Source organism: Symphalangus syndactylus, chromosome 15, assembly GCF_028878055.3.
Source record: "Symphalangus syndactylus isolate Jambi chromosome 15, NHGRI_mSymSyn1-v2.1_pri, whole genome shotgun sequence".
NCBI classification, from domain to species: domain Eukaryota; kingdom Metazoa; phylum Chordata; class Mammalia; order Primates; family Hylobatidae; genus Symphalangus; species Symphalangus syndactylus.
In genome coordinates this window covers 62,968,304-63,104,997 of record NC_072437.2, presented here as the reverse complement: position 1 = coordinate 63,104,997, position 136,694 = coordinate 62,968,304, and the positions used below count along the sequence as shown (strand labels likewise).

The following is a 136,694-nucleotide window of genomic DNA, read 5'->3' as shown; positions in this document are numbered from 1 at the left end:
GGGTCAATTTCACTCATAATAGGAGAAATGCAAATTAATACTACTCAGAGATGTCATTTACCCCTGCAGATGGGCCCCATCACAAAAGCATGACCATACATTACTTTTGGGGAGATCTATCTTACATTGACATTGGGAATAAATAATGGTACAACCCCAGTAGAGATAAATTTAACAATATCTAGAAAACATATATGTTCATTTATCTTTTGACCCAGCAAGCCCACTTCTATGAAACATTGCCAAAAATGTAAGAAGGCTTGGGTCTAAGGTTATTTACTGTGGTATAATTTGTAATTACAAAAGTTTGGAAATAATTCAGGTGTCTATGAGTGCAGGACTAGTTGAATAACTTATAGTTCATCCACATACTGAAACATTCTGTAGCTGTAAAAATGAAGAAAGAACATCTATGCACCGACTGGAAATAATCTGCAGGATGGAATATAAAATGAAAAAGGCAAAGTGCAGAACAATAAGTACTGCATGCCACTTTTTCTATAAGAAAGAGGAAGAGAAATGTGTATATGTATTAACGTGTTCACTCACATGCATATATATTTGCTAAAATAAGTTTTAGAAAAGTAAATAAAAATTAATACAAATGCTTTCTATAATGGTAGGGAAAGACAAGGACAGAAGGCAGAGATATAATTAGAACCCTCATAATAATTCTTTTTATGTAGTATTGAATTTGATAATTTATGCATAGTTTATATATTCAAAAAATAAAATTTTTATCGAAGAGAATAAAGGCAGACAGCAAAAGAAAAAGGGAATTAAAACAGAGTATGCTGCTAAAGTTTGAAATTTTTTTTAAAAATTATGCTAAGTAGGTAAAAATATTTTAATGAAGTTTTAATTTGCATTTCTGCTATTTTGGCAAAATCAAGCATCTTCTTGTAGTGATAAGACTGTTTTTAACTTTTTTGAAAAATGTGATGTGATTATTTGTTCCTTTTTGCCCATGTTCTGTTATGTGTTGTTCTTGATTTTTAGAAATTCTTTTTATATCAGGGATGCTAACCTTTTCTCTGTGCTATAAAGTGCAAGAATTTTTTTCATCAGTTCATTTGATTTATAACTTTGATCTTTTTTGTTATGCAAAATAATTATATAGTGTTAAAGTGTATCAAAATTTATTTTATTGTTTTAGAATTTTGAGTGTTAGGAAGTTTTTCCTAACTTCCTGTAAATATTACAGGAATAAATAAGATAACATAATTATTCCTACAAATAATTATGTTATCTTCTAGTCTCTCTACGGTTTCTCTCTCTCTCCTACCTTTCTTTAAACATTGTGCCACAGCAAAAATTGTACTGTCTAAAATTACATAGACAAGGAAGACTTATTCCAGGCTATTGCAACAGGGCAAGAGGTTCAACTTTACTAAAACAAATGGACGAAGAGTTTATAAGAATTGAGGTAGAGATGGCATAAGGCAAGAGGATCACAGGCTATTTGTATTTGCTATTTGGTCTTACCCTCCGCCCCCCGCACCCCCCTACCCACAAAAAGTAAACTGTCTTGTATATTCATGACAGGAGGTAGTTTTGCAATTTAGAGAAAGGGGATCACAGAGGTCAAGCTCCTACTCTCCCAAGACATTGGGAGGTAGAGATTCCATCTTTCTTGATGATTACATTTCAAAGAGATGGCTGCCAGGTATTTGAGGTAAAAAAAAGTCCTGATTACTAAAGCTAGGAAAAGGCTTTCTAAAATATTTTCACATCAAATGGGCAGAAAAAAAGATTATAATTACAAGTTTTCTAAAGTAAATGTTCTAAGAACCTGGAGGGCAGGGGCCTAGAGCCAGGAAGTCTGGCTAAAGTTTATTCTTGCTTAGGGAAACATTAGGGGACTCTAAGTCACTTCCTTTCTTCCAGGCTACTTACCTTTCTTCTCTTTGTCATTTAGACAGGTGGTATATAATCCTTTCATAATTTATCTTGATATACAGATAGATGACGTTTGACTGCTGCAACTGGTGCTTATCTGGGATCTAGAGGCAGATATCTGAGGATCTGTATTAATGGAAACTTTTTCACAATCTCCATGAAATAAACAGCTGCTTGCACACATGGTTTCTTTCCTATTACAGTACTGATTTTTCACAAATACAAGAAAAAGAAATAATACTTTATAAGAACAACAGCAATAAAAAAGAAACAGTCTCCCTTATTTTTATTTGAATGAATATTTTTTGTGAAAAGCTGTTTTGTATTCAGGTGGCTATGTAATCCTGTAATTTCTCTCGAAGTTTTCAGAATAATTTAGTACCTTCTTTCATTATAGGTATCCAAATGCATAACAGAGATGAGTGAGCTTGTGAGTTTCTTTAATATTTATTTGAAAATTTAGTGATATAGAGTTATAATTGATCAATATTACCTTCTCTGAGGAGTAATTTAGAGACTAAATGCTATACATTAATTGTGGATTTGTTAGAATAAAGTCCTCTGGATAACACAGAGAAGCAAGAGATGTATTATATAAGGCTACCCCAAAAGTAAAAGCTTTTAAAGAATACAACAATTGTATGAACATAGTTTTCAAGCTTTTAATTTGCTTTTCTCTCCTTGAAAGCATTCCTGACCTTGATATATCAAAACATCATCACCCCATCTACCACTGTATGTTTTATCATAAAGGTCAGCACAAAATGCATAAATAATTTAAATGCAGAATTTATTTTTAAATTGCTTAGAAATACAATTGCTGAGAAGTTATGATACAATGCTTTATATCTACCCAACTATTTTTTAATGCTTTAAGCATCACTCAAAAAATGAGAAATACAATAACTTTTATGTTTCATATTGAGTTGACTTTACCTGAATAAAAGGGGCAAGCCCTAATCCTTCAGCAAGCTGATTTGAAGAGAGGACTCAGAAAACAATACTCATAGATAGAATGATGTGGCTCCCTGAACGTTTGCTGCCTTTAAACTCTAATCAATTTATAGAAATTAAATCACTGCCATGCTTTTCTCTAGACTAATATTAATAGTCAGACAAAATGGAAATAACAAGAGGCGTTATACAAAATTATATAACTATTATATTTTTTGTTTTATTTTATCTACAAATAAAAACAAGCTAGTATTCATATAATGTGAAAAGCTGTTGTTTTTATGTGTGTTTTAATGCTTTATAAGAGCAACAAAGAAAAACATTTCAGGGCTGTAAAAAACACCTTTTTTAGTGTTTAGAAATTACATATATTTTGGCCGGGTGTGGTGGCTCACACCGGTAATCCCAGCACTTTGGGAGGTCAAGGCGGGCAGATCACCTGAGGTCAGGAGTTCCAGAACAGCCTGGCCAACATGGTCAAACCCTGTTTCAATTAAAAATACAAAAATTAGCCAGGCATGATGGCGGATGCCTGGAATCCCAGCTACGCGGGAGGCGGAGGCAGGAGAATCACTTGAACCTAGGAGGTGGAGGTTGCAGTGAGCCAAGATGGTGGCATTGCACCCCAGCCTGGGCGACAAAGCAAGACTATGTCTCAAAAAAAAAAAAAAAAAAAAAAAAAAAGAAGAAGAAGAAGTTACATATATTTTAAAGATACATAAGCCCACATAAGGGAGCACCTATAGGCCAATGCTGAATAATTTGAGCATCAAAAATAATGATAAATACTATTGAACAAACACTGACCATGTAAAAAGTTATGGTATTAACTCAAAAAAGTAGAAAAAAAAGACCAAAAACAAACATAAACTATCAAAACAAAGCATTAATTATTTTTTGCCTTTCCAAATAGTCTTCTTTGATGAGGGGAAAATCTTTACTGAAGAATTATAACTAATAAATGTAGGATAAATAATAGAACTAGAAAGCCACTGTTATCAATGGTAATTAAATGACTGAATCAGGCAAAGAATAAGGACTATAAAATTATGACATGAAAGGTTCAAAGAAAATCTTGCAGTGGAGCTATTTGCAGTCCTAACCTTTAAAAATAGATTTTGTTCCTCTGGATGTGGTGCTAAATATGAAGCACCCAGAACAACCTATGAAGGAAGTTTGCCAAAACTTCTCTGAATCTCATCACATTTTAAAGATAACTTATTATTTATATAAAGTGAATTGACCCCGTGACAAATCAAAGTAAAAAGTATGACGTGGGATATTTTAAAAGAAAACATAAATTTATTGCAAATAAATTTATGATAGAAAACTAATATGTATACCTTGTTAGAATCTAAATTTGAGCAAATTACTTGTAAAAATGTATTTTAAAGACTATCAATAATATTTACTTGTTGGCTATTTCTTCTAAGATACAATTTCCAATGTGGGACTCTGGTTCCTGTGACCAGAGGCTCTGTTACAGACCTTATTCCCAAAGAATTGTGTTTGTCTGTTTCAACCTGTTTAGAAGCTACCTGAAGGACTGACACAAGTCATTTGTCTTTGGTTTTTCTAACTTGAAACTCACACCCAAAGGACTATAAATCATGCTGCTATAAAGACACATGCACACGTATGTTTATTGCAGCACTATTCACAATAGCAAAGACTTGGAACCAACCCAAATGTCCAACAACGATAGACTGGATTAAGAAAATGTGGCACCTATACACCATGGAATACTATGCAGCCATAAAAAATGATGAGTTCATGTCCTTTGTAGGGACGTGAATGAAACTGGAAAACATCATTCTCAGTAAACTATCGCAAGGACAAAAAACCAAACACCGCATGTTCTCACTCATAGGTGGGAATTGAACAATGAGAACTCATGGACACAGGAAGGGGAACATCACGCTCCGGGGACTGTTGTGGGGTGGGGAGAGGGGGGAGGGACAGCATTAGGAGATATACCTAATGCTAAATGACGAGTTAATGGGTGCAGCAAAACAACATGGCACATGGATACATATGTAACAAACCTGCACATTGTGCACATGTACCCTAAAACCTAAAGTATAATAATAATAAAAAAAAAAAAAAGAAACTCACACTGGACCAAAAAGCAGGGGACATTTCCCAAAAACATTGTAAGGTCAATGAACAAACTGCAGCCACCGGGGGCGACATTACAGTTGAAGCATACAATAGAACATCAAAAGCCTTAGAGGAAAAATTTGGGGAGAGGATTTCTTTGCAAAATTAGGCCATTCAAAAATGCCTGTTTATATGGGGAATAGAGAAAGCCACGTGCATGCCCAGAGCATAATGTATGCACACAAAAATCCTGAGAAGACTCTAAGCTTTCAACTTTGGCTGATCTCTAGTCTCAGTGACAGCAGAGTTGTAAACTGCCTTACTAAGTGTTGAAGGCCCTAGCACATACTATAAGCAAAGACTGAGATTATGTTTGTTGTTTTGTTTCTGCTTTCTTTTCCTCTTCTCTGTCTCTTTCTCTCTCTTTCTTATTTTAATTTTTCCTCTTGTGTTGCTCAGAGAGAAATCTGTTAGAAACACTAGTTGAACACACACTAAAGAAACAGAGACATCAGAGACTACACATGACAGAAAATACAGACTATATGACAAAAAAGACTTTATAAAAGTTACTAAACAAGTAACCATCTATACCTTATGAAAATAAACAACAACAAACCCTAAAGAAGGGAAAGAATCCGACTTCTGAAGCTACCACATTGTAGTATTCAAAATGCCCAATAAAAACAAACAACAAAATCAAAGGCATACAAAGAAAGAAGAAAGTGTTGCCACTTTGCAAAAGAAATGAACAGAAACTATCGTTGAGAAAGTATAGACATTGGACTTAGTAGACTAACACTTTAAAACACCTGCCTTAAATATTCTCAAAGAGCTAAAAGAAGCCATAGATAAAGAGCTAAAGAAAACCCAGAGAACAATGTATTAACAAATAGAGAATATTAATAAAGAGACCAAACTTTAAAAGAAATCGAACAGAAATTCTACAGATAAATATTTTAATAACTAAAATGTAAAAACATGCTAGAGGGTTTTGGTAGTAGAATTGAGTAGCAGAAAGAAGTATCAGAGAAGTTGAAGACAGGAAAAATTTAAGTTAATGAGTCTGAGCAGAAGAAAGAAAAAGGAGTGAACAAAGTAAACAGACTAGGTGAACTGGGACACTATCAAGAATGCCAATATATGCATAATGAGAATCTCAGAGGAAAAACTGGAGAGAAGTGGGAAGAAATAATATTTGAAGAAGTAATGACTGAAAATGTCTCAGATATTTAAAAAGACATGAATTTACACATCAAGAAGCTCAGTGAGGTACAGGAAGAATAAACATAAAGATATTAACATGGTGACACATTATAAACAGATTGTGAAAAGCCAAGGACAAAGATGGAACCTTGAAGGAATCAAGAGAGAAGAAACTCATCACATGAAAGTCATCATCAATAAGATGAAGGCCGATTTCTCAACAGAAGTTATGGAGGCTGGAAAAGAGTGAGAAGACATTTTTAGAGTGCCAAAAGAATGAAAAAAACTCACCCCAAAATTCTATATTCACCAAAAGTATTCTATATCTGACAAAATATTCCTCCGATGTAAAGAAAAGAGGCCTTTCTAAATAAACAAAAGCTAGTAAACTTCATTTGCTAACAGAATTGCCCTATAAGAAATACTAAAAGGTGTCCTTCAGCTAAATATAAATATCAGTATTATTACGTTTCTAGTTTGCAACTCCTCTTTCTATTTCGTGCATATTTTGAAAGACAAATATATAAAACAGGATTTATAAATTTATATTAGTGGGTACAGATTATATAACGATATGATTTGTGACAACAAAATTGTGGGATAGATTTGTATAAGAGCACAGTTTTTGAATGCTATTGAAGCTAAGTTGGTATCTATTTAAAGTAGATTGTTATGAATTTAGGACTTTAATAGTAATCCCTAAGAAAATATCTAAAAATTGTTTGCAAAAGGAAATAAGAAGAAAATTAAAATGGTATGGTAAAATCTATTAAACATAAAAAAGGCAGTGATGTAGGAAATGACAAAGAAGGGATGACAGAAAAAAACAAATAATGAAATGGCAGAAGCCTCTTGTTATCAGTAATTACTTTAAATGTAAGTGGATTAAACTCTCCATTCGTAATACAGAGAGAGGCAGAGTTGATATAAATAATGGTCTTTTAAATTTAGATCCAAAATGACAAATAATTTGAAAATGAAAAAATGGAAGAAAAAAAGATACTCCTTGCAAATAGTAATCAAAGGCAAACTGAGTTGGTTATATTAATACGATACAAAATAGACCTTAAGTCAAAAGATATTTCAAGAAGTAAGAAGAGTATATATTGACAAAAAATGAATCCATCAAGAAGATATGACAATTATAAATGTATATGCAACAAACAACTGAACTCCTGAAACATATGGGGCAAACATTGACAGAATTGGAGGGAACAATAAGCATTTCTACTAAGAAAATGGAGAATTTAATACACTGCTTTTAATAATGGGTAGATAGAAGATGAATAATAGAGAATGTGAGAAATTCTGTAAACTAGTGAGACCCAACAGCCATATACAGAACACTCTCCCAGTACGGCAGAGAGTACATTCTTCTATAGTGCACATTATACAGTCTCCAGGATATTTCAGGCCATAAAATAAATTTCAAGGAATTTGAAAATATTTAAATAATGTAAAGCATAAAAAAAAACACAACATATAGAAACATGGAATGCAGTGAAAGCAGTTCTGAAGGGAAATTTAAAGCACTAAATATTAAATTTAAAACTAAGAAGAATATCTCAAATCAATAACTCAACATTACACCATGGTTACTATAAAAATAAGAGAAAACTAAACCCAAAACTAGCAGAATGATGGAACATTAATGATTAGAGCTGAAACAAATAAAATAGGGAATAGAAAGAGAATGAAACACAAAATTGGCTCTTGGAAAAGGTCAAAAAACTGGCAAAACTTTAGCTTTAAATACAAAGTAAAAAGAGAGAATACACAAATAACTAAAACCAGAAATGAAAGTGAGGCCATCCCTATTTATCTTTATAGAAATATAAAGGATTATAAAAACAATTATGAACAAATGTACACCAAACTTGGTGACCAAAGAGCAATAGACAAATGTTTAGAAACACACAATCTACAAAAGCTGGATTATGAAAAAACAGAAAATCTGAAGACCTGTGAGAAGAAATTAGATTTAACCAGCAATAGTAATAGTAATAATAATAACTTTCAGCAATGAAAAGTCCAAGATCAGATGGTTTCACTCACGATTTCTACAAAATATCTAAAGATGTAACACCAATCTTCTTCAATCTCTTTTTAAAAATTAAAGAGGAATCACACATACTAACATATTCTGTGATGCTAGTATGACCTATACCAAATGCAGACAAAGATATGTCAGGAAAAAAAGACAACCAACCAATAGCTCTTGTGAATTTCATGCCAACATCCTTAACAGAATACTGACAAATGGAATTTAATAGCATATTTTAAGTATTATATACCACGAAACAAGTGGGACTTATCCCAGTAATACAAGGGTTGTTCAAATAGAGAAAATCAATCTAAGTAATACACACATTAATAGAACTAAGGAACATTTTTAAAAGAAAAAAAAATTGATAGATTCCAACACTTGTTCATGATAGGAAAAAAAACTCAATAATCTAGCAATAGGAAGGAATTTTCTTAACAAGATACAGGACATTTATGAAAAACTCACAGCTTACATTATGCACAAAGGTGAAATGTGGAAAGCTTTGCCCCTAAGATCAGGAATAAGATAAGAATAACCTTTTACACCATCAATATTCAACATTGTATTAGAAGTTTGCTATATATATATATATATATATGAAAGTAGGCAAGAAAAAGAAAAAAAAGCATCCCAATTAGAAACAATTTAAGCTGTTTCTACTAGAGATGACATAATTTTATACACAGAAAATCCCAAGAAAAAAACAAAATATTACTAGAGCTAATAAATGAGGTCAGTTACAGAATAGTTTCAATACACAAAATTGTGTTTTATACACCATCAATCAGCAATCTGAAAATAAAATTAAGAAAACAATTTCATTTATAATAGCTTGCAAAAGAATAAAATACCTAGGAATAAATTTAACCAAAGAGATGAAAGACTTGTATACTGAAAACTCTGCTGAAAGAAATTAAAGACAAAAATAAGCAGCAATGTTCACAGATTAGAAGACTTTATAACATGAGAATACTACTAACATTGAGCTACAGATTCAATGTAATCCCTATTAGAATTCAAACAGCATTTTTTACAGAAATAGAAAATCTGTGCCTCAAAGTCGTGGAATACCAAGGGACCCTGAATAACCAAAACATTAAAAAAGAAAAGAGTTCATTGTAGATTCTGGATATTAGCCCTTTGTCAGATGAGTAGGTTGCAAAAATTTTCTCCCATTGTGTAGGTTGCCTGTTCACTCTGATGATAGTTTCTTTTGCTGTGCAGAAGCTCTTTAGTTTAATGAGATCCCATTTGTCGATTTTGGCTTTTGTTGCCATTGCTTTTGGTGTTTTAGACATGAAGTCCTTGCCCACGCCTATGTCCTGAATGGTATTGCCTAGGTTTTCTTGTAGGATTTTAATGGTTTTAGGTCTAACATATAAGTCTTTAATCCATCTTGAATTAATTTTTGTATAAGGTGTAAGGAAGGGATCCAGTTGCAGCTTTCTACATATGGCTAGCCAGTTTTCCCAGCACCATTTATTAAATAGGGAATCCTTTCCCCATTTCTTGTTTTTGTCAGGTTTGTCAAAGATCAGATAGTTGTAGCTATGTGGCATCATTTCTGAGGACTCTGTTCTGTTCCATTGATCTATGTCTCTGTTGTGGTACCAGTACCATGCTGTTTTGGTTACTGTAGCCTTGTAGTATAGTTTAAAGTCAGGTAGCGTGATGCCTCCAGCTTTGTTCTTGTGGCTTAGGATTGACTTGGCGATGCGGGCTCTTTTTTGGTTCCATATGAACTTTAAAGTAGTTTTTTCCAATTCTGTGAAGAAAGTCATTGGTAGCTTGATGGGGATGGCATTGAATCTATAAATTACCTTGGGCAGTATGGCCATTTTCACGATATTGATTCTTCCAACCCATGAGCATGGAATGTTCTTCCATTTGTTTGTAACCTCTTTTATTTCATTGAGCAGTGGTTTGTAGTTCTCCTTGAAGAGGTCCTTCACATCCCTTGTAAGTTGGATTCCTAGGTATTTTATTCTCTTTGAAGCAATTGTGAATGGGAGTTCACTCATGATTTGGCTCTCTGTTTGTCTGTTATTGGTGTACAAGAATGCTTGTGATTTTTGTACATTAATTTTGTATCCTGAGACTTTGCTGAAGTTGCTAATCAGCTTAAGGAGATTTTGGGCTGAGACAATGGGGTTTTCTAGATATACAATCATGTCATCTGCAAACAGGGACAATTTGACTTCCTCTTTTCCTAATTGAATACCCTTTATTTCCTTCTCCTGCCTGATTGCTCTGGCCAGAACTTCCAGCACTATGTTGAATAGGAGCGGTGAGAGAGGGCATCCCTGTCTTGTGCCAGTTTTCAGAGGGAATGCTTCCAGTTTTTGCCCATTCAGTATGATATTGGCTGTGGGTTTGTCGTAGATAGCTCTTATTATTTTGAGATACGTCCCATCAATACCTAATTTATTGAGAGTTTTTAGCATGAAGGGTTGTTGAATTTTGTCAAAGGCCTTTTCTGCATCTATTGAGATAATCATGTGGTTTTTGTCTTTGGTTCTGTTTATATGCTGGATTACATTTATTGATTTGCGTATGTTGAACCAGCCTTGCATCCCAGGGATGAAGCCCACTTGATCATGGTGGATAAGCTTTTTGATGTGCTGCTGGATTCGGTTTGCCAGTATTTTATTGAGGATTTTTGCATCAATGTTCATCAAGGATATTGGTCTGAAATTCTCTTTTTTGGTTATGTCTCTGCCAGGTTTTGGTATCAGGACGATGCTGGCTTCGTAAAATGTGTTAGGGAGGATTCCCTCTTTTTCTATCGATTGGAATAGTTTTAGAAGGAATGGTACCAGTTCCTCCTTGTACCTCTGGTAGAATTCAGCTGTGAATCCATCAGGTCAGAAAAAAACAAACAACCCCATCAAAAAGTGGGCAGAGGACATGAACAGACACTTCTCAAAAGAAGACATTTATGCAGCCAAAAAACACATGAAGAAATGCTCCTCATCACTGGCCATCAGAGAAATGCAAATCAAAACCACAGTGAGATACCATCTCACACCAGTTAGAATGGCCATCATTAAAAAATCAGGAAACAACAGGTGCTGGAGAGGATGTGGAGAAATAGGAACACTTTTACACTGTTGGTGGGACTGTAAACTAGTTCAACCATTGTGGAAGTCAGTGTGGCGATTCCTCAGGGATCTCGAACTAGAAATACCATTTGACCCAGCCATCCCATTACTGGGTATATACCCAAAGGACTATAAATCATGCTGCTATAAAGACACATGCACACGTATGTTTATTGCGGCACTATTCACAATAGCAAAGAGTTGGAACCAACCCAAATGTCCAACAACGATAGACTGGATTAAGAAAATGTGGCACATATACACCATGGAATACTATGCAGCCATAAAAAATGATGAGTTCGTGTCCTTTGTAGGGACATGGATGAAACTGGAAAACATCATTCTCAGTAAACTATCGCAAGGACAAAAAACCAAACACCGCATGTTCTCACTCATAGGTGGGAATTGAACAAGGAGAACTCATGGACACAGGAAGGGGAACATCACGCTCCGGGGACTGTTGTGGGGCGGGGGGAGGGGGGAGGGACAGCATTAGGAGATACACCTAATGCTAAATGACGAGTTAATGGGTGCAGGAAATCAACATGGCACATGGATACATATGTAACAAACCTGCACATTGTGCACTTGTACCCTAAAACCCTAAAGTATAATAAAAAAAAAAAAAAAAAAGAAAAGAAAGAGCATTCATATTTCCTTGATTTCAAAACTTCAATAAAACTACAGTAATCAAAACAGTGTGGTACTAGTATAAAAACAGACATATAAATTAAGGGAATAAAGTTGAAAGTCAAGAAATAAAGTCATGTATCTTTAGCCAATTTATTTTTGACAAGCATGACAAGACTGTTCAATGAAGAGGAATAGTCTCGTCAAAAAGTAGCACTGGGGCAAGTTGGTATCCACATCCAAAAAAAAAAAAAAAAGGTTGGACCTCTACCTCACATTATGTGTTAAAATAAGTTAAAAGGGATCAATTACTTAAATATAAGAGCTAAAACCTTTAAAAAATTAGAAGAAGACAGAAGACATTGTGGAGGCAATAAATCTTCATGACCTCGGGTTTGGCAATGACTTCTTAGATATAACACCAAAGCACAAGCCACAACTAAAAAGAAGATAAATAAGACTTTATCAAAATTAAAAATGTTTGACTATCACAGGGCATTTTGAAAAAGTTGAAACTGCAACCTACAGAATAGGAGAAAATACTTGCAAATCTTGTATCTCATAAAAGTTTAATATTAAGAATATATAAATAACTCTTACAACTCAATTACATGAAGACAATTTTAAAATGAGCAAAAACTTACATAAATATTTATTCAAAGAAGATACACAAACAACCAACAATCACATGAAAATATGGTCAACACTCAGGCTACATATAGATGATCCTCTAAAATAGTGTGCTGAGGCAGAAGGTAGACACAAAAACCATACATTGTATTATTTCACTTGTATGAGACAAATAGAATAGGTAAATCCATAGAGACAACATATTGGTTAACAGAAGGGGCATTGGGGAGCAACTGTTTAATGGATATAAGGTTTCCCTTTGAGGTGATAAAAATATTTTGGAACTGGACAGAGGTGAAGATTGTACAACATTTTGAATGTACTACATGCCACTGGATGGTTCAATTCAAAATGGCTAATTTCTTTTTTGTTTTTTTTGAGACAGTCTCACTCCGTCACCCAGGCTGGAGTTCAGTGGCGCAATCTCAGCTCACTGCAAGCTCCGCCTCCCGGGTTCACGCCATTCTCCTGCCTCAGCCTCCTGAGTAGCTGGGACTACAGGCGCCCGCCACTGCGCCTGGCTAATTTTTTGTATTTTTAGTAGAGACGGGGTTTCACCGTGGTCGCGATCTCCTGACCTCGTGATCCGCCCGCCTCGGCCTCCCCAAGTGCTGGGATTACAGGCTTGAGCCACCGCGCCCGGCCTCAAAATGGCTAATTTCATGTTCATGAATACCAACTAAAAAAAATGGTGTCATTATTTGGAATGACAGAGTTATTGGGCCACTAGGCCTATTGTACACTACTGGATTTTTATACAACTGAATGTTTATAGCTGCACACTCCAGAATGGCATTATATTTAACAGTATGCTAATTCTTTGTATCCCTACATAGCCATTCTCTCTTGACAAAAGAAATCAGGGAGTTGAACAACAAGGCTAAGAAACAAACAAAATCCAAGACGTCGTTCAGATATAAGGTTAGTTTTCTCACAATTTATTATATATTTCATTTTTATAGAAATACAGATGCATAGAAAGAAAAAACATATTAAGCCAAAGTAGTTTTAGAGGGGTATGTGTGTAAACTTCATGTAGTGTCCATTTGATAGTGACTAGCATGATATTACATAGATTTTTTTGCCTCTGCATCCATCATTTTATCTGAAATTTCCATTTTAGTCATTACATTGTGTTAATATTTTAGTTGGCCAATATATACCCCCTCTTTATCATCCAAGGTTGGAATCAGCTGAGCAATACATACTAAGGTTGATTGGAGGAGGAGGAGTACTGTCCACCCCACTAAACATCCACATCCTAGTCTCTAATAACCTGTAAACATATAATTTTATATAGTAAGCAGGACATTACAGATATGCTTAAGTTAATGATCTTGAAACGGGGAAGCTATACATGGATTATCCACATAGAACCAATGTAATCACATGGGTCTTTGAAAGTGGAAAATACTTCTAGACTGTAGGCAGAGAAAAAAAATGTGACAATAGAAGCAGGATAAGAGAGATAGCCATGCAACCCACTGTTGCTGGCTTTGAAAATAGAGGAAAGTAGCCACCAGATAAGGGATGTAGACAGCCCCCAGAAGCTGGAAAAGACAAACAGATTCTCCCTTAGAGCCCTCAGAAGGAATGCAACACTTGCAACACATTTTAGAATTCTGATTTCCGGAACTAGAAAATTACAAATGTTTGTGATTTTAAGGCACTAACTCTGTGGTATATTATTATAGCAGCAATAAGCAACTTATACACTGGGTACATAATCATGAGAAATATGGCAAAGGTCTTGATGGATACTTTATCCCTGAACTAGTATATTCAATAAGGACCCTTTTACTACCTGGCAGAGAATAGGTTGAGATAATCTTGCAACACATACTGACAAGCAGACAGGTGTTTCAAGAAAAATAAAATTTCAGTACCAAAATTGTCTAGTTCCTTTTTCTAAAGTTAATATGAGCAGGTAAAATTTAGAAGAATGACTAAAAATGATACTTCAGAATTAACACTGTACACTTTATATTATGTCCTCTGTCCAGTAGTAGATAAAGTTAAAATTAAACTATTCTCCATTAGTATTCTACAAGATTAAAGGTCAGTAATGAATTCCATGTTGCCAAGCATGATTTCATATTTCTGATTTCTTGGTTTCAAATACTGTTTGACTTCCTAGAAACATTAACACAGTTGATACCTCTTTTTTGAAACAAGCTCCTTGTTTTCCCTAAAGCCCTCACTCTTCATTTTCATCTTACCTCTCCAGCAACAACTTCATTATCTCTGTAGGCTCATTCAACTCTCCAAACTCAGAGCCTACCTTTTTCTTCTTTCTTCTTGAAATCTTGTCCGTTTGCATGACTTTATACCTCCTCTGCATGCAGATGACTCCAAAATAAAAGTAAAAAAACTATAGGCCATATATTTGACATCTATATTTGTTTATTTACTTTTCAATAGACATTGTCCCTTACATGCCCCACAGATAAAACGCACACACATGCACATGTGCACACACACACATCAATCCATTCCTCTTGAGCATTTCTAAATGAACCAGAATTCAAAAACCATACTCGATTCTACTCTATCACCAACCTCCCCCTTCCCCAGTGGCTAATCTTTCAACAAATTCTTTTATATCAAAATTTTCTATATCCAAAATTTATCTTAGTTCCACGTACTTCTCTCTATTTCCCTACTTCTTAACAGTCTCAGGCACTTCATCTTTTACTTAGACAACTGAGAGCTCCAAATTTTCTCTATAATTTCTTTCTTTTTATTAATAATATTCTTTGCATTTCAATAAAGACATCATTTGAAAGTATTTATGAGGAAAGTTTAATCCAATTCCAGATTCTACTCCTCCTTTTCCCTTTAAAAAACATTTTAATAGCTTTCCTTTAAATATAAAATAGCATGTAAACCCCTTTACAAATTACAGCCTACAAAGCTCTGTAGAAATCTGGACCCTGCTTACCTTCCCATCCCATTTCAACTCCTACCTCCCTGTGTTCCAGATAGACAAGCCACTTTTCAATTCCTGAAAGTGAACAAGGTTTTTCCATTATTAAACCTTAGCAATGTTCAAATCCTTTGCTCAAAAGGTTCTTTTTTGCTTTTTATTTTTATTTTTCAAGTATGAGCCTAAATATTACCTTCTTACTGGTGTGTTTCTTAATATTCTTCATAATAAAACACTGAATTATCTCTATAATGAATATGCTTTACAATTTTTCAAATATTTAACATTTTTGTTTTACTTATTTATCATAAGGCTCCTATTCCCCATGTCACCCCATCCCCTGTACTATGAACAGACTGACCCTTTGTCCTTCATTTATCATTTTATGCAACACAAGACATTCTTAAGTACACTTACAATAAATGTTCTTCAGCAAAGGAATGAGTGAGAGGATTATTTTATTGATTAGTTAGCAGGAGGGAGGACCCAGGAGAGAGACCTATATAATCCTAATGGAGATAATGGCAAAAAAAGTTTAACCTCTGGAAAAAGCTAGGCTATGTGGGATACCACGCTAGAGATCACGGGTGAGGTAGAGAGGATTTCATGGGAACCCCAAAACAAGAGTTCAAAGTTAGTGACTGACTTTGAAATCCTGAAAAATCCATGTAAAAACATTAACAAACTGCCTTAGATTGAATGATTGCATTTCTCATATAGAATAAATTCAATTTTTTTCTCAAACTTCATACATCTAAGAAAAATGCTAATAGTAATCTATTCAAATCTAACGCTAACCTAAAATTAATGCTATATTTTTCTATCAACTCATTCTTCCTTTCTTTATTTTTCCCCCTCTTCCAGTTGTTCAGAACAAAAACCTTAGGGTCATCTCTTACTCTTCTCTTTCTCTGACCTATCAGAGAATCTTGTTTGCTCTGCAAAACACTGTTAATGACAATGTAAAAGTCACCACAAAACTTTATTAGGATATAGTAAGATAGGAATGGACTCCTCTTTCTTATAGTGACTATTCTGAAAGAGGGGTCTGGTTGAACTGTTTTATTTTCTTTTGAGGAATATGAGAGCCTGAAACTGTGCAAGGACCTGATAGTCATCTTACAGGAGGGAAGTTGAAGCATCCCAGGAGTCCTCCTTGCCCCAGCTTCACATATACCATCAACCAAATTTGTTGCAACCAATTAGGAGATTTCTAGATTTGCTGCCAGTGTCCTGGAATTGCAGCCAACCAGACATAGGATAGTCTCATTAACATTTACTGGAGCAGGTAGTCACCTCCACTAGATTTGAATGTGTAAGGATTTGGATTCCATAGTTCATCTCCCAGAACTTGCAGCAGGTTAGACCATCAGGCTTATCACAATAGTTTCATTCATCACACACACACACACAAAAGGTCCCAGTTTTTCAGTGAATGCATTAATCACTCTTAGATCTCATTCTTTACTTTTTTTTTTTGCCACAATCCCCCCTCCACTGTCACACTAACTATGCAATACCAGTTCTCGAATATCCTTGCTTCCCTCCTTGTCATGCTCATATAACTTAAAATTAGGACTTAAAATGATATTGTTAAAACATAAGTTTGATCATGTGAATCCTTTTCTCTAAATCGTCTATTATCCCCCTATCACACTCAGTGTCAAAGCAAAAGTACTTAGAATGGACTACAAGGTCTTGAAATATATGGTCCTGTTACCTCTCTGACCTCATCTCTTTGTAATTTCTCCCCGGCTCACTGTTTCTAGCTGCGCTGCTGTGTTCTGCCTTGGCATTTGCACTTTGTTTTCCCTCTGCAGGATATGCTTTTCCCCAAATATATGTAGGGCCTACTTCCTTAGACCTTTAAGTCTTTGTCCTAATTTTCTTATAATTTCAATTGTCCAAACGTGGGACAATTTATCATCAGAAATAGTAATAAAACCATCATGCATTGCCGATGGGAGTGTAAAATAGCATAGTTTCTTAGAAAGTGAAACCTATAATTACCGTGTTAACCCACCTGTTGCATTCAAGGTATTTACCCAAGAGAAATAAAAATGAATGTCCATAAAAAGACTTCTACTGAGTGCTCAAGGCAATATATTCACAAATGTTAAAAACTGAAACAACCTAAACATAAACTGGTGTATAAATAAGCACTGTATAGTATATTCATGCAATGAAATACTCACCACTTAAGTGGAACAAACTAGGAATACATTCAAAGGCATGGATAAACCTTGAAAACATTATGCTAACTGAAAGAAGCCAGAAATAAGAGTGTAAATATCGTATAATATCATTTACATGAAACAGAAAAAAGCCTAAGGAGGAAAAAGGCAGATAGGTGGTGGTTGCTTGTGACTGGAAGTTGTAGTGAGATTGACTGTAAGTGGACACAAAATCATGTTTTGGTATGATGGAAATATTTTAAAAGTGGATTTTGGTGATGATTATCCAACTCTGTAAGTTTACAAAAATCTTCAAACTTAAAGTGGCTGAATCGTATGGTATGAAGTTGTATGGTATGAACTGTATGGTATGAAATAATGCTATCTAAAAATAAATAAACAGAAATAGTGATAATAAGTTATAATATTTGTATAAAAAGAATTCATAATGATACTGAAAAGAAGGAAAAAAGGCTACTCTTTATAGAAGAACATCGTGATACACAATAAATTATAGAATTAGAAAATGTTTTGTAACTTTTATGTAATGATCAATTCAGGGAAGGATAACCAATATGTGTTAAAATACATTAAGTGAAAGGGTAATAGAAAACCAGGAACACACATGATTTAAATACCCACAAACACTAGTTACAATGTGGAGTGGTAGCTTTAAAGGGTTAATTATGGTGGATCTTATCTTAAACAAAAGAAACGAATGGGTAAAACTGAGCCCAGTAAAAATTGCCTTCTGATGTAATGTATTGAAAAGTTTACAATATTACTTATAGACTATCTTAACCAAAATGTTTAATAAATAATAATGAAATAATTAGACAAACCTGGATTACTGGGGTATTATATAAGACTCCTATTAACAGACCTTAAAATATTATTGTCATGAAAAAATACAATTTTAAAAGGAGCTACAGTTTTAAAAGGAGTATTGCTGTTCTAGATCAAAATGGGACAAAGAGATATATCTTTAATCTTAGTGCAATGTGGGATCCTTGATATAATAGAATTTAAATGACCACAAATTCTTTGTACCTCCTTCCAACAAGAGGCAGAACAAACTCCCTTTTCTTTGAACCTGGGTTGGATTTCTGAATTGCTTTGAATCATAAACTGAAGCAGAAGTGAAGCATAGCCATTCTCAGCAAAGACTTTAAGAGTCTAGGAATCTCTGTCTTTGCTCTTGGATCCCATCTGCCATCATATAAGAAAGTTTGGGCTAGACTTCTGAATAACTAGTAACCACGTGGATATTCCAGCCTCGGTCCATCTCTGAGTTGACTGTAGCTATGTAGCTATGTGAGTGACCCCAGACTACATCATGTGTAGCAAATGGACCAACCAGCTAAGGCTTGCCCAAACTCCAGACCAACAGAGTCATAAGAAACAATAAACTATTGGTGTTTCAAGCAACTGTATTGCTTTGTTTTAATGTAGCAAGTGATAATGAACATCTCATGATATCCTACACAAGCAACAAACAAAACTCAGCTGTCAATAATAATGTTGTGACACTAGGTTACATTGAATATTGGCTGAATATAATAAAACTTTATTTAAAATTTAAGGAGCATGACTATTAATATGTAGGAGTATATTCTTGTATTTAGGGGGTAGGGACTTGAAGATTTAGAATTAAAGAGTATTACTCTCTGTTCTTATTCTCTAATACTTCATCTAGGAAAGAAAAGCATATATATCTCTCTATATATATATGCTTTGAATATACATATATATATATATATATATATATATATATATACAGTCCTGCCAACACACAAGGCATACTTATTCATATATATATATATACAGAGAAAATGATAAGCAAATGTGACAAAATGTTAAAAATTATTAATTTTAGGTGAAGATTGTGAGAATATTCATTGTACTATTTTTTCAACTACTCTAAAGTTTAAACAAAATTAAAATAAAAAATGAGAAAATATGAATGAACAAATGAATATATTCCAGCATTAGAAAACTGTAATCTATCAGTGAGATTTTATCTTACATCACTTTTTAAATTTAATCCACTGTTCTCACCAACCACTCCATATTCCCTTTTCTTGATTTTTTAAAGATAAACCTTATTATCTGACAAACAATGTTTTATATATTGTTACTATAAATGTATTTAGTTACCATACATTTATATATTGTCTGTATTCCTCACTCCTGCCAGATTATAAACTTTATGAGAGAAGAGATATAAGAACAAAGATTTTTGTTTACTCTTATTCAATCCCAAGAGCTTAGCAGCTGGTATATAAGATGCACTCAGTGATTATTGAATTCATGCAACTTGACCTTTAAAAAAAGTTTATTTTATTGTAATAGTGTCATTGTATTATTAGAATAACAATTTATTCTAATATATTATAGGATTATACAATAAATAATATTTATTTCCAAATGTCTGTCTTAAGAATCATCTAAAGTACTTTACATATACAATTTATTAATATTAAGAGCACTCAAAGATAAGCACTGTTCCCATTTTCAAAGGAAGAAATTTAGACTTGGAAATTTTAAGTGGCTCAAAGTCATACATATAAGATGAAGATTTTTAAGCACTAGTCTTCTTTCTTCCAAACAGGCAATGTTCTCAGTTCTTATTTAGAGCAGGTTTTGTCTGGATGAAAATTCTCATCTTTTCTGAAACACATAGCTTTGGGTGAGATTCATTAAGATAGGTGATGGGAAGAATCAGGCTGATTATATAGAATCTAATTTCTAAAATACAATAGCATGTGAGGTGAGGATTGGTAATACATTATTAGTCTTTACACATTTCTGCGTTTTAATTCAATTTTATTAAAATACGATGAGTCAACAAAAGAATCAGAGTTTTAGAGCAAAAGAGTACGACTTTAATCAAGCAACATGATATACAGCCCATCTGATGTCCACTGAAGTTAGATATGACGTGTTACATATTCAGTAGAGTCATTGAAATTCACATGAACAAAACAATTACAAATGAAGAATCCAAGATGACAAGTTAAGAAGCAAATAACAGAATTAATTGAGAGGAAGTCTACTATTCGAAATACTTTTTCAGCAAGAGAGATTAGTCCCTGAAAAAAGCAAGCAATATATTTGAAAAAATAAAAAGGTCTTAATTATTGGAATCTAGACAGTCATCTGAACCAAATAATCAGATACTCTGAAGAACTGGCTGAGAGCAACCTAGCTAATTGAAAAATTAACCTTTAATTTTAATCAGCAAATGTTAATTTGCTATTCAAACTCATTAAATTTATGTTGCAATTCTAAAACAACCTACCAATTTATAGATATAATAAATATATATTCAGATGATATTTCACCTCATGCCAACAAACATGGCATACTTATTCATATATATTTTACCTATGAATGAGGATAATACCAGTACTTTATGACAGTGATAGACATTATCCATTTATCAGTCTTATGGTAACAAATGATAAAAACTCTAACCAGAGTCAAGATGAAACTATACAGCTACTTAAATAGTTCATCGAAATTATCTTGCCAGATGCCATGTATTTGGTCAAATAAATGATGTACTAGAATATACAGTGGTTCTATACATGATTGTGAAGAGAAATTCAGAATTAGTGTGCTGTGGAAGGAGTAAAAATTATTGTGGTAGTAGACATATGACTAAATGGAAGATATAAAATTAACACACAAAAATCAGTTGTGCACTAACAACAAACTATCTAAAAAAGAAATGAAGAGCCGGGCGTACTGGCTCACGCCTGTAGTCCCAGCTACTCGGGAGGCTGAGGCAGGAGAATCGCTTGAAACCAGGCGGTGGAAGTTGCAGTGAGATGAGATCGTGCCACTGCACTCCAGCCTGGGTGCCAGAGCAAGACTTCGTCTCGAAAAAAAAAAAAAAAAAAAAAAGAGAGAGAGAAAGAAAGGTTAAGAAAATCAATTATATTTATAATTGCATGAAAAATATTTAATGAATTTAACCAAGGAGATAAAAGATCTGTACACTAAAAACTATAAGACATTGACGAAAGAATTTGAAGAAGACACAAATAAGTGAAGATATGTTCCGTATTCATGGAATCAAAGACTTAATATTGTTAAAATGTCCATAACACCCAAGTGACCTACAGAATCAATACAATCCCCATCAAAATTCCTTTTCTCTAGGAATAGAAAAACTCTTCTGAAGTTTGCATGGACCCACAAAAGACCCCAAATGGCAAAAGCAATCTTAAGGAAAAGAAGAAAAAAACCTGGAGGCATCACACTCCCTGATTTCAAGCTATACTCTAAAGCTATATTAACTTAAAAAGTATGATATTGGCATAAGAACAGAAATGTAGACCAATGGAACAGAATAGAGAGCCCAGAAAGGAATTCAAGCATATATGTATGAATAATGTTTGTCGAGGATATTAAATTCCATATGGTACCCTAGATAGACTCCTGGAACAGAGAAAGAACATTAGGTAAAAACTAAGAAAATTTGAATAAACTATGTATTTGAGGTAATAATAACTTACCAAAAGAAATCAATAGTGACAAATGTGACACACTAATGTTAGATATGAATAATAGGGAAAACTGGGTGTGGGGTATATAAGAATATATATACAACACAATGTTGTGTGCGTGTGTGTGTATATATATATCTATATCTATCTATATATATCTATATCTATCTATATATCTATATCTATCTATCTATATATGTATATCTATATATACACACATATGTATATCGTGGAATACTACTCAACCACAAAATAGAATAAAATTATGTCTATTGCAAGAAACATGGATGGAACTGGAGGCCATATCCTAAGTGAAATGATTCAGAAACAGTCAAAAATCACTTGGCCTCACTTCTGAGTAGCAGCTAAATAATAGGTACACATGGACATACAAAATGGAATAATGGACACTGGAGACTCTGAAAGGTGGGAGGCTGAGAGGGGTATGAGAGATGAAATACTACCTATAAGGCACCATGTTCACTATTCGGGTAATGACTGCAGTAAAAGCCCAGGCTTCACCGCTATATGATACACCCATATAACACAACTGCACTGGTACCCCTAAATCTATTAAAAAAAATTGTAAAAGACAAAAACAAAAAAAAATTTCCATTACCTTGTTGGGTGTATATGTCTGTGGTTGTTGATATCTTTGATGTATTTTTACTTGATAAGAATTGCAAGTGTATCTTAGGGAAAATACAACAGAAATATTAAAATACAGAATAATTTTAAAATAGATATTATAAAATGATTATACAAAGATTTTGATACTTAGAGGAAACACACAATTTCTCTGTTGCCATATTAGAAAGAAAATAGCACTTTCTCCAGATGCTGTTATGAAACCAACCTAGCATTAACTGATGAAAAAAAAGTGGAGGAAGCATATTTTAATAAAGTCTTAAAACTTATAGGCATTCTTTGGTAGCTCACAAACCTTTCACTCCCTGATCTGGTACAGAGAACATGCTATAGGGTTACAATCTCTGATTTGAATCTTTAAATATAATAATGAAATATTATTACTGAACTACAATTATATTAATCTGAAGTACGATCATATTTTTCTTTGTTAAATGATTTTTTTTTTCAGTTGAAGGAAAGCTAAGCATACGGTATAACAATATTTTGGTAAAAAATTATTAGAGCCAATATGTTTTGTAAATGCTTGGAAATAAAATACTCTGCCCCTTTACATTTAAGCCACGATATTTTATGTCATAGGGTCCATGTTATCTGCAATAGTAGCAACAATATTTGCAGCAAGATAAACATTGGGGCCCAAAATATCATTCATGCTTTATTCTAATACATTATTACTATTGATATCTAGGTGTCTTTAGCATATTAATTATAATTTTTTAAAATATGGTTTTCTCATCTGCTATATGGTGGTAATAGTGTCTGCTTTCTACACTTCATAGACTGTTATGAAGTAAAATGAGATCATATGTGAATGTTTGTGAATTATGAACTGAAAAAGCACTAAATTTATTTTTTTTCCTTTTGGACTGTGTTTTCCTTTATAGTGGAAGGAAGAAATTGAAATTCAGAAATCTAAACAATTATGAGAATAATAATAAATAGTTTCTCAATTTACATTATAGAATTTGAATTCCTGACTCCAAGCTGTCACATTCTCCTGAGTGTTTGATTTAGTTGAATGACAGAACTTTGATATCCAGTGCGACACCTTCTATCTTTATATAACCAAGTAAATATTTATTGACTTATTGCAAATGATATCTAGACTCTTAATATTTAAAAATTAACATGTTTTGGCCAAGTGTGGTAGCTCATGCCTGTAATCCCAGCACTTTGGGAGACCAAGGCAGGCAGATTACCTGGGGTCAGGAGTTCAAGACCAGCCTGGCCGGCCGGGCGCAGTGGCTCACGCTTGTAATCCCAGCACTTTGGGAGGCCGAGGCGGGCGGATCACGAGGTCAGGAGATCGAGACCGCGGTGAAACCCTGTCTCTACTAAAAATACAAAAAAATTAGCCGGGCGTGGTGGCGGGCGCCTGTAGTCCCAGCTACTCGGAGAGGCTGAGGCAGGAGAATGGCGTGAACCCAGGAGGCGGAGCTTGCAGTGAGCCGAGATTGCGCCACTGCACTCCAGCCTGGGCGACAGAGCGAGACTCCGTCTCAAAAAAAAAAAAAAAAAAAAAAAGACCAGCCTGGCCAACATGGTGAAACCCTGTCTCTACTGAAAAATACAAAAATTAGCTGGGCATGATGGCAAGCACCTGTAATCCCAGCTACTCAGGAGGCTGAGGCTGGAGAATCCCTTGAACGCAGGAGTTGGAGGTTGCAGTCAGCTGAGATCGCACCGTTGCACTCCAACCTGGGCAACAAGAGTGAAACTCCTTCTCAAAAAAAAAGAAAAAGAAAAAAAGAAAACGTGTTTTACTCTAACAGAAGGCACTAGTATTTACTATGCATTTGGATATACAATATCTGCAACAAAACATATACAGTAAAAACAGATAAGTAAATAGGTAGATATAGGTAAAAGAAAGAAGGACAACCATACACATTTGTATTTTCTTACACATGTGCATACCGATTGTGCACATCTGTATGGATAATTATGTACTAGGAATAAGTAAGTTGCTCTGTATTTGTGAGCTTCATTCCTAATTTATTATTGATAAAAGTAGGCCTTTGGGAAAAAAAAATTATTTGGCATTTTAGATGCCTACTGAGAAAATGAGGATCAAAGAACCTATTTACAGTAAGGAAGGGGAGGTAAAAACTAATTAGTAATTATAGCTTATAAACATTTACAAATTAAATCTTCTTTGTAGACTTAATGCCTTATGATAAAAAATGTTCAGTCGTATGTTCCTTTTAAAGAAATACTGTTAAACAAGAATATTTCAGTACCACATTCAGATTCAATTATTTTAAAATAATTTAAGATCAATCTGTAGCAAGATTTTCATCTAGAGATTTTTGATAGTTAACCAAATGATTTGGTATCCTCTATCTATTTTATAAAGTGTTAGGCCTAGTGTCGATAACCATTGAGACAGTTTCTCCTAGTGTATAAATGATTCATTTGAAGGAGGTTAAGTGCTTTGGGGAAACTTTATTAACTTTTCCAGGAGCCAAGGGTATCATTTAACAAATGGTACTGCCTCTTCCCATCAAAAATGGCCCATTACACCCAAGTGATGTATCGTATGTCAGGCAAATATAGTACTTATTTTGTTGGTTGAGCCAGAAAGATTAAGAACCTTTCCAAAAGAGGACAAAACGAAGCAGTAAAGAACTGGGACCAAAAAACTAGGCGATTGCCACCCTGTAGTGCTTAGTAAGTCATTAGCTCACATTCCCTTCACATTAGCACACTTCACTTCAGCATAATACCATATCTCACAGCATTTATCAATCCACAAAGAGAATCAAAGCAGTAAGAAATGTGCTCTTCATTGTCGATCAGAAAAGCCAATTACAACTTCTATTAAATCCCTGTCTAAGTCAGTGAAGTGCAAAGCAAGCAAAAAAGTCACTTCTCCAGGGCATGCCTTTTCGGCAAGATTTGACAACTTACAAAGAATTATCTGAAACGGATGATCACGATCATTATGTGTCTATCATACAAGTGTTAAACGGCTGTATACTACATACATACTGTAAGAATGAGGAAGACATTTTTAAGAATATTGGCTTAAAATGATTTAGTAGCCTCATAACCTCATAAGCTGATATTTTAGACAATCTTGTCTTTTAACTTAACCTAGCAAACAAAAGTACAGCTTAAGAATTGTTTTACCATTTTAATTTCTGTACTATATTAATCTATATTGTAATAAATTGATTTTGAACAAAAATTAATTTTTATATTAAAACCCATATACTTCAGAAACTCTAGAATTCCACAACTTCTGATACAAGAGTCTAAATAATATAAAACCAAATAGTTACATTTGTCATTTAAATTATGCAACAAATTGAGACATGGAAACTAAACAATAATCTAATTAGTTTGATGTTGTAACTTACTGTAAGAAAGGCAATGACTTTGTATATCAATTTTACTACTGTTGAACAGGTTTACATAATATACTTCTAGGAAGTAAAATTCAGCCTATCAGTTGTATTTTCTATAGATACCATAAGTAGCATGATTTTGAGTTTATGAATTACAAAATCCTGATTCTGACAGTTTTTTAGTAGATAGTAATTAATAAAGTGACAACTGAACTTAAATAGAAACAATAGAAATCTTGATATTTAAGTTGCATTTCAATTTCACTTCTAAAGATCAAGAGTCTGCTTTCCTATTAAATTCATTGCTTTTTATGACTTTGAAGAAGATCTCTTATAGTCATGTCAAATTTTGCTATTTGGGTCAAAGACCATGCCAGAATTTATAGGACAAAATGTATATCATAATGGTCGTGATAGTAAGTTATAAAATTTGAATAAGTATAAATACGTAACAACTCAGACATGAGTTTAGAAAAAGTTTATCAAACCAATTTATCACTCTCTCATACCAAAAGAGAATCTTATAAGTTATAGGCTTTGTATCAGTTGTCATTAAAATATCATAGAACTGTTATGAGAAATTGTAATCAGAAACAATTAAATCCTCTCACATAGATACAGAGTTCCACAGTCAAATAAAAAATCATGTGTGTCATATACTCGTGCGCTCTGTCAGCTTGGAAGCCTTAAGAGAAATGAGAACCCAGTAGCAAGGAACACACTTAGTAGCCAGATCTTGATTTCCAATGTCATTCTCCATAAAAGAAACCAGCAACATTTGTAGAAATAGCTGATTCTATGGTGGAGCAAGAAATACACATGAGTCTGGAGCATTTTGTAGTGCCAGAGTAAGGACCTGCTGGGAAAAAAAGAAAAAGAAAAAAATACATTAATGGAGATATGTCAAAAGATCACAGGAGCCAAAAACAGCTCTCAGTGGCCAATGCTGAACATTTTGAGCCATAAAATCAAGTAGTATTGGATTATAATCCAACATTAAAACACACACACACACACATCCATGATATAAATTAAATTTGGAATAAATTAATGGGAGAAAAGAGACAAATTCCCCATGAAGAAGAATTTAAAATAATTAGTGTAGATATTCTACCATCAAGAATGAAGAACATAACTACACACTTCTAAGGTGTAGGCTGCACATAGAGACCTGCAAAAATACAATACGAAAAGAAGGCAGAAAAAAAGTAAGAATGACTTTACAATGGATAAACTTGACAACACAATCTCAGTCAGGTAATCAAGGTCAACATCCACTGTCAGAAATCATGTTGATAAAATGTACCTGGGATAAAGTGTGATGAAAAAATGGCTCTTTACCTCTGTGGTCTTTCCTATAAAGTGTGATCTCAGTCTTATCATGAGAAAAACATGAAATAAATTTCAATAGCAGGGTGACGACAAAGTAGGTGACATTCCTTAAAACTGTAAAGGTCATCAAAGACAAGAAAAGTCTATGAAACTGCCACAGCAAGGAGGAGCCTAAGGAGACAAGACAACTGAATGTAATGTGGCATTTTGGATAGTCTTCTGGAATAGAAAACGGACATTATGCAAAAACTAAGGAGGCCAGGCACAGTGGCTCACGCCGGTAATCCCAGCACTTTGGGAGGCCAAGGCAGGCAGATCAACTGAGGTCAGGAGTCTGAGACCAGCCTGGCCAACATGGTGAAACTCTGTCTCTACTAAAAATACAAAAATTAGATGGTGTGGTGGTGGGCACCTGTAATCCCAACTACTCAGGAGGCTGAGACAGGAGAATCGTTTGAACCCAGGAGGTGAAGATTGCAGTGAGCTGAGATCACGCCACTGCACTCCAGCCTGGGTGACAGAGCAAGACTCTGTCTCAAAAAAAAAAAAAAAAAAAAAAAAAAAAACTGAGGAAATACGGGGAATTTATGGATGTTGAATATTTATGTATCAATAATAGTTTCTGAATTATGCCAAGGTAGCATACTAAAGTGAGAGTTAATGATAGAGAAAACTGGGTGTAGAGTATATGGGAAATCTTTGTACTATATTGTTCAATTTTTTTTAATCTAAAACTGTTTTTAAAAATAAAGTCTATTAAAGATGGAGAAATGATAATGTGTGAAAATGTTCAACCCATGTACTTCATAAATATAAGTTCATGAGCAGGACATGGTGGCTTGCACCTGTAATACCAACTACTCCAGAGGCTAAGGCAGGAGGATCACTTAAAGCCCAGAAGTTCAAGACCAGCTTGAGCAACATAGCACAGACCCCCATCTCCAGAACAATTTTTGGGGGGTAGGGGGAGAGTAGAGAGTCTCGCTCTGTCGCCAGGGTGGAGTGCAGTGGCGTGATCTTGACTCACTGCAACTTCCACCTCCTGGGTTCGAGTGATTCTCATGTCTCAGCCTCCCAAATAGCTGGAACTACAGGTGCGTGCCACGACATCCAGCTAATTTGTGTACCTTTATTAGAGAGGGGGTTTTGCCATGTTAGCCAGGCTGCTCTGTAACTCCTGACCTCAAGTGATCCACCTGCCTCAGCCTCCAAAAGTGCTGGGATTACAGCTGTGAACCACCGTGCTCAGCCTAAAACAATTTTGTAAAAACAATTATCCAGATATGGCATCCAGTGCCTGGAGTCACAGCTACTCTGGAGGCTGAAGGGTGAGGATCACTTGAGCCCAAAAGTTCAAGGCTGCAGTGAGCTTATGATCATGCCACTGCACTCCAACTCGAGTGACAGAGCAAGACCCCATCTCAGAAAAAAAGAAAAAAGTTAATGGGACTAAAGAGTTTTTATATTATGCCTTCAATAATTTCAGTGGGTATCCAATAGTTACCATAAAAAATGTAAGAGTTCTTGGGCTTGATAAATAATGTAACTCAATATTTTTTTGTATTCTACAGAAATGGAATTATTTTCATCAATGTATCAATTAAGGTCTGCACACAGTTAACTCCACCCCATATCAAATCTCATTTAAATAGTAGTTAAGACTTATAAAGTGAAAGAAATTAGTAACTAGGGAATTGGAGGAAGGCGGTAGATTAGATGTTTTGACATAACTATAGAAATCTTGGAAATAAATAGCAGAACTGTCCTTTTAGCAGAAACACGTGGCAGCTGACAGTAGAGACAATCATTTTATTCAGCAGATAACAAAAACAGGAGTTGGAAGGCAGCGCAAATCAGGTAAGAAACTATCTGGATGTAATATAATTAACTCTACTTATAGAATTTCTGCACTATTCACCTCTTCCCTCTTTGAATCACAACTGCTTTATTTTGTTTACGCTAAAACTTGAGGAATACGTTCTATAAAATGATAATAGCTATATGCTTTAGTAAAACTAGGGTTTCTAGTGTGGCTGACAGGGTCACAGAGTAATGCCCACATTTTCTACCTTGGGGTGGGTGGAGCTCAGTGTGCATGCTGCTTATTTCTCTCTCATGTAATGTAGATTCTGTCCAGTGAGCACCCACATGTGCATATGCAGTGTACAATCAAACCTCACTTTCAGCTAAGAATCTTGACGAGGAAATTAATTTATAAAATAACAACTTCAGTGAACGATTTAGATGAATCAACATGGTTCTTCATTCAGAATAATTTAAATAGAACATAAGGACCAAATAATGCATGACACTGAAATAAAACAAAACAAACAAATGAAAACATAACAGTCCAACTGACCTTCAAGGAAACCCAGATAAGACAGGCCCAAAAAATAACCTTAGAATTCCCTGTTTTCCTAATTAGTTTACTCAGAGATCTGAGGAGATATTGGGGAGACTGGGAAACCTTCACTGTCCTGCTAGTCATAATAACTACTAGTGTTTATGGTACAGAGCAGTATTTGGCAGTGCAGTCATGAGTCACTTAACAACAGGGTTACGTTCTGAGAAAGGGACCCTTGAGGGATACTGTCCTTGTGGGAACATCATGTGGTGCACTTACACAAACCTAGATGAGACAGCCTACTACACACCCGGGCTACATGGTATAGCCTATTGCTCCTAGGCTACAAACCTGTACCACATATTAGTGTACTGAATATTGTAGGCAACTGTCACACTATTGTAAGTATATGTGTATCTAAATATGGAAAAGATAAAGAAAAAATATTGTATAAAAAATGGAATACTGTAGTAGGGTATTTACTATGAATGGAAGCTGCAGGGCTGAACGTTGCCTTGGTAGAGTCAATGAGCCAGTGGTGGAGTGGTGGCTAAATATGAAGGCCTATGACATGACTATACACTACTGCAGACTTTATAAACACTGTAGACTTGAGCTACATTAAATTTTTTAAACGATCTCTTATTTTTTCAATAATCACACAAACTGTAAATTTTTTATTTTGTAGACTTTAATTTTTTTTACACTGACTCTTTTGTAATAACACTTAGCTTAAAACACAAACACACTGTATGGCTGTACAAGAGTATTCTATTTTACACCCTTCACCTGTAAGTTGTTTTTCCCTTTAACTTTTTAACATTTTGCTTTAAATTCTTTTTGTCAAAAACTAAAACTAAAAAACACAAACTAGCCAAGGCCTACAAAAAATTGGGATCATCAATATCACTGTCTTCTACCCCCACATCTTGTCCCACTGGAAGGTCTTCAGGGGCAGTAACATACATAGAACTGTTATCTCCTATGAAAACAATGCCTTCTGGCCGGGCATGGTGGCTTAAGCCCGTAATCCCAGCACTTTGGGAGGCCGAGACAGGCAGATCATGAGGTCAGGAGTTCTAGACCAGCCTGGCCAACATGGTGAAACCCTGTCTGTACTGAAAATACAAAAATTAGCCAGGTGTGGCAGTGCACACCTGTAATCCCTGCTACTCAGGAGGCTGAGGCAGGAGAATTGCTTGAACCCAGGAGGCACAGGTTGCAGTGAGATGAGATCATGCCCCTATACTCCAGCCTGGGCAACAGAGCAAGACTATGTCAAAAAAAAAAAAAAGGAAAGAAAGAAAGAAAGAAGAAAGAAAGAAAGAAAGAAAGAAAGAAAGAAAGAAAGAAAGAAAGAAGAACTAAAAGCCAAAATCACATGATCACCTCAATAGATGCAGAAAAGTATTTCAACAAAATTCAACATTTCTTCAGGTTTAAAACTCTCAACAAACCAGGTGTTGAAGGAACATACCTCAAAATAATAAGAGCCATCTACGACATTCCCACAGCTAACATCATACAAAATGGGCAAAAGCTGAAAGCATTCCTCTTGAGAAATGGAACAAGACAGGGGTACCCACTCTTACCTCTCCTAATCAATATAGTACTGGAAGTCTTGGCCAGAGCAATCAGGCAAGAGAAAGAAATAAAAGGCATCCAAATAGGAAGAGAGGAAGTGAAATTATCTCCTTTTGCAGTTGATATAATTTTAAACATAGAAAACCCCAGAATCTCTGCCCAAAATTAACTACAGCAAAGTTTCAGAATACAAACTCAATGTACAAAAATTAGCGGCATTTCTATATACCAACAACACCCAAGCTGAATGCCAAATCAAGAATGTAATCCCACTGACAATAGTCACAAAAAAGAATAAAATACCTAGGAATACAGCTAACCAGGGAAGTAAAAGATCTAGAAGTCAGTAATGACACAAACAAATGGAAAAACATGCTGTGCTTTTGGATAGAAAGAATCGATACTGTTAAAATGGCCATACTACCCAAAGTGATCTTACGGATTCAGTGCTATTTTTATCAAACTACCAATGACATTCTTTACAGAATCAGAAAAAAAACTAAAATTCATATGGAACCAAAAATGAGCCCAAATAGACAAAGCAATCATAAGCAAAGAGAACAAAGCCAGAGGCATCACATTACCTGATTTCAAACTATACTATAAGGCTACAGTAACCCAAACAGCTTGGTACTGTTACAAAAACAGACACATAGATCCATGGAACAGAATACAGAACCCAGAAATAAAGCCACATGTGTAAAGCCATCTGATCTTCGACAAAGTCGATAAAAATAAGCAATAGAGAAAGGACCCCCTATTCAATAAATGATGCTGGGATAGCTGGCTAGCTATATGCAGAAGATGGAAACTGGACCCCTTGCATACACCACATACAAAAATAAACTCCATATGGATTAAAAACATAAGAAGCATTAAAAACCCTTGAAGAAAACCTAGGAAATATCACTCTGAACATAGGCCCTGGCAAAGATTTCCTGACGAAGACTCCAAAAGCATGAGCAACACAAAAATTGACAAATGATATCTAATTAAACTAAAGAGCTTCTGCACATTAAAAGAAACTATCAACAGAGTAAACAGACAACCCACAGAACGGGAGAAAAAATTTTAAACTATGCATCCAACAAAGATCTAATATCCAGAACCTATGAGAAAATTAAATTAACAAGCAAAAACCAAACAACTCTATTAAAAAGCGGACACAAGACATGAATACACACTTTCCAAAAGAAGACATACATGTGGTCAACAAGCATATGATAAAATACTCAACATCACTAATTAGAGAAATGCAAATCAAAACCACAATAAGATACCATCTCACACCAGTCAGAATGGCTATCATTACAAAGTCAAAAGTTCACAGATGCTGGCAAGGTTAAGGAGAAAAGGAAACGCTTATACACTGATGGTGGGAATGTAAATTATTTCACCCCCTGTGGAAAGCAGTTTGGTAAATTTTCAAAGAACTTAAAACAGAACTACCATTTGACCCAGCTATTTTATTATTATGTACCCAAAAAATATAAATCATTCTATGGTAAAAACACATGCACTTGTATGCTCATCACAGCACTATTTACAATAGCAAAGACACAGGCATCTAGATGCTCATTAATTACAGACCAGATAAAGAAAATATTGTACATATATACCATGGAATACTACACAGCCATAAAAAAGAACAAAATCTTGTCCTTTTCAGCAACATGGACAGAGCTGGAGGCCATTATCCTGAGCCAAATAACACAAGAACAGAAAACCAAATACCATATGTTTTCACTTGTAAGTAGAAGTTAAACACTGAGTACTCATGGACACAGGAGACAATAAACACCAGGGCCACGCTAGGGGTGGATGTTGGGAGAAGGGTGAGGATCAAAAAATTACCTGATACTATGCTTATTACCTGTACACCAAATGATCTACACCAAACCCCTATGACATACAACTTACCTATATAACAGATCTGCACATGTACCCCTGAAACTAAAATCAGAGTTTAAAAAAAGAACAAAACAAAAACCAACATATTTCCTGGTTATTTTCATTGATTAGATATAAAATCATTAAAAACTTAATAGCAATTAACACCCTTAGTGAACAAATTGTGGTTGCTGAATATTGTTTACCATGCAATAAACTAAAGCTTTTTAAAGAAAGGGTTGATTCCAGATCTGTGGAAGAAAATATGCATAATAAGCTTCAGATATGTTGCTGCAACTAAAAGCAAAGAAGCTAATATTCTGGTGTTATGTGTAAGAGACATAGGAACTAACATGAGGGACCTAAAGATAAAATAATTTGAGCATCAAAAAGATTAATAAATGTAACGGATTGAAATACATCAAATATGTAAAACATCAATGAGTTTATAATGATACTCCCATTTGTTGATTGTTAAGGCACCAACTCATTATTTTAAAAATGGATGAATTAAGAGAAAGAAGCATTTATCATGCTCTTCCTTTATAGACTGTATTTAATATATCCAAGTAGTTGGTCTGGGAAATTTCTTCTTTCACATCCAAGGAGTATGTCTGAAAAATTTCTTCATCAATAATTTCTTATAGCTATTAAATGCAGAAGAAATAAGAGAATTAGAGTACCATTTTGCCATACCTCAGGAAATCATGAGCCATGTTCAGCCATGGCTGGCTGTTAAAACCATTAGTTGAAAGTTTGAAGTGGACCTTATAATAGATGAATCAGGTGACAGTGGGAAGGCAGATGGTATTAGTAGATCAATCAGGCTGACACTTGAAATCACTGATTAATTTTAGCATCACAAAATAATAAGATGATCATTTAGCCTTGTGACTTAAGATAATAAGAAGTACATAACACTATGCAGGATAATTTTATCAACACAAAGGCAAAAAATAGCCCCTATATCTATTTTAGTCTTTGTAGCTAACTATCAATTTAAAGCACATTTGATGAATAAGGAAACATAATGAACAGTAACTTCAGAACGTGATTACCAAATTTCAAAATATGAAATATTTCAACAAATGAAAATGACACAGATTTTCAAAAAATAAATGGCAAAAATTAAAATAGAAGAGAGCAACTATTATAAAGTCTTATGAGATGAGACGTATATCGTGAATGCAAGTGTGTACCTTGTTTCATCCCTAAATCAAGTGAAGAAAAATAGATAGACATTTTTGAGACAAATGCAAACTGAGCATGACCTGGTTATTTGGTTCATAAAACTGTTAAAACGTTGTTAATATTGTTGAGTGTGATTACATTTTTGTTTATTTAAGTCTACCTGTTAAAGATACTTACAAAAGTAATTTTCTGTGAAATGATAAATGTGCCCTTTTAGAGCTTTCTTTAAATAGCCCAGAAAACCCCAGAAACAACAACAAATGAGGGATTGAGAAACGAATAAAAAAAACAGCAAAAGCTTCAAGCCAGGGAATGGAATAACAGAATAAAATTTATTACTCATTCTTCTTTTGATAATTTTTCATAATAATGTAATACAAAACAAAATCTAAATAAACAATACAAGTGATCCTCAGACAAACACAGATTCATGGCACAGGAGATAACCTTAACATTTTCTAATTAGTTTCCTCAGACAGATGCCCAAAGGTATTTTATCTGTAAAAGAATTGCTAGAAGTCAGGGGAAACACCATGAATGCAGGAATAATTGATTTAATAGGAAGCTTGAAAGATAAAATTAAGAAAAGTAAGAACACAATGCAAAAAGAAAACAACAGAAAACATGAAGTTAAGATCACAGAGGTCAAAATCCAGGAGTTATATCTACCAAGTGCAACAAACATTATTGGTGGCCCACCCAAAAACCTGCTCGATTATTTTCATCTAATTAATCGAAAAAATAGTAGAAGGAATTGGTTGGCTCAATAAGAGGTTTTTAAGTTGTTGACAAAGGGCAAAGTAGCATACATGAAGAAAGAACCAGATGTAGATATAGACAGATAACAGTTTAGAACACCAAGGATAAAGATAGAATCACAAATTATTATGAAAAGAAAATTTAAAAGTTTACCTATAAAATTTTGAGGGTCAGATTTACTTTCGACCTTTTATTCATAACACAGAATGCTATGAGAAACAGGACTGATGCCTTCAAATATGAGAAAAAAATAATTTTCAATCTAGAATTCTATCTCTGGTCAAATCATCATTCAAATTCAAGAACACAATTAAGGTTTTCTTACACATAGAGATCCTGAAGAATGTTACTTCCTCTGAATTCTTGATTTTAAAATGTGAAAATATATTTCAAGGAAATGAAAAAAAAATCAAGAAAGTGTGAAAATGGACCAATAACAAGAAATTCTAAGGTGACAGCCATATAGCTAGAAATGACTAGAAAAAAATTCCAAATTCGTGTGGAGAATCAAAGCATTCTAAGAAAATTATCTCCAAGGATCATGATTAAGACCTGGGGTGAAACCTATGACATATTGAAAGAGGCATATTTTCCTCACTCAATAACCACACACGCACACACACACACACACACACACTATTTTCCTCACTCAACAACCACACACACACACACACACACACTTTCCAGACAGAAACCATAACAATAAGTAAAGAGTCTGAATATGAAGCAAAAGCAAATGTGTTATTACTTTAAGGAATTGTTGAAATGCAGAGAAAGATCATTTGTGCCAGGTATCCCCATTTGTACCCCTTCCCCAAATTGATCTTTTTTCTGTTTTTTTTTCTTTTCTCTATCCTGTTCTGTAATACAGAAAGCCAACCTCATGTATTGCATTATCTGGGCTTTTGCTGATTAACTTCCAGCTGAATTTAGTTAAGAGACACCAGCAGGACATGAAGACAGGAGAAAGGGTGGGGGCTTTTCTTTTTTCCCCATTCTCAATTCCATGGGCTATAACTTCTGGAAGAAGCTACCCCTCCCACAAAAATAGTTCCAGTCAGGCTGCTCCTTCTCCACAGCTCCAGCTAATATTACTAATGTTACCACTTAAGCAACACTATTTCCATCCATTGCCCCTCCAAGACTAGAATGGGAACAGCTTCCCAATAGTCTCTGGGAACTTCAACATTATTTGTTGCTTCCCTTAACCTAGTTCACAATTCTCTAGATCATATCTTCATTAAATATTCTTTATTTATCTTACTTAAGTTTGCTTCTTGTTTGACCGTTGAATAGTACAAAGGTTAGTATCAAGGGTGGCCCCAAGAAAGAGTTCTTCAAGATAAAACTTTGGCCCTGAATTACTCATGTATTTTATGCACCCTCAGTGACTTCCTTGCTGAAGAAAAAAATGGCTCGCCGGTATCTTTGACATGTAGGATCCCAGTTATTCAAATTATCACCACTGGTGGGGAGGATGGGGTCACACTTAGAGGGCAAGACTTTGGTTGACCAAGTTGCATATATTTGCTGTAACATTGAAACTATTACAAGCAGGTAGGATGCACTAGCTCTTTTTGACTGTTAGAGCACTAGCTCTTTCTGTTAGAAAGAAATTTAAAATAATTTTAACATCTTACACTCCAAATCTAAGACAAAGGTAGAGAAGCAAATGTCTTCTATGTCAGTATTAAAAGAAAAAAATATTTCCTTCCTTTTAGAACAGGTAGACAGACATGGCTGAAGATAAAATCCCAAACATAATTTTGAGTGTCATGAAATTATAATGCCAATTAAAGGCACACCTCACTGAAGTTAACATGCTAAAGTTAAGATACTGATTTTGAAAGATTAGTATCCTCAGATTTATAGTTGAGACATTTGGTTAGAAACAGATTAAATTTAATTTCCAAATCATCTTTAAAATTCTATGCATATGGAAGCAATCTCTCATTCCCTTTCTGAAGAAACATGCACACTCCAGCATAAAGATATTTCAAGGATTTCATCAGGAGCATTGACTCACAATGTGAGTGCCCATTCTACTCAAGACATATTTTATCACTTCTCTTTGCCTCAGAAGTCCTAGTGAAAGCTAATTCCATCATGGCCCAGAGTGAAAACTGCAGTGTTAGTTCTGAGAGGATGTAGAGTACACTAAGAATTGCGGGATCTAGACAGATTGCAGGATTCTAGTGTGGAAATGGGTTTTATAGGGATTTGATCCAGAAAGATTAAATATGAGATTGGGTCATGTAATCAGTTGAGACTTGGGATTTACTGTGTAAGCATGTGGGAATGATTCTAAAACCTGTTTGATTAGGTTCTTGAAGCTTAAATTCAAAAGTAGCCCAACAGTTAATGAGCTTGAGATGCCAGAACTTCCTTAGAAAGGAATATTAATCCCTCAGCGAAGGACCAGAAAAATCCTTGGAAATCTTTGAGGTGGCTGATTTATTTAAGATGAAGTGGAGAGATGATGCCTTGGAACTGATTTCCATCAGCCCCTGAAACAGCAATGGGCAGGAAGAATTACTTAGTGAAAGGGGCCGGGCGGAGACCAAACTACACCGGTCGCGGTCAAGAGATCTTTATTGTAGATATCGAGCGGCACCACGCAAGGAGAAGGAAGAGAAGAGAGAGAGGGCTGCTGGTGTGCTGGGTTTTATATCCCTTGGGCCTACGTGGATTGGGCTAGGGGCAGGCCCAAGGGAAGGCGGGAGATGCTTCTTTCTGATTGGCCCTTCTTTGGCGGGTTCAGACAGTGCCCGGTCAAGGAGGGGAGAAGAACCCGGAACTGGCCCCATCTTAAGGTACGGCGCCATTTAAGGTACCCCATGTTACCTAACACTTAAGAAATTATCAGTTGGGCCACAGTTACCTCTGTAGGCCAAAGCGGCAGAAAGGCAACTGGAGTGTTCTGGCAATCAGGTTTACAGGTCAGTGGCTAAATTATTAGTCTCTAGGAATCAGAAATTCAGGGCCTCCTTTGCAGCTGCCAAATATAAGATGTTTCACAAAGGCCTTGATTGAGATGATGGCCATTCTCGGTAATAATGTGTGAAATTAAAACACTATCTCATTCATAAGCATTATACTGTCAACGTTTTGAAATTATGCAATTTCAAGCTTTAGTAAATTTGTGGAAGGGAGTTGTACACTCTCACATATTGACAATTGAAACATAAATCTGTATCATATATTTAAAGGAGCAATGTGATAACATTTCTATAGGTTAAAGATATATCTAAAGTTAAAGATATATATATATATACACACACATATATATAAATACTTGTGGATATGAGCAGAATTTTATAGCAGCCAACAAATAAAAGGAAATAAGTATCTATGTCTGTTTGGATAAACAATTATTATGTATCAAGTCTAACAAGTTTATACAGCAATTGAACTGAAAAATGCAAAGTCTACATGTTTCATGGTAAACTAATAACAACATGCTTACTTTTTTTAGTAAAACCCGGATTTTTAAATTATACGGAAGATATTACATGCATGTACATTTTAAGAAGTAAAAGCACTAATGATTGTTTATCCATACTTGTATTTGTACTAAAAGTATAAAATACATGGATGGGGCTGATAAACATCAACTGCAGGACAGTTCCTTTGTCTGGGTAGGCAGAGAGGCAGTAGAAGTTGGGAGATGGATTCAAATGTTATCAATAACTTTTTCTTTAAGAATCGTCAGAAGTAAATAAAAATTTAATGTTTGGTGAATCTAGTTAGTAGTAAATGGATGTCTTTTATGTCTGTTGTTTCATGTGTCCTACTTTTTTCCTTTCAACCAAAGTCACCCTATTTCCATTCTCTTTACTCACCCCTATACCACTGATGCAGCCTCTTAATTGATAATGTGCTGCTTATTCCTTTCTCTCTCACCCATCCAAAAACATATCACCAAATTTTCATTTAGGAGGATAAACCATTTCCTTTTATGGTCTAATACAAAATATTGGTGGTAGCACTCGTGATTTTTGTTTTTGTTGTTGTTGTTGTCGAGACAGAGTTTCTCTCTGTCGCCCAGGCTGGAGTGCAGTGGCGCGATCTGGGCTCCCTGCAAGCTCCGCCTCCAGGGTTCACGTCATTCTCCTGCCTCAGCCTACTGAGTAGGTGGGAGTACAGGCGCCCGCCACCACGCCCGGCTAATTTTTTTTTTTATTTTTTTAGTAGAGACGGGGTTTCACCGAGTTAACCAGGATAGTCTCTATCTCCTGACCTCGTGATCCGCCCGCCTGGGCCTCCCAAAGTGCTGGGATTACAGGCGTGAGAAACCGCAGCCGGCCAGCACTCGTGATTTTAAAAGAGAAATCTGATCTATAATTAGTATTTTTAAAATATTTCCTTGTTTCAACAGAGCATTTATTAAGAAGACAACTAGTATTGAAAAGAATCTTGAAAACATAGGCTTGTATCTCCTTCATAAGTTCTATGAATATCTTCATTTCTACTTAAATCTCTATGATTTGAGACTGGGGAGGAAGAAAAAGGTCAGGAAGAAAGAGTATGGTGTCTGGGATGTGTGTGTATGTGTGTGTGTGTTTATTCAAGACAGAAACTTAAAGCAAATTGGGTCTTGTCCACTAGAAAAGCAGACAGCAGTTCTTTGAGTTAAAGTTAACTTTGGGTAATGAGATCAAAGTATTTTCTCAACCTCATAATATGACGTAGTGAGTAGTCTATCTTCTGGTTAAAAACCTACCTGTGATTTTTTTAGCCTTGACCATAGGCAATGACAAAGGCTTTGGCAGGCTTCATAAGAGGAAGCTGGCCTCCCAACACCAGCCTTGAGGTACAGCCAGGGCATTGCAGTCTCTGAAGGGAGTTACAGTCAAGGACTTGTGCCCTTTCCTACCATGCTCTTTACACATACCCACATTCCTAGATCTTTTTATCTGAAACCTAACACCTAGGTCAGCTTCAGGCCCATCTACTGAGGCCTCCATATCAACAGGAAGGAGGGGAAAACTTTAAAGGCACTTTCCCCGTTTTCACTCATTACGCAGTAATTTTCCAATCCTTACTCCCCCACCCTCAACTAGAGGGTCTATAAAACTGTCAGAGCCTTTGTTTTTTGTCTCCCTCAACACTTAGAAAGACACCATGTCTGTGCTGATCTTCCTGACTTTCCCCTGGTGTGCCTTTCCATGGGGCAAAATTGAGTAGAGGGAGTCTGCATTATCCTCAGTTTTAGCCTCTTGCTTATACCACAGCAATGAGTGAGTAAAGGCTTAACTATTTTATCTTTTGGCTTGTTGCTTTAATCGGCTTCTCTGTCACCTGACAGCTCAGCATGCTATCTCTCTCTCTTTCTCTCTCTGCCTCTCTCCCCCGCCACAAACACACCCACAGACACACACACACACACACACACACACAGCTCAGCTGAGCTCCTGACACATAGAGGTCAGTAGGACAAAAGGGAGGAGCATCTATTATCCTCATCGTCAGGGCCTCCCTCCTCATTTTTCTTCTTTGCACTCAGTCCCCTTAAGATAACATTCATATTGTTTTCTATTATTTCCTCACAGTATTAACCTGTGGGCTCTTTCTTAAATCTCCAGTTTGCAGGATAAACTTTGGAATATTTTAATCAAGTTCCCTTTCTTCTGCCATTTTATATTATTTACAAAAATTTCTGTATATTTTATTTTCTGTATCTTCTAACAAGTGTACAAATTTGTGCCTTCCTGAAAAATAATCCCCAACCATAATCAATAATACCCTTATAGTCCAAAACCTGAAATGGAATCCTTAGGTGATTTCGTGCATGGGAAAACAGGTCCCTGAATAATGGGGATTTTCCCAAGAAAATGTTATTCATTATATTTGTGGATTTCCTATAGAATTAACTGAAAACTTCTCTACCTAAAATTTAAGGAATGCTATCATGTGATCCCATTCTGCCTTGTAAGTTTTTCCTTATAATTGTGCATTACATGTAATTTAGGCTTCAGCAAAACATTTACAACTGTACTCTATTTTTTTCCAATGTTTAACCAACTGAATTATAACTGAACGTTAGGACATGACTCAAAGATCTTCTTTCAATACATGTTTTTCCTTTCAGCATGAAATCTCACAAAATATGTTTATGTTTTATATTTATCATCTAAATTGTGCCTGTTATTTTGGTGTTTATTAAATTCTCTGTACCGGATTTTAATATCCATTATGACAGAAACTGGATCTTGCTTTTCTACTCCCTGTATAGTCAAACACAATGCAGGTGTTCAGCATATATTTTTTGAGGTGCAAAGGAAGTACTAATGATAAAGGAAGTATCGTTTCAAGTGGAAAAATTAACAATACTATATCTCAAATGGCATTTTTTTGCATAACATGGCTTAAGTTTTGTAGGTAAAGGGAGATTGTTATAATAAATAGCTTATGAAATATTAGGGAAAATCCAAACTATGAAACGCAGAATTCCAAAATGAATTAATACACAAATTAAAGCTCATAGTTAAATCTAGTGATTACTATTTGTATTTGGTCAAAATGGAAGAAAATGTTTTCAATATGTTTTATGGATTAAACATATGTAATCACTATTATATACAAGACACTTATATTGTTATAATTTTTCTTTAATCAAATGCACCTTTGTTCTCAGATGGCTTGTTTTTGAAAAGTCAAATATTGAATGAAGATATAGGTATCTAGGATCTTAGAACTCTGGCAGATGGTAGGTAATTTATGATTGTATGGATGGGTGACCATTTGTCAGAGTAATGATACTCTGTAAAATCACAACATGAAAAAAACTGAAGGGAGGTAGTGGATGCATTAGAGAATAAAAGCTTTTATAACTGCTATTCTCTAACAGTGCATGGAAAAAAAAGAATTTGAGCATGAACATGGCATTTTGGCTGTCTCTAGGTTAGGCACCAAAAGGACTTCTGCGGAGTATGAAGATTAGCCTGAAAATAGATATGGTCTGGTTCAAGGGTTTCCAATTCTGTTTTCAATGGCTTTGTTCTTTCCAGTTCTCTCTTATCTGGTCCAGCTGTTCTCTGCCTTCCTTCTTTGTTCTTGGCTCCTCCCCCAATTAGAGAGAGGTCATTGGATAACAGGCAACTTGGGTAAATCAGTATGGATCCTTTATGGTTTCCCAGGAAACCTTTCATGTCCTCTGATTTCAGGAAAAACTTTTCTGTGGAGTATTTTAAAAGATAATTTGAAGTCTGTTTTCTCATGTCTGAAGTCTGAGACTTTTACAACAGTCTCTCAAAGTAAAGTTTCATTAAGTGTTAGGTATTAAGACATTAGTTAATAGTCTTGAAGAAATGCATTAATAGCATTCCACAAGAGCTAAGTATGTAGATTTGTATAAGAAGGAAGGCATTAACAGGAGCAAAACTAATTTACACATTCTTATATAGAATCAAGTTGAGAGTAGAGCAATCTTTCACACAGCAAGAAACATTTATTAAAATGGCATATAGAATTTTACTTACCAGTAAATAGCAACATATTCATTCTCCCACGTGTTTTCAACCTTACTTCAAAACATCTTTCAGATCTACACCAACTTAACAGGAAACAATAATTATTGTTCACAATTTCTATGCTTTTTCATACTCAGAAATAAAGCTAAATAGAAACTTCATGGATTAATTTGGTAAGTATACTCTTAATCCCACAAAGCTATAACTCTTAGTGGATAAGTTATTATTTTGTATATTCTTCTCATATTTGAAATACTCCATTTTATTTAAAGGCATATGTTATGCCTCAAGTGTCTGAGACATATCAAACAATATTTTCCTGAAAATAAATACATAATATGCAAATGATAAAATGGAATTTAATTCAGCTTGTGTGTTCTATGCTAGTGGAGTCATTAGGCATATGAAATAGAGAACTCATTCTCAATGTTTAAGGACTTTCAATCTAGTTAGGAAGACAATTCATATAGTTGAGAAACAATTATTTTAAATTTTGCTTAATCAATCAATGCAGTATTGGAGAAAAATCTCGGGGTCTTACTACTCTGATGATAGTTTCTTTCGGCGTGCAGAAGCACTTTAGTTTAATTAGATCCCATTTGTCAATTTTGGCTTTTGTTGGCATTGCTTTTGGTGTTTTACACATGAAGTTTTTGCCCATGCCTATGTCCTGAATGGTATTGCCCAGGTTTTCTTCTAGGATTTTTATGATCCTAGGTCTTACATTTAAGTCTTTGATCCCTCTTGAGTTGATTTTTTTGTAAGATGTAAGGAAGGGATCCAGTTTCAGTTTCTCCATATGGCTAGCCAGTTTTCCCAACACCATTTATTAAATAGGGAATCTATTCCCCATTGCTTGTGTGTGTCAGGTTTGTCAAAGATCAGATGGTTGTAGATGTGTGGTATTATTTCTGAGGCCTCTGTTCTGTTCCATTATTGTATATATCTGTTTTGGTACCAGTACCATGCTGTAAAGCTGGAGCCATCACACTACCTGACGACTTGTTTTAAAGTTAAATACACTTAGGAAATCCAAAATTCCATTTTCTATGTATCTACCTAGCAGAAATGAATACATCTATCCACACACAGAAAATATATAAATGTTTATAGCAGCATTATTTACAACACATAAACAAAAAGTGTAAACAACCCATATTTTCATCAACAGACAAAAAGATAAACAAAATGAAATATATGCATAAAGATACTAGCTGGCAAGGTGTGTTTAAAAATTAAATGATAAAATCAAGCTTTTATATAATAGTTTTACAAGTTCACAAGTTTTGATTAAGAATAAATGTAGAGTTGTATTTTGGTTCAAATTAAATTTCATTAAGTCAGGATCAGAGAGAATAAACTTAACTCCAAATCATTTGAAAACTACATTAAACCTGGAAATTATGTAACAGGAACAATGAAAGTCATAGCAGATGATTATTAGAAACTAATAAATTTTATTAAAGAAATATATTTCTTAAAGTAGATAAACATTTTAAAGGTTAAAAAAGTTATTATTTAGAAGAGAAGTCACCTAATTTCAGAATTGTTTTATTAAAAAAAACGAGGATCAATTGCTTGATGTTAGAGAAAGGCAAAGTTCAGTTCAGTATGAAGAAGAATTTTCTGTCGATTTGTACTAGCTAGACAACAGAATAAAGTGTTCAAGAAAAAGCAATGTAAGAAATGATAAAGAAGAAATTCCTCACTGGGTTTTATTAAGATCTATCCAGGTACTATATATTATTTTATAATTTGATTTTTATTATGCATTTTATGTACTTCTAAATACAAACCTGCAAACACCTAAATAAGATACTGACAGTGCAAGCTTATAAATATCTTGTATTTAGATCTCTTCATTATTATTATTAACATTAATTTCGGTATCAGGGTCCATAGAATGATACCTGCAGGAGATGGTAAGATATTTAATAGTATTTGCAGTACACAGACTGATCTCTAATTGATGGTGCACCTCTCTTATCTCGTACTTCTTTATTATAGCTCAATGTGTTAAGCTATCAGGAAAGCTTCTAATCTGCTGTCAGATGCAACAAGCCAGACAACCAATCTTGCTAAATCAATAAACTTAACTATGCATGCAGTTCTGAGTCAGTAGTTTCCCATCTGAGTGAGGTCAATCAAAGTGAGCAAACTTTAGGACAGGAACTTGATAAGCTAAGCTACTTTTGTACATATTTGTGATTGTGATCTAAATCAGATGTCATGCAAAAGCTTTTATAGATGTTGACTGATAATGATGGAAGAAGAGAAATTCTCATAAAGTGTGTGTTTGTATTGGACTTAAAAATAATTGCAATTTTCATTTTGATCTGTTTCATTTGGTGGAGTGGAATGAGAAAGGTATTTTAAGCAAGTAGAAAACAATTGATAAGAGGAAAGAAGAAACAGAGAAGAAAGTAGAAAGATTATTTAAGTAGGAAAAAAGACAAGATAGATTAGGTGATGAGTTCAAATTATTGGAAGCCTTTTTGTACGAGGTGGAACAAAAGTTTGAGCAACATTAATACATGTAGAAGTTTTTCAAGTCATATGTACGCAAATACATAAACACCGTTTTCATTCTTCTTCTTGTGTTTCCCATTTAACAAGATAATATGCAAGTGAAGCTAAACATTTTTAATATTCAAAATTGAAATCAACAGTCCAGCCATTATTATTAACTTCCAAATGTGCTCATACTAGTGGTGTAACCTGGTTATAGGAGTATTTCTCTTGAATAATTAGAGTCTTCTTAACTCATTTACATGTAGTGAGAAAGCATCATTTACATTTACTTAAGATCACTTTTCTTTTTTTCTCCTTCTGAAATGAAAATCAATCATGCACAATTAATAAAAATATTGGCTCAAAGTGCATGGCAATATTTGGTTATCAGGTAATTAAATACTTCAGAATGTGCACATATTAATATTTTGGTCAAAATAAAAGAGGCATCATCTAAATACACCTTATTCAATAACTGGGTTTCAAGAAACCAGTTTCAGAAATACTTCTTACTTAAGTGAGAGGATCAATAGTGTTGAGATGTTTTTCTTTCTCAATTGCTAAGCTCTCTTTGATGCTGGAGACTTCTCAGATCTTTTGTTTTGCTGAAAGAGGTAATAAACTAAGCAAAGTACCAGAGTTTCTGCAAAGGTTTCTTCAATTTCCATTGCTCCAGGCAATCCACAAGAGAAACTATAGTATGTGAAGGCAAGGAACAAGCAAGAGAGAAACAAAAGTTTTGGGGAGTCAAGAGAGAATGAGAAGGGCATTCATCTTTTAAATATTGAGAGAGAAAGACAGTTTTTTGTGTGTTTGTTTTGTTTTGTTTTGTTTTGTTTTGAGACGGAGTCTGTGTCGGCCAGGCTGAAGTGCAGTGGCATGATGTTGGCTCACTGCAATCTCCGCCTCCCGGATTGAAGCGATTCTCCTGCCTCAGTTACCGGAGTAGCTGGGACTACAGGTGTCCGCCACCATGCCCAGCTAATTTTTTGTATTTTTTTAGTAGAGACGGGGTTTCACTGTGTTAGCCAGGATGGTCTCGATCTCCTGACCTCGGGATCTGCCCACCTCGGCCTCCCAAAGTGCTGGGATTACAGGCGTGAGAAGGACTGTTTTAAGCACTACTGCAGGGCTTATATATTTAATTAAATTCCTTTGTTTGTTGGTTGGTTTTAAAAGGTTTTAGTTTATTTTTTACTTTTTGTTTTTTTCCTTTTGGGGAGTTTGACTTGGGTCTTAAAATTTGACATGATAATGAAAGACTTATAGAAGCCCAGTTTTACACAGGTTATATATATATTTTTTGATTATATAAACTGTGACCTACGTCTGTTTCTTCAATTACAAATAAACGTCTTTACTTAGCTTATGTTGTCCTTGGTGTCCCACAAATTGCCTTCCACCCCATTGCTCAGGTGTCAGATCCACATTTTTGTGCACTCATCTGACTGTGGTTCTCTTACTCTCATTTCATACAGGACACTCAGCAGGTACTAGGACTTATTACACTGTTCTAGTAAATATAAATACCTTATTGTGACATCTTCACTGCTTTTTTAAAGTTACCATTCCATCCTGATTTACTATCTGTTTCATGTCTTTCTGTGTCACAAGAAACACCATTTGTCATCTAAAGTCTCTCTTTTACCTTAAGCTAAAGCCACAAGCAATACCATATATGATAACATTTTTCCTTCTCCTTAAGCCCAAATCATAACATTTCCTAACCACAGACATATGCATACCAATATCACCTCAATGACATTTAAAATACCTAGTGTTCAGAGTTTATGCTTCATTCATTTTTGTGATTTACACCACAGCTAGTTCAGTGCATGGTAAATAGAAATGCTCAATTGCTACTTATTTAGTTAAAAAAGTGAAACTTTTCTACGTTGGATGAAATAATAATATAATAATAGGCTTTTTTGCATTATGCACTATTAATATCTCTGTTTAGTCTCCTCATAAGGGATTTTTTTCAGTAGCTTATGATATTACATATCCAATTTTAAAATATTTAAAATTTCCAGAATTTTAACTGGAATCTTATAGCAAAGACTTTTAAAATCCACTCTTATTCTTATAACAAAACAGTTAAAAAAAGAAAAGAAAACCTTTATATTCAAAAGTAAATAGTGGCCAAAAGTGGTGACTCATGCCTGTAATCCCAGCATTTTGGGAGGTTGAGACAGGTGGATCAGTTGAGGTCAGGAGTTCAAGACCAGCCTGCCCAACATGGTGAAACCCTGTCTCTAGTAAAAATACAAAAATTAGCTGGTTGTGCTGGTGCACACCTGTAATCCCAGCTACTCAGGAGGCTAAAGCAGGAGAATCGCTTGAACCCAGGAGGCGGAGGTTGCAGTGAGCCCAAGATTGCTTCACTGTACTCCAGCCTGGGTGATAGAGCAAGTCTCCTTCTAAATAAATAAATAAATACTGTCAGATTGTAAAACATATCTGCTAACCCTGTGAAAACTGCACAAAGCACAGGTCACTATCAAAGGGCTGCAGCTGTTTCCTGAGATCTCAGTTAAATTGCCCTAATCCCTTGACAGAGGCTCTTTGCTCTGGGACACTACCAGGGTTAGAAGAAAAGGAATATAATGACTGTTAGATCTTAACTAAAGGGTCAATGACCAAGGAAGGACATAGGTTATTTGAAAAATTTAGGTGATAGCTACAATATATGTATCCATACATAATGAGTGAGAGACAACAGACACAGACTAGAAGGTTATGTGCCTCCAGCTTACTTGTCAAAATTCCGCTGGTTCTTCAATTCATAGTTAAATCATCCTTAATAACTTAGATTAATCACAAAACAATTCATAGGAGCTGTGCATGGATGTAAGAGAAAAAGGTGGAAATCAACATAAGCAGAAAACAGCTGGAACACAGAATAAAAGAAGAAAGACTCAAAGAAATATAGTGATCTCAAAGAACTTGTCATACTCTTAAATAAATTATAGCTGATGCAGTCCTACTTTTATAAAGTATAAAAAAGATACATGGTTTTACAAAACAGGTAGTCAGTAAAAAGGAGGATTGGAAAGTGAGCCTATCTTCAGAAAGAAAGGATAAATACAAATAGAAATATCAGCACATTTCAGAAATGCTTATTTCATTAAGTATAATAAATAAGCTTTCCAAAAATATCTTAGAAAACTGGTGTACAGAAGGGATAACAAAAGAAAATTGAAAACAATAAAATCAAAATGAATAGATTGAATATAAAATATGTGAAGGGGGAAAGAGATAAATTCATACCTACTATATTCCTGAAAAGGTTTCAAAATACAAGTTTGGAATTTCTTTTTGTTTTTTTAGTAATACTCTTATTTCTGGAAGTATAATTTAGGAATGAGTATCATTTGAAAAACTAAAGTGTCATTTAAATTTTCTGTTAAAATAAAAATATTATTGAACTATAATTTTAAGGATTTTAATTTTCTTTTAAGTGTTAATACAGAGAGATTTTTAGAATCTAGTCTTTGTTTTTTATAGTGCTTATTTTTGGACAGTTGGAGTCTAGATAATTTTAAGCCTTCTTCATTTTCTTTATCACTTGAAAAGTGTGAAGAATTTAACATTTTTTAAACAAATAAGTAGTAATTAATTTAAAATGCAATTGCCATTTTAAAAAGTACTCTCTTAAGAGACAGGCACTTATTTTCTGCTAAGATCTCAAGAATATTTTAAGTTTTTACTGAAACCTTCTAGGTGATTTAGTAGGAGACTTTAAGACTTAAAACTTCTTCTAGTTAGTTGTTGGATCTTCTCATACTTGTACCCTACATTTAAAAAAATTATTAAAGTATTGCTAAACAATTTAAAATCCACAGACTTTTTAATTGTTATTTTTTCCTACATAATAATCTATAATAATAAAGAATAAGAACATATGACTGTATCATATGGAGAAATATATAAAATAAACAAAAACACCAATCCTACTGAAACTATTACAAAAGATCAAAAAGGAGGGAATCCTTCCTAACTCATCCTATGAAACCAGTATTACCCCGATACCAAAACCAGGAAAGACATTAAAAAAAAAAAAAACCGCAGTCCAATATCCTTGATTAATGTAGATGTAAAAATGCTCAACAAAAATCTAGCAAAACAAATCCAACAGCACCAAAAAGATAATTCACCTTAATCAAGTGGCTTTCATCCCAGAGATTCAAGGGTGATTCAACATACACAAGTAAATAAATGTGATTCAATTCACCTCATAAACAGAATTAAAACAAAACCATATGATAATCTTAATATATACAGAAAAAAACATTTGATAAGATCTAGCATCCCCTTTATGATACAAACTCTCAACAAACTAGGCAAGGAAGGAAGTGACCTCAAAATAGTAAAAGCCATACCCAACAAACCCAAAGCCGGCATCCTACTGAATGGGGAAACCATTGAAAGCATTTGCCCTGAAAACTAGAAGAAGTCAAGGATGTCCACTTTGACCACTTCAATTCGACATTAGTTCTGTAAGACTTAGCCAGAGCAATTAAGCAAGAGAAAGAAATGAGGGCATCCAAACTGGAAAAGAGGAAGTCGAACTATCTCTGTTTGCTGATGATGCTTATACAACCCTGAAGACTACTCCAGGAGACTCCTAGGTTTGATAAATGAATTCAGTAAAGTCTCAGCTTTTAAAATCAACGTATACAAATCAATAGCAGTGTTATACACCAAAAACAAGCAAGCTGAGAATCAAATAAAAAACTCAATCACATTTACAATAGCTGCAAAAATAAAATAAAATAGCTAGAAATATATTTAGCTAAGGAGGTGAAAGATCTCTCCAAGGAGAACTACAAAACACTCATGAAAGAAATCATAGATGACACAAACAGAAAAACCTCCCCATGCTCATGAATTGGAAGAATCAATACTGTAAAAATGATCATACTGCCTAAAGCAATCTATTGTCTCAATGCAATTTCCCCATGCTCATGAATTGGAAGAATCAATACTGTAAAAATGATCATACTGCCTAAAGCAATCTATTGTCTCAATGCAATTTCCATCAAAATACCAATGCAATTTTTCACAGAATTAGAAAAAAAAATCCTAAAAAAATCCCAAAACTCATATGGAATCAAGAAAGAGCTCAAATAGCCAAAACAATCCTAAGCAAAAAGAACAAATCTGGAGGTATAACATTACCCGACTTCAAGTAAAACAACAAGGCCAGAGTAACCAAAACAGCATGGTACTGTATAAAAACAAACACATAGACCAATGTAACAGAACAGAGAACTCAGAAATTCAGCCAATACTTACAAGTAGCTGATCTTAAAGCAGATAAAAACATATTCTGGGGAAAAGGACATACTATTCAATAAACATTAGAGGGAAGATTGGATAGCCACATGTACAAGAAAGAAACTGGATCCCTGTCTCTCACCATACACACAAATTAACTCAAGGTGGATGAACAACTTAAATCTAAGACTTGAAACCGTAAAAATTCTGGGAGAAAATCTAGAAAAAACTCTTCTGTACATCAGCCTAGGCAAAGAATTTATGACCAAGACCCCCAAAGCAAATGCAACAACGAAAAAATAAATGGGACCTAATTAAATTAAAAAGCTTCTGAACAGCAAAAGGAATAATCAACAGAGTAAACAGACAACTTAAAGAATGGGAGAAAATATTTGCAAACTCTGAGTCTGACAAAGGATTAATATCTAGAATCTCTAAGGAATTCAAAAAAAAATCAGCAAGAAAAAAAAATAATCCCGTTAGAAAGTGAGCAAATCACATGAACAGACATTTCTCAAAATTAGATATATAAATGGCCAAAACCATATTGGCCAATTTTCAAAAATATATTGAAAAAACGCTCAATATCACTAATCATCAAGGAAATGCAAATTAAAACTGCAATATGTCACCTTACCCCAGCCAGAAGTCATTATTAGAAAATCAAAAAATAATAGACGTGGCTGCAGGTGTGGTGAAAAGGGAACACGTATACGCTGCTCTGCGAAGGTAAATTAGTGGGAATGTAAATTAATACTACGTCTATGGAAAACAGTTTCGAAATTTCACAGAGAACTGAAAGATCTACCACTCAATCCAGCTCTCCGACTACTGGGTAGTGGAAAAGAAGTTAAACAGACACCTGCATGTTTGTGTTTATTTCAGCACAAGTCCAACAGCACATCAGACCTTTACTTTACCATATGGTTCTTGTTCAGGGATTGTGCCAGTGTGTGACGGCTTTTGACAGGCTTATGGAGTCAAAAGTGACTCTATCTTGGAGGCTAATCCAGCATGTTGACTTCTGATTAGCCCAGTCCCATCTATGCCTGCTGACTTTTATTTTATTTCCTGTCCTCAGTATAAGAGCATGTGAACTTTGATGTTATGGGACAAGTTACAGACTATGACACATAAAGTATTTTGCCTGTTCTAGCATTGCCTTTAATTGTCTCTATAGAGCAGATACACACTTTCTCTATGGCAGATAAGCCTTGTGCCTGGAGAGTAATGGAGCGGGGAGCTACCTGTCTTGCAGCCACCCAACACCATGCTTCTGCTCATAAGTTCCCCAAATAAATCACGCTATAGCAACAAATTGGGTTTGTCTGCTTCATCCTTTGTTTTCTCAGTTCATTCTGAGTTTGGGGGCCTTTTTGCATATATAGCCCTTTCATAAAATAGCCTTTCACAAGAGGAGCAAAAGGCTCTCAGGTGGGTGCCGCTCTTGTGCTTCACAGACACACTGCTCTGTGAATATGTGGGCGTGGAGGACACACTTTCCATGCAAGCTTTACTGTTACATATAAGTTAATTCTGCCTAAAAACAAAGGAAACTAACCTTTCTTTTGTGGCTTTTTGTGGAAAGCAACCACAAAGCAATTCAATTTTAATTAAACTGAAAAAAGCCAAAAATGATTTTTTTTCATATTCTGGAACCATGTTAATCTTTGTTTTCTTTTATTTTATTAAAGCATTAACTTTTATATTTGAAGTGGAAAATAATTCTCAGCTATCAAAGTCATAATCAGAAATAGTGGTGTATTCCTTGGATAAGCCCATGTTCAAATGGCCTAAATTAGTCATTCTAGAGTTCTAAGAAATCTCCATTTATTATTCTTTCTTTGCTGTTATTCTGTCTATTAGGCATCTCCATATATAATTTTTGAGAATCTGCCCTCCCTTGTGAATATTCCAGTCTAATTTTGCAAGTTACATTTTGAAAATAATAGAAAATTCCTACAAATAGTAAAAATGTATTTTTTCTTAATGCCATTTTAAAGATTTCTTCCCGCCTCAATTAGTCAGAGACTGTCTTTATTAATTTTCCAGAACTAAATTCAAAATGGGATTTAAAACTATTGAAGTACACTTTCTACCAACTACCAGTCCATTAGTCATGTATATGCCATTATATATTTTCCAGTAAAATTCTGTTTCTACTGACAATCATATTGAATAAAACCATATCAATAATGAGGAGTACGGTTTCTTAAAGTAGAAAAAAATATCTTGATACAAGAACACATCACTTTGCCATTTGCAATCGCCTCTTTCCTGACTCTTACTAAACTTTAATTATAATAGAGTTAGATATTCCTCAAAGCTCACCAATGCCATTTGAATGAAAAATTCATTAAAGAAATTTCTAAAATGTCACTTGCTTTCAAACTTCAATCCATGTGCTGTGGAGTTAACAGAAGTAAGTCATTTCAAAATATGTACTGCAGTAACTTTTGCAAATATAGTTTTATTGCCAATTTCTACTAATTCTCAATTTTCTAGTCCGATAATTTATAGTTCTACTTTGAAAAAAATATTGTTTTCATCAATTGTATTTTCATTAAAATATATCTTAAAGCTTAATGTATATTCAAGCAAACTATGAATATGTCAGCATATTCTCCAAATATGTTAAATTTCAAGTCCACTGAAAAGTTCACTACTATTACAACATATGAAATGATTGAAGAAGGGTATGTAGTAAGGAGTGGTCAGAAATAATGTGTATAAATATATATGAACCAAAATTTAACCAATGAAAGGCAAATAGAATTCTTGAAATGCAACTTATTTGGAAACATGATTTTTAAAACAAATTATATTAATTCCCAAATAATTATATGTATTCGTAGTTTGTAAAGCACTAATGATATTTGAATGTACCCAGGGGAAACCATCTCTTTTAAATTCTGTAATTGTATTATTAAATACTTTATCCTTTGCTTCTTACATTCTATAGAAATTTAAGACTTTAATTCCTGTATGAGGTTTTGTTTCCCATTTCCTTCTTAAAGTAATCTTTCTCCTATGTAACATCTTTCATTTCCAACCTGTATTATGTATAAGTATCATTTCCAACTACTCCATTAACCTTGATCCCTTCTAATCTGTCACCAGGCATACTTCCAGGGAGTTATTTCACTGGTACACTTCTTAAATGTCTAATGTGACACTTAATCACATTTTACGAGGCTAAACAAAATCTCCACTTTGTATTTATTCAGTTAATTTTCAGGATATCCAATGGGGCTGGGTAATTCGAGTTTATAGATAAGGATTTATACATAAGTTAAGTTATTTAGTTCTCTTCACATGTTAATTATAATATTCTGTCATGTTATATTTAGCCCAAAATTTTTAAATGACCATATCTAAAAGAAAAATAAACAAACAAAAAATTCCTGAAGTATAAACATAATTAGCTGCTAATTTCTTCATTTTAAAAATTTTTCAACCAATTGCTTTTTTCTAGAGAAGGAATAATTTGTGTCATTTCCCCTTCCTTCCTTCCTTTCTTCCTTCCTTCCTTCCTTCCTTCCTTTTTCTTTCTCTTTCTTTCTTTTTCTTTCCTTCTCTTTCTTTCATTCTTTCATTCTTTCATTTTGTTCTCCCTTTTGTTCTCTCTCCCTTCCTTTCTGTTTCTTTTTCTTTCTTTCTTTCTTTCTCTCTCTCTCTCTTTCTTTCTTTCTCTCTCTCTCTTTCTTTCTTTCTTTCTTTCTTTCTTTCTTTCTTTCTTTCTTTCGTTCTTTCTTTCTCTTTCTTTCTTTATTTCTTTCATCTTTCATTCCTGTCACTGCTTTTTACTGCTATGGTTTTAATGTTTTGACACCTCTAAAAACTCATGTTAAAACTTAACCCTCAATGCAGCAGTGAGGCTTCATGGGAGGTGTCAGGTTTTTAGGGGCTCCACTCTCATGAATATATATTCACACAGCTTTAAAAATTATTGTGGGAGTGAGTTCACTCTCTTCTGCTCTTCTGCCATGTGAGGGCAGAGTTCCTCCCCTCCAAAGGATGCAGCATTCAAAGAAAACAAACAGAGAGATATGGCCCTAAGCTACTGGTGACTTGATCTTGGACTTCCCCGCATTCATAATCATGTGAGCCAATTCCCTTAATAAATTGCATCTTATCTATCTGTCTGTCTATGTATGTATGTATGTACGTACGTATGTATGTATGTATCTATCTATCCTATTGGTTCTGTTTCTCAGAAGAACTCTAATACTTTTAGTAACTTACATTAATTTCATCTCTAAGGTAAGTTTTATATTCATTTCTTTATGAGAATATGTTACTTTAGTGGCACACCTTGATTATTTATTTATTTATTTATTTATTTATTTATTTGAGACAGAGTCTTGCTCTGTTGCCCAGCTGGTGTGCATGGCGTGATCTCTGCTCACTGCAACCTCTGCCTCCCAGGTTCAAATGATTCTCCTGCCTCAGCCTCCTGAGCAGCAGGGATTACAGGCGTGCATCACCATGCCTGGCTAAGTTTTGTATTTTTAGTAGAGATGGGGTTTCACCATACTGGCCAGGCTGGTCTCAAACTCCTGGCCTCGTGATTGCCCGCCTCGACCTCCCAAAGTGCTGGCGTGAGCCACCATGCCCAGCTAGACCTTAATTTTTATAGGAAGACTTCTGTTTTAGAATTATTTTTGTGGTGATCTTAATTAATCTTATCTTTCTTCATTTTTTTTAAATTTTTTATTTCCATAGGTTCTTGGGGAGTAGGTGGTGGTTGGTTACATGAGTAAGTTCTTTAGTGGTGATTTGTGAGATTTTAGTGCACCTATCACCCAAGCGGTATACACTACACACAATTTGTAGTCTTTTATCCCTCTCTCCCTTCCCACCTGAGTCCCCAAAGTCCATTGTGTCATTCTTATGCCTTTGCATCTTTCTTAATCTTAATCTTTCTTAATTCTATGGGTGCATTCTCCACATTCTCCAACCAGTCATGATTCATTCAAACACAAACCATCATCAATTCATAATGCATATATCAATACTGAATCATGCTGAGTGAGGGTAACAAAGATTAAATATATATGATCATTACCTTTAAGATAAATATTGTTAGAGATAGTACTATGCTCACTGTCTGGGTGACAGAAGAACTCTCTCTCTGCTCTCTGAGGCCCAAACCTCAGCACCATGCAATATACCTTAATAAGTAACTTGGACATGTACCCTTGAATCTAAAATAAAAATGGAAATAAAACATTAAATTAAATAAAAAATACAACACAATGAAATAATCACAATAAGTAATTATGGGATCTATGGCAGAAATATACATAGGGTACAATGGACAGAAGAGTTCATTCTACCTTCTAATTAGGATGACAGTGGGTACAGGAAATGTTACCTGATTTGCAGTCATGAAAATTGAAAACATAAAAAACAATTAAATATTTATCAGTTTAACTCTTATGTATTAACAAGCCAAGGCTGAAGTAGTTTTTAGGTTATTCAGTATAAGAAATTATCTGAGCCATTCACTACACATATACGGTTATGCAGAGAAACAGACACACACAATTATATAAATATATATAATTGGAAACTCATAGAATGTTGTTTTTCAACCCATAAACAAAAACACATTTTTAAAAAGACCACATTATTGCTACAATACTTGGGTTAAGTGGACTACGTTTCCACGAATCAAAGGATCCGGGGAATTCTCTCTCTTCTTTATTGTCTGGCACACACAAGTCCCTCAAAATGTTTTGGTGAATAGAACTTAAATGTTTTAAACTTACGTCCTACTGGGTCTTCTTCCTATATATCTATTTATGTATATTAGTATTAATTAAACAAGGATAATGTATCTAGAATATGCTGTACAGCTACATTATCAGAATATTATCCAACCTGTTACTTCACTCACTCTGAGGAAAAAGTCCTAAACCTCTCACATGTATTTCATCTCTTTTATTTTAACATCCAGTATAATAGATGTGTCTGTTCATGCCTTATCCCAGAACACTTGTATAGAAAAATAAAATATTTTAATATGCAGCATAATTCAAATTAACTTTAAGAGTTAAATAAAACAAAGCAAAAGCCAATCTCCCTAACTGAAGCAAAAGTTACTGTTTCTTCATTAAATAAAGAATATTAAAATTTAAGTATGTGAGTTATTTGTGTAGACCCGTATTATCTACTTGTATTAATGTAGCAAAGTGGTTTTAAATAAACTAATTGATATTTATAATGAGAGAACATAAAATTATGCAGGAAAATTTAATGTCTCTGATACATAAAATATTTCAGAAATGTTGTCTTTGCTATGATTTTGTTGCAGTTATGTTCATTGTATTTTTATTTTTACACATTCAGGAACTGGAATGTTTAAAGAAATAGTTTAAATATTCTAATTTTGATCTCAGATTCATTCAGTTAATTTTCTTCATCAGCCTGCTTTTATGTATCATCTTTTAAATATACTAAAGTAATTTTGTGATTAAAATTGTGTACTAAAAATGACAACTTACTAATACATAAATACACATTTTTGGGGGTAACCAAACTTTCATAGTTTAGAGTTTTTCATAAATTTTTTCTTTCAGTTTTCAATAATGTTTGTATATTATTTAAAATAAACCAAAACCACAAATAAAAGCCCTAACTAGAAGAGAAATTTCAGTAGTGCTGTTAACCATTTTTCACAAACCAATATTCAACATGTATGAAATATTTTTGTCTCTGCGTGTTAACAAAAGGAACTGAACCCAAAATCAGAGACTCCATATAAAACCATACCTAACCACCACAAAAGTTTATGTTTAGCATTCAGATAAATCTGGGGACAGGGCAGCCTAAAAGAAGAGAAACAGATGTTTTTACATTATTTCTGTGTTCTGTGCTTTTCATGCACGGTGTGATTTAGATTTCTTCCAAGCCATTTATGTGGACCTACTTTTAACTGTGTATTTTTGATACCTCTGAAATTAGGTGCTTTTTTCTCATAAAAATAAAAACTACATTTTTAATGGAACTGTGGACAGTGACCTTGACAAAGAATTTTGTAGTTCTCTTGGCACACATATGTGAAAAATTTCACACTGTTAACATGTCCAATAAAACAAAATTATTCTTCAAGGCAAATTCCAATTTGCATTTTTATTATGTAGAAAAAAGTGAGGTAAAACAATTCAAGATAACTTATCTTTAGACATAGCTGAAACAAGCTTTTTGCTGTTGAATAAATATAATTACAACAAATTTTGTTGCTTTAGCTTTTAAACTGTGTTATATGAAAAACTTGAATTTAGAAGTACTATTGTTATGATGTTCTTTTGAATTACGAGTGAAGAGTAACTGTAAATTATAAACCTTACCAACATTAGAGTGACTCAGGTTTTCTAGCTTGCTAACTACTCAAAAGAAAGGAGCATAAGTTGCTAAATAATTTGATACAGCTGAATTTACTAAAACTATCACTTAGTGAAGGGGATTCAATGACCAAAAATAGAAAACCTAGCTTCCCAAAAGTCCTTATATAACACTAACATGTATTTTGGTCCTGGAAAAATATAATTTGATATACATTATTTTATTTTCACACATGAGGCTGATTTGTACGAGAAAATTTTACTTCACCAAAATGCTTCTTATCATGTCTTTTATGGAAAATCAAGTACCAATTTGTGTAAATTATATTATACTATAAATAAAAACCCATGAGCTTGAAGTATATTGTGATAGAATTTTCAATTTTTTTTTTTATTTTCAAAGTGCTATCTCACTCACCCTAAACAAAAAATCATTTTTTTCTGTCTGTGAAATTATCTTACGGTCTATTTAAAACAATAAATCATAATAATTTTTTGGAATAACAAAGTGTGACTATTATAGCATTATGCATGAGCAGTACAATTTTCTTCATGGAGTCTCATAAAGAATTATACATTGTCATTATACTTAGTAATTATGTTGGAAAAATATAATTACACATTATAATGCATTTCCAGTATTATAAGTAATTGAACAAAAACAATTCTATGAATAATTCATTTAATTGTTTTTAGAAAAGCATCTGTTATCAAAAAATTGTTAGAGACTTTAAGAGGAACAAAGAACTAAGTAGGGCTTCTATTAAAACTACATTTTCATAGTTTTGCAGAGGAAATTATATAACATGTATATATTATATGTTACATATAAAATGTATGTATATAGACTATGTTACATATGTATATATTATATATTGTATATATGTTATATTTTATATATTATATATCATATATGTCATATAACTTAAGAATGGATATTCTTAACTGATATAGAAATCTTGCTTCCACATCAATATGTGAAGTGTGACAATGTCCTTGGCAAAGAGAACATATAGAAAATGCACATAAATTACATTAGCCCTGTGAGACCTATATTTAGATAGATTTTTCATTGCTATGGAAAAGATGCTTTCATCTTTCATATTCTTTGACTTTCACAGACTACTATTCATAAAAAATTAACTATGAAGTGTATTGAGACTTTTCACTACTTGACTTAATTTCTATGTATCCATTTTTGTGACTCAACTGTATTCATTATGTGTGTTTCTGGTGATTTGCAATCATTCAGTAATTGGAATACATTCTAACTCATTTTCAGTTAAATTGGATAGTTTCCAGAACATGTCTAGCAATTTTAGAAATTTGAAGCCTCATTTGATTATAACAGTTAGCACATATTGACTGCCACCTATGTCCCAGATAGTGCCTTTTACATATATTACATCACTTATATTCTTACAAAAATCTTAAGGGATAGTTAACTTTAGACAGCCTATTTTTTAGATGAGAAAACCTAAGCTTAGAGAGATTAATTACTTGCTAAATTAACTTGCAAATGAAGAAACCAAGCTGGAACCCAGATGGTCTAATATGAGAAGAAAATATTGTAATGACTATATTACTATATGACCTCAGGTTTTATCAAGCATTCATGGAATTGATTGTGAAATAACCAAATTAGTTAACAATAACTATTATAAAATATTAGACTGTAGCTACATTGTTTTAACTACATTATTAATCTGAGGATCTGTATAGTGCAATTATAGGTGGGTAGGGAGACAGATAGATGGCTTGGCAGATTTCTTGACAAACATTTCTTATGCACCAAACAGTCTAAATTTAAATATCTTAATAAAAACAGATATTACATTTGGAAGTTTCTTTACCCTGTGAACTTTTCATGATGCACACCCATGGCCTCTTTCCATTCTATTGACTCCAAATATTATCCCTGATCACTTTGAGGCTCTAATACAGTAATTTTTCAATTACCTCATTAGGGGTCAAAAATCTCCACTTCTCTCATAATACAGTGGAGATGGCATGGCCTTCAAGTTAGGCGGATCCAAATTCAATTTTGTATTCTGCTACTACTAATTGTATAAACGTAAAGAATTGTCCAAAGTTCATCCATAGGTAAATGTAAGGCAACCTCTACATCGTTTAATTTAGTTATTTTAAAAATGTTGATAATACCGATATCATGTCAAACCATGTATATAAAATCTATGTGGGGATATATTGAGTGCTCAAGAGGTATCAGCTAATAAATAAAATAAGCAATTATCAATTGATTTAAAAAAGCATCAGATATGTCTTCAGATATGTTTAAATGGGCACATTTTCTTTGGTAGTATAATGAAGTGTGCTATATAATTTTCCAGATAACAAAAACATCTAGTAAAATTATACATATAATCGCTCAGTGTTGAGATTTTGAGATGATTAAATGAAATAACATTGTTAAATATGCAAAGACAAGTAAGATATTTTATGAAATGTCTCCCTCTCCCTCCCATCAAAGAAAAATCTAAATAGTTCATTTGAGCATAGATCCCTAGAAAAACATTTGCAATTATGAAATATACTTAATTACCCTTGTAGAATTCCTTTTAAAAGAAAATTGGTCTTGAGATAGAAGAAAAGAGATCTATGTCAATGGAGAAAATTGAAAATCATGAAACCTATAGAATGAAGAAAAGGGGGGAAAAGTTACCTTAAAAGAATGTGTGCATACAAAATAGAATTTAATTTATGCTACTAAGTGAAAAAAAAACGAGTTTTCCATTCATCTTCATTGGATACCATTCCAGATATTTATATTTAGCTATCAATCTCTCTTTAGCTTTAGTGGAAAATCTTCATAGTGTGATTCAATTGCATTTAGTTTCTGCTTGTGTTCACCACATAACAAGCCCCAGATTAATACTTTTATACTGTCAAGATCTCTCTATTTAATGGACAGTGGCAATAAAACTTTCCACATAAATTATTATTTTTTTTAGTCTGTGCAAATGAAAAAGTCCTGGCTTTAAAATATAAATTAACAACATTTGTTCTGGAGTAAATCCTATTATATTACAATGAAGAGTCACAGATTGACCACCAAATTTTAGCGTGATCAGCCCTGACAAATACTGAACCCAGGTTAGTAAGAATGTTTGTTTAATCTACCATTATTGACAAGCGATCAATGAGAGGCAGAGCTCCAACTATTGAAGCAAAATCACACGCTTGCTACCTGAAACGTTCCTCATTTCCAGGATTTGTAGCAATGTCTCCTTGCATTAGTGAATTCAACAGCCTGGGCCTTCATGAAGCAAACTCCTAATTTAGTCAGGATGAGGCCAGACAATTTTGAGGGTTTCAGTGCAAAATGAAAATTATGGGCCCTTTGTTCAAAAATTATTAGGAATTTCAAGATGGTGACAGTAGGGCATTAAGCCAGGTACAGAAGTCTGTGTGAATGTACATGTTGTAAACTCACAAAGCTTGCCCTGGATTTACTTCACATCATGATAGTTACCTTAAGAACTGTGCCAGAAATGAGATCTGTAGTTATGTTGTAGCAGATTTAATAAATTAAATTTTAAACAGCTAGTTGGTCCTAGATTAGGTTCCTGGATAGCAATCCAACATTCAAACCAGGAATGTGGCAATATGCAAAAAGAAAGAGAGAGAAAGTTGTATTTGCATAATCATTTAATTAATGTTACTCTCAAAGTCATGCTTTTACTTGAAATATATGAGGAAAAATGAATGTTAATTTAATTACCTAAGTTATTATGTACTTTTAGAGTCCAGGATTCACTTATTACATATTATTTAAGTAAACTTAAGCCTGCTTTCACAATCCACTTTAATATTTTAACTGTTTTATTATTGTTGTTGCTAGTATTTAAACTTTCTCCTAATGCTCTGTGTAATAATATTATTATCTTAATTTCTAGAGTGCTTACAACATGCTTGTCACTTTGTACCTGCTGTATACACATAGATGGAAAGATAGATGGATAGACAGGTCTGATAAATGATGATAGATAGATAGATAGATAGATAGATAGATAGATAGATAGATAGACAGATAGATAGATCTGACAGTTGGTAGATAGGTAGGTAGATAGATGATAGATAGATAGATGATTGATAGATGACAGGTAAATATTTAATCCAAGCTAAATTTAATCCAGCTCTTGAGATCAAGACAGGAGAGCCTTAAATATCTAATCCTATGAGAAACTACACCTCCAAAAGGCTCTTTTCTCTTCTTTTAGGATCCCCTCTGACTATTTTACTCTGTAGCACACTGGCCTATCCTTGTAGGTCTGTACTGAGTCCACCCCATCACAGAAATGTAGCATTAATGTGATTTCCACTTGTGTCCGTAACAGAATTACTGAGATTTGTTTACTCTGCACCATAAACAACAATTGGACAAAATATTGGGGAAAAGCTTTCAAATACTGAACAACAGAGAATGCAGGCCAGAGATCCCTGAGAGAAGGGAAAATGAGTTTACTAGGCCTAAAGTACAGGAAGAGGGAAATCGATCAGGATTCAACAGTCCCCTTGAGCTGGAGGGATTTCTCTCCAGGTCCCTGCCTTTCCTGTAGGCCTTGCCTGCTGCATGTTACTTGACGCCAAGTCGGTGGTGTTGGGGGGCTTTTCAATTCTTGATTACACTTCTCAGTAAGCTGGTGAGTCTGGCCCCCACAGGTACAGTTTTTTTGAGGGTTTCTTTCCAGTTTTTTAAAAAATATTTTAATTGACACATCATAATTGTACAGATTCATAGGACACATAATAAGGTGATAAATATAATGTATAGTATGTATACTGATCAGACCAGGGTAATTAGCATATCCACCATCTCAAACATTTATCACTTCTTTGTGTTGGAAACAGTCACTAGCCTCCTTCTAGTTATTTAAAGCTATATATTATTGTTAACTAGAGTCACCCTACAGTGCTATAGAACACTAGAACTCATTCCTCCTATCTAGATGTAATTTTGTGTCCTTTAATAAATCTCTCCCTGTCCCTCCCTTCTCCCAATCCTTCCTAGCTTCTGATATCCTCTGTTCTACCTTTCACTTCCATGAGATCAACTTCATTGTTTTTTAGCTTCCGCATATGAGTAAGAACATGCAATACTCAGCTTTCTTTCACAGTGCAGAGTTTGCACTGTGGGAGCACAATCTGCCCCAACTCCTCTCCCCGTCCACCTGCAACAGCATAGCAGTTTACTTTTTGGTACCACAGCAGCATCCTGGGACAGAAAGCTTCTCTACCCCTCCCTCATGAGGGCAAGCCATTTGCCTCTCCCTCCTCTAGAAACCATACCAGCCTTCCTCTGGGTAGATTTCCTGTCCCCATCCCAGCAGTTTAAAGTTCTTGTTTCTTAGAAGAGAAAGGTCTGGGAAATGGGTTCTGTGCCCTCTTCAGCCATAGCTGAGCATTTCCTAAACATCCTTGCTATTATGTAGCTCGCTCTCTTCAGCGCAGCTCCCAATCTTCCTTGTGGACACCCTGGGAGGAAAGCTGACAAATGAGTGCAGTCCCCCTTATATTGTGGTTCTCAGTTGATCTAATCAGTCTCGCTGCCCCATGGTCAGCCTATAGACCCTTCGTTAGAATCATAACTGACTTCTCTTTATCTCCCTTCAATGGAGATCACCCTAGTTCCCCACTCTGGCAAAAGGTGGAATGCTTTCTGTGCCCCTCCCTGCTTTCTGTGAGGGGTTTGATCCTCCCTGAAATTTATTTTACTCCATTGTCCTTAACCTCAGCTATTTGATAGGCTCAAGAAAAGTTCTGATTTTGTCAATTACTCAAATTTTTTGTTTGATTATAGAGTGGGAACTATGTACTCTCACACCTTCTTATATTCCATGCAGAAATAGAACCTCTCTCAATGTACTTTGATCTGTTTTCTTTCTAAAGGTTCCTTCCCTTAGTGTTGTCACTGTTCCCTTTGATTTTTATTTATTTTTCTCTTTTTTCTCCTTTTTGTTTGCTTTGATATGTGTCTTCCGTAGGGAGTTTTTTCAAATTTCTGGTGCCCTTTATTGAAATATCTGTGGTCAATGTTAAGTGCATTCAGTGGTGGGTCCTGTAGTGGAATGTTTTTTTCAGGAATACCCCAATGTCTATATTACTTATCATATACAGATATATTCACCTCTCTTTTTGGCAGTTTGTATATTTGTGACAAGAGTCAAGTGTTCTATGAGCCAAGGATGAAAATGAGTGGAGGTTCTATTATTTAATCACCTTGCTTTTAGAGCTTCTCAGGTCCAGAATATCTCTAAATAATTCTTTATTAATCTTTATGAGATAGAGAGCCTTTCATCTTGTACCATCCTAGGACAGACACAGCATCCTGGCTGTACTGGATAAGGAAGCAGATGATGCAGGTGTTCTTTAAAAAGCAATTAAAATATTTTTCTGTTTTCAGCTCCACCTTGCAATCCCCAGTTCAGAAGGAAATGTTGCCTCAAATTTCTAAGTTGTCCTGGGGTTCTGCTTTGTGAATGGGATTTGATACTTTTGGTCTTGCCTTTTAGACATGTAGCAGAATGAAGACAGCCAAAGCCTCATTGTATTAGTCCATTTTCACACTGCTGATAAAGACATACCCAAGACTGGGCAATTTACAAAAGAAAGAGGTTTATTGGACTTACAGTTCCACGTGGCTGGGGGAGGTCTTACACTCATGGTGGAAGGTGAAAGGCACATCTCACATGGCAGCCCACAAGAGAAGAGAGCTTGCGCAGAAAACTCGCCTTTTTAAAACCATCAGATCTTGTGAGGCTTATTCACTATCACGAGAACAGCATAGGAGAAACCTGCCCCCACAATTCAATTAACTCCCACCTGGTCCCTGTGACAACACATAAGAATTCAAGATGAGATCTGGCTAGGGACACAGCCAAACCATATCATTCCGCCCCTGGCCCCTCCCAAATATATTCTCACATTTCAAAACCAATCATGCCTTCCCAACAGTCCCCCAAAGTCTTAACTCATTTAAGCCTTAACACAAAAGTCCACAATCCAAAATCTCATCTGAGACAAGACAAGTCTCTTTTGCCTATGAGTCTGTAAAATCAAAAGCAAGTTAGTTACTTCCTAGATACAACGGGGATACAGGCACTGGGTAGATACAGCCATTCCAAATGGGAGAAATTGGCCAAAACAAAGGGGCTACAGGCCATGTGCAAGTCCAAAATTCAGCAAGGCAGTCAAATCTTAAAGCTCCAAAATGATCTTTTTGACTCCATGTCTCACATCCAGGTCACACAGATGCAAAAGGTCTGTTCCCATAGTCTTGGTCCACTCTACCCTTGTGGCTTTGCAGGGTACAGCTTCCCTCCTGGCTGCTTTCATGGGCTGGTGCTGAGTGTCTGTGGCTTTTGCAGGCACACAGTGTGAGCTGCTGGTGGATCTACCATTCTGGGTTCTGGAGGACATGGGCCCTCTTCTCACAGCTCCACTAGGTGGTGCCCCAGTAGGGACTCTGTGTGGGGACTCCAACCCCAAATTTCCCTCCTGCACTGCCCTAGTAGAGGTTCTCCACGAGAGCCCTGCCTCTGCAGCAAATTTCTGCCTGGACATCCAGGCATTTTTGTAGATCTTCTGAAATCTAGGTGGAGGTTCCCAAACCTCAGTTCTTGACTTCTGTGCACTGGCAGGCTCAACACCATGTTTAAGATACCAAGGCTTGAGGCTTGCACCCTCTGAAGCCACAGCCTGAGCTGTACCTTGGCCACTTTCGGCCACAGCTGGAGCGGCTGGCACGCAGAGCACCAAGTCCTTAGGCTGCACACAGCATGGAGAGGCTGGGCCCAGCCCACGAAACTACTTTTCCTCCTAGGCCTCTGGGCCTGTGACAGGAGGGGCTGTCGTGAAGACCCCTGACATGCCCTGGAGATATTTTCCCCATTGTCTTGGGGATTAATATTCAGCTCCTTGTTACTTTTGCAAATTTTTGCAGTCAGCTTGAATTTCTACTCAGAAAATGGGATTTTCTTTTCTATTGCATTGTCAGGCTGCAAATTTTCCAAACTTTTATGCTCTGTATCCCCTTTAAAATGGAATACCTTTAACAGCACACAAGTCACCTCTTGAATGCTTTATTGCTTAGACATTTCTTCTTCCACCAGATTTCCTAAATCATCTCTCTCAAGTTCAAAGTTCCACAAATCTCTAGGGCAAGGCAAAATGCCAACAGTCTCTTTGCTAAAACATAACAAGAGTCACCTTTGCTCCAGTTCCCAACAAGTTCCTCATCTAGACCTGAGACCACATCAGCCTGGACCTTATTGTTCATATCACTATCAGCATTTTTCGTCAAAGCCATTCACGGCTCTAGGAAGTTCCAAACTTTCCCACATTTTCTTGTCTTCTTTTGACCCCTCCAAACTGTTCCAACCTTTGCTTATTACCCAGTTTCACAGTTGTTTCCACATGTTTGGGTATCTTAAACAACACCTCACTCTACTGTTACCAATTTACAGTATTAGTCCATTTTCACGTTGCTGATGAAGACATACCCAAGACTGGGTAATTTACAAAACAAAGAGGTTTATTGGACTTACAGTTCCATGTGGCTGGGGAGGCCTCACACTCATGGTGGAAGGTGAAAGGAACATCTCACATAGTGGCAGACAAGAGAAGAGAGCTTGTGGAGGAAAACTCCCCTTTTTAAAACCATCAGATCTCATGAGACTTATTCACTATCACTAGAACAGCCCAAGAATTACCTGCCCCCATGATTCACTCACCTCTCACCAGGTCCTTCCCACAACATGTGGGAATTCAAGATGAGATTTGGGTGGGGATACGGCCAAACCATATCACTCATCATTTACTTCTTTGATAACCACTATTGACCTTTCATAATTCCATTGAAATTTCTTATTCACTAGTCTGTCTTCTTCTTCTATCTGTCTTTCTAGATATATACGTTATACTAGTTTTCAGTTATTTCACTTCAGATTACGAAAGGTGTCAAATACACATTCATACATATGCACATATGCTTACCAAATTTAACTAGATTAGCCACAGTCAGACTATTATTTGATGATCTTTATATACTCTCTTTTATCACATCCAAATATGTACTATTTGGCCTCTAACCTATATTGCAAATTCTTCCTAATTAATCTACTGACATAAGAGCATCCTCAATTTTTTATTAAAATAATAGTCAAAATCAGCCAGGTAACATTTTTTTTGAGCACCACCACCACCATCATTACCAACATTATCATCATCATCATCATTATTGAAAATCATCTAGAACTGTGTTCTATATGCCAGGCACATTCTTATTTATATATAGGCATTATAATTTGAAACTAGGAAGAATACGATGATATAATTAGTGTTAGCACTGAAATTTAAAAGAAAATGAAACTAAGATTTTGAGTGGTAGAGCCAATTTAAATATAGGCAGCCTAACAAGAGCACCCACTCTTTACCACTATGCTATCAGTGGCACTATAAAACTATTATTAATTAGACACTAATAACGTATCTTTGGTAGACTAATAAGTGTCATTATTAGTTAGTTTCCCCTCCACTGTTGTGACTTACGCATGGTTTGTCAGACTTCTACTAAGCCTTCTCCATCAGTCCACAGAAAGAGTTATTCCAAAGTTACTAGCATTAACTAAATAACAAATCCTTGAAAATTAAAGATTTGTATTTTAGGGCTATTGGAATATGGGAGCAGAAATTGTTTTCTGCCATAAAGTCTCTGTTTTCACAGAATGCCTGATACTAAATATATGTTCATTGCATGTAAACAACTATTAGCAATATATAACTACTTTTACTATTTTATACTTGACAAATCTTTGTGTGGCGGCCAACTTGTTCCAGTTTGCATTGGTCTTTCCCAGTTTTAGCGTGGAAAGTCTCCTATTCTAGAAATACCTCTGTCTGAAGCAAACTGGGATGACTGATTACCATGTATCTTTATCACATTTTCTGAGAATTTATAAGCATAGAGGTTAGAATACAAGTAAAGAAATTCTACATGGAGGTTCGAAAAGCCACAAGACTTCAAAGCTTTAGAATAAAATAATCGTGTCTATTTGAACACATAAGATTAGAAAATCATGAGATACATTTTCACAGTACCTTTTTATTTTGGGTTTTATTTTGTTTTTGTGATAGGGTCTCACTCTGTCACTCAGGCTAGACTTCAGTGGCATGATCATAGCTCACTGTAATCTCAAACTCCTGGGTTCAAGGGACCCTCCTTCCTTAGTCTCCTGAGTAGCTAGGAATAGAGGCACACACCACCCTGCCCAGCTAATTTTTTTTAAGACAGGATCTGGCTATGTTGTCCAGGCTGATTCTCAGCTACTGGCCTCAAGTGATCCTTCTGCCTCGGCCTCCCAAAGCAATGGGATTACAAAAGTGAGCCACCATGCCAGGCCTCAGAATACCTTTTTATTTCTTTATTTTGGTAACAGTATTAAAAATCATCTAGAATTATTAAACATTTTCACATTTGGAGTTTACAGGAATAGAAGATGTCTATATCAGAAAGTGAAACATTTTTCCTTTGGAAGAAGAAACATTTTAGGGTGGAAATATCTAAAGTTAAAGTGCAGTTTAGGGGATGTGGGGATACAGAATAGAAGTAGACAAAATGGGCAGGAGAATGACAGTGGTAGAAGTATCAAGAAGATAATTGCATAGATAATAAAAGATAATAGGATAGTAGGGTCTGCTGAGTAGTGTCTTGCAGGCTTGGTTGAGGGTCCAGATTTTCTTGGATCTATAAAAGCAGGGTAAGCTTATAAAATGATGAATGCACTCTTTTAAGAAGAACAAAGTAGTAAATAGTTCTGCAATAGACATACACGTGTATATACCCAACAATGGGACTGCTGGATCAAATGGTATTTCTGGTTCTAGATCATTCAGGAATTGCCACACTGTCTTCCACAATGGCTGAACTAATTTACATTCCCACTAACATTATAAAAGCATTCCTATTTCTCCACAGCCTCGCCAGCATCTATTGTTTCTTGAATTTTTAATAATCTCCACTCTGACTGGCATGAGATGGTATCTCATTGTGGTTCTGATGTAAATTTCTCTAACAATCAGTGATGTTGAGCTTTTTTACATATATTTTTTGTCCACATAAATAAATAGCAAAGACATGAAACTGACTCAAATACCCATCAATGGCAGACTGGATAAAGAAAATATGGTACATATACACCGTGGAATACTATACAGCCATAAAAAATAAGATTATGTCCTTTGCAGTGACATGGGTGAAGCTGGAAGTCATCATCCTCAGCAAACTAACACAGGAACAGGAAACCAAATATTGCATGTTCTCACTCACAAGTGGAAGTTGAACTCATGGACACAGAGAGGGGAACAACACACACCAGGAACTGTTGGGAGTTGGGGGTCAAGGGGAGGGAGAGCATTAGGACAAATACCTAATGCACGCAGTGCTTAAAACCTAGATGATGGATTGATAGGTGCAGCAAACCACCATGGCACGTGTATACCTATGTTACAAACCTGCACGTTCTGCACATGTAACCCAGAACTTAAAGTGAAATTAAAAATAAATAAATAAAAATATGAAATAATTTTAAAAAGAAAAAAAGAAGAGCATCATACCCAAGTATACTCCCCTACAAATAGGGAGATCAGCTAGAAAACAATGACTTATAAATTTGGTTCTTCTAGACTATGGGTAGTTTTGAAAAAGGAGAAGAGGAATTAACCATACTTGTAGGTTAAATAGGCCTGGGAGAAGAGGAGACAACTTCTCACTACACTCATCTTCTCTTATTCCCTTGTGATAGCCATTTTTCTTCTTATGGCGAAACCTCTTCAGCAAAGGGCCATGCTTGCAAAATCATTGTACTGAACAATTTGTTTCACAAACAGTAACAGGGAAAATTATGCTAAATATATGCTGCTAAAGAAAAAACAAACCTATACACCTGGATAAGTATGTTTCTGAGCTCTTAGTCTCACTTCTTATAGTGAGTCTGCACTCATTCAATTTTAATTTTTTAAAACTTTTTGGTCTTTCTGAATAATGACTGTTCTCAGTTTTAAACATTCATGCAAGGATCTGAACTCAGCAATACTTTATACAAACCAGTCAAATGAAAGTAGCCAAATGAAAAAGGCACATGAGATAAATAATGCTCAGAATTTATTTCCGTGTTTTCAGTTTCTCCATTCATTCATTGGTAATGGGTTTTGGTTTAATATTGCAGATGAAGTATCATTAGGAGAAACACTTTCTTCATTGAGTTCTATTATTTCTTTTTTAACTTGTTAAATATGCATGGGAGAGTCTTATTTTTAGCTATGTACCTCTCTGGATCTTGAGAACTGAGTATGTCTAATCTAACCATTAACTCAATATAAACAAATTTCATCACAGGAAAATAAGAGAATATTCCCTGTATTTCATTATAATGCCCTATAACCAGTAGACTATTGCCTCTGCATATTTTTGTTTTCTAAACTAATTTAGTCATTATTTTTTCCCTTTTTCTCCTAATATCCTTATGGAATATAATGATACATATGTTTTGTTTACTATTCTAAGTCTTTGCATTTCTTCTTGTCACATTATCCTTGTTTAGGCATTATTTTCTATTATTCTATAGACGGAATCATTTAATTCAGTAACTATTTTTCAAAAAAATTAAATGTTAAAAGTTAAAAAGATAGCATTGTATTTAGATGGAAAGCTTGGTATTGTGTCTCATTCTGTTCACAGTAGTTAACAGGTGTGAATTGCCTCTTCAGAAGCATAAATTTCCTGCTGTGCAGCCCTTTGTTCACTTCATGCTGCTTTCTAGCTCTATTATGACTACGAAAATACCTGATTCTGCCTTAATGTAATTTTAAATGCTTTCTTGCTTTGAATAATGTTTATCTGTAAGGCCCTTCCTGAAATGAAAGTGAATGCAGTAAAGCAAGAGAATACCACATACTGTATATAACATTAATTCTCGAAAGATTACATGACAAATACACACACAAACATACATAAATTATATATAAATATATTACATATGTGTATGTGTGTACAATAGTCTTTTAGTCTTTCTAAAATCAGATATGTGTGTATTTGTGTATGTATACATTCATTGAATAGAAAGTTTGGTTCAACACTACAGATATAATATCTATCTCATTAACCTCTCTATCTTAGAATTTTAGAGATTCACATAAGATAGAAAAAAATTATTTCTGGAAATGTATAGATGCTTAGTGCCAATAGTGGACATAAGTATTGATAAATATAAGCTATTTATAAGGTTACTAAATGACACTTGTCAGGAACATAAGTACTGTTCTATGAATTGGTGAGCTTCGTCAGTCACTTTCTGTATCCTTTCTAGGCCATAGACTTCAACTAGGATGTGCTGTTCAGGAAAGGCCTCAGTTTAAAAAGATATCACTCTACCGCCAAAACAAGCCTACTAGAGAGTGTAACTGTTAAAGACGAAATTATTCTGACATTTGTCAAAATGATAAGAAAGACTATTCAGGATTATTGTGATAGGTGTCAATGATATAACAATAGGGGAGACAGAATGAGCTAAAATCCAAAAACAAAAAGTAAAAGTGGGAATTTATAGCTAAAGCCAAGTGAGGGATCAATTGATAAAAAATTACTATGGAAGGGCTGGGCGCAGTGGCTCACACCTGTAATCTCAGAACTTTGGGAGGCCAAGGCTGGCGACCATCCTGGCTAACACGGCGAAACCCGGCCTCTACTAAAAATACAAAAAATTAGCCAGGCGTGGTGGTGGGCGCCTGTAGTCCCAGCTACTCGGGAGGCTGAGGCAGGAGAATGGCGTGAACCCGGGAGGCGGAGCTTGCAGTGAGCCGAGATTGCGGCACAGCACTCTAGCCTGAGCAACAGAGCCAGACTGCATCTCAAAACAAAAATCAAAAACAAACAAACAAACACAAATTTACCATGGAAGACATCCATTCTGGGGGAATTCATGCTAAACTGACCTAATAGTATTCTTGTTGAAGGCAGCCAGGCTAATCAGTTATCACCTAGGAGACAATGGGAGATTAAGGAATTTGATCAGCTATTGAGGGTGGGAGGATTCTCTCTACACTGACTTAGCAGGATTGTTGCTAAAACTAGACACTGCAAAGATGGACACGGAAGCCCAAGGGTGAGGTCTAGTTGAAAAGAGGGCTCAGAGGGACCTGACTAACGTTTGGCCAAGGAATGAGTCTTTGTCGTAACATCATGGTGGAGCAGAAGATACAATCGCATCACTACTTGTGAAGATGCAGAAGTAGCATGCAACAAACAATGGGCTTTTTTGAGTACTGTGAAAGCAAACTAAATACGCCTGAGAAGGACTCCGTAAGTCTATATTTGAGTCCTTGTGGATGAACTGCAACCTAACCTAATAAGTAGACAAGATTGAAAACCTAACTTAGGAGTATGTGCCTGTAACAACGGCTGAGTCTTGGCCAATCCCAGCAGCCATTCTTCAACCAGTATTCAAACTGTGTTCAAATAAGCCAAATGCCAAGCTGTAACCAATCCAGCTGTTTCTACACTTCACTTCTGATTTCTGTTCCTTACTTTACTTTTTTTGTCTATGAATCTGGTCTGACCACAAAACACCCCTGGAGTTCCTGAATCTGCTGTGATTGTTGGGGCTGCCCAATTCGCGAATCATTCATTGCTCTCAAGTTCCTTTAAATTTAATTCAACTGAAGTTTTTCTATTAACAGTACTAGTGGCAGAGGTGGCATCAGCTTCCATCCCACCTGGAGCTTGAGTGACAGTGTTAGGCAGAACTACAGCTTATGTGAAAGCTGGAGGGGAGCTCTAGACAGGGTGGTACTAGTGTGGTAAGGCAGCTCAGGCATAGCAAGCATAAAGAGAGCCTAGAGAGAGCAGCAAGAGTGCAAGAGTGGAAAGCATAAGAAGCAACTAGGATGGATGAAAAAAAGCAGATAAGTCATATCCTCGTATGAACACAGACATTTCACGCAGGAAAAAAATCTTAAATGTGAATCTGAGATGCTGTTTTTTCATAGGTAGGGGTTTATGAGATAGTGGTATCTTATTAAATTGACCTTTTTTGTACCCATGGGCTGTTGAAGCCTAGGGACTTTCAGCTACCAAAATAATAATTCAGAACAAACAAAATCCATAAACGTACACACAATAGAAATGTTAATAAAATAAAATAAGTTTACCTATTATGTATCTTCAACTTCCACTTATTAGAATCTAAATTGTAAATGATAAAGGTAATGAGGTCATCAAAGACAATGGCAAATTTAAGTGAGATAATTAAAGTTTGCACAAAATGCAAAGACAAACAAATAATTAGAATGCAAGATCTTTCCTCCTCAATTAAGTCATACAACATTTTCACCTGCAGTATATGGTCCAACTGATCAATAGAGGATATAACAAAAGATAACAACTTTGCATTCATTCACTCCTCTCTCAATTATGTGTGTGTTTGTGTGACTAGAAGAATGCACAGCCACATCCAGCTATCAGAAATCCCTGAGTCAATATCTGAGTGTGCTTTGGCAGATTAATGGCTAAGAGCGGATTTCAAATATTGGCAGAGGGAATCCTTCTCTCTGAAGTTGTAACTGAACAAGAGCAGAGCAGAACACGTGACACATTGTGACCCCGGTAAACTCACCTCTGACAAAAGCAGGTCCAGGTTGGGGGTGGACTATCCTGCAAGTCTTCTTCATTTGAGGCCTTGATACTGCTGCTGCAACTGAATACCCTGAAAGCTGTTGCTCTGCAGTTACCATGTGATATGGGGCAATTCTTACTGTATCTGATTCTCAGTGACCTCACCAGTTAGATGAGGGGATTTGATTACATGGTTTTATAGGTGTCTTCCTATCAAGCTTTACAATCTATAAAATTAATCCCAATGCATCAAAAGAAGCAAGTTGTTTTACTTAATTATTCTGAATTTTCAGTTTTATTCAGGTTTAGAACCACATATCAACGTAAGTACTTGAAAAAATACAACATTAAAACAAGTTGGAGGCAATATATTCTATATACTTCTCTAAATCTACCACTCAATTAGAATACTGCAAGCAAGGAGAATTTCTGCAGTAAGGAAATTTCTTTAACTTTGATCAAGTGTTTTCAAATCATATAATTATGTGTAAGCATTTTTGCTCCATGACACATATATATATATATAAAATGTCTGACATGTATGTCATATATACATCATTTTAAAATAATGTATTTGATAGCTGTGAAACACACTAAGAAATTCTTATATTTTTATCTCAATCTCATTGATATTATTTCTTAAGTGATAATTTATTATTTTTTTTGTTTCCATTCTTAATCAGGGCATTAGATAGGACCACATCATTGAATATTAACATAGCACAACTGTAAAAGAACTGCCTATACAGCACTTTTAAGGAAGTTTAGCATTATCCCTGGACAATTATCAAGCAAATATGTTATCTATTCACACTTAACTAAATAATTCATGACATTTAGTATGATCTGCCTCCCAATGAGAATATCATGTATATATTTTAATACATGGTGTTGCTATGATCACAAAGTTGGAAGATTTAGATTCAATAAGTGGGATATGTCATCTCACAGAAGAAAAAACCTTCATTCATAACATTACTCTGGGAGTACCATGGAGAACTTGCAGGTACTAGATAATATAACCAATAATTGGGGTTTTCTATTCTTAAAATCCTCTTTGGAATGAAGCATTTTTCTCTATTTATGATTTGAAATACCATTTTATATTTTTTATCCCTTAAAATCACATACTCAGAAAATGAAAACTCATATTAAATAATTATTTACCCCAAACTTGCTCTAAACTTAGCCTTCAAATAATTAATCTTTACAGTCTGAACCAGTATTTTAACCATTTAGTTTCAGTAAAGGGAAATAAAAAGTCTGTATCCTTTCATTTTAACTAAGAAATGTCTTGATAGATTAAGTGGCTGTATTTATAAATAAATATTAATAAATGGTTCTTATATAGGCTACCAATTGAACTTGTCAAAAACCCGAGTTTTCTAAATGGCTCTGAAGGACATTCTAGAAGGTATACACATAAAATTCACCTCAATGAATATACAATAGTTTCAGTATTCTAACTCTTATGTTTGGCTTTAACAAATTGAACTAATACAACCATCCAGCATTTTAGAGTAATAACCTAAGTTACTAGTTGCTGTAAAAGCTTGGAGGTTGCAGTCAAATTGCTTGGATTAAACTTTCTAGCATCACTACTTATTTGATATATACAATTGAGAAATTTACTTTATTTCTCTTTGTCTTAGTTACCTCACCTATGCTATAGGATTATTAATAGCACCAAGCTGATAGAATTTTTGTGAAGATAAAATTATTTAGTGCATTCAAAATGCTAAATGTCTAACATGTTAGAAATAATAACAATTATTATAGGCAATAACTGTTGATATTATTTTCCACCATTCAGTATCAGTTATGAGTGAACATAGAGGCTGAAAGTAAAAAATTAATTTGCATATTAATACCTAGAGTTTCTAATCATAGCAGAGCCAGAGGTTGCACTATTCTCCTTAATGTAATATCCTTGTTTGTAATGGGATAGCTAAAGACTTACACATGCTTTCAAGAATTACTATAAATCTACATTAATCTAGACAGTGTGGTATTGGTATAAGGACATATACAAATCAACTCAAGAAAAAAGAGTATCAATAGGAGTATATGCACATTTAACTGATTTTTTACAAAATTACCAGGGTGATGCAATGTAGAAAGCACAGTCTTTTCAGCAAATTGTGCAGGAACAGCTGGATATCCATATGGAAAAGAAGTGAACCTTGACTCTTACCTCAAACTATAACTTGAAATAGGCCATGGATGTAAACATTGAAGCCAAAACTATAAAATTTTAGAAGAACATATAAAATAAAATGTATGCGACTTTGGAAAAATTAATGATTTTTTCAGACAAGACACAAAAAATGCTAAAAAAAAAGATATGTTGGGCCTAACTAAATTAAAACCTTCTCATCTAGGGAAAGATAAAATAGGAGACAAAAGAGCAAGGGCAAGATAAAATGGAGAAAATATTTGCAACACAAATATATGACAAGTAGTAGTATTTAGAATGTATAAAGAATAACTCAAAATTATAAGATGACCCAATAAAATGGGCAAAGCTTTGAACAGGCATTTAACAAAAGAAGACATACAAATGGCTGACATGCCAATGAAGACACTCAACATTGTTAATTATCAGGGAGTACCAATTACATTAACAATGAGAGCCAGGTGTGGTGGCTCAAGCCTGTAATCCTAATACCTTGGGAGGCAGAGTTAGAAGGATGGTTTGAGCCCAGGAGATTGAGACCAGCCTGGGAAACACGGGGAGATCTCATCTTGAAAGAAGAAGGGAGAAGAGAGGAGGGGAAGGGAGAAAAGAGGAGAGGAGCAGAGAGGAGAGGAGAGGGGAGGGGAGGGGAGGGGAGGAGAGGAGAGGAGAGGAGAGGGAGAAGGAAGGAAGGGAGGGAGGGAGGGAAAGAAGGAGGAGAGAAAGGAAGGAAAGAAGGAAGGAAGGAAGGAAGGAAGGGAGGGAGGGAGGGAAGAAAGAGAGAAAAAGAGAGAGAGAAAGACAGAAAGAAAGAAGGAAGGAAGGAAAGAAAGAAAGACAGACAGACAGAAAGATAGAAAAAGAAAGAAAGAAAGAACGAAAGAAAGAGAGAGAGAGAGAGAGAAAGAAAGAAAAAAAAAGAAAGAAAGAAAAGCAAAGCATTAGCCAGGCATGGTTGTGCACACCTGTAATCCCAGTTACTTGAGAGGCTGAGGTGGGAAGACTGCTTGACCCTAGGAGATGGAAGTTGTAGTGAGCTATGATTGTCCAACTGCACTTCAGCCTGGATGACAGAGTGAGACTTTGTTTCAAAAAAAAAAAAAAAACATAAAATAAAATAACAACGAGATAGATATTATTTCACTCCCACTAGAATGGCTAAGAAAATAAAAGACTGACAATACGAAATGTTGGTGAAAATGTAGAGCAGTTAGTGGTATTGTAAAATGATGTAACTACTTTTGCAAATAGTTTGGTTATTTCTTATAAATTTAAGCATTGTTTACAGTATGGCCCAGCACTTTCATTACTAGGTCTTTACACAAAAACAGAAAATACTTGTCTACACCAAGAATGCTCAAAACAGCTTTACTGGTGAGTCAAAACAAGAAATAAAACAAATGTCCATCAAATGGTTATTGATAAACACATTATAGTATATATTATATTTATTTAATGAAATACTATTCACCAAAACAAAAGAATAAACTACTGATAAATACAGAATCATGGATGAATTCTCAAAACATGCTGAGTGAAAGAAGCTAGACAGAATGATATGTACATGTATGGTTCTATATATTGAAGTTGTGTAACAGGTAAATCTATAGTAAGAGAAATCAAATCAGCGGTTGCTTTGGACATGGGCAGACGGTGATATGTGATTACCTGCAAAGAACTATGAGGGGATTTTCTGCAGAAATATTTAATATCATGATTAGGATGATAATGCAGTATACATTTAGAGAAAAAAGTCATTAAACTGTACACTCAAAGTATTACATTTAATTAGAAGAAAAATTCAACACTTAACTTATGACAATAAAATGGATTTTTTAAGTCAGTGTGTCCTTTGAATTCTTGAATTGATTTTGGGTGAGAAAACCAGCAATTCACATTAGTTTCCCAACCTAGCAAAAATAGGAATCAATGAGGTTTCTTTGACTGTTCTTGTTCCAATGCTGTTGTTAAATCCCCACCTTGAATCTGAGACTGTGCCTACATTTGGTAGATTAATAGGACAGTCAAACAGAAAGCAAACAGGCTAAACCAGTCATGATAGACATGCAAAATCAATTAGTTGCCCTGGTTGCATATGTTTTTCACTAAAAATAAGAATATTTATGTAACAAGTAAAAATGCATTGAATAATATAACAAAGTTATAATAGTCTTGAATTGTAATAATACTTAATACCATTTAAAATTATGTTTTAGGTGTTGTATTAGTTACTTCTACTTTACATAGGAAAATACTCAAAATAAATCTCCAGAAGTCGTCTCTATTTTACCATGGGATGAACAAACATAGTCCTCAACCTAATTATAAAACACAGAAACAGCCTTGTTTTCATTTTTATGATCCAAAAATCAAGTGCACCATAATAAAAGCATACACATTCAGTTTGATCAAGTAGCATGTGTGTATCCTTGATAAAGGTGAAGAGAACACGTACACACATGCACAGACATATGCACACACATATATCCACACTACCATGACTTACCCAGACAGCAGCTAAGAAACCTCTATATATTGTAACTAAGAGCTTGAAATTTAAATGCAGTTAGTTGTATTATTATTATTATTATTATTATTGAGACGGAATCTTGCTCTGTCACCAGGCCGGAGTGCAATGCTGTGATCTCCGCTCACTGCAACCTCTGCTTCCCAGGTTCAAGCGATTCTTCTGCTTCAGCCTCCTGAGTAGCTTGGGACTACAGGCACATGCCACCACACCCAGCTAATTTTTGTATTTTTAGTGGAGACAGGGTTTCACCACATTGGCCAGGATGGTCTCAATCTCTTGACCTTGTGATCTGCCCGCCTGGACCTCCCAAAGTGCTGCGATTACAGGCATGAGCCACCGCGCCCGGCAGTTGTATTATTAATGATAGCATTTTGACTGCTTTTCTTAGTGAATACTTAACAAATATTCCTCTTTTCTAACCTGCAGAAATTTCCTGATAGAAGCCTATGTGCTGATGTTGGGGTGACAAACTATATATAAAAATTATTATTCAGACAATATAAAAATTATAATGATGACATAAGATTCTCTTAAGTGACATTTTAAGTTGTATGTTTTATAAATGAACTGCAAGTATCGTGGGAAAGGGGTATTCTAGGGTTTCTCAATGCATTTTCTATAAGAAACTTTCAGAAGCTAGTAATCTAAACCATCCTTACCCTACATGCTGGTTCAGCTGGAAATGTTAATCATATTTCTATTTGTCAGAAATGGGAAGCACAAAGACCATAAAATTTCTGCTATAAAGATGATTTATTAACTGTTAAACATTCTTCTTTTCATTACTATGCATTTATTTGGGGGAAGCAATGCTTGAACGGGAGGAGAAACCATATGACAACTAGCAATTTGTGAACAAGAAAAAGGGCCTGCTTCACTGATTCATAGCATGAACAGTCTTGGAGTCATAACAAGCACACAGAAGAAACAATACAGACCTCCATCTTCAGGTTATACACTCACAGGCTCACACACTCACTCTCACACAACACTCACAGAAACAACACACAAGCACCAAAGAAGCAATACAAATGCAACACACACAAGCAACACTCATATGTGCAGTTCATGTGCACATACCCACATGCACAAGCACACACAATGGGCCATCATAATCTACATATCCATGGCAAACAGCAAGTGTTCAAGACTTAGTACCTTAAGAAATGAATTGATTAAAGGGAAAAATGAAGAAGACAAAGCTATATAGTTATGGATATTGCAAACATTGCCCTGCTCCTCACAAAGTTATTTTCCTTTTAGATTGAAATATATCACAAGACTGAACAACTGACATGTTCCTTTCCTAATGATAATAAATAATGTAATATGTAGCACGTGCAGTTAATCTTTATGTTCGTTATTGTATCCTCAGGCTTATCATAGCATGTGAGCCACAATAAGTTCAAGAGGTACTTGCTACATGAATAAATTAATGAATGAATATACTGATTGAATGAAATAATGAAAAATTGCATATCATTTTGTGGTCCTGGAACAGAAGCATCATATAAATACTATTTCTATAAAGAGAGATGAATGCTATCGCTATTCTAGGTAATAGAGAATCAGAGAACATATAGTTTAGCCACTGTGCCAAATCTTTCCACCCAAATAGTTGGTTTTTATCTAATTAATTAAAAATAGCTGTTATTTTTATTTCCTTAAAATATCTCTCAATTTTGCCAACTATTTCCTCTCCTTCTACTCTAGTGAAGAGTCTTATTATTCCATACCATTAAAAGTTTGCTCAGGGGTCTCCTCATCTCTGGATTTTATCAGGTTTGAATCCTCATCTTGCATAAAAGTGCCAGGCTAGCCTTCTGAAGGGAAGGATTTGGACAATTTACTACTCTGCTCAAGCAGCATCAATTTCCCAACTCCTGTATCAGAATAATTTCCGGACTCCTTATCTTTTTATTCGGGCTCCCTCTAGGTGTGGGTGCACACTATCTTTCCAGGTCATCTACCTCTACATTTCTCTTGGTTCCTCTAAGCAAGTCTACTTACTATCCCTGTAGCACACATTGCACTTTTCCATTTGAACATTTCTGCTCACAATGATTCCCTCTCTAAACTGCTGTCCTCTATGCTCCATTCCTTCCCCTCATCTCATCAAGCTCCAGCACATAGCATATTTATGCTGCAAAGACTTCCGTGATAAGACGTGAAAATAATATTCCTTTCTTCTGGGCAACCATAGATCCAATGATCTCTAATTCATTTTCTAAAATATATTCACAGTACAATACTAGTTTTATGAGATAACAAATATTACTAGTAAATGTCTAATAATGTTTGGAAACACTGGTAGAAATTCAATGAAAAAGTTGCATTTCAACAGTGCTTCCAGCAGGGTTAGATAGAATGGAGCATGGATCAGAGAACCCATGTTGTACAAAGCATCTAATGGAACTGGCATTCTGAAAAACACATTGTGGAAAAACACTTGACTATGACAATTTTATAACATGTATCTGTGGCCCAAATTATCCTTTTGTTTTTTACCTTATAGGCATTTTAATTTTGTAGCTGAACATTTTCCCTTCCCTGCATTTTTGTATTTTTAGCTTGCCATTATTGTTGCAACCTTATTCCTAATACCATATTATTATTTTACTTTTTTTCCTACTATGTCATGCTTGCTACATATTTCCAATTTATTTCATCTTGGTATATGCCCTAAGTTACTCTAAACTACTGAATTAATTTCTTATTGCTGCTGTTACTTAGAACAGACTTGCTGGCCTAAGACAACACAAATTTATGACCTTTTCATTCTGGAGGACAGAAATCTGAAATGGGTCTCACAGGACTAATATCAAGGTGTCAGCAGTGTATATATTTTTTTTTCTGACGATTCCATGGGAGAATCCATCCTCTTGCTTTTTTCTAGCTTCCAAAAGGTGCCCTCATTCCTTGGCAACTAGCCCCTTTCCATTTCCAAGCCAGTAACGATTAGTCCAATCTTTCTCACTCTGACTCTGGCTCTTCTGCCCCTCCCCTTTCACTTTATAAGGGCCCTGTGATTATATTAGTCCCATCAGGCAATCCAGGATGATTACCCTATCTCAAGATCAGATGATTAGCAAACTTAATTCTCTCTGCAGCTTTAATTCCCCTTTGCCTTGCGACATAACCTATTCACTGGTTCTGGGAATTTGGATGTAGACATCTTTGGAGGCCCATTAATCTGCCCAAAGCGGATACTTAAAACTATTTTGGACTAATGTGTCATATACAAATGTATAAAATATAAGTAAAAATAACAACAGTGTTCTTTGGGGCAGACAAATTACTTCTTATATATAAGTAAACAAGAAGCATAACACTTTTCTACATAATGTATCCCTCAGTGCAGAAAGCAATTTTTTTTTCGGTGGGGACAGAGTCTCACTCTGTTGCGGGAGTGCAATGGCGCAATCTCAGCTCACTGCAAACTCCACCTTCTGGGTTCAAGCAATTCTCCTGCCTCAGCCTCCCAAGTAGCTGTGATTACAGGCCACCTGCCACCACGCCCGGCTAATTTTTGTATTATTAGTAGAGAAGGGGTTTCACCATGTTGGCCAGGCTGGTCTCCAACTCCTGACCTCAAGCGATCCACCCTCCTTGGCCTCCCAAAGTGCTGGGATTACAGGCATAAGCCACCACACACAGCCACTATCTACAGCAGATTTCCAGTAAAAATGTGTTAAATGACAGCCAGCCTACAAGCAAATAAATGCACATATTTACAAACAATGGTATTACAAAATGCTTTGATAATATGCCATATAATATTTTTCTATGCACAGGTTTTCTTTTCTGTTTAATATAATTTTCATATACACTTGAGGTAAACACTTTATGCCGTGCTTATCAGTTCTAGCACTCACAATCTAAAGACAAATGTATGTACTAAAGCTACACTTCCAGAACATCTAGAAACCCAGAGAGCAAGGATAGTTGCTAGAGAAAAGAAAATTCCTAAAGATTTTAGTGTGACATGGAAAGAATGTATAATATATAAAGGTGACATTAGTAGATAGCATATAATAAAAGTGCTACTGTTATTTAGTGTTGGAACTTCAAATATTTAGAAATTTGATTTTAATTAAAAATAGCAGGATTAGAATACCTTAGATGCCTACTATTGTTTTCTAATCCTTTGTAGCAATTTGAATAAAACACAATAAACACATCTCATGACTCAAGATTTATATTTGCTGATGTTATTTGAAAAAATATATAATATAAATAATAATAAAAGAATGAAACCCTGTATTCTCTGTTTTTATAACTGACTGTAAAACTCTATGACAGGAATTCATAGTGGGAGAATGTGAAATAATAGATTGCTGTAGAGCAGTGGTTCTCAAAAGTGGCTATCATTAGAATCTATGAGGACTTTAAAAAAGCTCAATGCCTAGGTCACATCTCAAAGGAACTAAATCAGAATCAGATTCCAGGGTGTACCTTGCACTAATGAAATCAGACTCAGTTTCCAATTAGCTGGCAGAATCAACAACTACTAACTTAGGGATATATTAGAATTCCAGCAGCAGTGACAATATATGAAATCTGTGGACAAATCTTCATCTACTAATTTGTTCTCTACATTTACCTCAAATAAAATTGCTAGAAGTTTAAAAACTAACCCCATAGGTGACAGAGATTAATTTCTTCTTCACCCTTCTTTAATTTTTTGAATCTTCTTATCTTTACTAGAGAATAATGTCTGAAGTTTCCATTTCAAAATTCAACAACTGATTTAACACGTTCTTACAATTTATTTAGCAAGGTAATCAGAAGTTCTTAATTTACTAGTATGTCTGTAAACAGCTGTATTGGAGATTAAATAGCTAAATTTCAAAATCCAAGGAAGAGAGCAAGTAGAAAATTTTAATCACAGACATTGACATTTCTACCTAACTTTTGTTGAGAACTCACATTATGCATCACTCAATTTTATAAGGTGGGAATTATTACTATTATTTTTTTATATGTATTTATTTTAGGAGATGGTGATGTGGTTTGGCTGTGTCCCCACCAAAATCTCATCTTAAATTGTAGCTCCCAGAATCCCCACATGCAGTGGGAGGGAACTTGTGGGAGGTAAATGAATCATGGGGATGGATTTTCCCCACCCAGTTCTTGTGATAGTAAATAAGTCTCATGAGATCTGATGGTTTGATAAAGGAAAGTTCCCCTGCACACTGTCTCTTTCGCCAGATGCCATGTAAGACATGAGTTTGCTCATCATTCTCCTTCCACCATGATTGTGAGGCCTCCCCAGGCAAGTGGAACTATGAGTCAATTAAACCTCTTTCCTCTATAAATTACCCAGTCTCAGGAATGTGTTTATTAGCAGCATGAGAACAGGTTAATACAGTAAATTGGTACCAGGTACTGGGGTGCTGCGATAACCAAAAATGTAGAAGCAACTTTGGAACTGTGTAACAGGTAGAGGTTGAAACAGTTAGGAGGGCTGAGAAAAAGATTGGATACAGGTCAGAAGACAAGAAGATGTGGGAAATTTCAGAACTTCCTAGAGACTTGTTGAATGGCTTTGACTAAATGCTGATAGTGATATGAAAATAAAGTATAGGCTGAGGTGGTCTCAGATGGAGATGAGAAACTTGTTGGGAACTGGATCAATGTTCACTCTTGTTATGCAAAGGGACTGGTGGCATTTTGCCACTGCCCTAGAAATCGTGAAACTTTGAACTTAAGAGAGATGACTTAGAGTATCTGGCAGAAGAAATTTCTAAGTAACAAAGAATTCAAGAGGAACCAGAGCATAAAAGGTTTGAAAAATTTGCAGCCTGATGATGCAGTAGAAAAGAAAAACCCATTTTCTGGGGAAAAATTCAAGCCAACAGCTGAAATTTGCATAAGTAACAAGGATCAGAATGTTAATCATCAACAAAATGGGAAAAATGTCTCCAGGGCATGTTACAGACCTTCACAGCAGCCCCTCCCATCACAGGCCCAGAGGCCTAGGAGGGAAAAATGGTTTCATGGGTGGGGTTCAGGGCCCCCCCGCTGTGTGCAGCCTAGGGACTGGGGCTCTAGCCATGGCTAAAGGGGGCCAAGGTGCAACTCAGGCCATGGCTTCAGAGAGTGCAAACCCCAAGTCTTGACAGATTCCATGTGGTGTTAAGCCTGTGGCTACACAGAAGTCAAGAATTGAGGTTTGGGAACCTGTATCTGGATTTCAGAGGATGTGTGGAAATGTCTGGATGTTCAGGCAGAAGTTTTCTGCATGGGTAGAGCCCTCATGAAAAACCTCTGCTAGGGCAGTGTGGAAGGGAAATGTGTGGTGGGAGCCCCCACACAGAGTCCTACTGGGGCACTCCCTGTTGGAGCTGCAAGAGGAGGCCACCATCCTCCAGACCCCAGAATGGTAGATCTGCTGCCAGCTTGCAACATGCATCTGGAAAAGCCACACGCTCAATGCCAGCCCATGAAAGCAGACAGGAAGGGGACTGTACCCTGCAAAGCCACAGATCTAGAGCTGTTCAAGACCATGGAAATCCACTTCTTGCATCAGCATGCCCTGGATATGAGACATGAAGTCAAAGGAGATCATTTTGGAGCTTTAAGATTTGACTGTCCTTCTGGATTTTGGATTTGCCTGGGGCTGTAGCCCCTTTGTTTTGGCCAAATTCTCCTACGTGGAATGGGTATATTTACCCAATGTCTATACCCCCATTGTATCTGGGGAGAAACTTACTTGCTTTTGATTTTATAGGCTTATAGGTGGAATAGACTTGCCTTATTTCAGATGAGACTTTGAACTGTGAACTTTTCAGTTAATGCTAAAATGAGTTAAGACTTTGGTGGACTGTTTTGAAAGCACTATTCATTTTGAAATGTGAGATGTGAGATATGGGAAGGGCCAGAGGTGGAATGATAAGGTTTGTCTGTGTCCTCACCCAAATCTCATCTTGAATTATAGCTCCCATAATCTCCTCATGTAGTGGAAGGGACCTTGTGGGAGGTAATTGTATCATGAAGGCAGGTTTTTCCCGTGCTAGTCTCATGATAGTGAATAAGTCTCACAAGACCTGATGGTTTAATAAAGGGAGTCCCCTGCACACACTCTCTTTTGCCTGTTTCCATGCAAGACGTGAGTTTGCTCCTCATTCCCCTTCCAACATGATTGTGAGGACTCTCCAGCCATGTGAAACTGTGAGTCAATTAAACCTCTTTCCTTTATAAACTACTCAGTCTCAGGAACGTTTTCATTAGCAGAATGAGAATGGACTAATACAGATGGGTAAAGTGAAGTAAAGAAAATATAAGACTAAACATAGGTAATACAGCTTCCAAATCTAATTAGGATCACGAACCAACTCAATCTGGATCCAGAGCTTGCGCTCTTAACTGCTCTCCTACAGAAAAATGTAGAATATGACAATATAACCAAGCATTTTTGAGCAGGAACAGAGACGCTCTCAGCTAGCAGTTTACCTAGATGCTGTTCTCTTTCTGCTAAAAATTAAAAGAGCTTTTCATAAGACCTGCAGAGGAACACAGTATTCCCCAAACATTAAGAAGCAGCTGCAGGGAGCATTTTGTAAACATATGGTATTTGTATAATTAATGTTTAAGTAGAGAATTAGCTTACAGTTACAGAATTCCAGTTAGAAAACCTGAAATTTTTAGAGCTGAACTCATCATGCCCTTTTTTCTCTCCAAAATCACCTATCCCAATTGTATCTTGCCCAGTGAATAGCAACTAAAAAACTGGTTGTTCAATTTATCTTCTGGAAAATAACCTTGAAAATACTTTGTTTTCACTTAGCTCCCCACATTCCATCCCTTAGGTGTTTCTCCTACTTCCATTGCCACCACAGAGGCTTAGAACATGCAACACTGTGATAGCTTTCTGATTACTCCCTTAGTCTAGCCTGTCTACCATTTTCCTGAGAGATGACCCTTCTTAAAATATATATCTAAGCATACCTTTCCTTTGCTTAAAATACTTCTTAAATTTTAGAATGAAATACTACAATGACCTTTAAGATAAAGTCCAATCTTTTAAACTACACTTCAAAATGTTTTTATAATTTAGCCTCTACCTAAATCTCCAATCTCATTTCTCATTTTAATTATAATGCTGGAGCCAAATACCTGCAGTTCTTTACTTTTGAGATGTATGTATGTGCTTCCCATCATCACAGAATCTTAGAAACTTTTATTCATCCTGGGTATATCCTATTTTCTTTTTGAGAATTCACTCAACTATTACTTCTTTTAGGAATGTCTTACTCCAATTTCCAGCTACAATGTAATACAATTTTTTTCCTGTTTGACAGCAAATTCTAAGTTAACTGCCATAAATGGCAATATTCAGAAAAGAAGCAATTATGATTGTATTCAAAAGAACTGAATAGTGCCAGTACTTTTATCATAAGTTTAGAAGATTTTAGAAGATCAGTTAGGAAATAGTCTAGTCTAAATTTTTTCTGCCATTCATTCTCCATGTTTGTTATGTTTTCTTCTTAAATTTTCATGAATAAAGTAAATATTGTTTTATTCAATATCACCATGTCATTTAAATACAATTTTTAGAACATGATAATGCAATTATCTATTTACCATGGTAATAGCATTGATAACCTGATATGGGCCCAGATATTGACTATGTCATTTATAATTTTAATAGTTAAATTTTACAAAGTAAAGAGAACAAGAGTGAAATAAGAATATTGCTTGAAAAGATTATATGTAGATATTATAATCATATGTAATTCAATAAACAATTCAGACATAATATTTCTTTCTTTTCCTTTTTTTTTTTTTTTTCTTGAGACGGGGTCTCACTCTGTTGCCCAGACTGGAATGCAGTGTTGGGATCTTGGCTCACTGCGACCTCTGTCTCCTGGGTTCAAGCGATTCTCCTGCCTTAGCCTCCCAAGTAGCTGGAACTACAGGCATGCGTCACCACACTCGGCTAATTTTTGTACTGTTAGTAGAGACAGGGTTTCACTATGTTGGCCCGGCTGGTCTTGAACTCCTGATCTCAAGCAATACACCTGCCTTGGCCTCCCAAAGTGCTGGGATTACAAGCATGAGCCACTGCACCCAGCCAGAAATAATATTTCTAATAAAGTTACATGATGGCCAGTGAACTGTTCCACATGAGCATACAGCCGTGATAGGTTTAGAGGAAACTAGAAGCCTGAGCATGCAGTGAGTGTTTACTATTGCTGTTCGATAAAGTTTACAATAAAATAAATTTGAATCATTTACTATATAATTTTACTCCATTATAATGAAGCATACTAGTAGGCTGTTTGCAAAAATAATAATTCATAATATCGAATTTTTTTAATTCTTATTTTGTTATATCTGCAACATGAAGAATATGCATCACTATTGAACATAAATTTTAATCATTACAGAATACAGCAAATGACAAGAACCTTGAACTAGTAAATGGCTGTGTTTCTCTTGACCAGGATATTCTATATCTTGATGATGACAATAGTTTTCTAACTACATGCTGTGAATGTGACTCCACTAGCTCCCTTACCCTGTCCCTATTTGGCTCCTGCAAAAGCAAAAGATTCATTGATTATTCTTCTGCATTCCTGTTTCGATCAGAATTTTATTCTAAGGCACATAGGCTGTTTTTTAAACAAACATAAGACTTAAAATAAAATACATGTAATTACTATATGTTATTATAAAGTGGGAGGGCCAGTGAGATAAGATGACAGAACTCAAAAGAAAGTGTAGGAAGCTGGGAATGGATTTTACTGCATCACCCAGAATGCTCCCAAGAAGTATCACCAAATCTCCATATTAAAGAATATACTGAACCCAGATGAGTGTTGATATTCAAGGCCATAGCAATTTGCAGGTAGAGTTTTTGCAGGAATAATTTGAAGTTTATATAAAATATAATTTGGGGAGCATTTCTATGGTTCTTGTTCGTTGTTCCACTGCAGCATGACTAACACAAATGACTAGAAAACAAGCAGGAAGTCCTACTTTCTAGGCAAAAATCTTAACAAAGAGCCCAAAACCTATTCTGAAAGCAAACAGCATCCCAAGTACATAAATTGAGCCAACAAAAAGGATTATGGAGAAGACTATACTTTAGTGGGCACATAAACATCAGAGAGCTGGGCTATATACACATAGTTGTGTTTATCTATATATGTCATAAATGGTCTTACCTTCTGTAAATGAACAGTTTTACATAATGGCATAATAAATGAAGAGAAAAAGAAAGACGAAAATAAAAAGAAAGTGGAAGTAGATAGGAAAGAAGGCAGGAATGGATGGAGAAAAAAGGTAGAAAGGAAGCTTTGTTAAAACACTTCCGACTTGCAAAAAGGGTGAAGAGAGTGAAGTTTAGATAAACTAAAAAGAAAGTCAGTTAAGTTTCATGTAAATAAGTAAAATAGGGTGAATTTAAGAGTGATTTAAAACTTTGCTGTCTAATTTTTTTATTAAAGAGTGATAATACACTTCCTCATTTGTGCAAAGGGAAAAAAAAAAAGAATGGAAAAAGCTAACTCCTGTTCTGACCATGAGAGCATATATACTTGAGTGTGACTGATGCATTGGAAAAGGCATGGGGGTAATGAGAGTTACGATATTGATTAGAAGAAGCAGAAGGAATTGGCTGGACAATGGAAGTGAAAAGCAATACGGCAGTGCTGAAAAACTACCGAAAACTTCATTCATTTATTAATCTATTCATTCATTCATCCAATTGTACAAAGTAAAAGGGCAGGCATGGTCACTTTCCTCAAGGAGTCAGTGTCAGAAGGAGACATGAAAGAAATCATCCCTAAAGTAATCAGTTTCATTTTGTGAATCTACAGTGGTAAAGCACACATACAAAAGAGACAAAATGACTCAGGATTAGGAAAATACATGTGTCCTCAGGTTCTTGATGAAAGGCTGAATATCTTCACCACAGTTGTGTTCTAAGAACAGGGATACATGGTGAAAATAAAAGTCTAAAAATACAATATCTGACAACCAGTGCTGGAGGCAGAGTGAGGATTTTCTTAAACTCATAGAGTTCAGAGAATATAAGCAGCTTGGCTCCTCCTTCAAAACGTATGAACCAAGTTCTTACAGTCTTGAAATAACTGAAATTCATAAACCTACATAAATAACAATTATGCATAATCAAACAGGTTTAACTTCAGAAATGAAGTGAATCACTGGGCAACTACAACAAGCTAGCAATTTTGCGACCAGCTGTTTCTCATAAAAGTGGAACTGTAATTTGGATAACAGAACATAGGCAGAATGAAGACACTGTGTTTCCCTTTGAGTAATTGCTTTTGTTAGAAAAGAACGCATTCTCTTATCCTGAAGTAGCATTACAATATGTGGCAGCCTCTAACTAAATCAGAGAGGGATAGTTAAGAGGATATATAACAATTTGATGTATTAACTTCTAGAAGACCATTGTACCTGAGGAAGCCAATAAATAATATTTTGAAAGGTAAGGGCACATATAATTAAACATAACTGAAAAGATAAAATAACCAATTCTCATACTGCTACACCTAAACTTTCAAGCTTGCATCTATAAATATAAAGCAGAGTGTAGTTGCTTATGCAGGTGTCAGAGTTTCTTGAAGGATCGGTTTTAGTTATTAATAAATCATAACATATGAGAGGGATATAATTTAATATCTAGGCTAAGAAATTGTATAGCCATAAGAACTCTCACCTGCCTTGGAAAGTAAATAGCTCTGGGGAGCCATATGCGGCCAAAGGAATCCACAACTTTTCTTACTCTTTACATAATTTCAGCATTTAACCTTGTATTGGTTGATCTATCTGGTTGTGTGTGTCTTTTATTTATATCATACTATGGAGCCTAGCAAGTGTAAGAACTATATCTTCTCTATGTTGCCATCTATAGCTCACAGCACTTAGTATCCCGCAGGTGCTCAAGTAATATTATTGATAGTTATGCCATACTGATGTGTATTTGACCTTGCATGCCTCAGGTAAATCACAATATTCTGCTTTTTGTTTATGTTTTCTTCTTTTCTTCAAACAGTTTCTCCCAGAGAAAGTCAGGGTTGTCAGTTGGGTTTCCACATCGACCTATGCCTAAAGTTGACACTGCATATTTAATAGTTTGTTTGCAAATACTTGTGGGTCAAGCACTAGCCTCCATGTTTCGGTGGGTGAAAAGATGAATAGACTATGACCACAAAGACTTAGAGTCCAAAAGGGTTAGTTGTCTATTAATGTCGATGACACTCAAAATCCAGTAAATTTTGAAGGGCGATGTATGTGAATGACAAGGAAGGTATTCCAGGTAATAGTGTCACAACACACAAATGAAAGAAGTGAGTCTGTCTTATAAACAGTGGACTCAGCTTAAATATACACCACAGTACACGTGTATTCTAACTATTCTAAATAACTTTATTTAGAATAGTAACAGATTCAGGTTTTTATACAGGAAAATCTACAGCCTTGGCATTTGGGAAACTTGGTTCTCGTTCTGACTCCCCACATCTAGCTGCATATCTAGTTTTATGTTTACTCATCTGTGATAAGCAGTGGGCTAACAAACTCTCAGTTCTTTTCAGTTTTAATGTTATATGTTTATGATTAGATTAGGTAGCTGATGGGGGGTGGCAGGTGAATGATGGCATCAATCTTCAGTGGCAGACAGAAAAGTAACATCAAAAATATAAAATCTGACCGGGCATGGTGGCTCATGCCTGTAATCCCAGCACTTTGGGAGGTCGAGGTGGGTGGGTCACTTGAGGTCAGGAGTTTGAGACCAACCTGGCCAAAATAACAAAACCCTGTCTTTACTAAAAAAAAAAAAAAATTAGCTGGATGTGGTGGCACCCACCTGTAATCCCAGCTAATCAGAAGGCTGAGGCAGGAGAATCACCTGAACCCAGGTGGCAGAGGTTGCAGTGAGCCGAGACCGCTCCACTGCACTCCAGCCTGGGTGACAGAGCAAAGCTCCATCTAAATAAAAATAAAATTAAAATAAAATCTGAAGTGAAAGAGAATTGATTTAGAAGGAAACCTCTTGGTTTTTTCCCTCTTTATGTGTATACTGTGATTTTTATGTTTTGACAGAAAACTCAAGTGAAAAATTTTAGGGGACAATGGAGAATATGGACTTGACACTTCGGAGAGAAAACTTATGACAAGAGTGGATTTGGAAGGCTTCTGCATAGAGGTGACAGTTGGTGCTTTGAAAGTGAATGATATCACAGAGAGTAAAACTTTTATAGAAAGAAAAAAAGTAGTCCAATGACAAAGCTTTTGCCAAGATTCATGTGTAGGCAGTGTCAAAAGGAGAAGAAGCAGAAAAGGTGACAGCTATTTCAGTGAAGAACTTTATAAGCGTATGTCAGTTTTTTTTAATGTTAAGAAAAAATTGTAATTCTTCATATGCATATTTACTAGCCTTTATTAAATGATCATAAGAACCATGCAAGGGTAATATTACTAAACCAATTACTATGAGGAATGTCAGTTGTAGAGATATAGTGGAGTATTAGACATTGCCATTTTTCTCCTAGCTTGAAAATGACGGATTCATGATTCAGAATTAGACATTTTTAATGCCAGAAGCCATGTTCTCTTAGTTATTACTTTAACAAGATCAAGAAAGATGAAGAATCAAAAAAATCCCACTGAATTTGATGTTTGGGAAAGTGTTGTATATCTTTCAGAGAACACAAGTCAAATTTCAAAGAAGTGCCAAATTTAGAAGGTGTGGTGACAAGCTACATACAAAAGAGAAAGCCTACATCCCCAAAACAGGAATAAGGTCATAAGCTACTTTATGACTAATAAAGGAAACACACTTAAAGGGTGGAAACTTGAGAGCGTAGGAAGATCAAAGGGAAACGTGTCATGTAATAATGTGATCTCAGCTAAAGTTTAGGAAGAAAAAAGAAAAAAGAGCATACAATTAAAGAAACCAGAAATAAGGCTGTTTACACATTGTTCAAAACTATAAAGTCACAATTGGCCTGGGTTCGGACCCTAGTTATGTCATTCAGTAGCTGTTCAGCTTTAGGAAGCTTACTTATTTCTCTATGCCTGAATTTCCTCATCTGTAAAATGTATAAAAGAGCAATATCTAAAACATAGGCTTGTTGTAATGATTACATGAATGGTGCATGCCAGATAGATGTAAGCACAAAGAAAATAGCACATACTACTAGAGGTAATTCAAGGACACATAGAGCTTGACATTTGAAACACAAATAATGACACTGGATTTAGTTAAAAGGATAAAGATATAGAAACAGTTTAAGGAAAGAACAAACTGTAAGAGAGGGATAATGGCCATCCATCTACTAAAGACTCTGCTGAAACCTCTGATTTATTCATCTCCCCAAAGAAAGATTATCCACTTACCTGATCAGGGCCTGAGTTATTGATTCAGTCACATTTACTAACAGGCAGTATTATGGGGCATTAAAATCAAATTAATTTCCATATGCAATTTCTTGTATTTGTTGCCCGGCATGAAGCAAGCGGTACATAGCCTCTCAGCCTGTCACATACAGGCTCTTTTAGCTTTTTCTTTTCTGTTTCCTCTCCACCAGCTGAGGCAGTGTAGTGCAAGAAGACAGAAATGTCAGAAGGTTTGGCTAGGGCCTTTATGGGGAAGGGATGGCCTGTCTTAGATTCCTGCCCTTAGCTAAATACTTCAAAGTAACTTTACCAATATTCTATGTAATTGAAAATTAGACACAAGTCTAACTGTTAATATATTGGTATTTATTTGTCATTCTTTGTGTGTTATATACACAATAGCAATAAATAGGGAATTTTTATGTCCTTTCCCCTAATACCACATGAAGCCGTCAATACTCTAACCAGTTACTAGTTTCTTCCTTGCTCAAACTCATCTTTTCTATTTGAAATGAGATTATAGATTGAGAGAAACAGAAGTAGAGATATGAATGGCTGCTTCAATAGAGAAAAGAAAGTGTGAGAAATATATTACAGAGAACCAAGAATAATAATATAAAGAGATGTGTTAAAGGAGGGTTGAGCAACAAGAAACCAACTGAGCTTTTCTTGGAAGAAAGTATAGTACAGCATGATTTTATAGCTTTATCAAACAATGTTGGGTTATGCCAGATAGAAAGTGCAGTAGAAACTGAAGTTGTCAAACAAATAAATTTCTTTCACTATTGATGTGTCTTCTTTCCTGGCCCCATGCAAAATCCTCGAAGAGAAAGCCCATGACTCACATCTCCAGCTTGGAACTCTTCTTTCTCCTCCAGACACAAATGTCTATGTGCTAGACATAACTATTTGGTTTTCTAAAACATCTCTAATTCACCACAACTAACAGAATACTACAGATACTGTCCCCATTTCTTCAAATCAGTGGTTTCTTGCAGTTTTCTCCACTTCTCTAGAAGGCAGCTGAACATTTCTAGTTTTTCAAGTTCAAACCCTTTGTGCTGTCCATAACCTCTCGCTTCCTCCCCAACTCTTTCTCATCCCTGTCTTTGTCTCTATATCTCTGTCTCTCTGTATTCTTTATTTCTATCGATGTCTTCTCTATTGCTTTCTTCAATACATTTATCAACACATCCTATTTTACACTATACACCCAATTTTTATACTTTGCACCCCTCATTCCCCTACTTTTCTAGGCCATCATTATTTTTCACATGGATTAGCAAAATAGCTTCCAACCAGACTCCTGGCTTCTTTACCTGGACACTATTTTCAATACAACAGGATGAAGAGATATTTTTTAATATAAGTTTATCTTTTCACTTCTTTTCTCAAAACCTTGCAGGGGCTTTTAATATCATCCAGAGAAAAAGCCACTATCCTTACAATGACCTTGGTGGATTAAAATAAATATTTATTTATTGTTTTTACTTGCTTATCTGTGCTTTCACTGTGTGGTGGTGGAGGGGGGGCAGGTGATTGGGAGTCAAATTTCTCTATTGATCTTGGCTGGACTTCATCAGACTTGGCTTCAGGCCCCAGATTTTTTCACATCTACTTGACATATCTCTCCTCTTTCTGTGACAAGCGATCTACAGAAACCATGTTCTTTTTATGATGATGGCAGAAGCACAAGAATGAGAACAGAATCATGTAATGCACATTAAATCTTAAACTTGAAGACATACAATGTCATTTCTGCTCACATTGCATTCACCAGCTCATATGACTGTACTGGCAAAGGATGTGGAAGGAAGACGTAATAAGGAATTAGAAATAATCGTTCAAACTATCACAACCTATAAAGACATACTTGATCTTGCTACTCATTTCCTCTATGACCTCATCTTTTACATTTCCCCTCATTCAATGTACTTCAGTTACATTTGTCTCCTTTCTGTTCCTTATATGTGCCAGGCAAGATCAGCCAACAAAAAATATGTAATGGCTTTTTTCTCTATGATGCTCTTCCTGCACATATCTACATAGCTAGTTTGTTCATTTCCTTCAAGTCTTCACCCAAAAGTCTCCCTTTCAAGTGAGGCTTTCCCTGACCACCTACTTAAACTTTTCATATTTACTCTGCATTTTGTATTCTTTTATACTCTGCATTTTGTATTATTTGCATTTTGTATTGTTTTGTATTGTTTTCCCTTTTTTGTATTCTTTTTCCTTTAATACCCGTTACTAAGTAATCTACCATTTTTTATTTATCATGTTCATTGTCTTTCTACCCCATTAAGATATGTGCTTCATAAGAGTGCTAATTTCTTTATTCTTTGTTCAGCACATGCCAAAGCCTTGGAATAAATATTTATGAATGAATGAATGAAGATGGATATCAAAGTCAACGTTGAGTCTCCTACCTGGCCCTTTCCTCCTACACATGAATTGATAAGCAATCTAAACAAGACATTGTACTCCCCAAATCATATCAGGGACCTCTCTTAAATTTGACGCTAGCTGGGTGTAGTGGCAGGCACCTGTAATCCCAGCCACTCAAGAGGCTGAGGCAGGAGAATCGCTTGAACCCGGGAGGTGGAGGCTGTAGTGAGCTGAGATGGCACCACTGCACTCCAGCCTGGGTGACAGAGTCAGACACTGTCTCAAAGAAAAAAACAACAACAACAACAAAAAAAAAAACTTGACACTCAGTTTTCGCTGTCAGCCAGCTCATTTGTAGATGGTTCCATTGTAGATGTTTCAATCTAGTTAGTTAGGCATCGTGTTCTTATAAAGCAAATACTTCAAACATCCCTGATCCAAGTACTCCTTTCTCACAATCTATAGCTTTGCTATATTCAACCTTATTCTCATATTTATTTCTGAGAACTCCTGTTAAGTAAAATCATGAAATCCCTTTGTGGGATTTTATCTGGGTATTCTCTTAGTCAAGAAGCAGAGTTGGCCAGGTGCAGTGGCTCGCGCCTGTAATCCCAGCACTTTGGGAGGCTGAGGAGGGTGAATCACGAGGTCAGGAGTTCGAGACCCAGCCTGATCAACATGTCTCTAATAAAAAAAAAAAATACAAAAATTAGCTGGGCTTGGTGGTGCACGCCTATAATCCCAGCTACTCAGGAGGCTGAGGCAGGGGAATTGCTTGAACCCAGGAGGCAGAAGGTTGCAGTGAGCCGATATTGCACCACTGGACTCCAGCTTGGGTAACAGAGCAAGACTCCGTCTCAAAAAAAAGAAGCAGAGTTAGGCTATTAATTGTTTTAGACAACAATTTAAACATGTTATTTGTTATTTTTCATGAACACTGTGCACATTTATGCATTTTTTTATATTGCTGTGGTTATGCTATATTTCTACGCCCGTTTATGTCATCTATTATTTAAGAAATTCACATGTCACATTAGCAGAATTAACATTCAAATGGACTTTTTTTTTAGAAGATCAAGCAAAGAAACATTTCTGGAGGAAAAAGAGAAAATGAGCTATGCTCATAGTATCAGGGAATAACAATTGTGATTTCTAATTTTGGCGTAAACTTTGGTAGATCACTAAACCATTCTTTTTTGAAATAAACTCAAAGTCTTACGTTAAAGTTCTTCAAGAGGAAAAGTTAATATCTTGATGGTGACACCAAAGTAAGTGTAGTGTGTGTTTGTTTGCTTTCATAAGAGTTAGGAGAGGTAAATAACTCATACTCTGTATTAGAAGTTACTTTGTTTTCTATTATAAGAGATGAGAATTACAATCTATTATTAGAGATGGGAAGTACAATCAAGTTTAAGAAAAAATGAGGCTCAGTTTTTATCATTTAAATGTGTTTTGAAAAGAAAATAGAATCATGTTTTTGCTTATTGGCAATGGTATGTTCTGAGAAATGCATTATTAGGCAATTTTATCCTTGTGCAAACATCAAAGAGTGGACTTACACACAACTAGATGGAATAACCTACCACGCATCTAGGTTATATGGTCTAGGCCATCACTTCTAGGTTACAAACCTGTACAGCAAGTTACAGTACTGAGCACTGTAGGTAACGAACACAACAGTATTTGTATATCTAAACATATCTAAACATAGAAAAGTTATACTAGGCAGAGCGCGGTGGCTCATGCTTATAATCCCAGCACGGGGCCGAGGCAGGTGGATCATGAGGTCAGGAGATCGAGACCATCCTGGCCAACATGGTGAAACCCCGTCTCTACTAAGAATACAAAAAATTAGCTGGGTGTGGTGGCGAGTGGCTGTAGTCCCAGCTACTCAGGAGGCTGAGGCAGGAGAATCGCTTGAATCCAGGAGGCAGAGGTTGCAGTGTGCCGAGATCGCGCCACTGCACTCCAGTCCGGCAACAGAGCAAGACTCAGTCTCAAAAAAAAATTAAAAAATTTAAAAAAAGAAAGAAAAGGTACACTAAAAATACAGTATTAAAATAAAAGGAGACACCTCTATAAGACACTTAACCATGAATGGAGCTTTCACTAGTAGAGTTTCTCTGGGTGAGTCAGTGAGTGAGCTGTAAGTGAATGTGAAGGCCTCAGACATTCCTGTACACTACTGTAGACTTTATAAATATTATACACTTAGCCTACATTAAATTTATTTTTAAAATTTTCTTTCTTTAATAAGAAGTTAGCCTTAGTTTGCTGTAACTTTTTTACTTTATAAACTTGCTATTTTTTAACTTTTTGACTTTTGTGTAATAATGCCTAGCTTAAAACATGAACCCATTATTATGTTATTATTTATAAATATATTTTTTTAATTTTTAAAACCTGTTCATTGTTAAAAATTAAAACACAACCCACACCTTAGTCTAGGCCTACATAGGGTCAGGATGGTTACTATCCCTGTCTTCCACCTCCACATCTTATCCCACTGGAAGGTCTTGAGGGGCAATAACAGGGATGGCACTATCTCCTGGGATAACAATGCCTGCTTCTGGAATACCTCCTGCAGAACCTGCTTGAGGCTATTTTACAGTCAATTTTTATGTTTAATAAGCAGAAGGAGTGCATTCTAAAATAATGTTTAAAAGTGTAGTACAGTAAATACATAAACCAGTAACATAGCAGTTTATTATCATTATCAAGTATTACGCCCTATACATAATTGTCTGTGATATACATTTATATGACTGGCAGCATAGTAGGTTTGTTTACATCAGCGTTACCACAAACATGTGAGTGATGCCTTGTGCTATGACGTGACATTATGGTGGCTATGACATAACCAGGCGATGGGAATTTTTCAGCTCTATTACAATCTTATGGAACCACTGTCGTATACACAGTCCATCATTGACTGAAATGTCGTTATCCAGTGCATGACTGTTTCACTAAAAATATCATATTTATCACAGATCATAAAATTTATTTACTGTTATAAGATCTTCTTTTTTTTTTCTTTTTTTTTTGTCATCTTATTTATTTGCCTAACTGGTTACCTGTCAGATTTGTCTACTGTTAATTAGAATTGTATATAGTTTTTTTAAATCTTTCATTTTCCACAATATCTTTTTTCTATTTTCTTTCTAATTTTCTTAATAAAGTCAACAATATGACCCTTTAGGGACATAGTTTCCCCAAGAAAACACATTCAATTTATTTTCATTATTTAATGTACTTTTCAAATTTCACCTATTATTCAACATTCAGATGACTTCCATAACTTTTTATTTAATTTTGTGTAACTTTCTTATTTAGCAATATTTCATTGTGATTTATTGCATATAGCAGGAACAGAAAATAAAACAAAGACAAACTAGAAAGAAAGTTAAGTTCTATGTAAATAAATAAAATAGGGTGATGTTATATAAAGTAACGCATAGCTCTTTCAGATTGGTGAGCCAATTTAAAGATTTCATTAAAAGGACAATATTTCTGGCTAGATCTGAATAATAAAATTGCATTGATAAAAATCAATTGGAGAATATTTCAAGGAATGGTACAAAGGCCCCAAGGTAACAACAAATTTTGGCATATTTAAGAAGCAACAAGAAAGTAAGTTTACGTCAAGGAGACGAAATGCCTGAAGGAAGTGGAAGCAATTCACATATGGCTTTTAAGTCTAAGAAAAAAAGTTATTTTATTTTGCAATTAGAAAACTGGGAAGTTACATGTTCTTATTGACTCCTTGTTGTTCGGAGAATGTGTGCATTCATTTATTCAACAAATATGTATTGAGCATCTTCTATGCACCAGACACTGTTTTAGATACTGAAGATACATCAGCTAAAATGTGTAAATATATCTGCCCTCTCTGCATTTGCATTATAGTGGAGGGAATATGAACAATAAACAACAAGCTAAAGATAAGTAAATTATAGGATATGTAAAGAGATTGGAAGTACTAGGGAGAAAAGAAAAAGCAGAGGATGGAGGAGGGATGAAGAATGCCAGAGAATAGGATGAGTTAAATTTTAAATAGGTTAGTCACAGCATGCAAGATTGAAAATAGAGTTAAACAAAGGCTTGAGAAGAAAGGAGTTTGAGACCATATAATCTAACTTCATTACTATTATAATTGAGAAAAATATCAACCAAAGAATTAGTATTTTTCCTATTTTCACCTCCATTTACAATGTTTATCTCATGCTTGTGGCTTGAAACTTGATCTTTAACCTCTGTAATTATTATTTCAAGACAATATTTAGACTTTATTTTGTTGACACAAAAAATTGTGATCGAAATTAATTTTAGGTAACATTCTAAGCAAATATCTTTTTACATTTTTTTGTTTCTCCCATCATCTCAATATTATTCTTCAACTTTCAGTAATTATAATAAATGTAATTATCAAAATATCTGTAACAGAAGTGTGATGGTTAATTTCTTGTGTCAGCTTAATTAGAACAAAGCAGATATCCAGTTAGACAGTATTCTGGATATTTCTGTGAAAGTATTTCTAAATGAGATCAATATTTAAATCAGTAGACTTTAAGGAAAGCAGATTTTCCTCCATAAAATGTGTGCACCTCATTAAATCAGTTGAAAGCCTTAAGCAAAAGAAGACTGACTTCCCCAGAGCAAGAAGGAATTCCATCAGCACGCTGCCTTTGCATTGAAGCTGCAGCGTCAACTCCACCCTGGTCTCCAGCCTACCAGCCCACTCTGCAGATTTGGACTTGCCAGGCTTCACAATCCTGTGAGTGAAATCCTTAAAAGAGCCTCTCTTTCTTTCTTCTATTGGTTCTGTTTCTCTAGATAGCACTGACTAACATAAAATATATTCTGTAAGAATTTCTCCTAATAAAGTCTCAGAAGATAAAATGGTCCTGTAAAATGCCAATAATGGAAGTTGTGACACCAGAATAAACGAATATAAAAATTGAGAGAAGCAGACAAGGAACTCTGTTGGAAATGCATATGCTGAACTAAGAGATTATAAACAATTACTTTTTAAATGTAAAATAAATTATAAATTATATATATTTCAAAATATAATACTAGCATTATGATATTGTAGAAAAATTAACTAAACTAGTTTTTAGACCAAGAAATGGACTCAATGGCGATAGAAAAAGAAGAGACAGTTACAGACGCAAAGGTGTTAGGGTTTCTGCCAAGAACTGATCTCCCATTAACCTGTGTGTTACCTTTGCAGATGTGATTTTATTCCATGGCATTGTCTCCTAATTGCTGTTGATTTGGTCAAGGGACATACATGATCCAAGCTGAGACAGATTATCTCCCTGGAGAAATTTGAAGTGGAATAAGAGGCAGCTAGTTAATTTATCAGAGGCTGGAATAGAGTTTTTAAAACTTAAAAAATTTAAATCTGGCCCTTCTTGATCATGTGCATAGTAGACCACTAAAAACAGTTTAGGTGGTTGAAAGTTGAAAGTGGGAGGAGAGATAGGAGAGAAGAGTAGCAGAGGAAAAGAAAGAATTGAATTGAGTCTATAGATAGCACCAGAGCTGAGCAAAGGAAAGAAATCCCTGCCTGGGTCCTAAGGAATCTATAATTTCTGGTACCAAACCTTTGGGAGACTGGCTCTTTTTGAAACCTGTGAATAGTGGCAAATCTTAGTCTAGATCGAAGTGTGCTTCCATTTCTTTAGACTAAAAGATGCTTGCTAAAACAGGCTGAAGAGAACCATATGACAGAAAGGAGTTGTGTTCAGATGAAAGATGAGGTAACATGCATGCAGAAAAAGGACCAGAAAAAATAAAAACAAATAATAAATAACCAAATAAATGTGCCTTCCTGGCATGTTAGAAAAAGTGAATGAGGGCCGGGCGCGGTGGCTCACGCTTGTAATCCCAGCACTTTGGGAGGCCGAGGCAGGCGGATCACAAGGTCAGGAGATCGAGACCACGGTGAAACTCTGTCTCTACTAAAAATACAAAAAATTAGCCGGGCGTGGTGGCGGGCGCCTGTAGTCCCAGCTACTCGGAGAGGCTGAGGCAGGAGAATGGCGTGAACCCGGGAGGCGGAGCTAGCAGTGAGCCCAGATCACGCCACTGCACTCCAGCCTGGGCGACAGAGCAAGGCTCCGTCTCAAAAAAAAAAAAAAAAAAAAAAAAAAAAAAGAAAAAGTGAATGACGGTATTATAATGACATGATTTATTTTTACCTGTTATATTGATGTGTACAATGTAAGCCGTGGTCACTGGTTTATAATCAATCAGTATTTAGAAGTAACAGGGCTGCTGAAATTTTGTTATTATCTTACAAGGACTGAGTTAAAATTAAGCTTACGGTTTAGTCTTCAAAACTAAGAAACTTGTTAGGCCTGTCATCAAGACTCATCCTTAAATAACCCTTGTTAGTAATCCCAAGGAGTCATCCGAAAAACACAATTGACATGCAAGTTAGAATCTCACAATTGCTGAAAGAAGCTGTGCAATAAGACTAAGACTGACAGTTTCTCAGGACAAAGTTTGTTAGGTCTAGGCATATGTTTCTGGTCTAGAAGTTTACATTGACATACTTTGGAAGGAATAGAGTGCTAACAACGTGGCATCAACTTAATTAAGAGCCTAATCCTGTAGGAACACTGTATCTGTTGGCTAGAGGGCTCCCAAATCTTAGATTTCGATTAAAAAAAAACTATGGTTTCTGAATAATTGTATCTAATCTTAAAAACCATAATATGTCCCAGAAATCCCATCACTCTAGTCTTGTAAATAATATTTTCTAGACAATGCTTCTCAAATCCACACAGCACATAGAAATTATTTATCAGACTAAGGAAATTTACATTTTAAGGCTGAACTTATGGACATGCTTACATCAACCTAAGGCTTTATAAAGAAAATTTATATCCATGTGTATGCCTGCACAAGTTCTTTAGAACTTCTCTCATTCTATCTAATCTAATCTGATCCAATTCTGAATATCTTGCAAATTGTACAGCAAATGCCTTAATTGCTTCTCTTTTTTAATTTATAGTCTTAATGACTACAATGAATTAACCAAAATATTGATGATTTCCATTATGCATTTGGGTTGTGATTGCTGAAATATCTCTCAGAAATAGATAGATTCGTATCTTAACTTCTCAATAATTCTAGGAAACTCTTTTCCAGTCCCGCCTCCTCCACACACATACGCAAGAATAAGCCTCTCCACTCCCCAAAAAATTACCATTAAATATTATTGTTTCTTTCTTTTCCTCCTTTTTTTCTGTTTCTCCTGCTGTTTCTATTCATTTTGTCTAGAATTGTTTTCTTATTATTGTATGTCACTTTCAGTTGAGAATAACTCCTTGAAGACTCTGTTTTTTTATGCTTCATGCCAGCCACAGTGACCTAACATCCCTTTACATCCATATCTATACAACCTAAGTAGAATTGGAATTGACCATCAGATTCAGTGTATTCAGGTCGTGGCCGCCTGTCAAAAACGCCCTACAAATAATGCAGCTTGTATTTCAAGAGTTCTGCCAATCACATAAACCACAAATGAATCTTTCAGACACAGCTATTTCTAAAGCTGTTTGCAAAGAGGCATAGACTGTATCTTGATGATCACACATGGTTAAAAGCTCTCATTTTGAGATGGAAACATGTGCAATGCTCTATGAATCATTATTATTCATGATAGTAATAATAGCACTACCATCCAATGAAACAAGAGCAATAATGGCTTTGGTTTATTCTTTGCAACTTAAAGTGACTCATTCAACTCTCAGAATAGCTAATAAATACTTGTAAAATACATGTTAATTTAGTCTACTAATAAAAAATGCTGTATAAGTGTACCATAATCATGTAACAATACCAGTGCTGTGTTCACAAGTTAATGAATAATGAACTACTTTTAAAAATGACCTCAATCTTAATTTTTAAAATTGGGTTTAGAGGTTTTTTACTTCTTTTAATTCATATAAGAAAAGGGCAAAACTAAAAATTAGTTTTATACTCAAGTGCAATGCATTAAGAATTGAATTTTCACACTTTGGAATTGGGGACTTAACTGCTATTGAAAATAGTATTAATATGATAATGATATGCTAAAAGAAAATATTTCATTCTGTATTTCTTCTAGCTTAACTGCATATGATTTTCTTTACTTTTACTGCCCATTATGCATAGGTGATAGCCTCAAATCCTTTTAATGAATCAGTGATACAGTGGTCACTATGTTGTTCTAAACATATTGACAACCTGAGCCATCACGAAACTTATATACATTCTCTGAGATTTTGGCAGAAACAAAGATGAAAAAGACATTGCCAAGAAGCTTATAGTCAAGAGAAAGAGAGGAATATAAAATCATTCAGATGCACAGCATATTTGAACCCTTTCCATCAAAAAGGCCCCATTTATAACCTGAAACATTTTGTAACATCTCTTCCCCTTCTCCTAAAATTTGTTTACACCTCAAGGCTACCCTGGAGTCATCACTGTCCAGACATGGACTCCTGTCCTCTTGTTTTCTCTCTTACCTTACTTACATCTTTTTTATTCCTCAAATTGACAGCAGCTGCTCTCTTAGGAAGCAATAGTCCTTCTTTTTCAAAAAGTAAAAATTTGGAGGAACTTATCGGACAAATGCAGATTTGTCTTTGGCAGACGGGATTAAAAAAAAGACAGGAAACCCTTATGCTAGATGATATTGCTATGTTCCACATGAATAACTTTAATATAATGGTCAAGAGTGAGCATTCTGGGGCCTGGAATGCCTAGGTCCAAGTAGTTGCTCCAAAAATTACACTTTGAATAACCTTGGACACATTTTTAATACCTTACAGTTTTTTGTGTGTATATGTGTGCATATATAAATTTAATTTAGTAATTGAATGAATGAATATAATATAATTAATATGGACAAAATAAATGTAATTAATTTAATGATATATTAATATATATCAGTTGATATGAATTAAATATAATAATGATGAATATAATATCTAATTCATGACTATTATACAACTTAGATAAGTAATTGTTTGTTAATCCTCAGTATAGTGTTGATCACACAGTAACTGTTTAGTAAATATTTGCTGTAATTTTTAATTACTATTGTTACCCTGGCTTAACTCCTAAATTTATTTTCGGACTAGCTAACAAACAAACTATGGAAAATTATTGCTTCACATTTTTTAATGAATGCCATTTTTAATGCCATTTTTTAATGAATTTGATGACTACAAAAATACCCTAGGCATTTAAATAGTCAAATTAGGTACCTTTTTCGTAAGCTTTCGTTTTCTAAATATATAATAACATTTCATAGTGAAAGTCTGTCATATACAAGATGACATGTATAAAATATTACTTCTATAAGTTAAAATCCAAGAAATGAATATATCAATATCATTTTACACTCACTGCACTTCAGAGTCAAAAGGAGAGCTTATAAAAGGCCCTGTCACCATATAGTCTGATTCAGTTGGTCTGAGGACAACTTTGGCATATGTATTTTTTTACCCTCCTTAAACATTACCACAATATAGCCAAGGTAAAATAATCCACAAGCATATAATTATTTCATAGAATTTCAGCCCTGAAAGTGGCTTTAAAAATTGTATCCTCTAAATTTCTCAATAACACAGACTCAGCATATATTTGAATATCTCTAATGATAGAAAAATTACTGCTCAAGCAGCCCATTCTCTGTAAGCTGGAATAAAAAATCCTTATTTTGAGCAAAAATTAAGGCATATATTCCATGTTGACCAATAAAAACATTTTTGCTTTCTCATATGTTGATATTTCAAGTATATAAAACAATGAACAATGTTCATTGTTCTGCTGTGCCTAACCACATTTTCCTCACAAGGCTAAGCTTCCCAAACTCTTCCTAGTAACACTTAGTTGCACTTAGTCCACATCACCCTTTTCCTTTATCAGTGTGTCACTCAAAACTCAGCACAGAGTAAAATGTGATTCTCATTCTATGTATTATCTGTCTACTAAAGCAGTGGAAAGGTATATTAATTTTAAGGTACTCATAAGCCCATTTTATAATTTTTACATACATCCTGCTACTAAATAAAATGCTGACTATATTAGTTAGGGATTGCTGCATGCCAAATTACTCCTAAAACTAAGCAGCTAGAAACATTTGTTTTAAAAACATTTTTATGTAATGACAAACATATTGACTGTATCTCACAATTTCTGAAGATCAGGAATCTAATGGTGGCTTATCTGGGAGGTTTTGTCTCAGAATCTCTCACTAGGTTGAAGGTTGCCTATAGGCGTCAGTTTTTTGCTGGCTGATGTCCAAGTGACTTCAGTTCTTTGTCATGTGGGCCTTCCTATAGGGCTGCCTCATGACATGGCAGCTGGCTTCCTCCAGAGTAAATGATGCAAGAATAAACCAGCACCCAAGACTGGACTTCCTGTTTTTAAAGAGCTTAATAACAGAAGTGGCTTACCATCACTGCTGTCATCTTATAGTGATTAGAGGAAAGTAATTAAGCCTAAGACACTCATGAGGAGGGGAATTAAGCTTTACTACTTAAATAGGTAAGTATCAAAGAATTTGTGCTTATAATTTTAAAACTATTACCACAATGATGTTGAATTGCTAAAACTGATTTTTATGTACACAACTAAAACACTCTATTTTTCCTTTACAAGTATTTTTATAAGGCTATTGAGACCTTTATTTGATTCATATCCTTAACTTATTTTCTTTCCTTCGTAACACTATTACTTGCATATTTTATAATTATACTTTGTATATTATTATCTAAGCTATAAATAAAACTCTTGAGATATACCCAAACATGACTCTGTGACACGGTACTAATCAAGCCCTGTAAATTGATGATAATGCTTGGTGCAACATTTATCACTATCATTTACAAACTTACCCCACATAACTTCATTATCTTAATTTTTTTTTTTTGAGACAAGAGTTTTGCTCTGTCACCCAAGATGGAGTGCAATCTTGGCTCACTGCAACCTCCACCTCCTGGGTTCAAGCAATTCTCCTGCCTCAGCCTCTCGAGTAGCTGGGATTACAGGTGCACACCACCATGCCAGGATAATTTTTGTATTTTTAGTAGACACATGCTTTCACCATGTTGGCTAGGCTGGTCTCGAATTCTTGACCTCAAGTGATTCACGTGCCTCATCCCCCCTGGGATTACAGGCGTGAGCCACCATGCCTGGCCCATTATCTTCATTTTTAAAAGGATAGCATGTGGCACTTAAAATATTGCTCATGTTTACAAATAGTATGTTCACCGGGTTGACTTTCAGCGTTGGCTCAAAGATATCATAAAACATTTCTACTAAACCAATTATTGCTTTTTGTTATAAAACATCTGTGGCAATCAATTCAGAAATGCACCTTCATGGCTGATCACTTTCAACTTTCTAGCATCTCTCCCATGTTCCATGAATTCTCAAGACACCCTCAGGATGTTTGGTGAATTACTTGGTAAGTCTCTGTATAAATCGAAACATAATATCTGGCAGAGAATAAGTCTATTTAAAGCCAATGAGTCTATCTTTTAAAATATTGTGTGTTTGCGTGCGATGGCAGTTTCTGCAGGTTTTCTCTTAACTTTCTTCTCCCTTTTATAAGAATGTTTCTTTGTTTTTAATTATCACCAAGTGATGAATTATCACATGAAGGCCAAACTAGCAAGGGACTTGAAATAAGTAAAAATGATGTTTTTTCCACCATAACTTTATATCATCAAATCACCAAATCAGATAGCAAGTCTTATCAGGTAGGTACTAAGGATAATTTTTTTTCTGGAAAAAATATTATAAAGCGTGACTTTTAGCTTTAAGAAGTTAAGTCTTTCTAGGTATCTAAGGGTAACTAGTCAACATATAAACCATTCTATTTTGAAATACCTAGAATGGTCAACTTCTTTTAAGAGTCAGGTTCCAATTTTCCAAAGTAAACCATAAGGTCCAGATACCAAGAGAAAACTTTATTCAAAGATTTTCCAAATATGTTTATATTGCAATACATTTATATCTCCTCATTGTCGAGATGTGTGTGTGTGTCTGTGTGTGTGTGTGTGTGTGTAACAGATGACATCATTCACAGGTTGATATGAAGGTTTCTCTCCAACAGTTCATCTCAGAATATTATTTTTATTTTTATAAATTCTTGGTATACTAATATATGTAGCACTAGAAAATTACAATTTGCTATCCCTCTCTATGACAAAGTATTCCTGCTACCCTGGCACTAGAGTACAGCTTTAAGTCATCCTCAGCAATATTTAACATCCGTGCAAAACACAAAAAAATTAAAAACAGAAAAACCAACCACACAAATAAAATACAATCATATGAATCTATAAGCGAATAAACAGCAATAAAAAGACACGAATTTAAATTTTAGCTTTATTCTTTCCCCATAAAACACTATAAAATATTCTAAGATAGAAAAGAATTCATATTGTACAGCTGAGGCAAATTTGAGACACTCAATGCATATACTAAATTTTCTTTGATCAACTTTAAGTGCTTCAATTTTTAGTCCCTTTAATTAGAAGTTAGGCAATATCCAGTAGCAAAAATTGAAAACACTGTTTCCTGATTTAAAGAGTTCCTTATTTACTGTTCATGTTTGCTCCAAATACATTTTTCTCATACTGATCGTCTGTAATTTACACAAGTTCTAATGGAGGGATTGCTCTTCTTAGACGAGGCACCACCGTTGGAAAAACTCAAGCTAGCAAACTTGCTGAAGAGGCAATTACTTATTAAAATGTCCCAGCAAATAGTTTTCATAAAAAGAATCTTAATGGATGTCATAAGAGAGGCTAATGATAACACAAGACTGACAATTCCAGTGTACATATATTATCTGTGAAGAAATATTTATTTTTTGTAATATCTATTGGGAATTATATTCACATTAGAAGTCTCCAAAACAAACAAACAAACAACAGGAAGAATGGGGTTTAACCTGTCAGTAAAATTTTCCTGAGAATAAATGAACTGTGAGTTGTCTTTTATATAATAATATGTGGGAAGTCCAGAATCTGGGAAGTAAATTTATTTAGCGGTTCTTATATTTAAGAATTCAAATTTGAATACAGAATTGTAAGGAAAGAATGATTACATTCCTTCAGGAAACTCCCAGTGCTGGATGAACTGTCCCTCTGAAGTGGTTTCATATAGCATCTTGTAATTATTTACACCTATTATCACTAGAATATGATTTTCTCTCTTCTCATTGCAGGTTCTTGAGTGCAGAAAAGTTTCGGTACTATATCCCCAGTACTAATGACCATATTTGACAAATAAGAGGCATCAATGAAAATATTTGTTGGCTGGGCACGGTGGCTCACACCTGTAATCCCAGCAATTTGGGAGGTTGAGGAGGGTGGATCACTCTTGGTCAGGAGTTTGAGACCAGCCTGGCCAACATAGCGAAACTCTGTCTCTACTTACAAAGAAAAAATACAAAACTTAGCTGGGCATGGTGGTGTGTGGCTGAAATCCTAGATACTGAGGAGACTCAGACCTAGAAATCATTTGAACCCAGGAGGCGGACGTTGCAGTGAGTGGACATGGAGCCACTTCACTCCAGCCTGAGTGACAGAGTGAGACTCTATCACAAAACAAAACAAACAAAAAACAAAAAGAGGAGATATTTATCGAATAAATGAGTGATGAGAATCATCTTTACCACAAACAACCAAATAGATCAACATTACTTATTTAGTGTATGGGGGTAGATTATTGAATATTTTATTTTTAATGAATGTATTTTCAATTTATTTCTAACAGTTAGCTTAGAGGTGATTTTCATGAAGATGTCAAAAGCATAAAAGATGTGGCAAGCAGATAAAATTGAAGTTGATATTTCGAAAATTTGTGACAAAAGAGATTAAATGAAAATGAAAAATCAGAGGACAAGCCTTACATAAAGAAGCTAATGAATCACTTGAATTTTACATGAACAGTTAGTAAAATTTTGTTATTAGTAATCATGTTACTTTGGCACTATGTTATTTACGAACTCTAAGGATACTGTTACCAAAACATCAGGGTTTTGGTCTAGGTCCTGCTGCTCCCAATGACTGAGACCATGAATACTTCCAAGGAAGAAAGCTTTAATGAGGTGCTGCAGTGCAGCCCAGGAGATGGGAGCTCAGTTTCAAATCCATTTCCCTGAGCACTAAAGCTAGGGGTTTATATAGCAGGAAAGAAATTTAACAGTGTGTAAGAAAACTGAAACTAGGGAGGGGCAAGGAGCAATCACGATGAATGAGGGGTCTGGCATCTCCTTGTCTGCATGCCATGATCTGGTGAATTTCAGTTCTTTGATACTTTGAGAGGTCTGAAGGTCATTTCCTGAGGTAGGAACTCAGAAGAAACAAACATAAGTTTCAAGCTTTAAGACCGGGAGGTTCAATTTCTATATTTAAAAAAAAAAAAACTCCTATCAATGGGACTATTGGGTTGCTTTCAATCCTACATATCCAGATCATGCCAGATCATGTCCTGAAACAAAAACTACTCCATGAATAATCCACAGAGCAAAAAGTCAGGCAAATAAATATTCAGGTAAGTGCTTTAGACCAGAGGTCCTCAACCCCCAGGCCACGGACCTGCCAAGCTGCACAGCAAGAGGTGAGGGGCAGGCAAGTGAGAGAAGCTTCATCTGTATTTACAGCTGCTCTCCATTGCTCACACTACCACCTGAGCTCCACCTATCACATCAGCAGTGGCATTAGATTCCCATAGTGTGTCCGGAATTCGTGGGTTCTTGGTCTCACTGACTTCAAGAATGAAGCCACGGACCCTCGCGGTGAATGTTGCAGTTATTAAAGGCGGCGTGTCTGGAGTTTGTTTCTTCTGGTGTTCGGATGTGTTCGGAGTTTCTTCCTTCTAGTGGGTTCTGGTCTCACTGGCTCAGCAGTGAAGCTGCAGACCTTTGCAGTGAGTGTTACAGCTCATAAAGGCAGTGCAGACCCAAACAGTGAGCAGCAGCAAGCTTTATTGCAAAGAGCAAAAGAACAAACCTCCCACATCATGGAACAGGACCCAAGCAGGTTGCCACTGCTGGCTCAGGCAGCCTGCTTTTATTCCCTTATCTGGCCCCACCCACATCCTGCTGATTGGTCCACTTTACAGAGAGCTGATTGGTCTGTTTTAACAGGGAGCTGATTGGTGTGTTTACAATCCCTTAGCTAGAAACAAAAGTTCTCCAAGTCCCCACAGAGCACTGACTGGTGCATTTACAAATCTTGAGCTAGACAGAGGGTGCTGATTGTTGTGTTTACAAACCTTGAGCTAGACACATAGTGCTGATTGGTGTATTTATAATGTCTTAGCTAGACATAAAGGTTCTCCAAGTCACTACCAGATTAGCTAGATACAGACTGCTGATTGGTGTGTTTATAAACCTTGAGCTAGACACAGAGTGCTGACTGGTGTATTTACAAACCTTGAGCTAGACACAGAGTGCTGACTGGCGTATTTACAATCCCTTAGCTAGACATAAAGGTTCTTAGACTCAGGAGCCCAGCTGGCTTCACCTAGTGGATCCCGAACTCCGGCAGCAGGTGGCGCTGCCCGCCAGTCCCTTGCAGGGCACCGGCGCTCCTCAGCCCTTGGGCAGTCGATGGGACCGGGCGCCATGGAGCAGGGGGCAGCGCTCATCTGGGAGGCTCGGGCGCGCGGGAGCCCACGGCAGGGGTGGGGAAGCTCAGGCATGGCGGCTGCAGGTCCCGAGCCCTGCCCTTCTGGGAGGCAGCTGAGGCCCCGCGAGAATTCCAGCGCAGCGCCAGCGGCTGGTATTGCTGGGGGACCAGGCGCACCCTCTGCAGCTGCTGGCCTGGGTGCTAAGCCCCTCACTGCCCAGGGCGGTGGTGCCAGCCGGCTGCTCCGAGTGCGAGCCCACCGAGCCCACGCCCACCCGGAACTCGCGCTGGCCCACAAGCGCCACGCGCATCCCCAGTTCCCGCCCACGCTTCTCCCTCCACACCTCCCGCAAGCAGAGGGAGCCTGCTCCAGCCTCCGCCAGCCCAGAGAGGGGGTCCCACAGAGCAGCAGCGGGCTGGAGGGCCCCTCAAGCGCGGCCAGAGTGGGTGCTGAGGCCGAGGAGACGCCCAGAGTGAGGGCTGCAAGGCTGCCAGCACGCTGTCCCCTCTCAATAGGAGCACAAACACTATTGTGAACTGCGCCTGTGCGGAGTCTAGAAATGCCTGATGATCTGTCACTGTCTCTCATCACCCCCAGATGGGACCATCTGGTTGAAGGAAAACAAGCTCAGGGCTTCCACTGATACTACATTATGGTGAGTTTTATAATTATTTTATTATATATTACAATGTAATAATAAAGAAATAAACTGCCCAGTAAGTGTGCTTGAATCATCCAGAAACTATCCCCTACTGCCGCCGGGTCTATGGATAAATTGTCTTACATGAAACTGGTGCCCGGTTGGGGACTGCTGCTTTAGACCAAACATCCTCACAGAAACTTTTTCACTGTGACCCAGCAAACATATATTTGGCTAGATAGGCAGACCTAAGGCATTATTTTTCTAAAGAATATGGAGATGCCACCTCTTCCTTAAATATAGAAAAAGTCCCTATTCCTTATTACCTAGCCCTATCACAGTATAAAAAGAAAATTATGTGGTACAATCTAAGGCAATGGGTTTCAACTGGGGGTAATTTTGCCCCCAGAAGGACATTTGGCAACACCTGGAGACATTTTTGATTGTCACAACTGGGATGATGCAGGTAGCTGCCAAATAAAATGTTGCTATTAAATATTTTACAATGCGTAGAATAATCCCCTACATTCAACAACCAAGTATCTGGTCCAAAATGCTAATAGTGCTAAGGTTGAGAAATCTTGTTTAAAGGTAAATGTCAGAATTACCTAATTATGTAAATTATATAGTTTTTAGTATTATTAATAAAAGCTATTATTATTAATCTATACCTATAAACGATAATATAAATAATATTTTCTCATCCTCTGCCTAGAGCATGTAGCTGCTTACCTTATCTAAGTGGTTTGAATCAAACTAGTTAAGTCAACTGTACTACGAAGACATGCTTCAAAGGTGGTGTCACTACACCTACAGCTGCATACTTGTTAAATTGTCATACTGCCAATGCCTTCTTTTGAAAATAAAACAAAAATCTGTTTTGGGCTTTAGTTCCCTGCCAACAGTATAATCTTGATTAAACCAGCAGCTTTTTTTTTTTTTTTTTCTCTTCAAAGTAAGACGGAATGTTTCTATGCAGTTGGGAGTGATTCACCTTAGGAATTAGTCATCAAAAAATACATATTATAAGCTCTCTAAGGTTAAAGAGTAGTGTTAAATATATAGCAGCTTGCAGTACCACCCACCTTGTTGTTAGTAAAGATAGAAAGACGTTTAAAAGCATGAGGCAATAAACACCACCTGCTTTTAAAGTGCAAGGATCCTGACATTTGCACTCCTGTTTGTATTTAAAGCCTGATATTCACATTAAATTATGTTGGTATTTGAAAACATCGTGGCTTTTTATATGGTGTATCAACTGCAAAATGTAAAGAAATCAGATATTTTCTCATATTTTCATACACCTAGTAAATACCTGCAAGATTAAATACCAAAATAGTAAATCTAGTTTTCTCTGAATGACAGAATTATGGCTGATTTTTTTTAAACATTACATTTTCAAATAATTAATAGATTTAGTGTAATATAATAAATTTGTGTAATAAAATTTAATAAAATAATTAGGAACCATCTTTTAAAAAGCATGATGCATCCAGTGAACTCAAAGCATTAAGATGATGAATTATGAAATCGAAGTTGATTAGAATATGTACTTTTAATGTGCTTATTTTACTTGAAAAATATAATGACTATTTATTCCGGTCTTTCTCTATACTCCATACTGCCCTACAGCTCCAGCCCACACTCAACGTTTTTAGTGTTGCACAGCTGCATTCCACGTTTAAGTATAACAATTTATGTAGCTAGTCTTGTATTGTTAGACATTTTGGTTGTTTCAAAAATTTTTCTCACATATAAAGCTTCAAAGACCATCCTACTACATGTATCTTTGTATGTTTGCCTGATTATTTCTTTAGGATAAATTCCTGAGAGGTAGTTTTGAAAGGCTGTTGGTAAGCAGTGCCAAATAACCCTCCTGAAATGTTTACTATTTCTGAGATTTAAATCCCATTGTCTATTCTATGATAGGACCCCCTCTTCCTCATCATTACAAAGATACATATAACTTTTTATGTTTTGACTGGGATATCATCATGTTATTCTTATATATATGGATAAAACCTCTGGCTTTACATCATCTCAAAATATTTTATTCAAATGAAGAATAGAGTTATGTGTTTTGTAAATTCAATGAGGATAGCGGCTATGGCTTTCAATGACATAGCCTTGACAAATACACCATTCTCCAGGTTCCTCTGGTTTTCTTGAAATACCCTTCTTTTATCCCACCTCTCTTGCTTTTGTATAGGATTTTAAATGACAGTCCGGATGGTAGAACATTACTCACAGATTCAAATGAATAAATGCACTCTGCATGAGATAAAATGACTAAGGATTCGGTTATATTTTCTAATGAGGATGATTAATAAATAATAAAAGCAAAAAGACATTATGCTTTCATATTTTTAAATGTGCCTTTTATTTGTGAAAGATGAAATTAAACTGGCAGTTATCTGAAAAAATAAGCCATAAAAAGTAAAATAAAATTTACAAAAAGAGACAAGAAAAACTAAAAATAGCTACACATTTCTAATAATAAATGTAAATACACTACCACATTCTAAAAGACAGATTTTTAAAAACAAATGTAACTTTTCATTTTTTGCATTTCTAAACATGGAGCGATGATAGATAAAGAAGCATTGTTTATGAATGCTCAAACTTTTCAGCCTCCTGTACACTTGATTTTCACATAATCCTATTATGTAGTAATCTGATTCCTCTATTAGACTAATTTACCTAATAGTCTATGCCACTGTCATTGTTAACATGTTGTTTAAACATTGCTTCAAACACATAACAATTTTGTAGCATAGGTTGCCAAGCTTGTTTCATTCTATCACAGCAGTACTGTGCACTTTTAACAAATCTTTAGGAATATTCAGCATTCATTTTTTAAAAATAAGGCAGTGGAGCCATATCCATATCAACATAACAACACATACTCAATAATCATTATCATATTTATACTCTGATTTAATTTAATAAAGTCATTTTACATGCTTTAACTCATAGAATCATCAAAACCGCCCTGGCAAGCAAATGGCTTGCTCTATTATATTTTGTCTATATCCAGATAAAGAAAACAAGGCTGAAAGATCTAGAATGAGATACACAAGTTGTCACAGTCACAAATAATGAATTCAGCATCATATAAATGTTTCTACTTAGATAAATCCCATCCTATCCTGTTTACTTCTTTGTGCATTAAAAAAATCTACATTACAACTTTCTGTTACTACTTCTAGTTTTTATAACCAATTATATATGGAAGACAAAATAATGTATATGATAATTGCTTTTAGTTTTTAACATAATAATTGGTTACATCATCTTTTCCCCATCACTATATTTATTTTAACATTTTCTATGTAATTGGAATAATTAAGTATGGCATAAGCCATCTAATGTACTCAAGAGTCTTGTCATGTTCATTTGACATGAAATTGATCCAGTAAGTTGATGATCACTCCATACTAAGTGTCACTGTGAATAGAGAATTTGTTGTTTCATGGTTGACATCAATGTGATTAATGACATCAATATGATTCATTGCTTTATCAATATGATGTAAACAATGAGTTGATTCACTCAATTAAATAAACAAAAAATGTCAAGCTACTTTTTCATCAACTACTACAAACCTTCAATTGACTGAACTATTGTCTTTTCAAACAATTGCTTTCAAGTCTTATAAAACACAGCCTAATTTGAGCTTTTTTTACTTTAAACACCCTATGTTAGCACTTAATATATGTTTTAATGCATGCTTGTACTACAAACTTTTTATTCATTTAAACCCATACAACTTACTTTTAAACATTGTGAATTTTTTACATTTCCTATTTTTAGTGGCATGTCATTATCTCAATAACATAATGTCTTTGTAAAAGAAAGTGTGTATACATACATATATATGCATATGTACATATGTGTGTATATGGATAAAATATACATGTAAAATATTCTTTTGAGGGAGAATATGATCATTTGCCTATCACACACATTCTAAAAAACAGTTTTATTTAAGTACAAGTTATGAAACATATAAATATTTTTCTAAAAACATGAGACAGTATTTTTTTCAGCATTTTAGTTGCTTATAAGAAATATGGGCAATCCCTGAGGGCAAGGAACTTGAGGAGAAGATACGTACACAACAATAGTCAATTATAGAACAGAGATTTAGATTTTGTGGTAAAACCATGTTGCAGCTTCTTACAAGTATTCCATCTACAAATACACATCTATGTTTTGTTTTCCTCTTCACTCACTTCAGGATGGAAAGAAAGGTCATCTGAATTAAATTTTTAAAAGGATAAAATGAATGCCATTGACATTAGGAAAGGCTATCCAATAATTGAAATTTTAAACACGGAAAGTGTAGGGTGCTATCAAAAACGTTTAGATATGCAAAAGAATAGAACTATTTTTAAAATATTTTTTAAAATCCCAATTAAACACATATTTAAGGTTATCAGCCATTTTACATGTATTGTTATCTATTTATTTTTTTATTAATATATTTGACTTACGCTCATCCCTCTAATGCATTTATTTCTAACTTTATTGATTTAAATTACCAGTTTCATCCAGAGATTCTGATATTCTATATTATAGCCTTTTATTCTGCAGAGAGATCAAATGATGTTCACTTAAGGCCACCTATCAGGCCACCTCATTCCACTCTTAGTGGCTCTATGTTATATGTTTTTATGCATGGTCTACAGGAAAGAGTTGTGTTAATGTGAAGTACATCTTAGGTATTACTTAATTGCTTTGCCATAGGCTTCTCTGTTTCTGGCATGACTGCTGAAATCAAAGAGGGGGAATATGACAGACAGTGCAACTTTTCCACTAACATAAATAGATGTGGTCTCAAATACCACCTGTTATTCTCAGATTATCAATTTTCATTCATTTTATTGAAAAATAGCAACTTAACTCTTAGATTATATTACATTGTCTTAAATATACCCACTTGCGTCCAGAAAGTTCCTCTGTTATTTCAACATATGCTTTAGGGACTAGAAGCACTGATTTCAACGTTTAAACCATGATTACTCAATATACCTATTTGTCATATTCTTAGTGCTTCTCTCTGACAGAATGTTATTGACAAATGCCACCTACTGTATAATTCACTTTGCTGCACAGTGAGCACAAAGAGATACTAAACAGTGAATAATTCATCTTAAACCTTTTTGTATTGCCTTGTTCACTAGAAAACTTGTCTATAGAGAAGATTATGGTGTGGTCTGTTGAAATTGCACTCAATCAATGATAATTCCATTACACAGCTGACAACTACACAGAGATTCAAAAGTCTTAGTAACATCCAAGATTGCATTTTTATGAGAGTGTGTTTATATTTCTACAAATAGTTCAGAATGATCCAAAATATTTGTCTTTCTAATTTAGAGAAAGCTAATTTTGTGCAGCAGCAAAATAGAAACCATTGAAGTTTATCTCAGAAGTGATTATGTTGTATTGAAAAAGCTTCTGAAGTAGAGCTGTAGAATTTTTTTTCTTAAGAAAAAGAAATTGTGAGAAGTACAAAGACAATAAAGAATGTAATAAATACTTGCTAAAGCAGATGATTCAAGCAAGAGCATATGTAGCCTATTAGAACTCTAATAATTATTATATACAGGTTTGCAGTTTCATGTAAAAAAATATTACTTGCACAAAGTTTAGGAGTGGAGACTGACAGAATCTGAGATAGAACAAATGCCTCCTCATCACCTAGTTCACTGTGTTCTGTTTGCTTCTTACTGTCACTTGTTTCAAATAGACCTAGAATTCTCATGGTGAGATTCTGAAAACCCACACAAAACAAGTAAGGCTAACTTTATAGGTAGTTTGCTTTTTTTTTTTTTGTAAAGCCATGCATCACTTTACATCTGTAACTGATTCAGTTTTTACTCTGACTCATATGACTATAATCTTGGTACTAGTGTCAAAGATAAACCAGAATAGTACCACAGTTTAAGAACAAATGCAATGGGAGAGTTAGAAAAGCATTTTCATAAAATTAATATTTTTCTGTTAAGACTCAAGGGTGACTGATTTACTCAACATGCCTCCATAGAAAACTAATACAAAAAGCCCACAAAATGCTGAACTATTGGAGTGTAATATTCATTTAAAAGAACTTTTAACAAGATATCCCAGATAAATAACCAGTTATATATTTTGTACCTAAACTTAGTATTCATTTAGGATGATTTCATCCAAATAGCATGATGTGGAAAATAATACAAATAGTTAGAATAACTATCAAGGTAGTTTGCTCTTCCCAAACATTGTTTTGCTTGAAAACAAACATCAATTTTCCTTGCATAATTATGTTTAATGTATGCTGAAGACTAGGAAATTAAATATATTTTATGTACATTCAGGATACATCTAAAATAAAACATTTCAATAAATGTTAGATGTTTGAAAATAGCTGAGATTAAGCTTTACAATGATTTTTCAGATTATCTATAATTTGATCCTTTTTTCTGCTATAACTGGTTTTTAAAGATTGTACTTTCATTTTTAAAAAGTAACTTACCTGACTTGCTTTGACTAGTCTTTAAGTATGGGTCTCAGGACAAGTGCTTCTTTGGGACACCATAAGAAATCAGGAAAAAAATGACATTTTTACATTTTAAAGTTCATTCTGTAACAATTTGAGCAACATGACGGATTGTTCGGCTTTTCAGTACAATACAATGAGGTAAATATTTTTTGCAACAATTCAAAATATTTTATTCATAAGCATATTTCTGGATTTTACTACTTTTCAGATTTTATGCAGTGATAAAATAGAAATGTTAATCATGAAAATGCAATATTGTACATTTGTCGAAACTCAAAGAATGAGCAACACAAGATGTGAACCCTAACTTTAACTATGGACTTTAGCTAATAATGATGTATCAATATTAGTACATCAGTTGTCAAAAATGTACCACATTAATGTAAGAAATTAATAATGGGAAAACTGTGTGCAGGAGGGGAGGCGGTAAATGGGCACCCTGTATCTTTTTCTCAATTTCTCTGAAACCTAAAACCACCCTAAAAATAAAATCAATCACTAAAACCTGCAATATTCTGTTTTAAGAAAATATCATGAATATTATTTTCACCATACATTGCTACATATTTTAATAAACCAATGTGTCACCACTAGTTTTTTTTTCCTTCTTATTTATTTATTTATTTGAGGTGGAGTCTCACTCTGTCACCCAGGCTGGAGGGCAGTGGTGTGATCTCGGCTCACTGCAAGCTCTGCCTCCCAGGTTCATGCCATTCTCCTGCCTCAGCCTCCCGAGTAGCTGGGACTACAGGCGCCCACCACCACGCCTGGCTAATTTTTTTTTTTTTTTTTTTTTTTGTATTTTTAGTAGAGACGGGATTTCACCGTGTTCGCCAAGATGGTCTTGATCTCCTGACCTGGTGATCCGCCCACCTCAGCCTACCACTAGTTTTTGACATTATTTTTTAACAAGAGAGTGAAAAATACTTAACTTCATTTGAATTCTTAAATGATCTTAGTGTTAAATGCATTATAATTTTTTCATATAAAAATGATAACCTATATGTTTATTTGCCTGATTTAATAATTTCATAATGCATGCATATGTCAAAACATGTATACCGTAAATATATATAATTTTATATGTCAATTATAACAGTAAAGCTGGAGGAAAATAAGTCAATTATTAGGAATTTGACCTAGAAAAAAAAAGGTTATCCTCTGATTAATTTTTAGAAGCAGTATTTTCAATAACCAAGAATATATTATCAAGAACGGTCATATATATTTATTTTTAAAAAATCAATTTCTTCTAACACATGCACAAATACTAATATATAGTTTCTGCATTGCCGTACTTATATGATATAAAATAGAGTCAGTGATGGTGTTTACATAATGGTTGAGCCAATTTGATCAACCTAATGAGTGAAAAACAGATGTCAATGCAATCATCAGAGACATCATTTATGTGCACTGAAAATGATGGCTATTGCTTCAGACCTTCTCATTTGTGGTAGGGTTTCTGGTCTCCCTTGGATATGTGCCTCTGTAGCCCAGGCTGGCTTACCTGATCTGATTACTTCCTAATATTTGAAGTGTTCTTAAGCAGCACACATTTTGCCTTGGCAGGAATGCAATAACTGCATTTCTGCTGCTTTTGTTATTCCTTTTTCCATTTCTCTTCCTAATTCTATTTGGTTTATCTGTAAAATGCAGGAACTGTTGAATACTGCAACCCATCTATGTAGTTATACTGAAACTTGTCCTCTGGACTAGGGATATGCAAACTTGTTTGATCATCAGAATCCTGTAGAGATTTGTAAAGAAATATAGATTCTGTGCCCTACCCAAAACCAAATGAATCAATTATTTTTAAAGGTGAGTCTTTTCTAAGTTTTTTCTAAAACTTCTATTTTAATAAATACCTATAGAACAGGGGTCTCCAACCCCCAGGCCACACAGCAGGAGGTGAGCAGTGGTCCAGCTAGCTCTGCCTCCTGTCAGATCAGTGGTGGCCTGTTCAGAACCAGGCTACACAGCAGGAGGTGAGCAGTGGCTGAGGAAGTTCCGCCTCCTGTCAGATCAGTGGTGGCATTAGATTCTCAAAGGAGCGTGAACCCTATTGTGAACTGCGCATGCAAAGGCTCTAGGCTGCACACTCCTTATGAGATTCTAACTAATACCTGATGATCTGAGGTGGAACAGTTTCATCCCCAAACCATCCCCAAACCTCCGGAAAAATTGTATTCCAAGAACCAGGTCCCTAGTGTCAAAAAGGTTGGGGACCACTGCTACAGATGATTACAATTAGAAACCATTACCAAGAATGTGATCTGGCAGAGGATGAGGGGTGGGTGTGTGTGTGTGTGTGTGTGTGTGTGTGTGTGATTACTATTCTAACATTCTATCCCGTTAGGTAAATGTTCTTTTTTCTATGATTATTTGTTGACTTTTAACATAAACATTTCCAGGGAAAGTAACAGCTTTCTTAATCTGCTGACCTAGGCTTCATCCATTTTGTTATTGTCTAGTCCTACAGTTCAGTATTAATTAGTATTATTGTGACCTGGTCAAATATGCATAACAGTGAATGTACAGAACAGTCCTGTAGGTCATGTCTTCCAATCCTTACAGAGTGCATGAGACAAGCAGAGAGAGGCTAACTTGAATGGCTTCAGAAATGTTCAACTCAGGTAAATGCATTCTCTCGAACTTTCTATTAACAATTAAATTTTTTTAGAGATTTTATGCATAAATATTGATGTTTTCTTAGGCAATGTAGTCTTTCTTATTCTCCAAGAAACTTTCTATACCCATAATTGTTTTCTGTAAATTGGATCATCAGTGACTAACATGAAAGTGAAAAAAAAAGTCAAAGCAATCTCTTTACAAGTTGAAGGAATGAGACATAAAATAATGAGTTACGAATATTGAACTCTCTCTTTTGGTACCCATAGCACTAATTTAGCTCTTTTCCAATGAGCCCAGGCAAAGTCTCTAAATCTTCTTCTGCACTCCAGTACTACAAAGATTGTTATAGAAGTTGAAATCACCTTGTCATTATCATTCTGACAGAAAATCAACGTTAACACCAATTGAGAAGAAAATTAGAAGTTAAAAAAGCTTTTTAAGTATCAGTGATTGAAATTTTAACATGTCCAAAGCACTGTGCTAATTTGTTCACAAGTATTTTAAAATGTCTCACATATAAGTAAGTGTCAGGAGGTTCTCTAGCATAGAAAATGCTGGAAATTAGTTTTATCTAAATAGTTAATGTACATCATACATTCAATACATAAGGCAATTATTACATTTACAGTAGGTTTGTATGTTGCCAAGTCAGCGGGTTCATTTTTTCTTTAAATTGAAGAACACATGTAATAGAAAAACAAAGTTTAAAATATGTATTGTAGGGACTAACTTGTCAACTTCTTATACAGTCTGAATGAACTGAATAGTCACTGAGTTGAACTGAATAGTCACTTAAAACTAGATAAGCAAACTAGATAAGCAAAAAATATTTGCATTCTCTAGTTGAGAGAATATTTGCTTATCTAGTTTTAAGAAAAGAGAAATTAATCAACATTAACATGTTAATTCTAGAAATCTCAACCCACCTGATGAATATCTTGGGATTTTTTTTTTTTTTTGTCTTAAGACCCTTCTGCACACCTAATGAACAGTCATGTACTAATGATAGACTCCACATTCAACAGGAATATTCAATAATAAACAGAAACTGAGTACTAAGGAAAAAAAAAGAGGGAAAAAGAAACAGCAAGTGTAGCAATCCAATACGTAATGGGCCACAAAACCCATAGGTACAATACATAATGACCATAGTGTCAGCAGCTCCAAACCCTCTATTCTGATGAATAGAAAAAGCCAATCACATGCCGTTTCCCAAAGTGATCCCAAGCAGTGTACATGGAGCAATAGCTGTAAAATGGAGTCCCAATAGACTTATTCAAACATGCAAATTAACAGCATTGAAAAGCAATGTACAGTAATCAGGTCCCATTTAGTATTGTAACATCAGCTGGGACACAATAGCTGTCTGTGTATTCTGTAGACAGTTTGTATTGGTAATAGCCACCACGTGAGTAATTAAGCACTTTAAACAAGTCAACCATTTAAGCTGTCCTACAAGTTAGAAGTGAAAAGCAAAGCTGGAACAAAGAGCAATAACAAGGAGCCATTAGCCTTGATAACACTGGTCCACCCAAAAGCATATGTTCCCTCAAATGAGAGCAGATTGTGGGTTTCACCTGCACTTCGGATGTTTGCTTTACTAGTGCTTTACACATTTAAATAACATCTCAATATGTTTTTGTATCACTAAAAACACTTATAATGGTTATCATTTTCTAATTCATTTTATAAATATTTAACTACATTTTTAAAAACTAATTAAAAAATAGTTATCTAGTTACTGCTTCTAGATGACTTGAAGGCTTGGTCCATATCTCTAACTGTAGAGATAACCTTTTAAAATGTGTAAATTGATGTTCCCTGGCAATTCATACCCACATGTGATAAGGCCAGTGTTTTAGGAGTCTACAGTTCCCAATGTAGTCATACACATGCACTTTGGAAAATCAAACTTAATCTGTTTCAACTTCTGGAGTATGTAACTGGGATAGCTTGGGGAAAACAATATTTTTATCTAATTTTCAGATACTACAAAAGACACATTTAAAGAGTCTGAATCAGGTACTTCTTTCCAAGTGAGGAGACTGTACAACCAAATTTTCTAATTCATTTCTGATGATAAAATTATGTACTCTTCTTTGCAATGGAAGTAAAAGAAGTACACTTGCTGCACTATTTGAAGATAGTTATTCTATTTATCCTCTGCCTTCACTCCTCAAGACTAAATAATTTAAATCCCTTAAGTTTTTCTATATAAATCTGTTTTTAAAGTGCTTCATCATCTTTGTGTCTGTCCTCTGAACTCTTTCTAATTTATTCATATCTTGGAGCTGCATTGATATTTTAGTATGCCCTTTGCCTCAGAGAGATCCTGTCAGGTCACTATGGTAAGTGTTCCCTCTAATTTTTTCCAACCATGCATAGGCTAGGTGACAAGGGAGCTGCTGAGAGGGTTGAGTAAGGTCAAGGTGTCAGCAGGGTTACCGACTCACCTGGATATGATAGCTGGGACAAGAATGTGGACCAGTAGACCCTCCTGAGGGTTCAGACCTGGTATGAATGATGTATGGGATTTTCTCACAGACACTTCTGAGTTACCCCCAAGAGAGTGAAACTTTACCAACTGTTGTATGGTTGTTCAACTTAAAAAATACAGTGACCCAGAGGACTTCACAGATGTCAACCATCACAAAAATTATTTAATGTATCTTTAACCTTACTATTAAACATTCAGCCTCCTGCAAAGCAGCCATAAATTTAGCTTTGAAGATTTTACTTGTAATACATAACAGTTGGAGACTTTTCAGCTGTCTTCCAACAGAAGCAAGAGCATGCTCGTTAATTTTAGTTCTTCTAATGCTCTCTTCTGCTGTTTGATGAGTCGGGCTGAAAGTAATAGGGGTAGTTTCACATTATTTCTCTCAGTTGCCTTGAGCTTCAAGATTTACTATCTTCTTCCTGTCAATTTGTAGTCCAAAGTAGTTGAGCAAATAATATTAAAGCAAGTAGTCTAGACTATAGATAGCCTAATGTTGTATCATATTAGGGAAAGCAAGTAAACCGGATACAGAGGAGGTAGGTTATCAAAACAGATGAATTAGAGAAGAAGCATGTGAGGGCACTATTAGGAGTAAATGGAGAAAAAGCATAGCAAGGTTCCAGAGAGGAAGGAGCCAAGACAGCAGGCAGGAGGCAATCTGTGACTCATTAAGCTTTAGGAATTGGGGAAAGTACTCAGCTAGAATACAAATTTTAAGGAAAAAAGTGCACAGTGAAGCAATAGGGTAGATATGTGGATTGTAGTGTACAGAATGATTGAAAATCAGACTGAACAGTATTGCGTGACACATCAGGGATGTTATGTCACTGACCAAGAATATTAAAAAGCAAGATGTAAGAGGGATCAGTTGGAAAATGTTCAAAGGTTGCCACTTAATGAGAAGGAACTGCCCCTTGTCTGTGATGGTACAAATTCTCTTTCAATGCATTTGCTACCTGGTACAGGGCCAATCAGTTTCCGGCAATCAATTTAGAACTTTTTGTAGTAATACAAGTGAAACTGCATGCCGTTGGTAACTTGCGCACATTAATATAGCTGGAGAAAGGCTCAGACATTCCCTTTTATAATACAATGTATATAATATATATTTCTTTTATCTGGGTCCCATATTTTCAATAATATTGTCATGTTACCTGAGAATATGATGAATGTAATGGAAAAAAAATGAAGTAAAATTGTATGTAAAGAAACAGGCTGGGTGAGGTGGCTTATACCCTTAATCCCAGTACTTTGGGGGGCCAGGGTGGGTGGATCACCTGAGATCAGAAGTTCAAGACCAGCCTGGCCAACATGGTGAAACCTTGTCTCTATATAAAAATATGAAAAAAAAATTAGCTGGGTGCAGTGGTGCACACCTGTAATCCCAGCTACTTGGGAGGCTGGGGCTGGAGAATCACTTGAACCCAGGAAGTAGAGGCTGCAGTGAGCCAAGATGGTGCCACTGCACTCTGGCCTGGGTGACAGAGCAAAACTCTGTCTCAAAAAATAAAATTGTATATAAAGAAAAAAAATAATCTAATAGCAAGGGATTGTATCAGGGTCAGAGATACTTCCTATCACTAGGAAATAAAAGTCAAAACAATTGTGTAATAGCAATTATAAAGGCCTTGCTCTGCATTAGATTAAAACTTGCTATCCCACTTGACTCACTTTATAAGATAATTAAATTAGATTCAAACAATTGATCTAAACATTTTTTAGTGAAAAAATGTTTGGTGTCATTCGCTCCTCTTTTGTTCCCAATTATTTTTAATGCATACTTTGATTTTTCTACATTATATCTAATTTCATCCTGAACATAAAAACCTAATCATACCTGTTTCTTTCTACTAATGGGAAAGAAAAACTTTTGAATGAGATATTTTTCTTTTACAAGGCAATTTCTAGTTTCTTAACCAACACAGAACATCTTAATTAGAGTAGATAGCAACATTACTTTCATACTGAAAGCTGTGCTAAAAGCTATGATCTCTATTAGTCCATAAAGATTACTGGGCAGCATGTGAGTTTCTAATAAAACCAAGATGATTTGAAAAAAATTAAAACAAAATTGGAATGAAATATGTTTCAGTATTCATTCTATGATAAAAATATTAAATTCTAATGACTAGAAAATTGAGATATTCAGTATAATTTCTTCATGATGACATCTGTGCTTCCTGTGAAATATTTATCTTGTTCCTATCCTTAAGTCATGTAAGCACACTACAATAAAAGTTCACTAGCTTTCATAAGAAAAATAATAATTTATTTGTTTGTGACTATTTGTAATTCAAGGAAGATTCAGAATTAAGATACACAGAACTACACTTTTTTTTTAAGTACCTGTTTTGAGATCAAAGCAAAATAATGCTCTCCAATAGAGAAACAAGGAATATTCTCCTTTAAAGGGGGAGAGAAGTTAGTCTGAAGTTCTAAACCAGAAGAATTAACTTTTACTTCACCCAAGATTAAAGTGAACTACTTAATGGGGGAATTTCAGACAAACTGAGAGCAAAACAGGCTTTATAATTTAATATGATTTATCTGGTGGAAATGTTATTATGGCTGTATGAGACAGTTTCATCTGATAGTCATTATTTAAATATTTGATCATTTATTAGATTGTATTTGTTTACAAATATGTTTATCAGAGTTTTGAAGAAGGGTTTAGACTATAAGTGCTCTGAAGTTCTAGCTTTTTGCATGAGCACACAAGTGTTTTACTGGTTTCCCTTCTGCCTGTTCCTAGTCTATTTGACTCTGTCTCCAATGTTGATTCAGTTTTGTCCATGCAAACTCTCCGCATGTATTGGAATATCTCATATTGTTTCTCTGTCAATACCTTTACACATACTGTTCCATCTGTATAAAAAACATTTATTTCTTCCTCCTTCATTTAGAAGATATTTATTCATATTTGACAGAACTGTCACCTCCTCCAATAATCCTTCCCAGAGTCCTAGGATACTATGACTTGCAAGGTTATTAGAGCATTTGCTACACACCACTATAAGCCACTATCATTGTGATTGAAACTGTTATTATTATTGCTTCCTCATTTCGGTGTCATCCTTGAAGATCAAGGATGTAATATTTATCCTTGACTCTATGGAAAGTAGCACACAGTTTTATTGAGTAAATAAATGAATAATTAAAGCCATATGCCTAACTTCCCCAACAGTCAAATGACAACATAAGTTGAAAGCATATTACTATGAAATATAGTGCAATTTTTGTCTTATAATATTTATTTATTTATTCTTAGGATAACTGTTTGGCATCTTCTTGATAGTTTGCAACTAGAAAAATAACAGTGAGAATCAACCGTTCAAATAAACTCTTGCCTACTTCTTACCACATACCCACAACATGTATAGGATTATCAGATATCTCACCAGAATGATGCAAATCGTAAATGAAGTTTAAAAATCTTGAGAATATGAAATGCACAGTTCATCCCCATTCATTGGTAGGAAGGTGGAGCATATTCATTTTTAATTCTAAATATAACCCTAGGACATCTAAAAATATAGAATTAAACTAAAATATGAGTTACAAAAAAGGAATGATGTTAATTATAAAACTTAATATGTATATGTTGAAACTTAATCACCAATGTGATAGTATTATGGGCTGGGGCCTTTAGGATGCTATTAAGTCAAGATGGCACAGCCCTTATATATGAGATTAGGGCCCTTATAAAAGGACTTGAGAGTGGGTTTGCGCTGTGCTTCTCTTCTGCCTTAATGAGGGGAACACAACATTCGTTCCCTTCTCTTTGCCCTTCTGTCCCTTTCACCATGTATTTCCCCCCTCTGGAGGATGCAGCAACAAGGTGCCATCTTGAAAACACAGAGCAGCCCTCTATGCTTACTAGTAAAAAATGCAATACACATACTCATACTATGCATCCAAAGTAGGAATGAAAGTAAAGGAAAATGGATGCAGAAAGAAATGTGCTATTTGTTGTAATCAGCACTGGAAATATAGACATGTTTTAATCAACACAGGAAACATAGACACACAGTGCCTCTAGTGAAAATTCTATTTTTTCTTTTTCTTTTCTTTTTTTTTTTTTTTGGAGATGGAGTCTCGCTCTGTTTTGAGGCTGGAGTGCAGTGGTGTGATCTCGGCTCACTGCAACCTTCTCCTCCCGGGTTCAAGCCTCAGCCTCTGGAGTAGCTGGGACTACAGGCGCTTGCCACCACACCCGGCTGATTTTTGCATTTTTGGTAGAGACGGGGTTTCACCATGCTGCCCAGGGTGGTCTTGAACTCCTGAGCTCAGGCAATCCACCCACCTCAGCCTTCCAAAGTGCCAGGATTACAGGCATGAGCCACCACGTCCAGCCGAAAATTCCTAAAGCAACTGAAACTTACCCACTCTCTATAAACTACCAAAAATACAGTTGTTTTAAACCTGACTAGAAAAGCTATAGTGTGACCTTTATACCTTTTTTACACATTCATATATAACCTAACACAAGCAGATTATTTTACAACAAAATCATTTTTTGATTATCTGCTCATTACATATTCATGAACAGCGCATACATAAAAATACCAGCTAAGGATGGCTACCTGTATTTGTTGTTTCAAGTTGGTTAACATCTTTTTATCAATATTTAAAAATATATTCTAACCTCCTTGGAATAGCCTTTGAAATTTCTTCTCTGTACAAGTTCCTATTCACATTCATGACAACTCTTACTTCTCTCTCCTAATTCTACTTCACAGAAATAGGAGGAATTTTGCAAAGAAAATGCAGGCAACAGTTTTTATCCACCATTCATTCACCTAACTTGTCAATGTTTTTTGTTTTGTTGTTGTTGCTTTTTATTTTTTAATTTTGTGCGTATATAGTAGGTGTATATATTTATAGAGTTCATGAGATGTTTTGAGGCAGGCATGCAATGTGAAATAAGCCCATCATGGAGAATGCAGGGTATCCATCCCCTCAAGCAGTTGCTCTTTGAGTTACAAAATATCCAATTATACTCTTTATTTTAAAAAGTAAATTAAGTTATTATTGACTATAGTCACCATGTCATGCTACCAAATAGTATAGGTTTTATTCAGTCTTTCTATTTTTTCTATCCATTAAGCATCCCTACCTCCGTTCCAGCCCTCCACTAACCTTCCCAGTCTCTGGCAACCCTCTTTCTACTATCTGTGTCCATGAATTTAATTGTTTTGATTTTTAGACTCCACAAATAAGTGAAAACATGCAATGTTTATCTTTCTGTGCCTGGCTTATTTCACTTAACATAATGATATCCATGTTCCATCCATGTTGTTGCAAATGAGTGCATCTCATTATTTTCAGTGACTGTATAGCACACCATTGTGTATATGTACTACATTTTCTTGATTCACTCATCTGTTGATAGACATTAAGGTTGCCTCCAAATCTTAGCTATTGTAAACAGTGCTGCAACAAACATAGGAATGCAGATATCTCTTCAATATACTGATTTCCTTTCTTTCAGGTATATACTCGCAGTGGGATTGCTGGATCCTATGGTAGCTCGATTTTTGTTTTTTTGAGGAACCTCCAAACTCTTCTCCTTAGTGGTGGTAATCACTTATATTCCCAAACAACAGTGTATAAGACTTCCCTTTTCTCCACATCCTTGCCAGCATTTTTTATTGCCTGCCTTTTGGATATAAACCGTTTTAACTGGGGTGAGATGGTATCTCATTGTAGTTTTGATCTGCATTTCTCTGATAATCAGTGATGTTGAGCACCTTTTCAATATGCCCATTTGCACTTTTTGTGTCTACTTCCGAGATATGTCTGTTCAAATCTTTTGCTCCTTTTTTGATCAGATTATTAGATGTTTTCCTATAGAGTTGTTTGAGCTCCTTATATTATCTGGTTATTAATCCCTGGTCACATGGGTAGTTTGCAAATATTTTACCCCTTCTGTGGGTTGTCTCTTACTTTGTTGATTGTATCTTTTGCTGTGCAGAAGTTTTTTAACTTGAAGTGATCCCATTCATCCATTTTTGCTTTGGTTGTCTGTCTAATGGGGTATTGCTCAAGAAATATTTGCCCAGACCGATGGCCTGGAGATTTTCCACAATGTTTTCTTGTAGTACTTTTATGGTTTGAGGTCTCAGATTTAAGTTTTTAATAAATTTTGAGTTGATTTCTGTATATGGCAAGAAATAGGGGTCTAGTTTCATTCTTCATATGGATACTCAGTTTTTCCGGCACCATTTATTGAAGAGACTGTCTTTTCCCCAGGATATGTTCTTGGCGCCTTTGTAAAAAATGAGTTCGCTGCAGATGTGTGAATTTGTTTCTGGATTCTCTATTCTGTTACATTGGTCTATGTGTCTTTTTTTATGCCAGTACCATACTATTTTGGTTACTGTAGCTCAGTAGTATAATTGAAGTCAAGTAATTTGATTCTTCCAAATTACTTCCAAGTAATTTGTTCTTTTTGCTTAAGATAGCTTTGGTTATTCTAGGTCTTTTGTGGTTCCATATAAATTTTAGGATTGCTGTTTCTTTGTCTCTGAAGAATTTTGTTGGTATCTTGATAGGGATTGCATTGAATCTGTAGATTGCTTTGGGCAGTATGGATATTTATCAATATTGATTCTTCCAATCCATGAACATGGAATATTTTTCCATTTTTTGCTGTCCTCTTCAATTTCTTTCATCAGTATCTTATAGTTTTCATTATGGAAATCTTGCACTTATTTGGTTAATTGCTAGGTATTTAATTTTTCTGTGGCTATTATAAATGAGATTTCTTATTTTATTTCTTTATCAGATTGTTCACTATTGGCATATTGAAATGCTACTGATTTTAGTAGGTTGATTTTGTATCCTGCAACTTTCCTGAGTTTATTGATCAGTTCTAATTGTTTTCTTATGAAGTCTTAAGGCTTTTCCTAATATAAGATCATATTGTTTTCAAACAAGGATCATTTGATTTCTTCCTCTTCAATTTAGATGCCCTTTATATCTTTTTCTTGTCTGACTCCTCTAGCTAGGACTTCCAGTACTATGCTGAATAACAGTGGTGACAGTGGGCATCCTTCCTGTTTTCCAAATCTCAGAGGAAAGGGTTTCAGTTTTTCCCCATTCAGTATGATACTACCTGTGGATCTGTAGTATGTGGCCTTTATGTTGAAGTATGTTCTTTCTATCCCCAGTTTTTTTAAGGGTTTTTATCATGAAGAGATGTTGAATTTTATGCTTTTTCAGCATCAATTGAAATATAATTATATGGTTTGTATCCTTTATTCTATTGATATCATATATCACATTAATTGATTTGCATATGGTGAACCACCTTGCATCCTATGGATAAATCCCACTGGTCATGAAGAATGATCTTTTTAATGTATAGTTGAATTCAGTTTGCTAATATTTTCTTCAGGATTTTTGTATCAATATTCATCAGCAATATTGAGTTTTCCTTTTTTGATGTGTCTTTGTCTGGTTTTGGTGTCAGAGTAATACTGGCCTCATACAATGAGTTTAGAAGTATTCCCTCCTGCTCTATTTTTCAGAGTAGTTTGAGTAGGATTGGTATTAGTTCTTTAAATATTTGGTAAAATTCAGCAGTGAAACCATCAGGTCCCAGGTTTTTCTTATTGGGAAACTTTTTATTACAGCGTCCATCTCATTACTTAATATTGGTCTGTTTGGGTTTTGGATTTCTTCCTGGTTTGATCTTGGTAAGTTTTATGTGTTAAGGAAATCATCCATTTCTTCTAGGTTTTCCAACTTACTGGCACATAGTTGTCATGGTAGCTGCTAATGATCCTTTGAATTTCTGAAGTGTCAATTGTAACATCTCCTTTTTCATTTCTGATTTTATTTGGATTTTCTTTGTTTTTTTTTTTCTTAGTTATTCTGGGTAAAATTTAGTCAATTTTGTTTAACTTTTCTGAAAACAACCTTTTGTTTCACTGATATTTTGTATTTTTTTCATTTTAATTTCATTTATTTCTGCTCTGATCTTTAGCATTTCTTTTATTCTACTAATTTTGGGTTTCATTTGCTCTTGCTTTTCTAGATCTTTAAGATGCATCATTAGATTGCTTATTGGAAATTTTTCCTCTATTTTGATGTACGCACTACAGCTATAAACTTCTTTCTTAGTAATGCTTTTGCCATATCTCATAGGTTTGGGGATGTTGTATTTCCATTATCATTTGCTTCAAGAAATTTTTAAATTTTCTTAATTTCTTCATTGATCCTCAGGTCATTCAGGAGCATATTGTTTCATTTGCATTATTTATATAGTTTCCAAGGTTCCTGTTGTTATTGATTTCTAGTTTTATTTCATTGTGGTTAGAAAATATGCTTGATAATATTTTATTTTTTGAATATTGTAAGTCTTGTTTTGTGACCTAATATATGGTCTGTCCTTGAGAATAATCCATGGTCTGAGAAAAAAATGTGTATTCTGCAGCTCTTGGATGAAATGTCCCATAAATACCTATTTGATACATTTGGTCTACAGTGCAGATTAAGTCTGATGTTTCTTTGTTGATTTTCTGTCTGGAAGATCTGCTCAATGCTGAAAGTAAAGGGTTGAAGTCTCTAGCTACTATTGTCTTGGGGCCTACCTCTCTCCTTAGCTCCAGTAATATTTGCTTTATATATCTGGGTGCTCCAGTGTTGTGTGCATATTTATTTAAAATTGTTAAATCCTCTTGCTGAATTGACTCCTTTATCATTATATAGTGACCTTTGTTTCTTCTTACAGTTTTTGTCTTAAAATCTGTTTTGTCTGATGTAAGTATAGTGATTCCTGCTCTTTTTTGGTTTCCATTGGCATGGAATATCTTTTTCCATCCCTTTATTTTCAGTTTATGTGTGTCTTTAAAGGTGTAGTGTGTTTCTTGTAGGCAACAGATCAATGGGTCTTGTTTTATCATCCATTCAACCAGTGTGTCTTTTGATTGGAGAGTTTAGTGTATTTACTTTCCATGTTATTATTGGTTAGTAAGAACTTACTCCTATCATTTTGTTATTTGTTGTCTTGTTGTTTTGTGGTCTTCTCTTTCTTATTTCTTTCCTTCCCATCTTGCTTGAGTGAAGCCGATTTTCTCTGGTGACATGACTTAGGTCCTTGCTTTGTGTGTGTGCATATCCATTTCATGTTTTTTGGTTTGAGATTACTATGAGGCTTGCAAGTGCTATCTTATAACACATTATTTTACCATAATAACAGCTTAACACTATTTGCATAAATAAACAAGCAAAAAGAAAACCAATAAAAACTCTATGCCATAACTTGGTGCCACTGCTTTTTAACTTTTTGTTGTTTCTATTTATATCTTATTATACTATCATGAACATTTCTTGTACTTATTATTTTTTATTGGTTTATTGTTTAGTCTATTTGGGATAATAGTAGTTTACACACCAAATTTACAGTATTATAATATTCTGTTTCTTTCTGTGTACTTACCATTACCAGTGAGTTTTGTACCTTTGAGTGATTATTTATTGCTTATTAATGTTCTTTTCTTTCTGATTGAAGTATTTCCTTTAGTATTTCTTGTAGGAGAAGACTAATATTGATAAAATCCCTCAGCTTTTGTTCATCTGGAAAATTCTCTATTTCTCCTTCATGTTTGAAGAATATTTTCACTGGATATACTATTCTAGGGTAATTTTTTTTTTCTTTAGCACTTTAAATATGTCACACCACTTTCTCCTGGCCTGTAAGGTTTCCACTGAAAGGCCTGCTGCCAGATGTATTGGAGCTCTATTGTGTTATTTCCTTCTTTTCTCGTGCTGCTTTAGGTTGGTGAAAAGTAATTGTGGTTTTTGCCATTACTGTTAATGGCAAATAAGTAAAGGATTCTTTCTTTATCCTTGACCTTTGGGAGTTTAATTATTAAATGGCTTGAGTTTGTCTTCTTTGGGGTAAACCTGCTTGGTGTTGTATAACCTTTGTGTACTTTGATATTGGTTTCTTCCTCTGGGTTTGGGAAGTTCTCTGTTATTATCCCTTTGAATAAATCTTCTACTCCAATGTCTTTTTCTACCTCCTCTTTAAGGCCAATATCTCTTAGATTTGCCGTTTTGAGGCTATCTTTTAGATTCTATGGATATATTTCATTGTTTTCTATTCTTTTTTCTTTTGTCTCCTCTGTGTATTTTCAAATAGCCTGTTTTCAATCTCACTAATTCTTTCTTCTGCTTGACCAACTCTACTATTAAAAGACCCTGATATATTCTTCAGCATGCCTATTGCATTTTTTCAGCTCCAGATTTTCTACTCGATTCTTTTTAATTATTTCAATCTCTTTGTTAAATCTATCTGATAGAATTCTGAATTCCTTCTCTGTGTTTTCTTGAATTTCTTTGAGTTTCCTCAATGTAGTTATTTTGAATTCTCTGCCTGAAAGGTCACATATCTCTGTTTCTCCAGGATTGGTCCCTGGGGCCTTACTTAGTGCATTTGGTGAGGTCATGTTTTTCTGGATGGTGTTGATGCTAGTAGGTGCTCTTCAGTGTCTGAGCATTAAAGAGTTAGGTATTTATTGTAATCTTCACTGTCTGGGCTTATTTGTAGCCATCCTTCTTGGGAAGGCTTTCCAGATATTTGAAAGAACTTGGTTGTTGTGATCTAAGCTGTATCTGCTTCAGGGGGCACCCCGAGTCCTGTAACTGTAGTTCTTGCAGACTCATAAAGGTACTGCCTTGATGGTCTTAAATAAGATCGAGGAGAATTCTTTGGATTACCAGGTAGAGACTCTTGTTCTCTTCCCTTAACTTCTCCCAAACATACAGTCTCTCTCTCTGTCTATTTTGAGCCACCTAAAGTTGGAGGTGGAATAACACAAGCACTCCTGTGGCCACCACCACTATGATGGCACTGAGTCAGAAGTGAAGTTGGTACAGTGCTAGGTCTTGCCCAAGGCCTGCTGTAACCACTCCCTAGCTGCTGCCTATGTTCGCTCAAGGTACTAGGGCTCTACCATCAGCAGGTTGCAAAGCCAGCCAGACCTGCATCTTTCCCTTTAGGGCAGTGAGGTCCCCCAGGCCCTGATTGGGTCAAGGAGTGCCATACAGGAGTCAGGGACCCGTGTCTAAAACCTTTAGAAGTCTACCTGGTGAGCCGGGTGTTGTGGCTTACGCATGTAATTGCATCACTTTGGGAGACCAAGGCAGGTGTATCATTTGAATCCAGGAATTCAAGACCAGCCTGGGCAAAGTGGAAAAATCCTGTCTCTACAACAAATACAAAAAAAATGTTAGCCAGGTGTAGTGGCACATGCCTGCAGTCCCAGCTACTAAGGAGGTCGAGGTGCAAGGAGAGTTTCAGTCCAGGAGGTCAAGGTAGCAGTGAGCCATGGTTGTGTCACTGCACTCCAGCCTGGGCAACAGAACAACATCCTGTCTTTAAATAAATAAATAAGTAAATAAGTAGTCTACCTGGTGTTCTATTGTATTGCAGCTGAGCTGGCATTCAAACCACAGGGTACAGTCCTTCCCACTCTTTCCTTGCATTTCCAAAGGCAGAGGAGCCTCACCACCATTCTACCACCACCCCAGGCCACAAGTAATATTGCCAGACAATTACTGATGTTCCCATAAGGCCCATGGGCTCTTAAGTCAGCTTGTTGTGAGTGCTGCCTGGGCTGGGACTCACTTTTCAGGGCAGTGGTCTCCCCTTTGTCCCATAGCAGGTCCAGAAATGCTGTCCAAGTATCATGTCCGGGAATGGGGAACCCCAAGGGCTCCATGATGCTCTACCCCTCTGTGGCAGTGTTGGAACCTAAGGTGCAAGACAAAGTCCCCTTTACTTTCCCCTCTTTCAGCAATATGAAATGAAAACCAAGTACTATGAGTGCTCACCTGATTTTTGGTTCTTATGAAGGTGTTTTTTCTGTGTAGATACTTATTAATTGAGTGTTTTTTGCTGGGAAGATGATCAGTGGAGCCTTCTATTTCACCATGTTGCTCTGCCTCCTCCTCAATTGTCAATGTTTTGTTAAAGTATAAATGTACATAGAGATGAACTTTTTGGCTGAATGCCAAATGGATGAATCTAAAAATTAATATTTATATAAAACCCAGGATGAAGACAGATCTCATCATACAATAAACTCAGAGACTGAAGGATGAAGTTAATGTCATACAAAACTTAACAATTACTAACATTGATAATGTATTACTAACACAGTAGTAGTTGATTGCTTTTTTTAAAAAAAATGACATTATAACAGAGAGACAATAATTTCTCAGATCTAGTAGATTCTGGAATGCTTCTCTCTTTCCTATACTGAATGTTCACAATTCTAAAAGAATGATGATTTTTTATCTGAGGTCAATTATGAAATGAATTATGCTTTTGGTTAGCTCTGCTTACACGGGATACTGCTTATGGTTATGTTATCACCAAAGCATTATGAGCTCCTTTCTCTTTCACAGTACGTGATTTACAAAAAGGCTGTTTTCTTTAAAGATAGTAATACATAGCAATTCCCACAAAATTTATATTATCTAATAAATATTCTCACATCAAAATGGATGACATATCCTTCCCAAATATATTGAGCTAATATGTTCTAACATTTGTATAAATTGTCAACCTAATTTTCGGTAGATATTTGTATGAACTGTCAGCCTTGAGAATATTTTTCAATATTCTCAATTTCTTTTAAGTTAATTACTAATATTTTTGGTACAGAAAATTATCAGTGATTGATGTTATAATTAATTATTGCAACATTTTACTGCTCTATTATGAAATATACATTTATACCTCAATGACTTATAGAATTTCAATATACAGTGCACACTGAAAGGTTATTTTTTACTCTATCATGAATCCTTACCTATATTCGAAATGGATATTCATCAGATATTACAATAAATTTGAATGATGACATGATTTGTTTTTATCACTGGCATTGTTTTGCGAGTTCAGTGATAAGAAGTATTAATTCTAAAGTATCAGTCTATTGTTGACCCTGCAAGTGTTCAAGTAGGCAGTCAAAGGTTAAGACCACAGTTAAAGAATCATAGTTGCCAATCGATATCTCCAATATCTTAGTCACTAGACAATGAGGAAAACATTTACTTTAGGATGTACTTTAAGGGAAAAAGGCAGAAAGTCAAGCAGTAGTCATGTAACTACCTCTACTCTAACATTTTCTAATCACGCATAATGTTGTCTTATCTTCGCTCTTCTTTTATACTTTTATCTAGCAGAAAGAAATCTCTACCTGTTTACTTACTAATGTGTTCCAAAGGCATGCCCTTCTTTGAGTGTGTATGTTTAAATATATTTCTCTCTTTTGTGTACCATTACTGTGATCCTTTCTGCCAAATCATTTCATTTATTTCAAATAAAAAATAAGCTTAAATTACCTCAAACACATAAACTATTTTCCTTGAATTGTTTACTTATAAAATTAATTTTATAACTTTCAGTTTCTTTTTTTTTTTGAGACGGAGTCTCACTCTGTCGCCCAGGCTGGAGTGCAGTGGCACAATCTCGGCTCACTGCAAGCTCTGCCTCCCGGGTTCACGCCATTCTCCTGCCTCAGCCTCTCCGAGTAGCTGGGACTACAGGCGCCCGCCACCACGCCCGGCTAACTTTTTGTATTTTTAGTAGAGATGGGGTTTCACTGTGGTCTCGATCTCCTGACCTCGTGATCCGCCCGCCTCGGCCTCCCAAA

General features: G+C 35.3%; 1 long non-coding RNA gene across 1 annotated transcript; it reads left to right on the top strand.

Annotated features, from left to right (window-relative positions):
* The first annotated feature begins 38,099 nt into the window (after positions 1-38,099).
* Positions 38,100-106,519, top strand: LOC134732553 (uncharacterized). Its single transcript, XR_010115869.1, has 3 exons — positions 38,100-38,221; positions 99,664-99,820; positions 106,460-106,519. It is a non-coding gene; the product is annotated as an uncharacterized lncRNA (long non-coding RNA).
* The last annotated feature ends 30,175 nt before the right edge of the window (positions 106,520-136,694 follow it).